The sequence below is a fragment of the Triturus cristatus genome, chromosome 3_1 (genome assembly GCF_964204655.1).
Source record: "Triturus cristatus chromosome 3_1, aTriCri1.1, whole genome shotgun sequence".
Lineage (NCBI taxonomy): Eukaryota > Metazoa > Chordata > Amphibia > Caudata > Salamandridae > Triturus > Triturus cristatus.
In genome coordinates, this window is record NC_140583.1 from 1,046,925,699 (window position 1) to 1,047,047,594 (window position 121,896).

Consider the following 121,896-nt stretch of genomic DNA (forward strand, 5'->3'; position numbering starts at 1 on the left):
TTCATGAAATAAGATGTCTGGTCTCTCATTAGAGGCTAAGAGTACTTGGGCTGGTAGAGTTGTTTCAACCTTCTCCCCTTTCAAAGAGCCCATCCTTTCAATGGAGGTTTTCACGGCAGAGATGCTGGTTTGTCACTTGCTATCTTCACCAGGAATGCTTAAAAATGTCCATGAAGTTGAACAGAGTACCCTCGCTCCGAATCTGGCTTCTCTTCAGTGCACACTAAAAATCTCGAACATCTCCAAAAATTGAAAATGACAATTAACATTGTGTTCCAACTACCATAGGAGAACCATTGGAGGTCATGCTACTGCTACCACATGGAAGGCATTGGGAACAAGGACGTGTTTGTTGCTGCTACCGTGTGAGCCCCGGTGCGCTTCTGCTGTCCTGAAGCATCTTATGCAGCAGCCAGAGCACCGCCTTCATTGTCTATTGATTCTAAGGCGATAGTTGGAGCCTGCTCATTATTACCAAGTCTCCTAACGTAGTGATTGTTCCTTGTCCCAACTTCTGCTCATCTGAAGGTTTGAGCTTGGCTTTTGATGTTAAAACCTTCGAGGGGCATTGAAGGATAGGTTTTACTGTGGCACATATTGGGGAGAGTGGAGAAATAAGGCCATACTCTATAGGCATCACCTCATTGCAATGTTACCTCTCCAGAAGCAGATTACTGTAATCATTCACCCTGACCGACCCCCAAGTCCAAACCCTGTTTTGAGCGTCAGATTCAGTTTTTTGAACTCTCTCTTCACCTATACCACATGTCCCATCTGGGTTGTGTTCTGCCCTCCACCAAGGCCTTTAGGAGCTAGTCTTATCTAGGGTTCACCCCCCTGAATGCCTTCTTTCACATTGACTTTCAAGACCTAAGAGATCATTTCCAAGCAGGGGTCTTCACACTGAACCCACACCCTTGCTGACTGAGACCACTGTTCCTCACTCTGAACCCCTTCATTTCTTCTTACATACAAGCCCTAAGAGACCAATTCTAAGCAGGGGTCACCACTCTGAACCCCCACCCTTGCTATCTTTGACCACTTCTAAGTGAGTGTTCCTCAACCTGAACCCCTTAATTTCTTTTCACATACAAGCCCTAAGAGACCAATTCCAAGCAGTGGCCTTCCCACTGAACCTTCCTACTGATTCTAAAAGTCTTAAAGACAAGTTGTAAGAGGGGGCCCTCACTCTGAATCCATTCCTTCCTCTTAATGCTCATAAATGTAGACATTCCCTTTTTGGTGTGAATTCTCAATCAGTGGCATAATACAAAATTATATGCCCTGCAGAGGGGTGAGGGGGTCCAGCGATCCCTCTTTCTCACCGATATGTTAGGCTTTGGGATGAATAGGGGCCCCCTGAAGAGTGGTGCTCCCCCTGCTCCACAAGTGTTGCAGTGGTCTCTGTTACACTCTCCACTTAGGGGTCGATTCCGATACCGGGTCGGACAGCTCTCCAAGAGCTGTCCGTAGCCTTACCGTGCGACCGACACGTATCCGTAGCCGGTCCGTCCTGTAGATGAAGTACGATGCGCATAACTGCCAAAAACACGACCGACACGTAGGTTGTGATTCAAGCTCCATTCTCCGTCCGAGCCGTAACTCCTAACGCTGAACCGAGTCGCCCAGAAGCAGTATCCATAGCAGTTTCCGGCATGACAAGTACGATGCGTACTTCCTACGCGCTGGACGGGTCGCCACGTACGGGATGTCACAGCATCCGGAAAATAAGCATATCAGCTACGATTCGCGCCACAACTCAATACACGGCTACGAGACGGACCAGCTTGCAGCGGGTACGAGACGGAGCAACACAAACACATCATGAATCCCATCGCGCAGGTCATACCAGTAATCTACATCTATGACCGGCTCAGGAACCGACGCCAACGGCGCAGGCGGTAAGTCAGACACCTACCACATAAACAAACGACATGTACCCGCAAAATGGCACACACACAGGGGATCCACATCCTGGCCACTAACTACAGGCCACCATAGGGGTTGCATGGCCAGCACCACTAACACCCCCACCCATAGGGCTTATTTTGCCTATCACCCCAGCCAACCCCACCCATAGGGATTATGTTGCCCATCACTACTGCCACCCCCACCCATGGGGCATATGTTGCCCATCACGCCTGCCACCCCCACTCATAGAGGACCTGTTGCTCATCACCCCTGCCACCCCCACCCATAGGGGACCTGTTGGCCATCACCCCTGCCACCCCCACTCATAGGGGACCGGTTGCCCATCACTACTGCCACCCCCACTCATAGGGGACCTGATGCCCATCACTACTGCCACCCCCAGCCATAGGGCTTATGTTTCCCATCACTACTGCCACCTCCGCTCATAGGGGACCTGTTGCCCATCACCCCTGCCCCTCCCACTCATAGGGGACCTGTTGCTCATCACTACTGCCACCCCCACTCGTAGGGGACCTGTTGCCCATCACCCCTGCCACCCCCACCCATAGGGGACCTGTTGCACATCACCCCTGCCACCCCCACCCATAGGGGACCTGTTGCCCATCACCCCTGCCACCCCCACTCATAGGGGACTTGTTGCCCATCACCCCTGCCACCCCCAGCCATAGGGCTTATGTTTCCCATCACTACTGCCACCCCCACTCATAGGGGACCTGTTGCCCGTCACTACTGCCACCCCCAGCCATAGGGCTTATGTTTCCCATCACTACTGCCACCCCCACTCATAGGGGACCTGTTGCCCATCACTACTGCCACCCCCAGCCATAGGGCTTATGTTTCCCATCACTACTGCCACCCCCACTCATAGGGGACCTGTTGCCCATCACCCCTGCCACCCCCACCCATAGGGCTTATGTTGCCCATCACTACTGCCACCCCCACCCATGGGGCATATGTTGCCCATCACTCCTGCCACCCCCACTCATAGGATGGGTGATGCGCCACACATCCATCATACTCCAACATTAGGTATGTCAGCAAAATACATCCCCCCCTAACATCATGACAACAGTGTGTAGTCTGTGACAAATGCCCACACCAGTGATTATAACAGCACATGTGTGACCAACAAATGAGTGTGCCCTACACAAGGCAAGCATCACTAGAGCACTGGGGCAATGTAAAAATAACACCCCCTCACTGTGTAGAACAGAAGTTAAGTGTTGGCTTCCAAACTGCAGCAGATGTTGAGCATTGTGGTGATGGGGTCTAAACCCCCCCTCATCACAGTGACCAAAAGGTAAGTGTTATCATGGTCAAAGCTCCAAAGCTGGAGAAGTGTGGCTCAATGATTAGAGCGGCAGACCCTGATGCAGAGGTCTAGCCCGGGACCAGGGTTCAATTCCCCGCCTCGGCGGGTCTTGGGCTCAAAAATTCCACGGACCTGATAATTCTCGCCTCGGTGCCTATTCCAATCATGGAGTCCCACTCTGCAACTCTGGGCAATAGCTTGCTTAATCTCCACAACGGCCCCCACAACGCTAAGGATGCCTGGCCTCCACCTTGGGGGTGCCCAGGAGTGGATGCCTCACAGGGAAAGCCAGGATGGATTCCACAGCGGTATTCGTACAAGCGCCTTGAGACTCTTGCGGGTGAGTAGTGCGCTATACAAGTATCAATTTACAATTTTACAATTTACAAATAACAAACAGCATGCTCCCAACACATTAAACACTTCTGGGGGAAACTAGTGGTTGTGTCCCATTCCCACAGAGACGTCGTGAGGCTAACAGTACTGTGAAAACCCAACACACTCTCGGCCATGTGCAGATAAGCACCACACATGGGGGCTGACAATGCATATAGTGTACAATGACACAAGAGCAGAAGTGACCATCACCAAGCATACACACATCTCGAAAATAGACACAGTAATCAAAACAACATGTGTAGACTGTAGGTGTCAGCTCACAAAGCCACATTCCATGCCAGCAATGGCACCTAACAACCACGATGAATGTGCACAATGACGTGATATGACTCACAGGGACAGCAGGGAAAATCACAGAAACAGCATCCAGACAAAGGCCCACAACAGCAATACCAATGCACTGGTGTAGATGCACAAACACAAACAGGCAACCTCACACTGCACATCTGACACAGCATGTGTGTGTGTGTGTGTCACAGTATCCCCAGGCAACTACACAACACATGAGGGGGGCTGAACCGCAGTGACACAGATGTGGACACAGTGCCATACAAAAGTAAACCATCATTGGGACACCCTTAGTGGGCAATCAGGCATTGTGAGATGAGAGGGAGCACAAAAGACACATGTGACACAAGCTTGAATGAACACCAACTAACACAGCAAGAGACTGACACACAACAGCACTACCCCGAGGGACAAGACATTGGGGTGACACAAGCATGCATGACACCTCCACTGTGATGACAAAGGCAGATGTCGTACAAACTGGGAAACCCAGACGTGTCCTGTTCCACAAACGTACATCATACATACACAAACACAAGTCACTCACCATGGCCCCTCATCCATGGACAAACGGGAGCTAGGGGACCATCCATGCAAACATTTACATCAGTCCACCCTCAACACCACACACCCTGAAATGCAACAATGTATATCTGTGAAACCCACATGGACAGGTGACATTGCACATGCACCCATGACAAACACAGGAATGTTGGGAGGAACTAAGGTGCACAGACACATCACACAAGGACAGTTTACAACCCTTGGCAATGACAGACATACTGCACAGTATGCGGTACATGGCCATGACTTCAAAGCTCACATAACCTTCAGAATCCCTGCCACAGTCCCAGGACAATGCAGAAGCCAAGGAGAACCACAAGGCACACATGTTGACACCTGCCAACATTGCAGCCATGAACCTGACAAGTGGGAGCAGTCACACACACATACAAATGTCTCAATCACTGAAAGGTACCACCTAGGGACAGCTACATGATTTTGCAAATAAACTAGTGCCTTGGGGAACCCTGACTGTGTCCCATCTGTGTCTGACAACATCATCACCACTCAGAACTGACAAATCCCAATGATGATACACCAATTAACAGTAGTGTGTCATGCACCCACACATATGGTAGGCCATGGCAAAGTAGTGGGATGAACACAGTACCACTCAGCAAGCATCAACAACATGAACATGTCAAGGGAACACTGCCTGTGTATGAAAAGGGATGTGGACACACACACACATGCTCATACAACACACACCATGGGCCCAGGCTATGTCATGGGACAACACACCTACTTGAGGGGACCCAACTCCTGTGGAAGCCCAGCTGTGCCAAACATATTCACAGTACGTCTCACTCATGTCTGCAGAACACTTGGTCAGTCAGCCATCAGTTACCACACAATGAAGGCTCTGGTCACACCAGCCTGGGTACGTGAGTCTCCCCTAAGTCATCTGCACATACTCAATACATATGTACAGCAAGTTGCACAGAGGACCCAGTTGCTCTCATACCAATGATGCCCACACCTGTAGGTCCAGTGGTGAAGCGCACAAAGTCTGTTAAATTGACAAATCGGACAATGGGAAGCACATCATATGTGCATGGGTGCAAGCCACAGATGTGACCATGCAAATGAAATGTTCACAGAGATGTCCACAAATTGTTGATCATGACACACCCATGTAGCTGCATAGGATGACATGGATACCCACCACAATAGGATACATATCTCATGGACCACATGGAGTACCTCACAGCAACACATCAGTATTCAACATTGGAAACCAAGCATTACAGGTGCAAGGGCATGTTAAACATCATCAACATAATGTACAGCTAAATCAAGTTCACAGGGATAAAGAAAAAAACTTTATTCAGCATATTAAAAGTTAAACGTCCGTTCAAACAAAAGGCCATTGGCCAGTCCATGTCCAAATGCCAAGGAGTGAACTAGAGTGACAACTGTCACACCTTGCTTGCCTGCACTGCTAAGGACCGGGGTCATCCCCTCGGAGGGGCATACATGGGGGCAGGCCAGGCACCGCAGGGACAGGATCAGGGCGCAGCAGAAGGAGGCAGTGAAGAGGTGGTGGATGCAGGAGAGACACTTGCAACTGCAGTGGAGCTGACTGAAGTGGTGGGTGCTGTCACAACTGTGGGGCACAAGTCAGATGGGGTGGGTGCCGGCACAACTCCAGTGGGCAGGTCAGATGGAGTGGGTTGGGTCCCCAATGCAGTGCCCAAGTCAGACGGGGTGGTCGTGGACTCCACTGCAGTGCCTACATCCATGGGAGCAGAATGGGGGGCAGGTGAGGTCGGCAGGACAGGGGGGGGACACGGTCCCCACATCAGTGGCACTGACCGTCTGACCAGGTGTGGAGGAGCAAGTGGCAGGGGGGTATGGCCTTAGCATTTTGGGGATGGTGTATCTGTGGGTGGGGGAACCCGGGGCAGGGAGTGGCGGACGAACCTCTGGAGTGGTGGCCGGGGGGATGGAGGACGGAGACTTTGCCTTGGAGCTGCGTGGTGGCAGGGGGGTCTTGCTCTTCCGGCTCCGGGGGGACTTGCGGGTGGGGGTCTCAGTCTGACTACACCTGGGGGAGGGTGTCCATGTGTGAGGGGCACTCCCCTATGTGTGTGGGGACTTCCTCTTCCCCTTGTAATCAGGATCTACTGGGGCGGTGGGGAAGAGGCCAAGGTCACAGAGGAAGAGCTTCTGGGGAGATGGGGTTGCAGGTGATGCAATGGAAGGGGGCTGGGAGGGAGAGGTCTTGGAGGACTGCGGAGTGGTTGTGGATGACTGTGTGTGTGTCTGCAAACCAGCCCCTGTGAGTGTGGTATCAGTCCCCTGCGCTTGCTTGTGTGCACGTCTAGACCTTGGTTTGGGTGTTTGTGTGCTTGGGACAGATAGGCTGCTAGGAATCATGGGTGGTGCAGGGGTAGGAGGGGTGTGGGACTGTTGGAGGAGGGACACTGCTGCTGTCAGGGAGGAGGCCACGGACTGATTGGTCCTCTGTAGGGCAGACATGCCCGAGGAAATGCCCTCCATGAACGACACCAGTTGTGTCAACAGACTTGTGTGTGCATGGAGGAACTTCAGCATCGACGTCTGCCCTACATGGATCTGAGTAAGTCCACAGACTCCTCACTCAGGGCTGCAGGGGACACAAGGGCAGGGGGTGCAGCGCCTGGCACAAAGGAGACATGCTCACGAACACGGGAGCCTACAGGAACCTCTGGGATAGGAGCCGATGGGAGGGTGGTGGTGGTGGCCGTGGCAGGGACAGCCTCGCTAGCTGAGGTTTGGGGGCTGCTGACACCCGCCTCCACAAGGGAGTCATCCTCAGAGCTGCTGTGGCCCTCAGCTGGATGTGATGGTGCTGACCACTCCTCTGTGTGGCTCCACTCGCCCTCCGTGCCACTGGGTCCCCCAGACTCCTCTCCTTCTGTCCCTGTCAGGCTCTGTGGCTCCTCCTGGTCCGTGGAGCTGTCCCCTCCTGTGGCCATGGATGTATCTGGATAGGAATAGGAAGTAAGAGAACAACATCAGTCACCTGCACCGACTGCACACACCACAGTGAGTTCATCACATCACAGGGCAAGCCCTGGCATCTTCAGCTAAACACAGCTCAAAGTGCCAACACTGTTTAGAATAAGCCAATTGTCATTCTCAACCTCAACCATGGCACACATATCCCTCCTTGACTTGCACACATATGTCTGTTGCATGTTGGATGCTAACACCCCAATGTGCTGACATGCACCACCCACACCTCATTTGGACATGCAAGTGAACATGTAGGAGTATGTCACTATACACACAGCACATCTCTTGCTACTGACTCAGTACAGGTGTCCGGATGAAGGGATGGGCAGAGACTCATTTCACATGCTTGTGATGCATGCCAGCAACACACATTATGATGTTCTCATGACCTGATGGGCAATGCCACAATGGGGTGCATGGTGCACACTTGAACACAATGCAGGATCACTCATAGCAAGTTAAATGCCATGGCACTGGGATGCCCTGAAAGTCAGTCAACACTCTCCTGTCACAGGGGCAGGGCATCCAGACAACAACAATATGCACTGACTCACAAACCTAGCTCAGGGGTAAAGTTAACTCTGCAGATGACTGGCGCACTTGCCCATCCCCTGCAAACAACATATTCAGGACCGATAAGACCCCACATCATGCAAATCAGACATATGAGTCTCTGCAAACACAACTCCCTGTACATTCACACATCACAGTCTGCCATGCATGTAACCCAGCTGCATGAAGGACACAGTTGCATACACCACTGTGCGCTGTCAGATGATCACACACCTATATGTCACACAGGTCTTGTCTCTCACAGTCACATCTCAGATGTCATGCTGACCCTCTGAAGCACGGACACCCCAGTTGTACGTAATAACAAGCCACACCCTAATGACACAGACGCAGACACCTGAGGGCACATGTCACTAAGCACAACCTGTTATTTGATACACAGGAGTGGGATTACAGAGTGCTTCTAAATGCCCTTGAGGAGCCATGACAGGCCAGGTCTACATGAAACAGTGTTTGGCCCTGGACTGTAGTCAGGTGGCTAAGCAAGTGTGACATACTTGATATAGATACTCCTGAGGCCCCAAAATTGGAGTCCCCTGCTGCATGGGTTTGTTTGGAATACCCCAGCCACATGTGGCGAGTCAGAACAGCAATTGGAACACATCTCAAGGGCACACACAGATCACATGTCAGATCTCAGGCATTGTGTAAACAATTGACCCACCCATGAAACACACAACAGAGTCACTGGAACAGATGCTGTCCGGTAGCTGTAGCATAGCTGACTGCAGGGACACAGTGCCCTAGTGACACAAGCAACAGACTGTAGGGGCCATACCTGTGGAACAGATGAGGAGGGTGCATCACACAATTGAGGGACCTGAGTATTGGACTACAAGACATACGTAATGTGGAAGTGTGACCAGGCCAAAAGACTGCAATTAGCATGCCAGACATAGTAAACAGATTAGGCATGGATTTACCCCCTTCCTGCTGCTGTCTGGCCTTCAGCTGCCTATCCAGGTTCGGGAAGACCACCATCAGTATCCGGAGCATGTGGGTGGTCAGGGTCCGGTGTCCGTCCCTCCTGCGCGGAGGTGACAGTTTCAGCTGGACTCTAGCTATCCTCCGGGTCCAGCCCCGAAGGTCCTGCCACCTCTTCTGGCAGTTGCGGATCTGGCACTTGTAGACCCCCACAGAACGAACAGCCAGGGCTATGGTCAGCCATATCTCCTGCTTCTGGTGGGCATCAACCTGTGAGGATGACAAAGTGAATAGTACATTAAAACACATGCCCCAGATTTGTGCAGCACACATTTGGATATACATGTCATCATCACAAAGGGAAATGAGTTACACAGGTAGTGCAACCATGGGGAAGGACAAATCACCTGCATGTCTGACATGTTAACAATGCCTGGATAGTTTAAGCTTGCACTAATGCACTTTAGCAGCAGGACACCTGTTCATTACATGTACCTACACACTTTGGGGGATGAAAGTAGTCAGTGAGAATGCTTGCCACTGGTGTAAACACTGCTATTCCTGCTAGTCAGATAAAATGCATAATTAGGAAGGCAGTGGACTACACACTCACCTGCTCCCCTGGTTTCCCATAGAGCTTGCTGTACTGTGGAAGGAGCCCGTCCGGCAGGGCCTGGTTCTCCTCCTCAGTGAAGGCTGGGGCCCTCACCAGAGTATGTGCCATAGCAGGAGCCAGAGGATGCAGAGACAGCAGCAGTGGTAGCAGGGATGTGGTCCAGTAGCATGTAGTGCAGGCAAGTGAGCTCCCTGGGGGCCAGCCAGCCTTATATCTGTGCTGCAGAGGCAGAATCTGTGCCATGTGTCTAAAGTGATAGTTCCAACATGGTTGCATTCTATGAATCTGGCCAATCCATTTAAAAGTAAGACTCGTACACGCCTTCCACATCGTTCAAATCTTCACCTTCATGAAACACTTGAAATTGCAACATTGTTGTAGGCATCCAACTGAATTTCCAGTGCACAACTCGTACAAGTTTTGAATCCGCATCCGTCTCCATGACAGTCCGGAGCCAATGGGTGTGCCCGGCTCGTTCAACTGACTGTACAACGCGTATTTTGAAAATACACATGCACCCGTCTCCACACGATTCAATGGCCAAGGCGTACGCCTGTCTCGGACCATGCCTGCCCGACGTGTATGCATGATAGTCACCCGCGTCGGACCTCATTGCATTCAGTGACAAAGCGTACGCTCGGCTCGGTCATGAACCGTGCAAGGCGTGCGCATTGTCACACGTGTCGGACCTCATTGCATTCAGTGACAAAGCGTACGCACGGCTCGGTCATGAACCGTGCAAGGCGTACGCATTGTCACCCGCGTCGGACCTCATTGCATTCAGTGACAAAGCGTACACACGGCTCGGTCATGAACCGTGCAAGGCGTACGCATTGTCACCCGAGTTGGACCTCATTGGTGTGACTATTCTACGGATGCAACACACATTTACTGGCCAGGGACACCTGTGCACACCTACCACACTACAGCATTGGCCACACAGTGTCCCATGGCATGTAAGGCTGCATTCCCTGGGTGTTTGGGTGGGGGGAACATATGGTTTGTTGGGTGGCACTTTTGTGCAGCCACTCCCAGGCTGTGCACGTGTACATGGGGGCAGAATCCTTTGTGTGTTGTGCACATTACCACTGTGATGTGCAATTGTAGAGTAATGGGCATGAGTCACGGACACAGTTTCATGTTGGATATGTTTGGGGCATGTCACATACACCCTGAGTCCAGGGGGTGATGGCATGTACGTCACAGTGAGACCTGTAGCCACAATACTGATGTGCACCCACAGTCTTTGTGCATGTTGTGTCTCAGATGTGTCTGATCAAATGTGCCCAATAGGTGACAGTCTCCACATCCATGTGGTATATGCATCAACCTTGATGGTGTGTGTGTGTCTAAGAGACGTAAATGTAGGGCCGGCAGGAACAACAGTGGCCACTACCTGTGGGACTTACGCTTGCCTTGTGGTGTGTACGTGATACGCTATGTCCATGCCAGTGTCGATGTGGCAATACAGGGACCCTGGGTTTCTGCATGGCAAAGATCTTTGATGCCTGGGAGACATCAGGCCTCACTTGTCACTGTGGTGTGTGTTTGGAATGTTGCAGCAGTACATAGGTTGGGTGACACAGCCAGATGATTGGCCATTGCACAACATGGGACTCATGTGGAATTGAGATGTGAGGTGGTGGTCATGTAGGTGACATATGTGTCCATGCACAACAGCACACACCTTGGTACATTGTGTAATATCATGATCTATCATGTGCGATTGAGCCTGGTCATGGCCACATGAGTGGATATACTGACAATCTTCCTTTGTGCATCTCTGTACTGCAGGGCACCAGCTGTCCATCGCCCGTTCCCAGACCTTGCAACCATGCAGGAACGCGACTGCATTAGACGGTACCACTTCACCAGGCCACTGATTGAGGAGTTGGCGGAGCAGTTGGCGCCACTTCTGCTACCTGGCTGGACATACCCTACAGCACTGACCCCAGAGTTGAAGGTGATGGCAGCCCTGCACTTCTTTGCTACTGGTACCTTCCAGTACACTGTGGCTACTGCTGGTGGTATGTCGCAAACGATGTTTAGTCGGGTGATACGCGATGTCTTGGAGGGGATGTTGCATTTCCTAGACCTTTACATCAAGTTCCCTAGCCCAGCTGAACTCCCTGAGATGAAGGATGCCTTTTATGCACTGGAGAGGTTGCCGAACGTCATCGGATCTATTGATGGGACACATGTGGCCCTGATACCACCACAGGCACATGAGCAGGCATACCAGAACAGGAAGCACTACCACTCCATCAATGCTCTGGTGGCATGTCTTGCTGACATGTCTATCACACATATGTGTGCACGGTTCCCTGGTTCTGCGCACGATGCCTACATTACGACGAGTAGTCGCATTGCAACGCTGATGTCACAGATGCCAGAGCAGCATGACTGGCTTGTCGGTGTGTACTGACTGTTTCTCATTGTGTGTGTTTGTCAATGTTGTATTTCGCACTCCTACAAAACTCAGATACTTGTTCATTTTTGTGTGTGTAGGTGACTCCGGATACCCCAACATGCCATGGTTGCTGACACCCCTCCAGAACCCTGTGACACCAGCCGAGCTGTGCTACAATGAGGCACACGGTCGGAGCAGGAGGGTGATTGAGCGGACATTCAGCCTCCTGAAAAGCCGCTTTCGCTGCCTGGAGAAGACCGGAGGGGCCCTCCCTTATGAGCATGCAAAGGTGTGCAAAATAATCCTTGTATGCTGCATGCTACACAACATGGCAGGGCGGAAGGAGGTGCCTCTCATCCAGGATGACGATGACGATGACCAACCTCCAGCACCTGTGGAGGATCAAGGCCTGGGCCAAGATGCCAGTGATGATGAGGGTGAGGTTGACATCCGCTCACAGCTCATCAACAACTTCTTCACCTGAATGTGAGTTTCCAAGGTTGTTATGTGAATGTATGGAGGTAGCCTGGAATGTGTTGTGGCAGCTCTGTTGCTGTATGAGTTTGTCTGTGTGCCACTTGACTGGATGCGTGCAGTGATGTGTCCATTCAGGTGGAGTGTACTCCACAATAGGGTAATATTGCTAACTTGTTTTTGTGTAGGTTTCTTGCGACATGTTTTGTGCATGTGTATTGCATTTCTCTCCTGTTCTTCTGTGCTTTTGACTGTGTCTTGTGTCTGTCCTTTCCAGAGTACTTTGCCTGTTGTTTGGTCAACACTGACCCCCAACACCCAGAAGCCAACACCAGAGTGGAAGTTGTCAATTCCCATCAACTGATGTGCCACACATCCCTGGACTTCAATTCTCCAACACTTTGTGAGCGTGTGTACACTGTTACGTGGAATTACCGTTCAACTATTGTGGAATAAACGTGTTGCTGTTGTGTAATGAATGTGTGCTACGCTTTATTATGTGCGTTGTCTGTCTTCCCACATCTGAGTGACATCTGCTTACCTCGCCTGTGGACTTGTTACCACTGACTGGGGTTGGTGTTGTGTCTGTGCATGGCAATGTGTTTCAGGTCAACATCATTGTGTGGGAGGAGTAACATGGCCATGGTGAGTATGTGTTGCGGCGCCATAGTGGTGTGTCTCCCTCACGTGTCACATCACCATGACTCACCTTACGTTGGTCACATTGTTGCAGTATTTGGCATGCACTGTGTCGTGTAGCAGATCGACATCTCCCTGAACATGACAAGTTGGAATCACAACAGAGGCAAGTACGGTGTACTGGTGAGTTTATTTCCAAACATGTGGGAGAGAAGTGCACAGGATGGTGGGTGCTGTACATTGGTTTTGGAATCCAAAGTTCACATTAGAGTTGGAAGTGCTGGTAGCTGAAATGTCCAGAGTAAAGTCCACAGTCATCTGCTACATTGGCCCAACATGAACCCTCCATATCATGTGGGCGAGTTGTGTGCCATTGGGCAAGGTGAACGGGTTGCGCACAAAGAACATTGTCCAGAACAGGTTTATAGGCCCTGGGGGATGTGCTGGGACCTCTGCCTCTCACATGTCCTTCTTCGGACGACCCCTCTTCTTCCAGGGGAGGGGGGGGGGATCCTCAGGTGCAGGCCTCTGCGGTGCAGGGGACTCTCCGCCAGAGCCCTCCTCCCTCCCTGTGGCACTGGCAGATGGTGTTGCGACAGATGTTATGGGCACACAGGAAGGTGTGGACAGGTTGGTGTTAATCTAGCGGAGGCATTGGAGTATGTCCCGATGCACCGCAGTAATGGCATCCCACTTGGCCTCCATGTGGGCATGGTGGGCGACCTGCTCGTGTTGCATGTCCTTGAGGATCCCCACTACCTGGCCAAAACCTCTAGTGCTATCCTGGTTTGCATCTATGATGCGTGCCAGGTGGGGGTCATCATGCAGTCCAGACCCCTCTCCAAGGCGCGGCCTCTGCCTACCACCCCTCCCAGCACCCCTATCCACACGGGCAGGACCAGAGGCGGGACGCACAGGTGATACTGGGACCCCTTGGGTGGTGTTGCTGGTGGTGTTTGCTGTAGCTTCCGGGGAGTCCTGTGTCCCTGTCCTGTGGGTGTTGATTTGCCTTGGTCTGTCCGTGTTGGCGGGGATGCCCTGTCGGTGTCCAGATGCTGGAGGCGTGGGTACAGGGGGTGCAGATGTTGATGCTGCTGGTGCTGCATGATGGTTCACACCGGAGGGGCCAGGTTGGACGTCATCATCCGCAGAGGGCAGAGAGAGAGTCAGACCAGAGAACTCAGTGTCCGCCAGAGTCTGGGACTGGGAATCCTCATCATTTGGTGCTGGGTGCCCAGCACCACCTGTGTTTGGAGGCGACACAAAATGTGAGTTATGTTTCTACACGCATCGATGGTTCACAAACATGACATTTTCTACTTTTCGAACAGATGCCTGCCTGTACACTGCTTTTTCCCAGCTTGTCACGGACAGAGTTTGATATTGTTGTTGGCCATTTCCCAGCATGGCCTTGTGCTCCCCACATCAGAGCCCAGTGTCAGACATCTTGTCAGTCCCTTCCCACTCCCTAACAGGCGAGTATGGTTCAGTGTGAGCTTGCTGGGCGATGTGGGTGGGTGTAGATTGTCTGTGAATGCAACTCCCATCATACTCTTGGCTACACCCCCCTTCCCAGCATGCCCATACTTCCTACCTCTTGACTCTGCTTCCTTGTGAGGGTGTGTGACAGCAATGGCAAGATGGCTGACTGTGAAATCCTGGTGTTTGTTTGGCTACAAGTCCAAAGAGAGCCCCTGTGCTCCACACAGCAGCACCCAGTACGGGGTATCTTTTGCTGATATTTCACTGAGGTGTGTGTCAATGCATTGTACCCGGTGAGTTGTGTGGAGTTTGTTTTGAGGGGGGGGGTCTCCACATGATGGTAAGTATGGTCAAGGCTGTCAGTCCTCCTTCCCATCATGAAACGTGCTTCCATTGTAGGGCGTGCAAGTTGTCTTTCAGGATGTCAGTCAGTGGTGTCCTGCTTCTGATTTGCACACAACCCCTAGCAGGGCCTTGTGCTCCCCACAGCAGGAGCCAGAGTCAGCCATCTTGTCAGTCATTTTCCACTCCCTGTGATGTAGGCATGTTTCAGATAGGTCTTGATGGGCCAATCAGGAGGGGGAGCATTATTAGTGACTACAGGCCCCATCATGCTTTTGGATACACTCACTTCACCTGCATCCCCACTATTCCTTCCTGTCAGTCAGCTGCACTGTGAGGTAGTGTGTTTGTGGTGGCAAACTGTCTGGCAGTGTCTATTTAGGTTTGTGCCACTGGCTTGCTCTATTTGTTTGTAGGTTGGTGCATGTCATGACACAGTTCCAAGTCACTATGAGATGGCAGGTATTGTGTTTGTCTGACTAGCATACACATCTTGGGTTGATTATCTATTGGTTAGTGTAGCTTTGCTTGCGGTGCATGGTTTCACTGTCCCCTTGCCACACAATCTTGGGTATGTTGTTTGTGTACTCACCAGGCTCTGGTATGTCTGTTAGGCCATGGACGTTCTCTGGTGATAGGATGTCCCGCACCTTCTCCTCCCAGGTCCTGAAGTAGACTGGTTTGGCAGGAGGGCCACCGCCGGTGCACTGACTCAGGACGTGATCTTTTTCGATGAGTTTCTTGACCCTCCTGCGCACGTCATACCACCTGTTCTGGATATCGTCCTTTGTGCGCCTTGCTGGTGCTTGTGCATTCACCTTGTCGACAATCCTCGCCCACATCTTTCTATTCTGTGACATGGGGGTCCTTTGGACCAATGTACCAAACAAATGTGGCTCTACTCTGATGATCTTGTCTACCAGCACTTCTAACTCACTATCTGTGAACTTTGGATTCTTCTTTGGGGGCATGGTGATGGGTGGTGGTGGTGAGGGATGTGTTTGAGGGTGCAAGTGAGGGGGGTTGGTTTTGGTTTTGCTGGGTGTATGTGTGTGCTTTAGGATGAGGTGCTGATGGTCTGTGGGTTGTGTGATGTGTGAGTTGTGAGTGTGTCTGTGGTTGCTGTGTGATGGTGTTTGCTGCTGGCTGTGTCTCCTGTTTGCAAGGGATGATGGTAGTGATTGTAGTCCTTTATATATTTGGAGTTGTGGGTGTGTTTTTGTCCCATTTTTTTTAATTGCTATTTATTGGCTTTGTCATTGCTTGTTTGGTCCTGTTTTTGTCTTTTTGCCTTTGGGTTTTGTAGGCATGAAGGAGACGTTCATGTGACGGAAACGGACGCTGCTGTTGTCTCGTGCGGGCTTCTCCGCCTCGTTCACGCTGCCTATCTTCTGTGTTTGATACGCGTCGGTCGCGGCGGTCTCTATTGCTTGTGTGCCCGGTTGTCTGTGCGTGTCGGTCGTGCGGCCTGGTCTCCGTGCGAGTCAGTCTGGTTTTACATGCATTGCATCGTACTGCGCGGATCGGACATCGCAGGTACATGTCGGTCGGGTTGATTCCGGGTTCGTGTCGGTCGGTGAAAGTCACGTCGGTTTTCTGGCCGGACCACTATTTTCCCTATGGCACGGTCGTACGGCTTGTATTCCGTACGTGTCGGTTGTAATTCACTCGCGTTGCATCGTACTGCACGGGTCGTACGGCGCTGGTCCGTGTCGGTCGGTATTCGGCCCGGGTCCGTGTTGCTCGGTTCGTTTTGCGGACGGAATCAGAATCGACCCTTAATGTAATACCAGTGTAAATGCATCAATGAGACTCTGGCACGGATTCTTTCCGTAGCCATTTTACTTCTTTGAGGGCAAATTTCTGTACCGCTTGTATGATAAAATATCATGAAAAGAATATCACAATACACAAATAGTGCGACAAAATAATTGGGAACCGAAACATTGAGTTTACACACTTTGTAAGCAAACTACAAAAATATCGAAAAAAATATAGTGGACTGAGATATCATAAAAAATAGGCAAGTCTAATTATCAATCTATCTATCTAATGCATATTTCATTTATTTGAAAGTGTAAATGATTATATAATTACAAATAAATATGAAAATATTTAATATATTTCTTGTAAAATAAATACATACATTAAACAACGTAAAATGCCATGCAAACAATAAAAAATGAACTGGATTCAAATATGATAATAAAAAAAAGTAACAAACATATATATATTAAAAACATACATCACATTATATTACAAAATGCAATTAATACAAAACTAGACCACATAAATATAAATAAAATTTAAAAAAATTTTTAATTGTATGCATCATTTAAAATGTATTAAAAAATAATAAAATAAATATTAAAAATCCTAACTAAACAATAGTAGAGAAAGTGTTGGACTTTAAAGTGTCAGATTTACTGTTCTCACTCCAGTTTGAGAACCAGTAGGAAAAGTGACTTTGGAAGGGTCACATTTACTCTTCCCATTCCAATGTAGACAAAATCAGGGAAATCGGTGGACTTTGGATGGGTTAGATTTACCATTTCCACTCCATTCTGAGCAACAGCAGGGCAATTGTTTGCCTTTAGAGGAATTAGATGTACTATTTCCACTTCAATCTAAGCAATCATAGCTAAAGTGTTGGATGTGAAGGGGTCAGATTCCATGTACTCACTCCAAAGTAAGTAAAAGCAGGGAAAGTGTTGGACTTTGAAGAGGTTAGATTTACTATTCTCACTCCAATCTAAGCAAAATCAGAGAAAGTGGTGGACTTCAGAAGGGTTCTCTTTCTTATTTCAGCTCTCATTGTTTAAAAAATCATGTAACTATAGATCAAAAGGTAAAAACATATTTAAAATGTAAATATAAATGCAAATCAAATTAAATCAAATTCTAACAATGCAGTTTCTACATTGCAAATAATACACTTCCATCTCTACTACACAAAACAAACACCAACACATATTTAAAATTAATAAAACATTACAATAATAAAACATTATTAATATTTAATTAAAACAGTTATTATATAAAAAAGCATTCTAACAGTTGTATAATTAAATAAACCGATCAACAGATTAACACTTAATTAAAAAGCAGCAAATAAATAAATTAGTCAATGAATTAATTTACATAATTTACTGTCAAATAATAAATTACATTACATAAAAATAAAATATAAATTAAAAACAATAATTTTCATTTGCCCCACTAATCCTCTGAAAAAAAATATTTCCCTACTGAATTAGATATTTCTAATTTTAAAAAAAGCACATTAAAAGTTGCAACATTTAAAAAAAATAGAAATATTATTATAGTTCAATAACTAATATTTATCAAATTATTAAAATTATTTGTAGAATTATATAAAAAAACGATATTAGATACACCATTTAAAAGCAGTATATTATATACATAAAAAATGAAATTCGTAACTTCTGGAGTATGCTCAATTTTATTTTGGAGTTGGCAATATTTTTGACACAATATTTGTGTAATTCACTGTCTGAACCATTAGATCTTTCCTTAGCCTTTTATACTATACTCCAGAGGCCGTATCACACAAAGTGCCAAGAGTTTCAATGGGCATTTGTGCGCACGTTTTGTGCCCTGGGGCACCTTGGTATTACAGAAATCGTTGCTGATGCTTGTGCGGTTCTCCTGTAATATGGATCTCATATGTGCACGGGTGGCATCCCAAGAGGGTTCCCTCATTTCTGTGGGAGCTCAACTCCAGGCAAATGAGGGAAAACTTTTGCACTTGTATCTGCATCGTATTACATATTTATTAATGGGATTTTATAGCGCACAATTATCCCTCCAGTGGTGTATCTTGGCAATAAGCACCACCAGTAGTCTCTGGAACACATCATAGACTACCCATCCAATCCAGATGCTGCTTTCATGTTATACCGAGCATGAGGGCGGCGTGAGGATTGGCCTGAGCAGGCTTGTTTGACGCTCGCTCAGGCACAGGGAGTCTGTGCTGTTTCTCCACCGGGCTGTGAAATACAGCTGGGTTTTTGAAACTCAAGTGCGCATGTCTGTTTGGCCACTTTGAGACGGCCAGCCAAACAGACATGCGCACTTGCCATTGGAAATGGTTCTGACTAGAGCAATTTGAACATTCGGTAGGAGACGAATTGATGTTTTTAGGGAGTCAGTGGTAGGCAGCTGCCATAATCTAGCCTTGACTGGACAAAGGCATTGGGGCCCATAACTTTGTGAATAAAGATAAAGAATGGAATAAGAGCTGTAAAGTGGCAAAAACAGGATTTAGGGTTAATCGAGATCTATTTTTCAAGATACAGATCATAATCAAGGATCACCTATAAATTTCGAACTAACACAAGAGGCTGTGGGCATTCTCCATGTTGGGGAGGCCATAGTGAGGCATCCCATAGATTTACTTTATTGAAGACAGAAGGAGCTTGTATTTTGTCAGGATAAAGTTTAAGGAAGTTATGTTCCATCCAGGTGACTAGAACAATGTTTGGTTGCTGGAAACCCTCAAGAGACACTAGTGACATCGTCATTTAGGCTGATGATAAGTTGTATGTTATCAGCATATAAATTGGTGGTTGCTTTGAAATTGCTTTGCGGAATAGCTAACGGTTGGACATAAGGATAAATAGCAAGGTGGAAGCGGTGCAGGGCAAAGAAGCTGCTGGAAAGCGCACTGAGGGCCTCATTTACGTGGCCCTTGCTCCTCTGAAGCATCACTTTTTGTGACTCTCTTGGTGGCGCAATGGGCCGGCCCATATTTACAAGGCCACGCAAAGCCACTCTGCGCGGCTTTTCATGGCCTTGTAAATATGGTCTTTTTTTCATACAGTACTCTGCGTGAAATGGGCGTTCCATGGGTGTTGCTGTGGGTATCCCCAGCAACACCCATGAAATCTGATGCATTTCCAGATTTACAACGTTATGTAAACATGGGAATGTGTCAAAAGCCTACTTCTCCTCAGGGGAGGCGTATGGGGGGCGCATTGAGGCAAAATACCTTTATTTCTTCTTGTTTTTCCTTTTTCCATGTGTTCTGCATTCTGCAGCACACATAGAAAGAGGGAAACACCACTTGTGATTATTGTTGTGGAGGAAGGAGACCATACCTGCACAAAACCAATTATCCCTGCAATGCAAGCCCCCTTGCACCATGGCACAAGGGTGCCTGCAATGGCAGCCCATTGTGTGCTGGCGCAGAGGGAAATGACAGGAGTGCGCCATATCTTGTATATACAGCCCATTCCTGCCCTTTTTTTTTGACACACATTAGCACAGCAGGAAGGCTTTCTGTGCTGCTGTGCGTCAAAATATTGTAAATTAGGCCCTGACTGTGTGCGACATAAGAGGTGGCACACAGCCCACCCTCTAATGTCAAAATAAATAAAACTAATTTCGTTGCGCGCGCTGCATCACCAAATGCGATGCAGCGCGCACAACAAAATTCGTTTTTTTTTTCCGTTACTTACCTGAAATCGGCCGTATGCCACATTTTACAACCCCCCACCCTGCCCCTCCCCCGCTCCACATCGCCGCCCCAGTAGCACGCCCTATATGGGCCGTGGATGCCTTAGGCTCCCTCCACACGTGGGTCCTGCTGCACACTATGGGCCATATGTAGGTAGCTAAATACCGGTCTGTAACGGCCGAAATTCGGTAAATATCACGTTACCGACCGGTATTTAGGCGATTGAGATGTAGGAGGCCAAAAAGCAGGATTCGGTAATTATGAATCGGTAAATACCGATTCATCTTTACCGAATTCTAAATTACCGAATCGGAATTACCGAATTCTTATTTGGAAATGGTAAAACGAGAAAAGAGATGTAGGTAAATTCGGTATTACCGAATTGCATGAAATTCGGTATTTAAGAGTCGGTATTTAACACTGAGTGAAAAAAGGTGGTAATCAGCTACAGTGCATATAAGCAATCCCAAAATGCAACAGCGTGATCACCATGGCGGCTCTCTATGTGATTGCAAGGCGCCTACGTCTACAGGCAGCAGGTATGAGGATTTGGAGACGGGAGGAGCGCATTTAGAGACAGCGCATCACACTTTTCCAACAGACTGAGGCTGAGATACATGAAAGGTACAGGCTACACCCCCAAACCATCATGGACCTGATAAGGGACTTGCACCCACTCCTGGACCATCCAACAACAAGGGCGCACGCCATACCACCACATGTGCTGGTGCTGTGTATGTATGTATGTATGTATAGATATACTTGTATAGCGCAATGACTGTCACCCAAAGGGCATCCTGGCTGTGTAGCCTCCATCTACTCGCATCTGGCAGTTACCAGGGGGTGATAGCTGTGGTAGGCGGGGTATCCCAGAGTTGCCTGTCCCGTTTCTTCAGGAAGTTCCTGGATGCCATGATGCAGAGAATGCAACACTACATTAGCTTCCCAAACACACAGGCTGAACTGCTGAAAACCAAGACAGACTTCTACCAGATGGCACAGTTCCTGCATGTCATAGGCTGCATCGATGGCACACACATTCCAATCTGCCCACCAGCAGCCACTGAGTATATCTACAGGAACAGAAAGTCCACCCACTCCATAAATGTGCAGGGAATCTGCGATGCTGCGAAAATAATTACTGACATCGTAGCCAAATTTCCTGGGAGCACCCACGACTCCTACATCTTCCAGAACAGTGGGATTTACACACGTCTGGTTGCGGGAGAATTTGGAGAAGGATACCTGCTAGGTAAATCACAGTGACACTCCCTTATACTTACCGCAGATGAATGTGTATTGGTGTATGTGACTAATGGCACCCTCTTTCTCACCTAGGCGATAGTGCATATGCCATGCGGTCATTTATCCTCACTCCCTACCTACACCCATCAACCCTGAGTGAGAGACGATACAATATGGCACACAAATCAACACGCAACGTGGTGGAGCGCACGTTTGGACTATTGAAAAGCAGGTTCCGCTGCCTCCATAAGAGCGGAGGCGCACGCCAGTACACACCAATCATCTGATGCAAGATCATTGCTACTTGTGCAATGGTACAGAAGTGGAAATAACAGATTTTGAGGAGGATGATGATGATTTTGCACAGCCAGAGCCCAACGCAGCAGGAGTGCCAGCAGCAACAGATGGGAGAGAGAGACGGGCAGAGATCACATGCAACTATTTCTAAGTAAGTAAGGAGACACAGCCAGTTGTTGGATGCAATGATGTAGTTTTAATTTGTGGGCACTATGCCATAACACAAATGGCCAAACTGGCCTTTCAAATTGGTGACATCCATTGTAGGAAGTCATGGGTTACTTCACCCAACTCGGTCCTGGCAGTGTGGGCTACATCAGCGTCTGCGGCCACGCACTACAGTGTGGGATGCCAGTGACTGACTGTCCTCACTGGCTGTGGGACCAGTGGCAGCCCCATGCCGTCTGCTGCTCCTCCGTGTGTCTGTGACAGGGGGGGTAATGCTGCTCCGACTAGTCGTGTCCTCGCTGTCCACAACATCCACAGCACCAGTATTGGCAGACTCGCTCGTCAGCAGCACCTCAAGAGCAGTGGTCACCTTAACCAGCCCCCTAGAAACATCAGTGCTGCAGTGCGCAAGCCCCTCATGCATTGGCCACGGAGCGCCTGCAGAGCAGAGAAGTGGCAGTAGCTAGTCGGTTCACTGCCCTCGTATGGTGCTCCATTTTCTGCCTCTCCCTACGCCGTGTAGCTCTGTCCTCCTCCATTTTACTGCACAGCAGCATCACAGACTGGGACATGTCCCACATGCCCGCAGCCATCTCCCTCATGCCCTCAGCCATTGAGGAAATGCCCCTGTCAATGTTGCTCTTTTTATCATTGAGGCACTTCATTTGTGGTTGTACCGACTGTATTGCCTTGCCTTGTAGGCGCTGCACCTTCACCATGGTTGCCTCCAGCCCTCCGAAGACACCATGGCTCTCACCCTGTGGAGGTGGACTGCTCACACGAGCCCTGCGGCGGCATCTGGCACCTGTGTGTGCTCCCTCAACGGTGGACAGCACACCAGCATTGCTATCATCCAGTGGCACAGTGGTTGATTCATCCCCCCTCGAGTCTTCTGAGGAGGACTTGGACACATGCAGTCTGGCAACAGCACGCCTCCTAGGTCTCACCACTACAGGTGGTGTTGATGCTGGTGAGGCTAGCAGTAGTGGCGATGCTGGCTGTGGTGGTGTGGCTGGCTGTGGTGGTGAGGGTGGCTGTGGTGGTGAGGCTGGCTGTGGTGGTGAGGCTGGCATTGGTGGTGTTGTGTGCCCTGCACTCGTGGTGGCCTTCTCGGTGATGTGCTTCCGGGGTGCCCTCTTCCCTTCTCCCGAGCAGTCCTGCGCGATGTGTCGCCTGTGGACAGAAACTTTACATTAGCTCAGTGTACCTGCAGCCCTGCATTGCTCACATCATAATACATTTCTGCAACACTATCTCATTGTCCTGTGCCTGATTATCGCAGATGTGTGTCACATGCCTTGTTGTTCGGTGCGATTACTGTCATGATAGGGGTTTCCCTGACTACATCACCCATAATGCATTGCTTGTCTGAACAAAAACCTGTACTGGAGTGGGAATCACATTGCCCAATTGGGGATTTGGGATAGGGGAAGGGGGGGGGGGGCACAATGCTGCGTATGCTTCTTACCTTTTTTGGTAGCAGCTCTGGCTGAGCTGTCTGAATCCCCAATCCCAACAACACTTTCAGGCTCTATCGTGGACTCCACGAGCTGCTCAAGTTCTGTCAGGGCAGGTGCCCTGTTCCTTCCTCCTCCTGTCTGGCTGGCCTGTTTTTTAAGATCAGCCATCTTCCACTTGGTGATGATCCGGATGTCATACCACCGTTTCTTCAGCACATCAATGTCCCGGGGGTCACTCCAATGGCATTTACCTGTGACTGGATTCCTTGCCACATCCTTCTTTTCTCAGAATCTGCAACTTGCAGGGACTGCTTTCCAAAAAGATTATTGTGCTGCTTCACCACCTCCTCCACAAGTACCTGCAGTTCCTTCAGGTTGAATTTCATTTTCCTCTACCTTTTACCTCCATCTGTGTCCTGGCTGGCCATTGTGCAGGATCAGTTAACAATGTTCAGGCACTGGCTCTGTTGCACTCGCGATTTCTTCAGGGCGAATACAGTAGCTTGGCACCAGTCGGGGACACCTCTTACTGTATTCGCCCTGAAGAAATCGCAAAAAAATGTTATGGCGATGAAACATGTTGGCATAATACAATGGTATGCATATTAAGCAACCTTTTTAAGTTTTGAATTAGGTGCACATATAAGGAGGAATAAAGTTGGTCCTATAGAAAGTGCATCCTTTTAATTTTTTACTTTCACATTTCAGTCGCATCTTGGTATGTGATTGTTTCACTACTTACCTTCACAATTTGGGTTTAATTTCGTGGACACTTTATTTATACTTTTTTGAGCAAGATGACAACCGATGATGATAAAAGTGGGCATAGCTGGTGAGTACCAATCAGCAAGCTCAATTGGTGTTGCGCACGTGAGGTGTCATCTTGTCTTCTCACATTTTTTCAAAGTATTGTTTCAAATGTATTTGATTTCAAGAACCTAAAAACACCCGGTGTAATTGGTTTGGGACTTGATATTCTCTTTTTGTATTCTTACTGAGAGGATTATTAGTGGGGATTGCCATAAGTAAAACTTTCTGTAAGTTTTTGAAAAAAAATTGAAGGTGAAAGGCTGTTGGTGACTACCTCAGATCAAGAAAAGAGGGGAGTTCAAAATACCGAAAGATATAGGGATTTGGACCACAGCTTATTGTGTCACATGGTGATTATACCTTCATAGACCCAGTCTTGTGTATATGATTCTGATTCCATAGCCATCTTTCACTGATGCACCTCCTCAGTACATGAGCAAACTATCTTAGTTAGCTCCTGCGCTTTCGATGCACAATTTGTTCTGTGGTTTGTGCAGTGTGCGCGCGCTTACGGGTGCTCCATGGCCCAAGCCAGGTGAGGGCACCCACCCTGTTATGTAGCACAAGGGCTCCGTCACCATTTAGCAGATGAAAACCTTGAGATAGAGGCTCACTTTATTAGCACGTTCAATTTATTGAACCACAATTGAGCACTATTTGTCATAGAATGTGGCTCATACTGATTTTTGTCCCTAGCCAGCAACCAGTGTTAGTCGTGGGTTTGGGGAGATGCAGTGGCATCAATTTCTGAAGAATATTAGATTTACCACCATGTTGAGCAAACATATATGAAACAGCATACATATACAGTGTCTAACCTGAGAGTATGGGAGTTCTCATTCAGTACAATTGTGCACCTCTCACTCTTTTTTGTAGCAAGTTCTGCACCTTTCCAGTCCATGTCCCTTCCTGCCTCAGAACCAGATTTGAGGGGTTGGGGGAGGAGGCGTGGGGGGTGAGTCCAGCAATGCTTCTTAATCGCGTGAGCCCACTTCCCCGACTGGCCTATCTCTCGCATTCAATTAGCATCCCCATTGACATATTCACGTGTGGTGTTCAATACTTTCTCAGCGCATACTGTGGTGTGTGAATAGCCTTGACCTCAGTGGTGAAAAGGTTAGCAGATAGGTACCTTCCATGTCCACCCTTGGGTTATCCTAATGGTAAAACAGTATGCGGCATAAGTGAGGAGCCATACCGTAAACACCCGAAATCAGCATACACATGCACACACATCGGTATAACACTTATTGCTTATTATGTGTTCATGTCAAATATATCTAATGTGGTAAGAATATTACCATAATAATGCGTTACTTCACAATTAAGAATGTTATCAGAATAAACAAAATATATGCACCACACATTATTAATTACCCACATAAACATGTTAACCGGATCTCTGCTCCATCATTAGCCAGAATTGTTTTTTTGCTGCCTGGTTGTTGAGCAGCATAGTAACTCCTCGCATACCTGCTGCAGACCCGATGGTCACCACAAAAATGTCCCTTTGAGTATTGAATCCCCAGCATCTGGTCTTTCTCTCCCTTCAATAATTTAGAGGTTTTTTAAGAAAACCTTTTTCCCACGGCATCTTTTTGGAGATGGTGAGCACCTTTCACTCTGAGGCAGATCATCATTCATATGAAACAGTTCTTTCATTTGAAGCATCAAAAGTGTTAGAGTACATTGCATTTAAAATGTGGCAGCATGGAAATCAGATTTCCTGAAGCTGCATTGTAAATATTACCTACAAACTGCCTTTAAAAATGAGCAGTGTAGAAGAGAAATGTTTATTTCACATTCAAGCAGCAAAGCCAAGCTTCATGAAAGCAGAAAGCATGTGGCAGTGCGCAGAGCATTATGCATTAATATTGTGTAAAAAAAGTTGTGTTAAATAATAGAACTCAAAGACAGAAACGCAAGTTGACAAATACAAATGATGTTAACATGTCTCAAATCCTCTAGCATATATTAACATCATAAAGAACAAATATAGAGGCCTCTAATATATCTCAGCACCCCTTCGTAGACCAAACTACCCCACTAAAACAAACCTCAAAACCCACACAACCTTTCTCTATAAAAAAAAACATGTCAGCTATTTCCAAACTCCTCTGTCTGACAACGCCAACACACATCCACTATGCAATTAATGCCAAAACAAAGTAAATTTCTCACTCATCTCTACCTCACAGTTTCCAAGGAACAAAAACACCAACCACTCTGTCCAGAAATACACAACATCATTACTCACTCACCCACCTATCACCCACTGCAAAATTTAGAGCCATGAAACCAGACCCTCAATCTCCATCACCATTTCGGACTCATACCCCTTGTACCTTAAACGTACACAAAAGAAAGCTACTCCACACCACTCTTCTAATCTATGCATTCCCCTCTCACCACATAACAATGCTAATATTCAAAGACAACTCCAAAACCAGTCTCCTCACCACCCACACACATAGACCCTACAAAATGCTTTCTAAGCCTGTTAGATGAGAAGAACAATGTCCCAAAACACGCAATTTCAGTCCTGCAAGACCTAATACAACCACCCTGCCAACTTTGAAGTAATTTGAGCATGTTTTGGCCATGTGGGTCGACAGCCTTCTTCAGGGCTGAAAGTCCCTACTCAATCCTTACTATGCCACCCTGAGTGCTGTGTTACACACTCCGCAACATCTAGGCGGCATTGGAACCCTTGGCAAAGGGCGATGCTCCTGTGACATCCCGGGTTAAGACAAAGAGATTAATGACTCGATTAATTTTCCAGTGCAGAAAAAAATGCGAGTATTAGATATATTTTGTGTGTGTGTGACTAACACGACCTGCCAACTAGAAGAGTAGGACTTTAACAGCATAGAGGAACACATTTCACTACCCCATCAACCCTAAGGTGTAATTTGTTACATCACAGCTCACCTTTATCAATAACGAGAAGATTACAGAGAAATCAGAACTCTGCTGTCAGACTACTTCTACATGTAAAGCCACAAGCCACTATTTCCCCTGCTTTGAAGGCCCTCCTCTGATTATCAGTTGCAAGAAGATCCTCCCTTAAGCTGTTTGTAGCACCCAAAAGACAATAAATGACAATGTATCCCTTGTCATTAGGAAGAAAATCACAAAATACATCCATCCCAGGAACCTACACTCTAGACTGTCGCCCACTTCAAAATCCCCACATACAAGAAGAAAATCATAGGTAGCACATCTTTCTCTATGCCAGTGGCTAAACTTTGGAATTTGTTCGAGCAAAAATAAGTTCTAATGAGAACCATCTCAGCTTCAGAAGACTAGTTAAGAGCTGGCTGTTTCCAAAATTATCCCTATACTCACAACACAACAATCTACAGCAGCAGTATTAACATGACATATAAAAAAATGGAACCTCTGCTATGTATTTAATACAACATGCCCACTTATACCTTACATATTTATATATGCTTTTGTATATGCAAACAAACAACAAGATGGTAATGGATCAAAACCTTGCACCTCGTATATTGAGCTATTTCGTGGGCATATTTTTTAGAAAAGTACCACAGTATATGTTTGATAGATCAAATTATGGTGCCATTCAGTGCAATATCACACCCTACCTAAGGTGTGTTTGTACAAAGGGAACGTTTGTGTTTACAAGTTTCCATGAGATGTACCCCGGCATTCCACATTTACATATAAAATCTGTTATCGACAATATTTTGTCTTCATAAAGATAAGTTTAATTATTTACACAGGTGTGAACCAACAGAGAACGAATTGATGTTCAGAAATAAAGAGCTGTTTTTGTTGTTTTGTATATAGGCATGGTAATGTGACTCTGCTATGTATATAATAAAACATGCACATTTAGACCTTACACATTTATATATGCCTTTGTATATAGACATGGTAATATGACTATATATTCATGTATGAGCGTCTAACTTTGTACAGCATGTCCATTTAGTGTATGTATCTGTGAATACATATATATGTGTGATTGTATATGTATCTGTGTCTATATTTGAAAAATAGTTGTTAGGGATACAGCAATGTATGTATGTTTATACATTATGGCCAAAATTTGGTAAGATTTTGTGTGGGGGTTGCACCACTTTTTTTTGAGGTAGCCCCAACTCAAATTCTATTTTGGTATTTACAAAGCCACACAAATCCTGATTAGCGTGGCTTTGCGTGACTTTGTACAAAAAAGTAACGCAACGCAGCGCACAGTGCACCACTGCAATGAGAAAGCAGACCTGTGTCTTATCTTAGTAGATATGGCACATTTCTCCTCTCCTCTCCCATTGATGCAACACAGCGCATCAACTTCCTGGGCTATCAAAGTTTAATAAATCCGCCACTACATGTATAAGTGTATCTAGATATGTAACTGTACTTGTATATGTGTGTATGGAGGTCTATTTACATGTGTATATAGGAATAGGTATATGTGTGCGGGAATATATATATATATATATATATATATATATATATATATATATATATATATATATATTTATGTAAATAAAATCTGTTATGTATATTAAAAATGTATATTTATGCATTACTTGTATTTGTATGTTTTATAGTACGTAGATAACATATATGTACTTGAATATTTGTGTATGGGTCTTGGCTTCTTTGTATAAGTATATATACATATAAGTCAGGATATCTAAGTATGAATATAGTCAGGTACACTTACCCATGTATATGGTGTCATGCTTTTAATAAACAAATACATTATTGACACTGCATGCATATACTCGGCACAAATATGTATGTAGACGATTTTATGTATGTACATGTGTGTATGTATATGGGTATTATGGTTCAGTGCAACCTTAAAAACGATATACATAGATATTAACAAAAATGTAAGAGTAATGTTTATGTCAGTGTATGCAGTCAGTCAAGAATTACTTTATTCGGGTCATAGCAAAAACCATAAAAGCATATAAATATAACAAACATACCATATAAATAACAATGACAATAAACACTACAGTTGAGTTAAGAAGGTATACAAGACACTTGATTTCGATTCATAAGTTACCCATTGTTATATTAAATCCAGGAATTTTTTTTCCTTAATCTCATTGAGATTGCTAAAAAATTGGCAATGTTAAATATCTCCCAGGTGGAACCCAGCAGTTGTAAATATAGAAGAGCAGGTTTAACCTGCCAAAAACCTTTACCCTTAATAAGGGGGGATAATAAATTTTTTACGAATAGGGGACAAGTGCTTACAGAAGAAGATAAAGTGCACCATATCTTTGATGGAAAATCCATCACAAGAACAGATCTCCAAATTACTCTCCTTCGTCCACCCAGGGGAGTCAGTGAGCAGGAGATGAAATTTATTCAGTCTGAACTTGGTCAGTAAAAAATGATGATTCATATTGTTAACAATGACCAAGTAGAGTTCAATACTATTTGAGATAATTACCAACTGATGAGCCCTTACTGAAGGTTTAAGTAACTCTTTTTCTTCCCTTTCTAAAGTTGCCCGCTGTTTATGGGCAATTTTCACCCATTTCAAATCCCCCTTATTTAAATTGCCAGGTGAATCAAATAATTCGGGACGGCCTAATTCCCTGGATACATTTTTAACATATTTTAGCCAAGGGATGGCATTGCCATACTCAAGAGATAGACAATCCTTTAAAATCACATGATTTAGTTCCAGATCTGGGTTTAACCAAGTTGTAATCCATTTAAGCAATGGGGCTAGAGCAATACGATCTAATAAATAATCCATCCCGCATTCCTGATGAACAACAATATAGGCGGGGGTTGACTGAGGTAGACATAAGATAGATTTTAAAAATTTGTCTTCTACTACTTGTAGGACCCTAACATCTTTGATACCCCACAAGTCGGCCCCATACATTGCTATGGATAAACATTTAGCAGCATATATATTCAACATAGCCTGTATTGGCTTCACCCCCAGTTTGCGACCAAAATCCAGGACGGGTAAAGTTGACCTGACAAAAACATTACGTTTGGCTGCTAACTGCGGGGACCAAGTAAGCTTATCATCAAAAGTAACCCCCAAATAGGGAAATCTGGTAACACGGGATAAAACATGCCCTTCACAATGCATTGTTTTCACTTTTTTTGATTTACAGCCCAATATCATGACATGTGATTTAGCAAAATTCACGCTAAGATCAAGTGCTTTCATGAAACTAGCAAATGAATCCAACAAGCGTTGCAAACCCACGGCTGTGCGTGCTAGCAAGGCGGCATCATCTGCATATAGTAATGCCGGAATAGAATACTTGCCCGCTCTTGGGATATCCTTGCAAGACCCAGTTAAAGCAGCGCCTAAATCATTAATATATAACGTAAAAAGCAGGGGGGCTAAAATACAGCCCTGTCTAACACCATTAGTAATACCAATCCTGCCTGTACAGTTCCCCAGGCGATCGTATCTCACAGTGGCGGAGAAGTCCCTATGTAAATCAGCCAGGAAAAATACAATATTTTCATCAATGCCGCACTTAAGGAGCAATTCCCACAGCTTCGACCGATTCACTCGGTCGAAGGCCGAGGACAAGTCCATAAAGGCAAGATAAAACTTCCCTCTTTTGGCAGTAATGTATTTACCTATTATTAAGTATAGGTTCAGACTTTGGTCTATTGTACCCCGACCTGCTCTGAACCCATATTGTAAACATGAGAGGGTATCAGTATCCTCCAACCATGATGTTAATTTCCCCAAAACTACGCGCCCCAGAACTTTGACTGCAGAATCGATAAGGGAGATGGGGCGGTAACAACTAGGATCCCCCCTGCAACCTTTTTTAAAAATGGGTATAATTACAGATTCGGACCAAGTGTCCGGAATACCTGAGACACATACCCTATTAAAAACATTCATTAAAACTGTAGACCAGGTCTCAAGGTCAGATTTGTAAAGGTCAACCGGAACGCCGTCCGGGCCTGGGGCCTTGTTACTCGTCATCTTTTCGATGGCCTCGAGAACCTCGATCTTAGAAACCGATAAAGTATATGGGTTTACAATAGGGGACAAATTCGATGCCCCATTGTTTGCCCCTTCATAGACTGATTTAAAATGAGAGCACCACAACTCTTCACCTATACCACAATCTAATTTGCCATTACATGCATCACTGAAATAAGGTTTATTCACCACAGACCAGAATTTTGCACTGTTTCTAAGGACATCTATGGAAGATAATTCAGCCCAAGCATCCTCTCTGATCTTTTGCTTTCTGGTTTTCAAGGCTTTATCATATTCCTTCCTGAGCGTGACAATAGTTGCCCTGTTAATAGGTTTACAACTTAGGGCGGCCTTCAGCCTTCTGTTCGCCAAAGAACAGTTTTTATCAAACCAACCCAAGTCGGTGTTATCTTTACTCTTAGCAGGGCATCTAAGGTCCGCAGAGATTTGGGAACAAATAGCCGAATATGCCTTTAAAACTTCCTTGTTCCCTGCATCCAAGTCCAAACAAATGTTTATCTCCGGACCCACCTTCCTTCTTAGGTTAGTATGAAAATCGCCCGGAATTACTTTGTTCCATCTAATCCTGCGATTCTGATCAGTAGGGCGAATATTAGATTTATCCGTCCTGTCCAAAGTTTTAGTGGGGGTTATAAGAATGGCCGAAATACTAAGAACCACAGGTTTATGATCGCTAAAATGAGACCAAATAGCCCTATAGCAGTGGATCAAATCACCGAGTGCAATACTAATAAAAATGTAATCAATTACCGAATGTTTACCATTCCCTTTGAAAGTAGGGATTTCCTCAGACGTCAAAGAAGGGAGTATCAAGCCATAATCTGCTAGGATTGACTCTAAAAAATCTCCCTGGGCAGAATGCTCAAAATGAACCTCACCTTGTGCTGACGGACCTAACGGATCAGAGGACAGACATTTATTCAAACAGCCATGGATGTTAAAATCACCCAAGATTATGATAAAACAATCCTTTTGATTGGCCTCCTTATAATCCGCCAAAAAGCGTGTTAAAGTAACGAGATGATCAGTTGTGGTGACTCTATCATAAGAGTTATAAAAATTTACAATTAAAAGGACACCTCCCTCTGTCAGGGAGATTTGTACTGCCAAAATATTCCGCGAACCCGTCTCTATTTGGGTCTGTAAACCAGGTATACTAGCGGAAATTAGGGTAACCAACCCACCCTTTGCCCTCCCCATGCTTGATGATACTGCTGATACAAAAAAGCTACTGTACCCATCAATAGTTAGGGTATTCTCTATATCCCAAGTTTCTTGTAGACTCATGATTTGACTTAAGCCTATAAAAGCTCGCCAGGCTGGGTCATCAATTTTATTTTTCAGGCCAGCTATGTTCCAACTAACCAATTTTATTGAGTTGCCCACTGGTCCGGAAATTAGTTCAGAATGAGTTTCAACCAATGGTTTCAGTGTAAGTTCATCAGGACCAACAACTCGATTAACTAAAATAGTGTGCTCTGCCAATGACCCTAGTCATTCATTATCGTCTAGGTTTGAAAGAGCATCAAATCTGTTGGAAACAGGGACGACATAGTTATTAAAACCTGTACCCCTAGGAGGGTCACTTGACAATGACCCAACAGGAAGTGGGGGATAAAAAAAACCCAGAGGGAGGACATTGACGTAATCTGTCTGGATTCTCAGTGTCCCCGCCTGTCTCAGTATATCATCAACCAGCCTTGGAGATCTAAAACTAACCACAATACAATCGCCCTGTAGGCTCTTGTTTGTCCTACCCACCCAAGGGACCCTTCTAATCATCATGAAGTTGCTGGCAAGATGTTGTCCCAGAACAGTTCTATTAGATAAGAAATGGATGGCCTTGTTTTTCAGAGAGGTCCAGTGTTCCTTTTTGCCCCCCTCCAATTTTGGGACATTAGCTAAAATGATAGTATGTGGACAGGCCTCAACTGGTAGATGTAGCGAGTCCCTCTTATCGTAATTGACTAGAACACCTGGCCTCCCCTCCGTGTTCTGTGAGCCCAAAACCACCCCTAGTGTTGTTCCCGAAACTTTTGGGGCTTGGGGTGGTAAATTTGAACCAATGGCCGAGGTAGTAGAAAGAGGTGCAGGTTGTTGGAGTGGGGTAATTATGGAATCCAACAAATTGTTAACAGAGGCAGTTACTGTACTAAGGGAATCAGTTGCCTGGGCGCTTGGGCCAGAAATAGAAACCTTGGAGATAAGATACGCCTCAATTACATTCAACCGATCCTCGATGCGCTTCAAGGTAACCAATAAAGGTGCAGTGAATAGTTTAAGGCGCTCATCCAAAATATTTATGAGATCGAACATCGATTTTTGGCTAATACTATCAGTAGCCATATTAACACAATCATTCGCTGCCTCTCCCAGAGCCTCGCTAGCTGGGCGGGAAACATTAGTATTAACTTCACCCGATCCAGAAGCCGGATTGCTAGAGTTAGATAGTTTAGCCGGTTTATGAGTGCCCAAAGGATTATTCCTCGCCTTTCTTTTCCCTGATACAATTTTACCCCTGTCTGCATTCAAATCAGGTCTTATCCTCAATTTTCTGGTGCGAGTAACCAGTGGGGGATGAGCAGGACTAGAAATAGGTGAGGAAAGTGAGACAACTGTGGGACTGACATTAACACAAGACCCATTCGTAGTCTCAAGAGGGTATACACCAACCAGAGGCACGTTGTTTGAGGTACACTCTGCTGCGGGTAATAAAGGAGTTGGTAATCTAGTGGGATCCAAGGACAGTCTTCGTTCCACTGAGGCAATTTCTTTCACAATTGCAGATTCTGCCTGTTTTAGGTAACTATCCAAGGTCCCCATGCCCGCAGCCCTTGTGCACACTTTAGCTGACCCTTTAGACATGTTACTACCTTACAGTTACAACAACAGTCCTTCTGAATGATGATAAACACAATAGCTTGCACGCACAATAACACATCACAAACACCCGTAGACCTCTAAAGATAGGTGTCCAAACCATGCGCGATCACTACACAGAGGGTAGTCCCATCCCAGCCTCTATAGGCCTCTGAGGGCCACAGAGGGCCCGCCCTTTGCCCGGGCTTAGCCCGGCGCCGCCCGCGTCCCGCTCCACCGAGGGAGCCGTTTGAATTTAGCGCCTCCGGGCGCGGAAGTGCTGGCGTGAGGGGGCGGTACCCGCTAGGTTCCTGGGAGCCGTAGTCCGGCGCTCCCTTCGTGTGGCAGCCAACAAGCACCAACAGCGTCGTGAGTATACGAGGGCGTCCGCCTCGCAGGTCCCCCACAGGTTGCCAGGTGTCCAGGTAAGGGTTTTGCCGCCCGCTGCCGAAGACCAAAGGATTCCGCAATGTCTCCCGCTCCACCGAGGGAGCCGTTTGAATTTAGCGCCTCCGGGCGCAGAAGTGCTGGCGTGAGGGGGCGGTACCCGCTAGGTTCCTGGGAGCCGTAGTCCGGCGCTCCCTTCGTGTGGCAGCCAACAAGCACCAACAGCGTCGTGAGTATACGAGGGCGTCCGCCTCGCAGGTCCCCCACAGGTTGCCAGGTGTCCAGGTAAGGGTTTCGCCGCCCGCTGCCGAAGACCAAAGGATTCCGCAATGTCTCCCGCTCCACCGAGGGAGCCGTTTTAATTTAGCGCCTCCGGGCGCGGAAGTGCTGGCATGAGGGGGCGGTACCCGCTAGGTTCCTGGGAGCCGTAGTCCGGCGCTCCCTTCGTGTGGCAGCCAACAAGCACCAACAGCGTCGTGAGTATACGAGGGCGTCCGCCTCGCAGGTCCCCCACAGGTTGCCAGGTGTCCAGGTAAGGGTTTCGCCGCCCGCTGCCGAAGACCAAAGGATTCTGCAATGTCTCATATGTGTGATTGTATATGTATCTGTGTCTATATTTGAAAAATAGTTGTTAGGGATACAGCAATGTATGTATGTTTATACATTATGGCCAAAATTTGGTAAGATTTTGTGTGGGGGTTGCACCACTTTTTTTTGAGGTAGCCCCAACTCAAATTCTATTTTGGTATTTACAAAGCCACACAAATCCTGATTAGCGTGGCTTTGCGTGACTTTGTACAAAAAAGTAACGCAACGCAGCGCACAGTGCACCACTGCAATGAGAAAGCAGACCTGTGTCTTATCTTAGTAGATATGGCACATTTCTCCTCTCTTCTCCCATTGATGCAACACAGCGCATCAACTTCCTGGGCTATCAAAGTTTAATAAATCCGCCACTACATGTATAAGTGTATCTAGATATGTAACTGTACTTGTATATGTGTGTATGGAGGTCTATTTACATGTGTATATAGGAATAGGTATATGTGTGCGGGAATATATATATATATATATATATATATTTATGTAAATAAAATCTGTTATGTATATTAAAAATGTATATTTATGCATTACTTGTATTTGTATGTTTTATAGTACGTAGATAACATATATGTACTTGAATATTTGTGTATGGGTCTTGGCTTCTTTGTATAAGTATATATACATATAAGTCAGGATATCTAAGTATGAATATAGTCAGGTACACTTACCCATGTATATGGTGTCATGCTTTCTATGAGGATTTAATAATACATTTAGATATTAATAAACAAATACATTATTGACACTGCATGCATATACTCGGCACAAATATGTATGTAGACGATTTTATGTATGTACATGTGTGTATGTATATGGGTATTATGGTTCAGTGCAACCTTAAAAACGATATACATAGATATTAATAAAATGTAAGAGTAATGTTTATGTCAGTGTATGCATTTTATGCATATATATATTCACTTAAAAAACCATAGGTTTCGCACATGTCATAGTTAGCTGGACATTTCACTCGTAAAAAAACAATGAAATTCCCCCGTTATAGTTAGTGCAGGCAACTATAACTCACGCGACCGCAATCCTCTGCTGATGACGTCAGATATTACATCACTGTATTTAGACACTTATTTACCCATGTCTTCTTCCATTAATCTTTAGCTATACATATCTTACAAATATTTATTTTCCATAAAGACACATACGTCATCAGCAGAGGATTGCGGTCGCGTGAGTTATAGTTGCCTGCACTAACTATAACGGGGGAATTTCATTGTTTTTTTACGAGTGAAATGTCCAGCTAACTATAACAAGTGTGAAACCTATGGTTTTTTAAGTGAATTTGCAAGGTTTTTTAAATGCTAATTCGTAACTATAACGTGTGTGAAACCTATGGTTTTTTCAGTGAATTTGTACGGTTTTTTAAATGCTAAGTTATGTATTTATTAAATTTTTTTTCTTCAGGTTTTTCACCGTGCGCGCACCGTGCGCGCACCACCCGATTTTTTAAAAGAAAAACATTTTTTTTTTCTCCCTTGGGGGTCCTTCTGTGACCCCCTGGCCAAGGCTAGGGGGTCAGGAACTGTCCACTCTGACCCCTTTTCACGTTCTCCACCTTTTTTTTTCACCCCCTCAGACTGCGAGAGACAAAATGGCGGCCGACACTTCCTGGATTCGACCGATTCGAATGTTTACCGACATCTAACAACCAATCAGAATTGCGCTCGCGCACGGCAGGGTGCGCGAACAGTGCGCGCACGGTGCGCGCGTATATATATTGATATGCTTTTAAATGCTATTTTCTCAGGAAATACTGAACAGATTTACACCAGACCTGCAAAAGGCACTTCCTTGACCTTATGGCTACCTCTCTGCCAAATTTCACGTAATTCTGTTCAGCCGTTCGGGCTGTAGCTGCGACTAAAGGTCCTATGGAAAAATGCATGGGGAAAACGCGTTTTGGGACCCCCCCTTTTTCTCGGCCCCCGCTTGACGAATCACCCCGAGGCTTTCAGGGTAGGAGCTGAACGGAGCGCCCCATTTGTTTTGAAAATTTCGCGAGGATTCGTCAACCGGCGCCAAAGTTATTCAAAATAGAATTTTGAGATTTTCTATGGAAACTAGGTTGTAACTATAACTATCTACTGGCGCCCGCCAGTAGATAATATATATATATCTATCTATCTATCTATCTATCTATATATATATATATATATATATATATATATATATATATATATATATATAGATAGATATAGATTACCTACTGGCGGTCGCCAGTAGGTAGTTATAGTTAGGACCCTGTTTCCATAGGAAATCCGCAACATTCTATTTTGAATAACTTTGGCGCCGGTCGACGAATCCTCGCGAATTTCTCAAAATAGGTGGGGCGCTACGCTCCGCTCCTACCCTGAAAGTCTCGGGGGGATTCGTCAAGCGGGGGCTGAGATAAAAGGGGGGTCCCAAAACGCGTTTTTCCCATGCATTTTTCCATAGGACCTTTAGACAGGGCTACAGCCCGAACGGCTGAACAGAATTACTAGAAATTTGGCAGAGAGGTAGTCCTCAGGTCAAGGAAGTGCCTTTTGTAGGTTTGGTGTAAATCTGTTCAGTAGATTCTGAGAAAATAGCCTTTAAATCAATATATATATCTGAGCCAGCTTACGGTACGCTTACCGTAAGCTTACCGTACGCGTACGGTGGCGTGCGCGAGCGCGATTCTGATTGGCTGTTACATCTAAGTAAACATTCGAATCGGTCGAAACCAGGAAGCGGCGGCCGCCATTTTCTCTCTCGCACTCTGAGGAGGGGGCTGTAAACAAAGGCAAAAAACATATAAAGGGGCTGTTTAGACAGCGCCCATGCACATAGCCATGTTAGTTGAGTCCTCAAAGATCCCCCAAGGCCAAAAACGGTAAATTTTTATTTTTTGAAAATTTCGCCGATTACGCTTACCGTACGCGTACGGTGCGCTTACGCTAAAAATTTTAATAAAAAAAAAAAAACACTCTCTGTGCATGGCATATTATTGTCATCACTTACAAATTAAATTTAACAGATTACCTATCACAAGGAAGCGCATAATATGACCTCCATGTGCGCACGGTGCGTAACGTGGGCACGCGGTGCGCGTAGCGCACCGCGTGCTCACTGTGCGCGCACGGTGCGCGAAGCGCACCGTGCGCGCACGGAACGAACTGCGTTAAGTGGGCGTGCACGCCACGAATGGCGTAAAGTAACTTAGCATTTAAAAAAACGTACAAATTCACTGAAAAAACCATAGGTTTCACACACGTTATAGTTAGGAATTAGCATTTAAAAAACCTAGCAAATTCACTGAAAAAACCATAGGTTTCAGACATGTTATAGTTAGCAGAAATTTTACTGATAAAAAACCAATGAAATTCCCCCGTTATAGTTAGTGCAGGCAACTATAACTCACGCGACCGCAATCTTCTGCTGATGACATATGTGTCTTTATGAAAAAAAAATATTTGTAATATATGTATAGCTAAAAATTTATGGAAGAAGACATGGGCAAATAAGTGTCTAAATACAGTATTAGCATCAGCAGAGGATTGCGGTCGCGTGAGTTATAGTTGCCTGCACTAACTATAACGGGGGAATTTCATTGGTTTTTTATCAGTAAAATTTCCGCTAACTATAACATGTCTGAAACCTATGGTTTTTTCAGTGAATATAGATATAGATATATACAATATATCAATAAATGGAAGGAGTGGGCAAGTGATCCATAAGCAATAAATTATTGTAGTCCCAAAAATTATTTTCTGTAGTCCAAGAGATTTCTTCCAAATAGATTCCTTTATTCTTTCAAATTATTTTCAATTTGGTGCTCCAACACATTCTTAGAAGTCCAAACAAACTCTTAGTTATACATAAACACTGCCAACACGTTTCGTCCCCCTTGGGACCTCATCAGGGCTCCTAAATAATGACGCGATGGTATATAAATATCAGTCATGGACGGGTACCAGTATCATCAAGGTCTTTTATTTTCTCATCAAATTAAACGTTTTCTCCTAAATAGTGACGCGGTGGTATGAAATATCAGTCATGAACAGGTGCCAGTATCATCAAGGTTTTTGATTTTCTCATCAAATTAAAAATTTCTTATTCTACATCCGTTCCTGTCAATGATATGGTATCCTCCACGCAATGAGTCCTTCTATTCTAGTAATAACTTCCTAGTGGCCTCCACTTCCATTCGAATATCACCGCTTCGGATAGTAGAATATACATATATACATACATATATTATCTACTGGCGGTCGCCAGTAGATAGTTATAGTCAGGACCTATTTTCCATAGGAAATCCGCAACATTCTATTCCCAATAAGTCTGGCGCCGGTTGATGAATCCTCCGCTCCTACCCTGAACGTTTCGCGGTGATCCGTCAAGCGGGGGCCGAGAAAAAAGGGGGGGTCCCAAAACGTGTTTTCCCCATGCAATTTCCCATAGGATCTGTTGTCGCAGCTACAGCCCGAACCGCTGAACGGAATGACACCAAATTTGGCAAAGAGGTAGTCCTAAGTTCAGACTCGTGCCTTTTGCATAAATGGTGTGAATCTGTTCTGTAGTTCCTGAGAAAATTAGGGTAAAAAAGTTAGTGATATCTATGGCCGGGGAGGATCCGCGGACCCTACCCGCACCGTATGCGCACCCTCCCCGAACCGAGCGCCACCCTCCCGATTGCGCGCTGAATGCTAATTGGCTGTCGAGTGTCTGTCTACATTCGAAACCAGGAACAGTTGGCGGCCATTTTCTGCCTCAGTAGAAGCGAGGCTGAAGAAGCAAGGGGAATAAGTGTGTAAAACATATAAAGGGGGCAGAGTGAAAATACTCTGACCCTCTAGAGGTGCTTAGGGGGTCCCAGAAGGACCCCCTGGGGCCCCCTTTAAAAAAAAAAAAAAACGGCGAAATGCGCGCAGGGTGCGCGCATCCTACCGCGTTGGGTGCACGGATTCTCACGCATTGGGTGAGCGGTTCCTAACGCGTTGGGTGCGCGGAACCAAGGAAAAAAACACTGACATTTTTGGGAGATAAACAAACGTCACGTTATGTACATCGAACGTGTCGCGTATAGGCTGGGAGGTGCGTACCTGTCGCATTGCGATCGCGCACTAAACACGTACCCAACGCATACCATGCACGGATGCTAACGCGTAGGGATCGGGAACAGTGCGCATAGGGTGTGCGTATCCAAAAACATGGAAAAAATATATATAAAATAAAGTTTTAAACATATAGTTAAAGAAATATTTTTAAAAATATAAAAAAATATGTTTGAAAAACCCAATAAAAACAAATAATATTTTTTAATTTTTAAAAGAATTAATTAAAAAAATAAATTTAAAAAATGGTGATAAACAAGAATTTCAAAAAAACATAATTCGTGAAATTGACACACTGAATTTGAAAAATATAGAAATCCAATGAAAATCATTAAACATGATATCTTTAGAGTTATAGATAGGAATTAGCATTTAAAAAACCTTTGAAATTCACTGAAAAAACCATAGGTTTCATGCACGTTATAGTTAGGTATTGGCATTTAAAAAACCTTTGAAATTCACTGATAAAAACAAAGGTTTCAGGGGCGTTATAGTTAGGAATTGGCATTTAAAAAACCTTAGAAATTCACTAAAAAGACCATAGGTTTCAGGGGCGTTATAGTTAGCTGGACATTTCCCTCGTACAAAATCCTAGAAATTCCCCTGTTATAGTTAGTTCAGCTAACTATAACTCGCGCCCCCGCAATGCACTGCTGATGACGTCACATATTACATCACTCATGACATGGTCAGTGACATCACTGATGACATCACTCATGACATCTCAAATGGCATCACTGATGACATCACTGATGACATCATCCAGTGATTGTGTGTTTTTCTGAAAAGTTTAAATATGTTTTATATATATAGCTATGGCCTCGGAGGATCCGCGTACCCTAAGCGCAGCCTAAGCGCACCCTGCCGTGCATGAGCTGCATTCTAATTGGCTGTCAACACTCCAAATCAGAAAGTGTTGGCAGCCATCTTGTGCCTCAGTAGAACCGAGGCACAAGAAACCTAAAAGAAAACGTGGAAACCTGCTCCCTCTTCCAAATAGGAAAGCAGATTGCTTTTCCTCAGGGGGAGTAGCATGTTAGCTGCTCCCCATGTGGAAAAGCAATGCCGGCTCCCGCAGGATGCTGGGAGCCGGCTGGGACCGCGGGGGGATTGGGGACCCCCCCATAGCCCCCAACGAAGAGGGCCAGCCCCGGGGGATGGGGTCCCCGGGGCTAATAGTGGCACGGCAGGGGGACCACGCAGCCCCCCTCCTAAAAAAAAAACCAAAAAAAGAAACGGCCCGGGGAATGGGGTCCCCGGGGCCATAAGTGGCCACAGGAGGGGGGCAAGGCAGCCCCCCTCCCAATTATTATTATTTTTTTTAAAAAGGGCTATGCCCCAGGGGATGGGTTCCCCGGGGCAAATTATGGCCTCGGGAGGGGGCCACGTGGCCCCCTTCCCGATTTTTAGATTTTAAAAAAAAAATTGGGGGCAGGCCCTGGGGGGTGGGGTCCCCAGGGCCAATAAATTAGAAAAAGAAGGGGGGCTACACAGACCCCCTTCTTAAAAAAAAAAAAGAAAAATGGGATCGGGCCGGAGGCCACGCCCCCTCCTTGTACCACCTTGCAGAGGGGGAACTAATTCCCCTTGAATACTGGGGGTCCCTGGGGGCCAACTAGCCCACCAGGAACCTCCAGTATGCGCCAGGGGGCTGTGTTACATAGAGGTGTAATGAGGCCACGCCCCTTTATACACCTCTCTGCAACGCAGCTCCGTGGCGCTTACTGGAGGTACCTGGTGGGCTAGTTGGCCACCAGGGGACCTCAGGATTCAATGGGACTTAATCCCCCAACTTAAAACGCGCCATGGGGAGCGTTTGCACAGTGGTGACGGTAGGGGGCGGGGCCTGAGGTGATATATGTGCAAACACGCCCTGTGGCGCGTTTTAAGTTGGGGAATTTATTCCTCTTCAATCCAGAGGTCCCCTAGGGGCCAACTAGCCCACCAGGTACCTCCACTAAGCGCCACGGAGCTGCATTGCAGAGTGTTGTATAAAGGGACATGGCCTCTGAACACCTCTCTGCAACGCAGCTCCCTGGCGCATACTGGAAGTACCTAGTGGGCTAGTTGGCCGCCAGGGGACCTCAGGATTCAAGGGGACTTAATCCCCCAACTTAAAACAAGCCACGGGGCGCGTTTGCACAGTGGTGAAGGTAGGGGGCGGGGCCTGAGGTGATATGTGTGCAAACACGCCCTGTGGCGCGTTTTAAGTTTGGGAATTAATTCCTCTTCAATCCAGAGGTCCCCTAGGGGCCAACTTGCCCACCAGGTACCTCCAGTAAGCGCCACGGAGCTGTGTTGCAGAGTGTTGTAAAAAGGGGCGTGGCCGCTGAATACCTCTCTGCAACGCAGCTCCCTGGTGCATACTGGAGGTACCTGGTGGGCTAGTTGGCCCCCAGGGGACCGCAGGATTGAAGAGGAATTAATTCCCCAACATAAAATGTGCCACAGGGCTTGTTTGCACACGTCACCTCAGGCCCCGCCCCTTCCTTCACCACTGTACAAATATTCCTCTAAAATCAGCCGAACTACGAATTCCGATTTACTCACCTGTTATCAGGAGAGAACCCAGTTCTGCATCTTTTAGCCCAGCACTGACCCTGAAAAGTAATTCTAAGCGTACTTACCAAAAACTTGTATTTCCTTCCATAGGAATCCATTGTGTGGTTTTCAACAGAAAAGTTTCTAAGTGTCAATTTTTGAAACGTACAAATATTCCTCTAAAATCAGCCGAACTACGAATTCCGATTTACTCACTTGTTATCAGGAGAGAACCCAGTGCTGCATCTTTTAGCCCAGCACTGACCCCGAACAGTAATTCTAAGCGTAATTACCAGTAACTTGCATTTCCTTCCATAGGAATCCATTGTGTGGTTTTCAGTAGAAAAGTGTCAAAAGTGTCGATTTTTGAAACATACAAATATTCCTCTAAATAAGCCGAACTACGAATTCCGATTTACTCACCTGTTATCAGGAGAGAACCCAGTGCTGCATCTTTTAGCCCAGCACTGACCATGAAAAGTAATTCTAAGCGTACTTACCAGTAACTTGTATTTCCTTCCATAGGAATCCATTGTGTGGTTTTCAGCAGAAAAGTGTCAAAGTGTCGATTTTTGAAACGTACAAATATTCCTCTAACATCAGTCGAACTACAAATTCCGATTTACTCACCTGTTATCAGGAGAGAACCCAGTGCTGCATCTTTTAGCCCAGCACTGACCCTGAAAAATAATTCTGAGCGTACTTACCAGTAACTTGTATTTCCTTCCATAGGAATCCATTGTGTGGTTTTCAGCAGAAAAGTTTCTAAGTGTCTATATTCACAAACTAAAAATATTCCTAAAAAATCGTCTGTATGACTTAAACACATTCTTTCAACTGTTTACAGGAGACGCACCAGTGGTGGATCCAGGATCCACCACTGAGTAAGAAAAACTAACGATAACACTACTTACCTGCTAAGTGAATTTTCTGCCATAGGATAACATTGGTGATTCTATGTGAAAAAAATTCTAAGTGTCAACTTTTAAAGTACAATAATATTCCTTAAAAATCACTACTGTAACCAAAACGTTTTTACTCAACTGTTTACAGGAGATGTCCAAGGACTGAATCTAGGATCCAGTCCTGTGGTTAGAAAAGTAATCCATAAAGTAACTAATTGCATTAGACTAGAAATTCACATTGAGTTCAATGTTGCATTGTGTTTGAAATTGTGTTGCCCATTGCAACAACTGTAACTACTGTTCTTAAAATTCTATTGCCTATTTGCAAAGTATTTAAACTAAAGTAATTCATTCTGAGAAACTATATTTTGTATTGCAATGTATAATGTAATTATACTGTAATTAAAAAATAAAATATCTAAAAATAAATAGTTTAAAAAATGTAGTAAATCAGTATCAAAAAAATCAGTATAACAATGTGAGAAGTTGGCCTGGCATATGCTGGTCACTAGTTATAGTGGCCACCTTGCACCAGTATAATTCGACTCTTATGGTAGATAGGTTTAAGACAACCTTTTAAAGAAAGCTATCCTAGTGGTAGCTGTGGAGAGCAGCCTTCAGGCTAAGTCTTAGAGGAATGTAAAGCAGCTTGTTTTACCTTATAATATCTTGAATTACCAAATGAAAGGACACCACACAGGTATATATATATCAAATATATATGTATTTATTACTAGACACACTCTACTAATTTCTTTATGAGATTAGAAACCAGGTACACATTCAAATGTCAACGTTTCACAATAAATTAAGCACAAATATGGCTGGAGCCCTAGGGGCGTACCAGACCACATACTAAGAAAGTGGTATAAGGATGTCGACTTGCAAAATAACAAGGCCTAGGGCCTGGGGAATCGCTGGGGCTTCACTACTGCAGTGGTAGCAGGTAAGTAACAGGCCCACGGAAGACGCGTGCAGTGTGTGAACACAGCCGCGGGTTTCCTATTGGTTATAATGGTGCAAGTTGCAGTTAGATTTTTACAGTTCTAGGGTACTTCGAGGAAGACTACAAGCAAGCCACTTTCAAAGTAAGTATTTCGAGGGCCAACACACACTTGGGCACTGGAATGCACGAGTTACCTCACCCAGGGAAGCCGGGTGCATAGGTGTCTTTTGGTGTTGGGTCGCGCCGCTGTTTTCTATGGAGAACAAAGAAGACTTGCTGCTTGCGTCGTCTGAAGAAGTGTCCGGTGGAATCTGAAGTTGGATTCAAGATGGAGGAGACCTGAAAATTGAGGGGACAGTGTTCAAAGTCACTTGCCAGTGACCGGAGGCCAGCAAGATGGATGACCACAGATGTTGAGTCGATTCAGCTCGTCGATGGTGTTTTGACTCTTTGCTCACAAGGTCCAGGAGAGATGGATGATGACCAGCAGCTGGATTTGGAGTGTCCCATGACGTCTGCAGCTGATGGCGATGTCGGCAACCGGATTGGAGCCAACAAACCTTGGCAAATGCAAGTCTCGTGTAGACTGAAGAAAGTTGATGGTGCAGACCAGCAAGGTCTGATGGACTCACCCAGCAGGGGTAAGTGAGGTCAGGCCTGGCGCAACCAGGACAGCTCTTTGAGTCATTGAGAAAGTCTTCGGGGGACCCACTAGCCAACGGGCAAGTGATTGTGAAGACGCCGCCTCATGAAATTCTTCACAGGAGCCCACGGTCACTCGGGATGGGGGAGGCCACTGATGGTTCGTGCAAGACCTGCTGGGGGCTTGGGCCACAAATGATCCAAAGCACAAGTTCGTAGAACGTTGTTTAGGGTTTGCATTTGAAAATAGTGCCCGGTTCCCAGGTATTGCAGTTCCTCGTCACTCGTTGGGTCCAGATGCCACAGCTTCGCTGAGGACTCAAAATGGCTGTCGAGATGTCAGGAAATCTGCTTCTGGGGTCGCAGGGACTTCGGACTCTAGCGGGAGCGAAAAAGTTTACAACCGTTGATTAAGGTTTTTGGTGCCTGCCAAGCAGGGGAGTCACTCCAGGACTCCAAGGGAGATTCTTCTGTCTTTCAAAGGTAGTGGAACGTTGAAGGGCCAGGATTCTTCTTTGTAGAGCGTCGTCCAGGGTTATCTGATTTGTAAAGGCAATGCTTGCTATCTTATAGTGAAGATAGGGGAGGGACTAGCTCTAGGACCACTCCTCTAGGAGGGTCAGGGAGGGGGTGGTTACACCCACTTCCCTTTGTCCAGTTTCGAGACAAAGCAGGGACAGGGTGCCCCTGAACCGGATTGAGCTGGCATATGCACAGAGGAGCCTACTGCTCTCCAGTGCAGGACTTCAAAGCACTCTAGGAGTGCACCCACCCAGCTCCAATACACTAAATCCTGTCTGGAAGGTGGTGACACCTCCCTGTGACAGGATACCTTTTGTTGGGCCTCCTCCACTGCGAGTTTCAGTCAGCAGCAGGCGGGCAGCCCAGTGTCTGTGCTGGTGGCATCCATGTTGTAATGCCAGGGCTCTATAGGATTTCTATCGTTTTACATGTCGTTCCCTCTAGAAGGGTGGGATCATGCTCCCACATCATGGACTGATGTGGGGGTATGATTCCAAGTTGTTTGACACCAAACACGACATGTTTTGATGCAGTCATTCCAAAGTTAGCATTTTAATGTACTTAAGAGTATATGGTTTAACCGCAGCCACAAACAGCCATAGAGAATAGACTCTGGTAGCTGCAGAGGGGCCATGCTCAGGCAGAGGCACCCCCTCACATTGTAAACCAAGCCCCCTGCCCTCAGGATTGATAGGGCCTGCCATAGGGGTGGCTGATAGGTTTATATGTGTGTATGGTGAGATATAGGAACCTATATCTCAATGAGGAGTGCTAACACTACCTCACACAGGCTGCAGTAGCAGGCCTGTGGTGTCAGATTGAGTCTGCTTCCCAGGGGTGGCATAATACATGCTTCAGCCCCTGGTAGGCCTGTGAAGTACCAATGCCCTAGGTACCTAAGGTACCATATACTAGGGGCTCAAAGGTTCAGTGGACAGCTAGCTGTCAAAAGGCATTTGATGACCTCAAGCAGGGAATGTGCACTGCCCCCATCTTACAGAGTCCAAATTACCAAAAGAAGTTCATTGTTCAAATGGATGCTTCAGAGCTGGGTGTGGTAGCTGTACTGTCTCAACTTAATGATGAAGGTCAAGACCAGCCAGTAGCTTTTATAAGCAGAAGGCTGACCCCTAGAGAGAAACGTTGGTCAGCTATAGAGAGGGAGGCCTTTGCTGTGGTGTGGACCCTGAAGAAGCTGAGGCCATACTTGTTTGGCACTCACTTCATAGTTCAGACTGACCACAAGCCCCTCCTATGGCTCAAACAGATGAAAGGTGAAAATCCTAAACTGCGCAGGTGGTCCATTTCCCTACAGGGGATGGACTATACAGTGGAACATAGACCTGGGACCCAACATGCCAATGCAGATGGACTCTCAAGGTATTTCCACTTAGAACATGAAGACTCAACTGGTCAAGGTAAGTTTAATGTCCCTGCGTTTGGGGGGGGGGTTGTGTATGGGAGTAGGATCTGCACTTATGTTGCCCCCACTTTTTTTCTGATGTATACACTGGTTTCTGGCTGTAATCTGGGTGGGTCCCTGCTAATCAGGGCCCCAGTCTCTCTGTTCTCTCTAAACGACTTGGTGTGCATATTAGATGCACTAGTTCCAACATTTTCTGGACTTCAGTCCTGATACAATCCCTGACATTGTCAGGTTGCCTGTAGATTTTACTCTTTACAGGCAGACTGTCTCCAGTGTCCACCTCATGGGTGCACCAGGAAGTCTGACTTGGGGTCAGGCTAAACATATGTCTAAACTGTTGTAGCACTTGTCTACATTCAGTTTGTTGAAGCTCAGTGAGGCTGCTTGCCAAAGCAACACCATCAACTGACCCATCATCAGGGTTCTGTGAGAGCAGGTCAGGGAGAGGGTCACTCTCCTCCTCCTGGTCCTCATCAGTTGCCATGAGCAAGCCCATGTCAGCCCTGTCCACATATGGCTTAAGTCTGTTGACATGGAGCACCCTAAGGGGGCTCCAGGGAGTTCCAAGATCCACCAAGTAGGTGACTTCTCCCTTTTTCTCAACAATTGTATGGGGGCCACTCCACTTGTCCTGGAGAGCTGCTGGGGCCACAGGCTCCAACGCCCACACTTTCTGGCCTGGCTGATAAACAGTCAGGACAGCCTTTTGGTCAAGCCAAGCTTTTTGTAATTCTTGGCTAGCCTCAAGGTTTTTAGTTGCCTTCTTCATGTACTCTGCCATCCGGGAGCGTAGACCAAGTACATAGTTCATCACATCCTGTTTGGGAGGTTTGAGAGGTAACTCCCATCCCTCTTTCACCAGACATAAGAGTCCTCTCACAGGGTGCCCAAACAGAAGTTCAAAAGGGCTGTAGCCAACCCCCTTCTGTGGAACCTCCCTGTATGCAAACAGACGGCAGGGAAGTAAAAGGTCCCATTTTCGCCTAAGCTTTTCTGGGAGGCCTTTAATCATTCCCTTTAGGGTTTTGTTGAATCTCTCAACTAACCCATTGCATTGTGTATGATAGGGAGTAGTGAATTTGAAATTGACACCACACTCCTTCCACATTGCTTTTAGATATCCTGACATAAAGTTTGTACCTCTGTCACATATTACCTCCTTAGGGAAACCCACTCTGGAGAAAACTCCAATGAGGGCTCTTGCTACCACAGGGGCTGTGGTAGTTCTGAGGGGTATAGCTTCTGGATACCTGGTGGCATGATCCACTACCACCAGTATAAATCTGTGCCCAGATGCAGTTGGAGGGTCAAGGGGACCAACAATGTCAATCCCTACCCTTTCAAAAGGAACCCCCACCACAGGTAGTGGTGTCAGTGGGGCCTTTGTTGTGCCACCTGACTTGCCACTGGCTTGGCAAGTGACACAGGAGCGACAAAACTCCTTGGTGTCCTCAGACATGTGTGGCCAATGAAAATGAGGGACATGCCTGTCCCAGGTCTTGTTCTGGCCCAAGTGTCCTGCCAATGGGATGTCATGTGCTAGGGTCAAGAGGAACCCCCTAAACTTCTGAGGTATTACCAACCTCCTGGTGGCTCCAAGGGTAGGATCTCTAGCCTCAGAATATAGGAGGCCCTCATCCCAATAAACCTTATGGGACCCACTAGCACTCCCAGCAGCCTCAGCAGCAGCTTGCTATCTGAGGAGTTCAAGAGTGGAGCAGCACTGTTGCTCTTTGCTCAGATCTTCCCTGGAATGTCCCCCTGCCCCCAAGAACTCAACCTGACCAGTCTCAAGTTCCTCTGGGGCAGTTCCTTCTTCAGGCTCTGCTTCTCCTCCCTCAGGAGGGGAATCTGAGATCTGAGACAGAGGGGAAGGCCCAGCCTTAACCCTACTGCTCCTCCTCTTGGGTAGCATCTGGTCCATAGTTTCAGGATCCAGAGCTGGTTCAGCTTTATGCATTTTGGCTTGTGACCTGGTCACAGCAAATACCTCTGCAGGTATGCCCAACATCTCAGCATGAGTCCATAATTCTACTTCAGACCAGGCTGAAGTCTCCAGATCATTGCCCAACAAACATTCGACAGGGAGGTCTGCACTGACTACTACCTTTTTGAGGCCAGTTACCCCTCCCCAGGAGAAATTCACAACTGCAAGACTATGGTTGGTCCTGACATTGCTTGCATTGGTCACCTGGTACATTTCACCCAGGATGATCTGTGCAGGGTTCACTAGATCCTCTGCCACCATGGTGACACTAGCACCTGTGTCCCTGAATGCCAAAGCCTGTTTGCCATTTATGATAGGCTGCTGTTTGTACTTGCCCAGATTACTGGGGCTCACTAGGAAGGACATATCAAGGTCTCCCTCACAAACTAGCAAGGCCCGTGTTGGTACTCTGACTAGGCCAGAGTCCACATCAGAACCCAGGGTCAACCCTACTACACCCTTATTCTGAGTATTACCTCCACCAATGACTGCACTAGGGGGAACAGTTGCCTTAGGGGCTGGAGTGGTGGTGGTTTGGTCTTTGGACTTGGTACAATCAGAAGTCCAGTGCCCTTTCTGTTTACAGAATTTGCACCAGGGCTTCTTTTGGCCTTTTACCCTTTGCAGATTGTGACTTCCCACCAGATGCAGATTTTTGGGGCCCTTGTGAAGACTTCTGGTCTTTCGACTTATCCCCACCTTTATCTGAGCCTTTAGGATCTTGCTTCGTAGTGTCACCACCTTGGTTCTGGGTTTTCTGCCTCACCCTGGTTCTGACCCATTTGTCTGCCTTCTTTTCCAATTCTTGGGGAGAGGTCAGATCAGAGTCCACCAGGTACTGATGCAACAACTGGTTTTGGCAATTATTAAGGATCTGTTCTCTCATTATAAGATTATACAATCCCTTAAAATCAGTTACTCTACTACCAACCAGCCAACCTTCTAGAGCCTTGGTTGCACAATCAACAAAGTCAGTCCAATCCCGAGTCTGTGCTTTCTGGGTATCTCTGAACTTCAACCTGTACTGTTCAGTAGTTAAACCAAACCCATATATTAATGCACTCTTCAGGGCTTCATAGTCATCAGCATCCTCTTCTCTGACAGTGAGGAGCTTATCTCTACCCTTATCTGAAATGGAGAGCCACAAGATTGCTGCTCACTGTTTCTGGGGGACCTGTTGAACTTTACAGGCCCTCTCAATAGCAGTTACCCATTTGTGGATATCATCCCCACTCTGGTAGGGAGGAACAACCTTGGACAGGTTCCTATGGTCTTGAATGTAATCTCTGCCTCTAGGGACACTGTTGCTGCCACCAGGGGTATCTAACCCCTCTTTTCTAGAAGTTCTCTGGAGCTCAAAGGCTTCTCTATCTAAGGCCAATTGCTTGGTTCTGAGGGCAAGCCTAGCTTCCTCATACTGGAGCATCTTGTACCTTCTTTCAGAGGAGGTCTCTCTATGTGAGTATGAGTTCCTCTGATGGACAGAATCTGTTGGAGTGGCATGAATGGTCAGATTCCCTTGAAGGGGATCTAGGCCTCTCTTCCACCCCAGCAGCCCTCCTAGGGAGGATTCCTCTGTCCTGTTCAGACCTTTCTGGGTCTGGCCCTTCAATCACAGACTCCAGGTCATCTTGAGTTTCATCATCAGACCCAGAGTCTATGGCTGACCCACCCCCTGATCCAGATCCACCAGCTCCTAGAGCCAGTCTAAGATCATCTGCTACTTACAGACCTATCAGGTGTTGTGTGGAGGGACTCTGTCCTTGCTTCAGGTGTCTTGCAACACACAGGGCCTTCAAGTCAAAGTAGCCCATGTCCTTGTACTGAACCTGGGTGGACCCACTGGCTCAATCCCTTAAGGACATTCTAGTGTTATGCAGTGTTGCACTACCTACACTAGTTTGTGGCCTACTGAACCTAGCGTGAGCTGTAGCAAGGGTGTGCTTATCCCTTCACAGCTCTAAGTTCAGTAGAACTTATTGATACTAAGCTTGACTTTATATGTACCTTGAGTACCTTAAGTGGTGTGGAAATATGGATTTTTATGATCAGTTATGTCCCCTATCTTGGACCCCAACGGTTTCATGTATAAATCACAAGTACATGTATGTTCCCTCCAGTTCCAGTTATGAAGACGCAAACACTTGTGCGTCCACCGTCAACATGTCCTCTTTCAGATCCGCCATGAATGGGCCGGATATTCTATTTCTAAGTATGAAAGGCCACCGGCTTTATATGGTTCATTTATCCCATTTTTCAGTCCAGGCGAGTAGGCCCTGATTCTGCCGTTAAGCCTTTTCCTGCCTTCTGCCTCTGAAAGCTCCAGTCTGAGCTCGCATCTGTATCCATGAACTTTGTCCTATTCCCTGCGCGGCTAACGGTGCCTGACTCCAGCCTGTTGCCTGCCAAAAACTGTATTTCACCTTCGAGATTATCTGCTCCGCTCCCTACCCAATGCATTCCTGTCTAGTAGTTTAAGTAAACATTCTTCCAGCTATCGAGCAAAGGGCCCGGCTTCTCTGTCTTTATGCAAGTAATTCATAGCCCTGTTACTATGGAAGATTTCTGCCCTCGCATCTAGTGTAGACACTTAGACGCTTGTACACGCACTCACAGTCAGTATAGAATAGATTTTGTTCGAGAGACCTTTCTTTTTGGATAACACAGTTCTTTAAACATAGGATATTAGATATGATTTGGGATTAGGTTGACATAACCCCAGACTTTTGTCTCCACATGTAGAGCTAAATGTCAAGTCCCTTTCTCCCTCTAGTTGCACGTCAATCACACGTCATGCGACTGCGCACGCATCTCTGCCAAATATTTCTGCTGACATTGCAGGATTCTCCAGGTATCCACCCACACATGACAAATTACCCATTATCATCAAGTGGACGCCCACATGGACGCCCACCTTCACGCCTACTTACACGCCCACATGCTCTTATCTCATTCTCTCTTGCTCTTTTGCTTACGTACAATTGAGAAATGTATATATACTGTACTCTGTGAATAATGTTTTGAGAATATTGAGAATACTTTTGAGCCCCTTTCCAGATCCAATTTTGGTGATGGAAATATTCTCCCTTTGACTCGAGTTATTGGAATAAAGCCCTTTTAGAACCTGATACCACAGACTCAGCCTCTTGCTTTATGCATGATCCTATTGATATTCTGAAAAATTCTGAGAGCGTAATATTTTATTTACCACATAATGGCGCCCGAACAGTTTAATCTCTTTCCCCACACGCCGGAGATGAAGGTCCAGTTTTGCCCCCTTCCATAGCCGTGACGGACTTCAAGCGCGCACGTCGCGGGTCTTCCCGCCAACTCCCTCAGGCCAACGAAGGGGACAGACTGCGACCAGGCATCCATACGAGGCGGTGAGGAACGCAGATTGTCCTACCCAGAGCCCACCTGCGAGAGAGCTGTGTCCGAGGTATACAGAGGCCCACCAGATTCCGAAGTTCCGAAGTATCCAGGTCACGAGTAGAGTCCAGTCCAGTCCAGTCCGGTCCAGTCCAGTCCAGTTCAGTTCCGAGGCCTTCCGTTCCGAGCTACCCGGTGAGTACCATTGCCGGGGAGGCGTTCTGACGTGCACATAGGTTGTGCCGGTCAAGACGGGTTTGGGTACACAAATCCGGTCTGCACTGTTTCAGCAGTGTATCTGTACTGTTTAGCAGTATATCTAGTATGTCTAGTATATAATTCAGAATCACCTAGTTAGTGTCGAGTATTATGCTAAGTGATTAGTTCCCTAATGGCCATTGTTGTTCGTTAAATGTTAAATGTTAAATGTTTTAAATACGTTCTACATATTGTGGTGTGAATGACTGTTCATTATTGTGTTTATTGTATTAAGTGTGTTGAAGTAATAAGGTCTAAAAATGCCGCTCTTTTCAAAATTAAGACAGATCAAAACTAGAAAAGGGGTACTCGAAGAAGCTGTTCCCATTCCACCTAGGGACACTCCAGGGTACTTTATGTATCATGAGCATGGCCTAGATGCCGTATTATTTCTTGATTTATGGGTGGACTACACCAAGGATTTACCAGAAAGTCAGAGGTGGCCCGCAGTTGGGACATGGGATGCAGATTGCATCATGAGAGTAGAAGAAGAATTATGGAAAAAGATAGCCAGACAGTAACAGAAAGATGCCATTGAATTATGGCGTAAAGAATAGCATAGACGCAGAGAGTAAGCGCTCAGAAAAGAAGAGAAAAGTAGGGAGGATTCAGACAAAGCCCGAGAAAACGTGTTAGTTGAGGAAGGTATCCGAGTAAAAGCAGAACAAGTAGATAGACAACGAAACACTCTTATGAAAGAGAAAATGTAGACCAGCTTGGAAGGATGCCATTGAGTTTTGGCGCAAGGAGTCACATAGGAGGTCAGAGTAAGTGTTTCACGAAGCAGAGAGAAGTAGACTGGAGTCTGGAAAAGCCAAGGAAAAGATGTTACAGGAGGAAGTGGAGCAGGTAAAATGAGCGCAGGCTGACAGAGAAAGAAATACTGACGTTGCTGGTATTTATCCCGTCCTTTCAGAGGACCTAGCAAGAGTGGCCCCAGTAGAAAGACCAGTTAGAGTGCCACCGCAAGTACCACGATACATATAATAATGATATAGTAGCCCAAAGGTTCTTGAGCCACCCACCAAATGAACAGCGCATAGCTGGTGTTTACATGGTCCAACATTTGACTACGTTGTCAATAGGAAATTGAGAGGGGTGTAGCTAGAGAAGGAGCAACACCTGTGATTTGATGACACCCCTAATGTACAAAGTGCTAACGAAAAAGTAATTTTTGAAAAGTTTAGCTTGAAAAAAGAATTGTGGGTATTTCGAATTTGCAAATTGTTCAAGAATACAGGTTTGTGTTCTTGGTGGTCCAGTGAGCCAATGTGCTGGGTCAAGTCGGTGAGATTATGACCCCCTGAGAGCAAATTGTATATAAAAATAATTTTTCAATTGAGCGAATTATTGCAGTTTTTATGGAATTGAGTAGTCTTTTTGTCTTTGACAGCTTCAGAGTGAGGAGAAGGTGGGGGCTGTGTAGAGCAGTATGTGATACAGAAATCGGAGACAGATTCTGACCTTGTAGCCAGTGTAGGTGGGGGCCGGTGAGAGGAGCAGAACAGAGGCACTGCTTAGAAAGCTTCTCTGACATCGCATCTGTGTAATGCCTGCAGCCGGAACAACAAAAAAGTTGGCTGGCAGCCCAGGCTCAGGCCGCGCTGAGGGGCTATTTTTAGCTTCTCTGATAAGACAGGGCAGCTGAGAAATGTAAGTCGAGAAAGATTCCCTTGGTCTATTCTGTGCTAAACCAGTGCCCCGAGGAAATGTCTATGGAGAAGATTTGTTTTATTTTTTAGCAATTGTTATATTGCTTCTGGCCGGAAAATAAAATGTTGCTCTTGCTTGGAATTTTAAGGGCTATGTGCCTATATAAAAACGATTTTCAAATTCAGACATTTTTGAATTGTGGCCACAAGCTGCCACCAGTTGCATTGGATAAATGATCCAGTGGTTACGGTTCTGTGAGGAAAGATAGGAGATGCATCTTCGACTAGGACATGAGGGTACATTGTGTACAAAGATGCATAGCTCATTTTTTATAAAAAAAAAAAAAAAAAAAGACAGGTTCGTGTGTTCTTCATTTTTGATTATTATTGCTGATTCTGTGTGTCAGACTTGACACGGTGATTTCAGATGGGGGTGTATAGGGCAGGTAAATAAGTTATTGATTATAAGCCTGACAAATTAAGCAGGCCAGAGTGTTCGCCTCTGAGCTGTAGGTACTATAATTGCGCATCGCTGCTCATTTATATATGTTAGTGTAATTGTCTATGCTTTCTGTGCTTGGTATACTGATGGCTTGGCATATGTATTTTATATATGTTTTGTTTTTGTGTTGTATTGACCAGTCTGTTTAGCGTTTAATACAAAGTTCTCCTGTGCAGTACCGAGATAGTCGTGACGACGGCGATCTTTGCACAGCGCTTGGCTGGAACTTGTTCACAATTACTAAATTTCACAGACATGATATTACCTTTATCATGCTGTCAAAATAGCAGACAACACGTTATCAGTGTATGTCTAATTGGTGTTGGAGATGAATGAAATAAAAGTAAAACGTTATGCAAGACTAAAATATTTTTCACATGACTGCCTTTCTCTTATAGACAGGCAGCCTCGGTCATATGTTTCCAGATTGGACATTGAGGAACCATTATGATCTGTGCACTCGCATCTTACCTCTTGAAAGGCCTGTTTTAAATAAGGACTGCCACCCCAGAGTGACAAATGAGGCTCGGTATTTAGGGTAATGAGAAAATATCTGACAGGATTTCCTTTTTAAAGTTTGCTTTAGTAAGCTCATTCTTGTAAGTGGTGGCCCCAAAAGTTGACTTGTTTTTAAATTAGGCTGTTTATTGTATAGGTGGAAATTATTGCAGAATTACTGATTTTTTTTAGCAGATGAATTATTAATTATCAACATTAACAACTGTTCTTAAACTTGGTTTTCCGAATATTTAGGTAATTTAGCATTCCTATTAGGGCCTCCTAGCATTAATATTGACTTCAGGTTGGTGTAGGTTCATGTAATAGGGACATTTGCATATGAGATGTCATTTGGCCAGCTTATGAGCTAACACAATGAGGTTTGTACATTAATTTGAAGGATTTCTCGCCGTTTCAAATACGCTGTGTATCTCCTATAATTTTGCTTACGCCCAGTAGCTACACACAGGGATTAATAGTGTTGACAAGACACAGGGTTTGATAGTGTTTGACAGCAGTGAAATCTGTTTCAGATTTCCTCCTGTCAAAAAGGGGGGGAAGGAGGAGAATATTGGCTTTCTGCTGGCCCCTGAGGAGGTTCGCTTCCCGCTAGCCCCTTAAGAAATTAAGCCCCTTAGAAATTAGCCCCCTTAGAAATTAAGTCGAGGAAATAGGTATGGTGCTTTCCCCTTTTTCTCATGTTTTATTGTGATCTTTCAGGGGAATTAGTTGTGGACACCGGAACCTATTCAATTGATTTCTGGTTTTTCCCAGCCCAAGACACAAAAAGACTAAAGTCCTCAAGAACACACTGTGGCATTTGAAGAATTAAAGAGAGCTTTATGTCAAGCACCAGTTTTAGCAAACCCTGATTACAACAAATCGTTTATGCTTTTTGTGACAGAGCGGGATGGAACAGCACTATCTGTCCTAACACAAGATCATGCAGGAAAACACGAGCCCTGTCCTTATTTTTCTAGTACATTAGACCCAGTAGCACAGGCTTTGCCTGCGTGCCTAAAATCAGTTGCAGCAACGGCCTTAGCCATAAGACAAAGTGACTTGATAGTGCTGGGCCACCCTCTGACAGTACAAGTACCACACGCAGTAGAGGTTCTCTTGAACCGGACACAAACACAACACCTGACTGTAGCTAGACTGACAGGCTATGAGCCAACGTTATTTCAACCACACATAGAGATCAGACGATGCAACATACTGAATCCTGCTACCCTTTTGCCCTCCAGTACAGAAAGCGTTTCACCACACGACTGTGTTGAAGTAATACATACCGTGACTAAACCAAGACAAGACTTGACAGACGTTGCACTCCCAGACCCCGACCTAACACTATAAGTTGACGGCTCATGCATGAGGACAGGGGCGGGAGAATTAGTGGCAGCATATGCAGTGACTACTGATACTGTAATAATAGAGACTAAAAGAATAGACATATTGTCAGCACAAGTAGCAGAGCTCATCGCCCTGACACAAGCGTGCATAAGAGCTAAGCACCTAAACATTTACACCGATTCTCTGGCGAGAAAGAGGTTTCTTGACCTCTCATGGGGCCAAGATACAGCATGGCCCCCATATTCAAGCCCTACTGGAAGCAATACATTTACCAACAGCCATAGCTATCCTAAAATGTAAAGCACATACTAGAGCCACAGATACCATTTCCCAAGGCAATGATCTGGCAGACCGAACAGCTAAACAGACAGCTCAGACCCCACTAGACATGACAAAGTTATAGGTTCAATAAGTGTCCAAAGCCATGACAGTTAGGGATCCTTCCAAGGATGTACAAGACATACAGACACATGCTACTATAGATGAATTAAAGAAATGGTCGGAACAAGGAGGGGTACTGACTGATCAGGGTTGGATGAATAAGGGCAAATCCACATGGTTTCTTCCTGATTCGATGGTACAAGTGATTATAAATACCGCACATAGTCCTGCACACTTAGGAGAGAAAGCAATGATAGATAGCTTACAGAATATATGGTTCAACAAGCACCTGCGTGCAGCAGCGAAACAAAAGGTCAGAACATGTATGATCTGTTGCCAATTCAATCCAGGTAAAGGCATTCCGATGGAACAAGGTGGATTCCATCCACCTGACGACCCTTTTGAAGTGCTCCAAATGGATTATATCCAAATAAACAGATTTAGAGGTTACAAATATGTCCTGGTACTAATGAAGCAGGTGTCCCTTCTGTTAGGGTATACCTGGAAATTCCATTGTGTGCGACATCCTGAAGCAGCAGGCCTTGTAGAAAGACATAAACAGACATTAAAAATTTGCGCAGACAAAGGTGTAGATTGGATGGTAGCCCTGCCGGTTGCCCTCTTTTACATGCGAATGGTAGCTCATTCTAGAACAGGCTTATCTCCCTATGAAGTGGTCTTTGGTAGACCACCAAATATGTGGGCACTCCAATGCCTAAAAGATTACTGATGCTGACAGATTACCTGGCTTCCTTGATGTCTGCACTACTCTCTTGTTGTTCGCAGGTTGCTGCCGCCTTCCCTGACAACACCCAGGTCAAAGAATACTCCATCGCTCCTGGATGGAAGGCGCCAAAGTCAGTGCTCTGGACCACGGGGACGGCCGTTAAAGTCAAAGTGCACCTTCACCAACTCTTTTACAAAGGAAAAAGACTTTGAACTTGGATTTTGGATTTTGAACACCATTTTCTAGAGGAGACTCCCCAGCAGTTTCCACAAAGCTAAACTTAGATCTAAAAAGTCAGAACCCGTTTGATCAATTAAGTCCACTAGGTGGTGAAGCGGTTGAACATGTATTCTGGCTTGCATAAGATCTTGGACAATAATATTGATAAAAAAAAGAGCAAGATGTGCATCACGATAATATGTATCAGCTTAATACTACATGCTATTTTTCCTCCTATTGCCTCACTCTTATACTCCTCCACTAATGATACCATAAAGCACACATTTAGTGATCTGCCATCCTATGAGCTATCATATCGACTTGCCTTACGCAACAATACCTTTATTCAGATGCTGCACCATTCACATCAGACTAGCAATGCTACAGACTGCTGGGTCTGTGGCCGACTCCCCCCCTATCAGAACTATAAGGGAGTTTTGCCCCTCTTTCTCTATCCGTTCACACACAATGGCTCCTGTGGAGCATGGTTTAGTTTGATTAATTCCCTAGATTCGAATTCCGCAGTTTATCAAGACAACTGGGTATGGGGAAACCTGAACTTAGTTTTGCTTAAAGTCTGCTACCCTAACAAGGAGGGACTTCCCAAAAGAACAGGAACTGATCTAGAAAATGAAGTATATGGATTAGGTAATTTTACACTTAACCTCATGATCCTGAACGTTGAATCTGAAGCTACACCAATCTTGCCCGCCATGTCCGTATTCCCAGTAAAAGGGGAATTATGTATAAGAAAGAATGGCTCCATACACATGGGCCATAGTAAATGCACCACTGTAATAAAATTCAGTGATCAAGGCAAGTCTACATTTAGAGCTTCTCGTCATTCCTACTTTATATGTGGCCAGACCGCATATATACGCCTACCTCTAGATTGGGATGGTACCTGCTACATCGGATTCCTTTTGCCACCTGTTTTCCTAGCTCCTCCTGATTATCATAGAAATACTCATTTAGTACACAATAGAGAACGGAGAGATCTCCCAATAGTCGATTACACTGAGACAGCATGGGAAAAATACACAGATTTCAATAAAGGTCTCTTTCCCTATATAGGTACAGTTACCAATAGTAAGCCGATACGTAGATTAACCAGAACCCTTGAAGCAGTAGTGAACGAAACTATTTCCGCCTTAGGCAATTTAACAGAAGAGCAGTCTGCTATGCGGATTGTTGTGCTTCAAAATCGTCTTGTCCTTGACGTTATCCTGGCCGATAGGGGCGGAGCTTGTAGGGTCATCGGATCAAGCTATTGCATTTTCATACAAGAAAATTCGCCATCTGTATATAAAGCCATAACTCGCCTTCATAAGATTGTAAGCCAGATACACCAGAATCCAGGCACCTGGACTTGGTCCGGTTGGTTTTGGAGTGTATTATCTACCTTTGGACGGAGGGTCCTATCCTTCCTAGGTATTGGCTTTCTCATACTATTCAGTTGCTGCTTATACCTACAATGTGGACCAGCGATTTGTGGTCTGTGTGCCACATCGTGTATTCCACCACCAAAATTTCGTTCATCCCAGAAGAAAAAAGAAGAGCAAATGATGCTATATGAACAGATCAACGGATTGATGAAGATTGATATCTCTTAACGGGCAAGTAGGGGACAAGGAGGGAATGTGGAAATATGGATTTTTATGATCAGTTATGTCCCCTATCTTGGACCCCAACGGTTTCATGTATAAATCACAAGTACATGTATGTTCCCTCCAGTTCCAGTTATGAAGACGCAAACACTTGTGCGTCCACCGTCAACATGTCCTCTTTCAGATCCGCCATGAATGGGCCGGATATTCTATTTCTAAGTATGAAAGGCCACCGGCTTTATATGGTTCATTTATCCCATTTTTCAGTCCAGGCGAGTAGGCCCTGATTCTGCCGTTAAGCCTTTTCCTGCCTTCTGCCTCTGAAAGCTCCAGTCTGAGCTCGCATCTGTATCCATGAACTTTGTCCTATTCCCTGCGCGGCTAACGGTGCCTGACTCCAGCCTGTTGCCTGCCAAAAACTGTATTTCACCTTCGAGATTATCTGCTCCGCTCCCTACCCAATGCATTCCTGTCTAGTAGTTTAAGTAAACATTCTTCCAGCTATCGAGCAAAGGGCCCGGCTTCTCTGTCTTTATGCAAGTAATTCATAGCCCTGTTACTATGGAAGATTTCTGCCCTCGCATCTAGTGTAGACACTTAGACGCTTGTACACGCACTCACAGTCAGTATAGAATAGATTTTGTTCGAGAGACCTTTCTTTTTGGATAACACAGTTCTTTAAACATAGGATATTAGATATGATTTGGGATTAGGTTGACATAACCCCAGACTTTTGTCTCCACATGTAGAGCTAAATGTCAAGTCCCTTTCTCCCTCTAGTTGCACGTCAATCAACCGTCATGCGACTGCGCACGCATCTCTGCCAAATATTTCTGCTGACATTGCAGGATTCTCCAGGTATCCACCCACACATGACAAATTACCCATTATCATCAAGTGGACGCCCACATGGACGCCCACCTTCACGCCTACTTACACGCCCACATGCTCTTATCTCATTCTCTCTTGCTCTTTTGCTTACGTACAATTGAGAAATGTATATATACTGTACTCTGTGAATAATGTTTTGAGAATATTGAGAATACTTTTGAGCCCCTTTCCAGATCCAATTTTGGTGATGGAAATATTCTCCCTTTGACTCGAGTTATTGGAATAAAGCCCTTTTAGAACCTGATACCACAGACTCAGCCTCTTGCTTTATGCATGATCCTATTGATATTCTGAAAAATTCTGAGAGCGTAATATTTTATTTACCACAGTGGTTTTCAGTTAGTAATTCAAATTGAGATTTTCTGGTAAAACAATGGCAAGCTGGAATCCCACACGCTGCCCACCAATGTGAGAAGTTGGCCTGGCATATGCTGGTCACTAGTTATAGTGGCTACTTTGCACCAGTCCAATTCGACTCTTATGGTAGATAGGTTTAAGACAACCTTTTAAAGAAAGCTATCCTAGTGGTAGCTGTGGAGAGCAGCCTTCAGGCTAAGTCTCAGAGGAATGTAAAGCAGCTTGTTTTACCTTATAATCTCTTGAAATACCAAATGAAAGGACACCACACAGGTATATATATCAAATATATATGTATTTATTACTAGACACACTCTACTAATCTCTTTATGAGATTAGAAACCAGGCACACATTCAAATGTCAACGTTTCACAATAAATTAAGCACAAATATGGCTGGAGCCCTAGGGGCGTACCAGACCATATACTAAGAAAGTGGTATAAGGATGTTGACTTGCAAAATAACAAGGCCTAGGGCCTGGGGAATCGCTGGGGCTTCACTACTGCAGTGTTATCAGGTAAGTAACAGGCCCACGGGAGACGCGTGCAGTGTGTGAACACAGCCGCGGGATTCCTATTGGTTATAATGGTGCATGTCGCGGTTAGATTCGAGGAAGACTACAAGCAAGCCACTTACAAGGTAAGTATTTTGAGGGCCAACACACACTTGGGCACCAGAGTGCACGAGTTATCTCACCCAGGGAAGCCGGGTGCATAGGTGTCTTTTGGTGTCGGGTCGCGTCGCGTCGCTGTTTTCTATGGAGACCAAAGAAGACTTGCTGCTTGCGCCGTCTGAAGAAGTGTCCGGTGGAATCCGAAGGTGGATTCAAGATGGAGGAGACCTGAAAATTGAGAGGACAGATTTCAAAGTCACTTGCCAGTGACCGGTGGCCAGCAAGATGGATAACCACAGATGTCGCGTCGATTCAGGTCATCAATGGTGTTTTGACACTCCGCTCACGAGGTCCAGGAGAAATCAACGATGACCAGCAGCTGGATTTGAAGTGTCCCACAACGTCTGCAGCTGATGGCGATGTCGGCAACCGGATTGGAGCCAACAAGCCTTGGCAAATGCAAGTCTTGTGTAGACTGAAGAAAGTCGATGGTGCAGACCAGCAAGGTCTGATGGACTCACCCAGCGGGGGTAAGTGAGGACAGGCCTTGAGCAGCTACGAGAACCCTTTGAGTCATTGAGAAAGTCTTTGGGGGACCCACTAGCCAATGGGCAAGTGATCGCAAAGATGCCGCCTCAGGAAATGCTTCACAGGAGCCCACGGTCACTTGGGACGGGGTAGGCCGTTGATTTTTGATACAAGACCTGCTGGGGGCTTGGGCCACAAATGGACCAAAGCACAAATTCGTAGAACGTTGTTTAGGGTTTGCACTTGAAAATAGTGCACGGTTCCCAGGTATAGCAGTTCCTCGTCACTCGTGGGGTCCAGATGCCACAGCTGCGCTGGGGACTCAAAATGGGTGTTGAGAGGCCAGGAAATCTGCTTCTGGGGTCGCAGGGACTTCGGACTCCAGCGGGAGCGGGAAAGTTTGCAACCGTTGATTAAGGTTTTTGGTGCCTGCCAAGCAGGGGAGTCACTCCTTGACTCCAAGGGAGATTCTTCTGTCTTCCAAAGGTAGTGGAACGTTGAAGGGCCAGGATTCTTCTTTGTAGAGCGTCGTCCAGGGTTATCTGATTTGTAAAGGCAATGCTTTCTGATAGTGAAGATAGGGGAGGGACTAGCTCTAGGACCACTCCTCTAGGAGGGTCAGGGGAGGGGGTGGTTACACCCACTTCTCTTTGTCCAGTTTCGTGCCAGAGCAGGGACAGGGAGACCCTGAACCGGTTTGAGCTGGCATATGCACAGAGGAGCCTACTGCTCCCCCAGTGCAGGACTTCAAAGCACTCTAGGAGTGCACCCACCCAGCTCCAATACACTAAATCCTGTCTGGAAGGTGGTGACACCTCCCTGTGACAGGATTCCTTTTGTTGGGCCTCCTCCACTGCGAGTTTCAGTCAGCAGCTGGAGGGCAGCCCAGTGTCTGTGCTGGTGGCATCCATTTTGTGATGCCAGGGCTCTATAGGATTTCTATCGTTTTACATGTCGTTGCCTCTAGAAGGGTGGGATCATGCTCCCACATCATGGACTGATGTGGGGGTATGATTCCAAGTTGTTGGACGCCAAACACGACATGTTTTGATGCAGTCATTCAAAAGTTAGCATTTTAATGTACTTCAGAGTATATGGTTTAACCACAGCCACAAACAGCCATAGAGAATAGACTCTGGTAGCTGCAGAGGGGCCCTGCTCAGGCAGAGGCACCCCCTCACATTGTAAACCAAGCACCCTGCCCTCAGGATTGATAGGGCCTGCCATAGGGGTGGCTGATAATTTTATATGTGTGTGTATGGTGAGATATAGGAACCTATATCTCAGTGAGGAGTGCTAACACTACCTCACACAGGCTGCAGTAGCAGGCCTGTGGTATCAGATTGAGTCTGCTTCCCAGGGGTGGCGTAATACATGCTTCAGCCACTGATAGGCCTGTGAAGTACCAATGCCCTAGGTACCTGAGGTACCATATACTAGGGGCTCATAAGGTACCACAGTATCCAATCACTAGTGCATCTAATATGCACACCAAGTCATTTAGAGAGAACAGAGAGACTGGGGCCCTGATTAGCAGGGACCCAGCCAGACTATAGCTAGAAACAAGGGTATACATCAGAAAAAAGTGGGGGCAACATAAGTGCAGATCCTACTCTCCTACAAACAATTAATACATTAAAAATTGTCATTTACAAAACCTTTGAAATTCACTGAAAAAACCATAGGTTTCAGACCTGATATAGTTAGGAATTAGCATTTAAAAAACCTTTGAAATTCACTGAAAAAACCATAGGTTTCAGGCTTGATATAGTTAGGAATTAGCATTTAAAAAACCTTTGAAATTCACTGATAAAACCATAGGTTTCATGCCTGATATAGTTAGAAATTAGCATTTAAAAAACCTCAGAAATTCACAGAAAAAAACATAGGTTTTAGGGGTGTTATAGTTAGCTGGACATTTCACTCGCACAAAACCATTGAATTCCTCCGATATAGTTAGTTGTACTAACTACATCTCACGCGCCCGCAATCCGCTGCTGATGATGTCACTTATTACATCATTCATGACATGGCCATTGACATCACTGATGACATCACTGTGATGTCACGCACTGCCACCAGACAAAGTGCGTGATCTTGGTCAGCAGATTCGCCTAGCTGTAGGGAAGGACAAGGCTCCGCTGGCCTTCATCCAAAGCCTCCTTGGGAAACTCAACTTTGCTGTCAGGGTAATCCCAGCGGGAAAGGTCTCTGCACGCAGGATAGCCAGAGCCACGGCTTCGGTAAAAAAGAAGCATCACATGGCAAAGCTGAGCAGAGGCATGAGAGAGGACCTACTAATGTGGGCGGACTTCTTGGACAACTTTAACGGGTCTGTCATCTGGCGCGCACCCTGGGCCAACAGCGCGGAGCTGTCGCTGTTTACTGACGCATCTGGAAGGGAGGGGTTCGGAGTGATCCGGGATAGGGAGTGGTGTGCTGAGAAGTGGCCGAACGCTTGGCACAAGAGAAAGATAACGTCCAAGATCACTGTGTTGGAACTCTTCCCCATAGTAATTGCTTTCCACCTTTGGCCGGGAGCGTTGGCAGCGAAGAGGGTCCTGTTCTGGTCCGACAACCTAGCGGTTGTACAGGCTATCAACTCGCAGTCAGCTAGCTGCCCCTTGGTATTGGGCCTGTTGAGAGAGCTGGTGAGGGCATGCTTAAAGAACAATGTTGACTGCAGGGCTCGGCACATTCAAGGGGTGCAGAACGTGGCTGCTGACGCTCTCTCTCGTTTTCAGTGGCGCCGTTTCCGGGAGGCATGGCCAAGAGCGAGAGAAGGAATGGCCCCTTTCCCACAACACTTATGGCTTCTTCTGAAGTGGAGCAAAGGATGAGGGGTTTGGGAGAGCAGTCCCTGGCACCAAGGACGGCGAAACGATACAGGACTTGCGTGGAAACATTTTGTGCAATCACAGGAGCATGGGAGGATGAAGGGTCTTCCCTGGAGCTCAGAGTTCAACAATTCATACTGTGGGCCAAGGATGGTGGAAAATCCCACCCGTGGATCTTGGTCCACTTGTCAGCCATCATGCCAGGTTGGGAGGACAGAGTGACCCTACCAAAGCCTTCGTTATCAGAGCTGCACTTAAAGGTTGGGCAAGGAGTGAACCTAGATCCCCTGACAACAGGTCGCCCATTAGTTACACGATCTTACAAGGGATGCTGGATAGTATGACCAGGGCCACCCACTTGGGGTATGAGACAACCCTATTCTCTGCGTGCTTTGCGCTGGCCTTCTTTGGGGCCTTTAGGATTGGGGAGCTGGTGGCACGATCCAAGCAGGACACCTCTGGGGTAGCTTTGAATATCAAAGGTGTTGACATTGACACAGCTTGTCTCAGGATAGTGGTGAGGCAGTCCAAAACTGAACAAGCAGGGCATGGGAAGTGGTCCTGTTACAGGGGCTGGGAGATGCCAGATATTGTCCTCTGCTATGGGTCAAGGCTTATTTGGCCCTCCGCCCGGGGTTTTCGGGGTACCTTCTTGTGCACGAGGACGGGTCTCCGGTTACGAAGTTCCAAGTAGACCACATTATGCAGGCATGCTTACGATTGTCTGGGCAGACAGAAGGTGGCAAGAAATTCAGTAGCCACTCCTTCAGGATCCGGGCAGCAACCACAGCTTTTCTTTCAGGGATGCTGCCAGAGAGAATTAAGCAAGTAGGGCGCTGGGAGTCTCAATGCTACAAGCGATACATAAGGCCTTAGGCGGGAGGGTCTGGCAAAAGGGCACTCAGGCCCGCAGCCCCAACGTGCATTGGAGTATATAAAGACACACAGCTTTGGCCTAAGCCGCCACGTGATGTTGCAGTGTTGTGTTGTGATGTGCAATTGTAGATTACCAGTGTGTTTTTCCAGTTACAATAAATGTTTTCAAACACAGCATTTCTTTATTTACCAGGAACCAAAGTGTGGGTAATTGGCCATTCAAGCATCACAAGAGTGGCACGGTGTGCTGAGTTCAGAAAATGGCGGCATGGCTTCTCCGCCACGGAGATAACGTGGCTGGGTTACCCGGGGATGCATTGGAGCGAATTGACCAGGAAGCTGCAGCAAAGACTTGGGGGAGGGGTTGCTCCACCTCACATGCTGGTCATACATTTGGGAGGGAATGACCTGACTGCACTAGGTAGGAGAGAACTGCTTCAAGATATGAGAGACACCATGTGTCAATTGAGTAATCTACTGGGGCCATGTGAACTGTGGTGGTCAGAAATTACACCACGGGCAGTTTGGAGAGGAGCTCACTCTGGGGACGCCATTGAGATATCACGTAGGAAAGTAAACAGCGCCATGCGTAATTTCATGGAGCAAAGGGGATTTGGCTTTATCAGACATGGTTTACTACATGCCAAGTCCACGGGATGCTGGGAGGTGGATGGGGTGCACCTCTCAGGGTTGGGCATGTACTTGTTCTTACTAGACCTGGGGGAGGCCTTGGTAGCATCAGGCTGTAAGTAGGAATATATGCCTTGGTGGGGGGGCCCTGGTTGTGATGGGGGCCACTCCCAGAGCTGTGGAGGAGTTACAGGGCGATCCAGAGTCTGCAAGATACCAATTGGTACTTTATGCAGCAGCACAACAAGAGTGCTAAGCCAAGGATACCCAGGGATGTCCTAGCGTTGTCCCCTGGAAGAACTACGGTTCCAAGTTAGTCCTACGGGCGGTTGTGGGTCTGAGCAACCGGGGGCTGCCTGGAAAGCTCCGCCCACCGTTTTGGGGGTGTGAGTAAGGGGGACTAGTGGTCCACTGATGGGAGGGGTGGCCCCTCCCAATAATTCGTAAACACCGATTGGCGACGGCCACGGTGTAATTTGGCTCATCAGATGGGCAGGATGGCATAAGGGTTGGCCTGCCCTGGGATCGCCCGTAAGATAACCCACCATGTTGGTATATTTGTTATGCAAATAAACCTGCAGCAGTTTTCTCCACTAACAAGGTGTCATGTGGTTTATTGATGTATTTTGCTGCATGATACTGACTACTGTTGCCGATATTGGCACTATGTCAAAGATGCCCAGGGGGCCACGTAGGGGACCCTCAGCAGGGCGGCCACCTTAGTGCCATAGGAAGGCACTGGAGTCAGCCTTCTAGGCTCCCTGGGCGTGGGACCAGGGGGACTTCCGGCCGGCCACTTCCGGTAGTGGGAGGGGGGACAGGGGTACATATACTGTCCCCCGCCCACTGGGCAGTCTCTTGACCGCTGCCCGTCTCGCTTTTCCTGCCCCACCGCGTACCCTGCGGACGGACAAATAGGAGGACTGGGGGGGGGATCTAACCTATTGCTTTGTGTTGCAGGAGGAGTTACAGGGCGATCCAGAGTCTGCAAGATACCGATTGGTACTTTATGCAGCAGCACAACAAGGGTGCTAAGCCAAGGATACCCAGGGATGTCTTAGCGTTGTCCCCTGGAAGAACCATGGCGCCCCGTTAGTCCTATGGGCGGTTGTGGGTCTGAGCAACCGAGGGTTGCCTGGAACGCTCCGCCCACCGTTTTGGGGGCGTGAGTAAGGGAGTGGACTGGTGGTCCACTGATGGGAGGGGTGGCCCCTCCCAATAATTGATAAACACCGATTGGCGACGGCCACGGTGTAATTTGGCTCATCAGATGGGCAGGCGGCATAAGGGTTGGCCTGCCCTGGGATCGCCCGTAAGATAACCCACCATGTTGGCTTATTTGTTATGCAAATAAACCTGCAGCAATTTTCTCCACTAACAAGGTGTCGTGTGGTTTATTGATGTATTTTGCTGCATGATACTGACTACTGTTGCCGATATTGGCACTATGCCAGTCTCCTGCAACTGGGTGCTTCACCCCATCTTTGTGGGATATGGATAATGCATGTGTATATGTTAGGTGTGTGTGTGTGTGTGTAGATCCTTTATGTCACAATTGGCTGTGAACATACTGACATTTATTTTGTTTTCCTACGTCCAATTGGTACCTAAGGTGGAGGGTGGAGAGCGCCCCAAAAAGCAATGTGAATTGCAGGGCTCCTCCAGGACATTCCAGAGATGCTTTGTAGTAGGTCAGACTTTTGGTGTGAGGAGAAGAGGAGACCAATGGTCCCTCTGAAGCTTAAGGCACTTCTCTTGTCCCAGTGTTCACAAGAAGGGATATCCCCAATAGCCTAACAGGTATTCAAGTGGGATAGCCTCTCTCTTTTTCTGCTGTTATTTTGGGTCTCTCCTGAAAGGAGACTTCCAAATCCGCACCACCTTCTGATGCCTCCTCGCAACAAAGAATATGGCGGAGAGGAATAGACAACAGGTAAGAACTACTACCCAATACTGGTCTCAGAGCTGACTGTTGGAAAGTTGGAATACGGAAACGCTGTGAGAAACTTTAGTATAAAGTTTGAACACAAAGCTCCATCCATTGTGCCAGGATATCTCTACCAGAATATAGTCTGCCCAAACCAGTAGCAGTTGAGAAACTCTCTTTGCTTCAGGATTTGAGTATTTACTGACATATCCCCTTTCCAAGTTTGGGACCAGAAACTCAAACGTCTGCCAGTAGAAGCAGCCTTGACCCTGCTTTGAAGGTGGGAAATGACAGCCTGCCCAGGAGGGGAATTGGAAGTACTCTTGCATGAGGACACTGCTCATAAGGCGAGGGATTGTGAAGAAGCCATGGCGGGACAAACCAAAGCTGTCCACTTTGGAACTAATTCGATCTGCCAGTGGACGAGTTTGGAATGGGAATGTGTCCTGCTTACAAGGTATTGCAGACTTACACTCTGCCCTGGCTGACCCTAGCTGTATTTGATATGGTGTCTGGCATTTTTGTCCCAGCACTTATGATAATCCTGCATGCGTGCAGAGGGCCAAGCCTTGTAAGTGATCATGAGGCGAAGTAGCTCTGAGTTGTACAGGAGCACACCACACGCACTCTCTAGTTGGACAGGGAACTACTGTTCTTGTCCTGGGACATACGCATTATTAGGCAACTATCTTTCTATTGATAATATCAAACATACCTTTTTCTCCTGTTTAGTAAAAGTGTGACATCGATAGGCCCTACTTGAGTAAATTTCCATGTAAATGTAATGACCAGATCGTGCACTGACTTCCCGTGTATGCATCATGTACATGCTGAATGTATGGTGACTAGTAGCAGCTCCCTGTGGTTATTGTGAGTGTTTAGTAGCAGAGACCAGTGGGATCCATATTGGATGCCCCTGGTAAAACACAGCACAAGATGGAAGTTGTGGCACAGCCACTTGACAACAAGATTGCATTGATTTCATTTTACAGTAGAAGGGTGTAGCCTCTAGCACTGAAATATGGGAGGAATTGCAGGGAGGAATTTGTTAGCCAATGGCATCTGAACCTTCCTTCCTGCGGGAAGTTGTTTGGTTGCTGGAGTCATAGGTGAGAATTGGACTCCCTTTTGTTGCGCAGAGGAGATATTCTAGGCAGGGCCTGGCCCTTTTTCACTCCCCATCAGATGCTGATGAAAGCTAGGCGCATAATCTTCACACTTCACGGTGCTTATCATTTGGGTGCTCCAGTTTGGAGACAGCATCTTCACTACATGCATAAGAGCCATCACCTTCAACACAGACAGACTCCTCTTCAGAAGGAGATGGTACTTTTGTTAGGGAACCGCTTCCTACTGGTTTCAGACTAAAACAGCGCAATCAACATCCCCTGTAGACTATAAGATCATTTTCCAAACTGTCCTACTGTGTTCCTGTTGCAGTTTCCTCATAACAAAGGCACTCCACGACATCGGACCAGCATACCTGAACAGCCGACTCAATTTCCACGCACATCAAAGGACCCTACGATCAGCCCAGCTCTCCTACGCCGTGGTCCCTTGCACCAGAATCCCAGCTCGGGAGGCCGCTCCTTCTCCTTCCTCGCAGCCAGGGTCTGGAACGCCCTTCCACTCCACCTCAGACAGACAGCGTCACTTCCCATCATCATAAGAAACCTAAAAACCTGGCTCTTCGACAGACCCCCCTCCTTGATGGAGTGGAGCCTGCAACCCCCCAACCCCCAGCACCTTGAGACCCTTACGGGTGAGTAGTTGCGCTTAGTAAATGCCTGATTGATTGATTGATTGATTGAGAGTGGACTTCACCTAACAGTGCTCACCTGTGCTGCAACCATTGCTGAGCATTTGGCTTGTTTGGGTGGAGGTTTTGTGACTGGGTAAGAGGAAGAACACAAGCTGCAAGATCCACAGAAACGGGGCGATGTCCCAGGAGCAACATCCTTCCACTCTTTACCGGCACTGGAACTGCTTGCCTGAACTAGCATCCGAAGGTGCACAGCGTCTGCAGGCGGTGTGTGCAGAGCATGACCCTGTTGGCTTGGATGGTGCAAGGACCACGCTTTGTGCTCAGGGAGCTGTGCTGAGCGTACCTCATCAGAAATGATGCTGCCCCTGCCCACCAACCAACACTGCAGGTGCTGTCTACTTCACCAGAACGTGGTAGACAGAAGGTACAGCACAAAGAGAAAATACTGGACAGTGGGGGAAATCCATCATTTAAGGAAGTGATCATTCACAAGCACTGGAACAGACACTTACATCCACCTCAAGGACTTTATTCCTCCCATTACCTCAGAAGGACTGAAGAGACTATTAATTTCACACTATATTACCACAAAGATCTGTTCCAAAGGAACAGCACTGGCTGTCTCACAGAATCCACTGAATCAGAATGCAGTGTAATGCATTATTCATACTGTTGTGCTAGAATAGTAATGTACTTTCTATTTCCCTAGACAAACCAGAGTCTAGGCATTAATTTATTATTTACTGGTGGATAGTTTATTGAGTTCTGGCTCTCTAAACCCACACCACTTCCTTAAGTAATCTTTGCGCTGCTCTACTTTGCTACCTCAAATTTTAAGCTCCAAAGGGATGTCCTCTGTTTTGGGCTCAATATTAAGCCAGCCCTAGAACACCAGTGGTAAGTGACTCTGATTGTCCAAAGCTGTGCCCAGTAATCTTTGTCTGCTATGAGAGGGTCAAAAATGTTGCTACACACACCAAGAAATGGAAATGCCACCTACGCAGAGACAAGGACACCAGGACAGAAATATGCTGATTCCTACCCCAAGACAGGAAGACACCAGCACCTAATATGGGACACTGAGACACTGATATGAACAGTGAGACAGAATAAGACTGACTCGAACATCTGACAATGGAGATATTAATAGTTGGCCTGGGAAGTATTAATGTGACAGTACTCTTTTCTGTCCCCTCTAATCTTAGTGGGTTATAGAATTTCCAAGACTGCATCAAGTATCTACATTGTTCGACACAGAAACAGATGCCCGCTTATAAGTAATCGCAGAACAATGTGATTATGATTCATTCATGATTTCCAACAGCACTACAACGTTAGAGCAATCATACGTTTGCTATGCAAACATCAAGCAACCAACGTTCCTTTTTAAGTTTCACCTAGGCATGACATGAGCTGTCTCTTTGAGACCTTTTGTTTTTGAACAATAGGCTTAGAGGGCACCCGTTGCATGCCATTGTTTGGCTTCATTGTCACTCTCATTTGCTTGCTTCTTACTGGTCAGCTGCCAAAAGCTTCCTTCCACTTCGAGTGTTTGTCCCTCCCCTGGAGCATGGATCCATTACTTGTGTCCTTCCACTGTTCCCTTTTTTAGGTGCTATTATTTTCTCTGCTTTTAAGCACTCTACCAGAGTGAGTCATTTCCAGCTGGTGCCCCATGTGCTTCTCCCCCAATGTTTTTCACCATTCTTCCCTCCCTCATCCGTGTTGCTTGCCCCTGCCCTTCTGAATCCATGTTGCTTGCCCCATCCATTGTCCGTTTTGCCTCTTGCCCCCATTTGTCCTCCCTCCTTCCGTTGTTTTTCATGTTGTTGGTTGCGTCACCTGCCATTCGTGTCTGTGTTGTTGCTTGCCCAAGCCCTTCCCACTCTCAGTTGTCCATCAACTTGCCTCCTTCCTACCATCTCTAGTCTGTGTGCTTACTCCCAGCCTTCCCCCCACCATTATCTGTGTTGCCCACTGACTTGCCCTTTATCTCACCATGTTTGCTCCTACAGAGCAATAAACAAAAAAAAGCAACATGGTGTGGCCAACACTGGCCTTCTCATAGTACTTTCTTTCCCACACCCTCTGTTGTATGTGGTGCTCCACACAACCCCCCCCCCCCACCCAAGTGTTGCCTTCTGTCCCACCAGCAACATAAAAAATTGCTATGATGGGGCCAACGGTGGCCAAGTTATAGCACTTTTTGTTTTTACTTTCAGCCATGCTGCACATCAGCTGTGCTGCTATACAACATGGCTAAAATGCACTGTGAAAGTCAATAGCTCCCTCGTAGTTAAGATTGCTTGTTCTTAATTGTAGTTGTAGTAACTCGTTGGTTTATCTACTACGTGCGTGCTAAAGAGACAAAGCATTTGTACACCTGAAGTAGAGCATTTATGCCATGGTAACCACTTTGGGGAGAAAACAAGAAAGGGGCACCAGTAGTTTTTCACCGGGGCCCGACAAAACCTTCTGACAAGCATAATGTGTGGATATATAACTAGTTAGTGAAGGGGAAGCTGACATCACACCCATCACCTGTCTATAGCTGAACAGCAGGGTGACTTCCAGGAAACCCATTACAACAAAATGGAGAATGCAAGCTCTCTTTATAAGGTAGTTGAGAGTAGGAGACAGTAAAGTGAGCGCGGGCATGGCGAAAGGTCGTAACCATTACAGTCACCATTATGACAGAAAAATAACTTTGGCATTTAGATTTGTCCATATTTGAGAAATTTGAGTATTTAAACTTTCCTGAAACCTTTGTTCAGTTTTTCTTGTTTTTCCATATCATTATGGCCCAGCCAGGCTTCTTTGTGGTCCTCCTAAACTCAGAATCCTGTAGCTGGGCCTGCCTCTCCCACCCCCGATACACCTGGATCTAAACAGAGCCAAAGAGGTTTGCCCTGTATATCATAGCTAGGGGAAGAAGATTAAAACCTAGGACTACAAGTTTTACTTTCAATAATTAGGAATGCTGACCATAAGCAGACATCTCACAATGACAATTGGACCTGGGATGATATTAATAAAGTCCATCCCAGCAGATCTCTCCACCTCTAATCTCTTTAAACTATACCTGCTCAGGACCATAAACTTTAAACAAAATATCTAAGAATGGACATCCCAGTACAGTAACCAGCCAAGTAGAGTATGGGCTGAAGAAATACGAAAAAGGGATCTGCAGAGCTGCTTAAAGCTGCCAGTTTACTGTAAACCATAAACTGCAAGCCTATCCCTCACACTTCTTCATCCATAACATGCTAAGCGCTGCCCTTAGCACGATAAACGCACCTCGGGGGTCCTCACGCACAACATGGAGACACTTCCTAAAACAAAGACAGCACACTTCCAACTAAACACCCTGCACAGTGTAGTGTGCTACCCATGTAGGCAAGAGCTTCAGTGCCCTACAGAGGGGTTGTAAGCGCTATATCAATGTTGTGATACGCTACAATACAATATGAAATGTAAGCGTTTGGTCTCACTGCATGTCTATTTAATAAAATATTTACTTTACAAAGCATAGAAATGTTTTCTACGTGAGCCATTGTCTAGCCTTCCCTTTATCGCTCAAAAACAAATTAATAACTGTTGGCTCAGCCCATTTTTTTCATGCAAACATCAAGGTGCGCACTCCTTACAGCAGGCCAAAACAGCAAACATTAAACAATGTGTAGGGGCGCACGAGGACAGAATACTACTGTTGGACTTGGCCCTTTTCCCTGAATTTTTTCGTTTTTGTAGTGTTAAGGTGCAGGTGCTCCCTTCACCCAAGATGGCTGCCACAGGCCCCTGCTACTGCAGAGTGGCCTGTTCTAGTAGCACCCTAGCTGCCAGGAGCTGGCTGGAACCCCACAACAATGTTGCGACTCCAGCCCGCCTTTTTGTCCCATAGGTAGAGTGGGGAAGCTCCTGGAATGTGCTGGAACCTTCTAGAAGGGAGGTTTGGTTTTTCTTTTGCCGCCTTGGCTAGAGGTCACCTGACCTAGGGCTACTTAGGAGAGGGAGGGAAACTTTTCTGGTGAGTTGGCCATTGGGGTGAAGCAGAGCTGGAAGAATCCACCAGGAGTGTAGGCGGTAGGGCCTAGCCAGGGACTTATGCCTCTCAGAGTGACAGGATTTAGGTGCTGCCTCTTAAGTGAGTGAGGGACCCTATGAAACCCACTGATCTTGCCCAGCAGTAGGAGGACCCAGAGACTCTCTGCCCAGCCTGACTAGGAAGGATCTAGTCGCCCTCTCCATTCCTAACCCCCTGTAACAGAACCCCTTAAGGGCGCCAGATACATCTGCGCCAATAAGACTTCATCTAACAGCTGAGAACCAAAACTGAATGCTGAGACTGCGTGTCCAGACTGAACTCTAAAACCTATTCACTAAGCACTGAGACTGCGTGTCCAGACTGAACTCTAAAACCTATTCACCAAGCACTGAGACTGCGTGTCCAGACTGAACCCTGAACCCTGATGCAAAGCTGACTGGAGAACCACCGGGGATCGACCAGGTATTAGCGCTGTGACCCCTGCGCTCCCTGCCCTGGCCTGGGACCCCCGGCAGCATGCTCCGCTGAGCACAGAACCCCATCCTTAATTTGAGCCCCCCTCCTGTGACGACGAAGCCAGCGCGCTCACCGGCGTGGCCTGGAGGCCTGGAGAAGTGCCCTGCCGTGTCATGAGGCCCGCGGAAAAGCCCGGGGCCCCGTCGCTGCCGTCGCAGCTGCGTGAGGAGGTGTGCGAGGCCGGGTCCGAGTTCCCACATCATCGTGGGAGCGGACGCCTGCTGACGCCGAGATCGAGGTAAGCCCGGAGGCTGGGATTGCCCCTGGTGCGCCCCCTGCGGGTTGGGAGCCACACCGCACCCTTAGCCGGGTTTCCTCTCCGTGGGATTCCCCCCCTGTCTTCGCGACGGAAGAGACCCCGCCGAGGGATCCTTTCCGTGTGCCCCCTCGAGCGGTACTGAAGCACGGTGTCCGACGAACTGCACCGGAGCCTAGAGACTTGCTCCTCAAGTCCCGTGGCGCTCCCCGCTGGAAGCTCCGTGCCAAAGTACTGAGAGTCATTGATTACGAGTGGCGCTTTATGTTATATGCTCCGCTCCAAAGTACTGAGAGTCATTGATTACGAGTGGCGCTTTGTGTTATATGCTCCGCTCCAAAGTACTAAGAGTCATTGATTACGAGTGGCGCTTTGTTTTTACATGCCCTGCTTTAAAGTCTTACGTGTCATTAATTACGAGTAGCGCTTTGTGTTATATGCTCCGCTTCAAAGTACTAAGAGTCATTGATTACGAGTGGCGCTTTGTTTTTACATGCCCTGCTTTAAAGTCTTACGTGCGATTGATTCCGAGTAGCGCTCTGTGATTCATATGCCATGTTGAAGTGTTACGTGCTATTGATTCCGAGTAGCGCGCTGTTATTCATATGCCATATTGAAGTGTTAGATGCTATTGAGTACGAGTAGCGCTCTATTATTCATGTGCCATATTGAAGTGTTAAGCGCTATGGATTACGAGTAGCGCTCTGTTATTCATATTCCCTATTGCAGTGCTATGTGCCAGAGATTACGAGTAGCTCTCCATGCTAGATGCCCCGTTCTGAGGTCGTCACCAGTTAGCGCGCACAACGCGACAGGAAGGTGAAGAGCACGTGTACAGCTACGTGTTTGGTAGTTGTGCCCCAGGCAGTACGGTTATCTCATGAATTGCATATATGGTATGAACAGCTTTTATAGCTCCTGACCGATATGTACATTGCTAGCTATTGTATTATCAGCCTATGAAATGTACTGCTACCTCATGAACTGCATCTAACGTGATCTACTTGGATAAACTTGAGTATTTACATAACTCCTTCAGTGTGGCGTCACTTATTGTGTGTGTTCCTCGTCGCATGTGAGGTGCGTGTTGTATGGTTGCTTTACACACAGACCTTTGGTGGCCCGACCGCTCGTGTCACGTTACCGCCCCATAGGGCCTGGAGACCCCAGGTCTTACAACTACACAATGTTATTGAGCTCACACGCTACCCTAGACCTACTTGGTGGTGCCACCATAATTGCATCACAGGGGTGAGGGGACCAGCCCCATCGCTGTGATAAACAGTAACTGCCCTGTGCTCTGCATGTTGTAGTACCTGAGTTGAGCTGCTTCCATGGAAAATTACAAGGAGGGTTGAAAATCACCCACTTGCTCCCCTCTGCCCCCTTGCTGTACCCATACTACTTCCCGCATCTGCTTGGTAAACTGCAGGAATCATATACTAAATGTTGCTTGAAAAGGTATGTGTAGGCTCCTGAAGTGGAGGAGTGAAGGTTCTTGTCAGGATTTTCCAGGGTGGTATTTCAGACTTTGAGTGTGTAGCAGAAAAAAAACTATTGTCTTCTGGTCCTTTCCTTCTGGTACTTCTTAGTTTCAAACGTATTGTTTATGCCATAGTTTGTTGGACTTTAGAAATCTAGATTTCTGGTGAAGGCAACTACCCTGAAGATTAAGTAACCTACCCTGAAAGTGATGTAGGCAGGCAATTGGGGCTTTGGCGAGTCTGATGCCTGAGTGAGCCCTGGCCAAATTTTCTGAGCCCTTCATTTATCAAAGAAACCACATTTAGGATGGTTTGAAGTGATGCCCGCTAGCGGCCTTGGATGGCTCTGAGCTTGGTTTTGTTGCTGGTCAGATAGGAAGGGACCAATGCTTCGGTTCTGATGGAAAAGGTTCCCCTGCATGGCTCTTGAGAGTACGTGCCCCTGCCTTGATTTCATCATGCAAGCTCTGTAGAGTGGGGCTTTGTGGTGTGCAAGGAAGGGACACATCATGTGCACCCTTCTTTTCAAGAGTGACTCTTGGCAGTTGAGCGAGATGTAGAGGACTTGCAGTGGTGGCGGTGGTAAAATTATAGTGGTAAGACAGTTCTTTCTAGCTGCCTTTGCCTGGGAGAGGCACTTACTGCCCTCTACCACAATTTAAGTTAGTGTGCCTGTTTCCTGCAATTGTGTCCTTTGACCATCAATGTGGGATGGATGTGTGTGTGTACACATTACTACTGTGCATAGTAGTTCCTGATGCTTTCCTTAGAGGGTTGTGGTTCTCTCTCCTCCCATGAGCACAGCCCCTGCATGCATGGCACCTTGGTCGGACAGGGATTTTAAGCTAGCTGTACGACCAAGGAATTTGCGACTCACAAATTGCGTCGCAATAGCGACTCGCAATTTGCGAGTCACAAATTGGTATGTACTACAGTGTCTGTGACACTGATTGAGATTCCCAATGGGATCGCAAATTGCATGCCTCATGCATATTCTTGAGGCACTCACAATTTGCTACCCCAATGGGAATGGCTGGCCCTCTCAGGTATGGTGGCCCACTGGGCTCAGCAGACCTCCATGTCTGGGACTGCTTTTAAATAAAGCAGTTTGTTTTTGTTAAATGCAGCCCATTTCCCTTAAAGGATACGGGATGTATTTAAAAAAAGAAAAATGAAATGTATGGGACCACTGACTGCTCTTAACAAATATTTTTATGGCCAGTCACAAAGGGGAAGGTGGTAAACTGCGACTGTTTTGCGACCGCAATTGCAGTCTCAAAACGGTCATACATGGCATTTGAGGTCACTATCAGGAAGGGAGCGCCCCTTCCTAATAGCGAGTCGCAAAATAAATTGCGACTCGCTAAATAGGGTTTGTACATGGCCCTGTAGGGTTTTGCATGCGCAAACGGGTCGCTAACCTGTTTGCGCATGCAAAATCGGGTTGTACAACTGTCCCTTTGTCTCCTGAGCCAGAATAGATTTCTATGGACACACACCATTTCCTCCTGTCTCCACATTTCACAATTTACGACTACGGCCTCCATCTTCAGTGGAGCTCCACCACTGCAATCGTAATTGTAAGTGCATTTATATATCGCTTACTACCCCTGATGAGGCATCAAAGCACTTTTTCAGCGAGCAGCACGCTACTCCAGAACCCAAAAGGATTAGTGGTAAATTAGTATAGTGAAAATACGAAAGTAATTTGAGTGGTGGACATGTTAGTCTGTTATTTGGATTGAAAAGGATAGTGGAGTGATAGAAGAGGGAAGGGTTTTGCATTTATATAGCGCTTGTTATCCCTGATGGGGTGTTGAAGCACTTTTCAGCGGGAAGCACGCTTCTCTGGAACCCAAGCAGGATTAGTGGGAAATTAGTATAGGGGAATATGAAATTAATTTGAGTGGTGGACATGCGAGCTTGTTATTTGTATTGAAAAAGGATAGTGGAGGGATAGAAGACAAAGGGTTTGCATTCACATAGTGCTTGCTACTCCTGATAAGATGTTGACGCGCTTTGCGGCGGCTAACAATCTACGCCAGAACTCAAAAAGGCTTAGTGGTAAATTAGTATAGGTAAATATTAAATTTATTTGAGCAGTGGACATGTTAGCCTGCTATTTGGATTGAAAAAGGATAGTGGAGGGATAGAAGAGTGAAGGGTTTGCATTTATGTTTATATAGCGCCTGCTATCCCTGATGAGGTGTCGAAGCGCTTTTCGGCAGGTAGCACGCTATTCTGGAACCCACCCAGGATTAGTGGGGAATTAGTATAGGGAAATATTAAATGAACCGGAGTGGTTTACATGTTAGTCTGTTATTTGGATTGAAAAGGATAGTTGAGGGATAGAAGAGGGAAAGGATTTAGAAGTTTTTTTCTTTTGAGCTCATAGCAGCAGGAGGAGGTTTAGGATGAGTAAAGGAAATGTGGAGGGGGAAGAGACAGAGGGAAGGGTTTACAAAGGCTTGTTTGGGAGGTCTGAATAGTAAAAGCGGTATGAGATGATCAAGGAGTGGTGGGGGGAGAGTCTAGAAAGGGCTATTATGGGGATGGTAGTAGTAGAAGGGCTCCAATGTTGCACCACTGTCCCGGGGAACTGGCACCTATTTAGATGTGGTCACTGAGCTGCACTTTAGAGCTGTACTCAATCCAGGTTAAGTTCACTACTCTGCATAGTTTTAAAGGTTGCCTAATATGTTTTCTGTTCTATTACCAGCTTGCTATCTGGGCTTAATGTTTTCAAGTTGGAGATCTGTTACTGATGACTCTGTTTCTGTTTCTTCCTGTGCTTGTCTCTTGCCTCCCATTGGTGCTCCTTCTGGTCCCAGGCACTTTTCTGAAACGGCTGCTATTCTTCCTTCTCCCATGGACACTGTTGTGGCACATTGGTCGATCGGGAATTCTTTCTCCCAAGCCAGCGAGGATTGCCACTGATCAACATCAGCTCGTCCTTTATCCACGTTTCACTGATAGAGGAATCGGCCACCATCTTGAATGGAGTACCAGCGGTTAACGTACCAGTGTAGCACCACTGCGTAGGGAAACATCAATTCAGATCCAAGGCTCCGCTGAATCATTCTACAACAGAACTGCCAAATCACAGGTCATACTGAGATAAACCACCATTCAGTGACTCAGGGCAGCAGATATTGAAGTGATACCCCTCTTCAGAGTTGGGGGTGGCAGAAGCGATCTTATTGGTGACTAAGGAACAAATTATTTTGGGCACAGGCAACCAAACCTCCCTGTTTTGGAGTGGGTCTCTTAAGGTTCACTTTCTCCTCAAACATCGGTGAAAGATCGATCAGCTTTTAGTTGATTCTGACATTGATTTTGTGTTCATTAATGAGACCTGGCTAAGCGAATACTCCAAGCCTAATCCGGCTTTTGTGATTCCGCCTGGATTTAGCATACTGTACAAAGACAGGGGAGGCAGGGAGAGGGTGTCAAAATCATTTTTCAATCAGCCTGTAACATGGTGCTCTGGTTCAGAACTCTATTATCACTACCTAACACCATCATTTGTAAAGTTGATATGTTCTCTGCTTCAAATCAGGCCTTTATTCTGACATATTTCCCCATGACCCTCCTGCAGACTTTCTGGGGTGGTTTGTTGATCTTGTGGGTGAAGTCACTGTATGTCACAACCCTGTGGTGGGGCTGAGTAGTTTTTACTTTCACAATGAGGACCCCACGGATATAGCCAATGCCAGTGGGGCATATGATCTAATATCTTTTAACCTCACACAACATATACGCTCATATTGCTAGATGCACTCTCTAATTCTTATTTTTGTACAAAGGTCTAAGATCTACCCTCACAGAACCCATCCTATGAAATGGCCAAATCACATTTTTGTATAATTATTTCAGCAAATTAAGCTTTCTAATCCTCTGGCCCTTAGACTCTGCTAACACTGTTTGTCTTGTGCTCCCTGAGGCCTAGATTAATAAACCACAGAGGATTAGGAACATGACAGTGATATCGCAGCTTGTGTCGGGCTTGCACAAATTTGATCACCACTCCAACGCTTACTGTAATCGACACTGGTTTCCAGTTAAGCAGAGCATTCAGTTTAAGCCCCTATGTTTGATCATCATGCCTTCTACCAGAATGAATCCGCATTAATGTCCCAGCTGTGGACAGGTCATGCCCCTTCCAGACCCCTAAGATCTAGATGTCTTTCGCTTCTGAGTAGGCCCCACTACAGGAAGGAACGCAGCAGACATAGAGACTTTTGGTTCCTAGGTTTCAAACTTTGGAATGAACTGCGTCAGACATCTTAGTTTATGACTTTCAATTAAAAAGTTGAAAATCTTGTTATTCTCCAGAATCCTATCTCGGTTTTCTTTGTTTTTGTTTCATTATATGTTTTTGTTTTCTGTCCTGTACTAGTTCCATGATGCCTCCCGGATGGTAATTTTGTTCCTTATAACTAACTAACTAACTAACTAACTAACTAACTAACTAACTAACTAACTAACTAACTAACTAACTAACTAACTAACTAACTAACTAACTAACTAACTAACTAACTAACTAACTAACTAACTAACTAAATAAATAAATAAATAAATAAATACATAAATAGAGGATGTCTATGGAATGTGTCTGACACAAGTGGATATAGCCATAATGGAACGTATTTTGTTTTACTGCATCACAAGGGTACTTCAGATGGAGTGAGTCCCTGGGTGCAACTTGTACTGCAGGACTCTTAAAGAACATTCCAAAGGCCCTTTGTAGTGGGTCAGATGTTTGGGTGTGGAGGGAAAGAGACAGAGGCCCCTTTGATGAGTAGGAATTTTCCCATGACATTTCCTGCCCCATTTTTCACTGGAAGGGCTACCCTCCACCGGTTAACAGGTAGTTACGTAGGGCAGCCTCCTCTTGCCTTGTAAAAACGACAATGGCTGAACCAGTCTGAGTGGAATATCGAAAAAGCTAAATCTCTCAAGAACCGTCTCAAAGCCGACTGTTAGAGTACACAAACACTGTTTGTATAGTGGCTATAATCAAGGGACAGAAATTTCAAGCCAAAGTGCCAAGAGTTCTGAGCCATTATCCAGGGTCTTCACACAGCTGGTGACTGAGAAACCCTCAGTGCTCAACAACAGTGTTATGCACTGCCTACCCCCGCTTATCAGGTGTTGACGATAACCCTGGGGAGTTCAACCAGACATCCAGAACAGACTGCCTTTATCCATGTTAGAAGAAGAAAGCGGACCGACTGCTGAGGAGGGGCAGTGGAGGTGCCCTTCAATGAGAAAGACCCTGCTCAGAAGAAGAAGGGCTTTATCTGGACTTGGTTTGGGGTTGTGCCAGGTGAAAGTTGACTTGAGTGTATGTTGCTGTGGATGTTTATAAGTGTTAAGGTGTAAGCGGTCTTGCCCTTACCATTCGAATAATCCAACATTTTGATAAATCCAAAAAACATGAGTATTAGTTTGTGTGGGTGTGCATTGGTGTGTTGTCCCCCTGGTGTGCAAAGTGAAAATGTTTCTGTTTAGTAATGATATTTCAGTTCTGTGTTGATCTCCTGAGTGGAGTTGTAGCAGGACTGTGATAAGCGTGGGCCGCTGAGTGGATTGAAGCGTATCTAGTAGGGCTGTGTTGCCTATCTAACAGCTGGGGTGAACCTATTCGTTATGGTGCACCTAATGTTATTCAAACAAAACCTTAGGGGTGAGATTACATGAATCAGGGGACAGTATGAAATGTCTTGTGCTGTGGTGTGTTGATTGGCTGCTGGAAGTTTTGCTGACTGTGACATGTTTGGTAACAGGCATACTGTGTTGTCATGTCAATAATATATTATTTAACCTTGCCATAAAATCTAGTGCCCAACTCAACAATGTGCTAATAAATTTAATAAACCAGAGGTGAGCACTATTTTACTTCGTTACTAAAACCCACACCAAGGCAAATTAGCTAGTCTCACGAGCATAGACGCTGGAAGTAAAGGTGCGGGTGTGCTGCTGCACCCCCAAGAAAACCATGATGGAGTTCAAATGCTGAATGAGCAAAGAAGATGCCTTTACATTTTGTTTTTACAGAGGTCAGATGTTGGGCCCTGTCTTCTTACAAATTGCTGCTTAGTCATTTAATTTGGAGATTGATGTTTACTTTTCTTTCTCTGACTGCAAAGTGAGAGGATTTTGCGATATGAACTATGTGACAATCTTGTGGAGCGTGAAAGGAAAGGCTGCAGGATGTGCATTTTTTCTAACACAAAAAACTTGAACTGTACAAATATTTCAAAATATATCAGTAGTTAGGAGAATACAAATGGAGCACTTTCTTTTGTATTTCTGAAGTGGGATGGAAACAAATATTTTAAAAGGATCAAAACAAATTTAAACATTTTACTTGGTGATGCGCAAATGATAAATAGTCTCTAAAACCTGATTTCTGCACATTACCATTTGTGCGCTGTCTACTTTTATCACTACGTCAAATCTAGTTACCGTTTCAATGGAAAATGTGTTGTCTGTAAACAGGGCCAGCTTTGGGGCGGTGTGACTGGTGCAGCTGCACCTGGTGCTGACTTTGATGAGGGACGCTGGTTTTAAAAATAGCTTATGGTTTTTGAAGCAGGTGAACTTCCTTGTGTATCCAGCATTTTTCAGGCAATAATAAAAAAGTCAAGATAACTCTGGTGATTAATGTTCCTACGGTGAGAGATCAGTAGTTTGTCTAGTGGTAGCTTTGACTCATCATAAATTAGGACAGAGGGTTAATGTGCCTGCTGCAAAGAACACTTACCATGCAGATCACAGAACTGCGTTTGAGTGAACTATGACAAGCGTTATAAAAAGTTAAATGTATGTCAGAGAGGGGTTATGGAGAGATATGGGGCACTGTTGGAGAGTGGTAGTGAGGGAAATCGGGGAGAAGCAGGTCATAAGTGGTGGGGCACCAAAAAAGACAGTCGCTCTGGGCGCCACCAGCAATAAAGCCAGCCCTGTCTGTAAATGACAGTGCACTACCACATCATGTTTTGCTAATATATTTGTGACATTGTGTTCCAAAATGCACTCCTTTACCGCTCTCCTGCTGAATGGGCGTGGCTCATTTGCTGCACTTGTTCTTTGTGTGGTGCTTTAATTTTGCACAATCTCTATGGCTTCAGGGGCAAAACACTGATGGCAGCACCCTGACTGTGAAAAATGTTCCAGCTCCACTGCTCACGAGGAAAGATAACAAAATGTAATCTGCTTTAATCCATTGTCCCTCCAGCCAAGGAGCGCCTTGAAGCTGTATAGTTGGATGTCCTGCCCTTTAAAGTCATTCATTCCTTTACTTTTATAGGAAAGCTGATTGAAGCATGCCAGCTTTCTGCAAGGGTTTGGCGTGGGTAAGTACTCGTTGGTAGTGCTCCAGGAACCCTGCCAGGCATAGCCAATGGCCAGCTGCCCATTTGTGTTCTGTTGTCAGTATCGAGGCACTTTTCTAGTGTGGGCAACCTTCCTATACGTTTACTGGATTTTCATCTAACATAAATCCGTTTTCTTTTGTGGCTGTGTTTGGTTAGAGAAGACTTTGACTATTTTTTTCTACTAAGGGTTCGTATTGGTTAATTTGAAAAATAAAAAGCGTTTATCTTTTTCGCCTGAGGTGAAAGGTTGTCCTTTTGGCTAACCTGACAAGAGTGCTATCTGAATTGGGATTACTAGGCAACTAAATGACAATGCTTTGAGCCTGAGGGTGTCGTATGTCAAAGCTAACTTTATCTGTCGGGCTCTAAGATGCATGTTTTTGTAGTACAAGGAATGTTGTGCTGTTGTGGGCAACGCTTTGCAAATCAGGCTCCATATTGTGTTCATGCGCGTGTGAGGAGGTTTGTTAACGTGCCTTAGCGACGACCTCGAACTGACACTCAACTGTTTTTTGCGTGCCTACTTACAGAATGCTACGCCACCAAAGCCAAAGGAATTTTAAACGAGTGTGGAATTAGAGAAATGCAAAATCAATGGTTGTTATTGGCAACACCTGTAAAAGTGTGATGTGTTGCATGATAGGGTGTCACGAAATCTTCCGCAAGACATAAAATGTAAACACTTTGAAGATTTTTTGTATGCAATAATCTTAACTGCTTGTATCGGAGTGATTTAGTATGTTGACTCCACTACTGAAAATATTGGTTTGTACTGCCTGATGATAACCTAGTACTGCCACTAAGTATACAGGCGTAACATCAGACAATTCTGGGTGGTAACAGATTCTGTGTCATCCCTCTAATGGGAATAGCCACTCGTCACTGCTGGAGCACCAGTGAAAAGAGTGGTCTTCTCTTGCATAGAGACTTGATCATGGAAACAGCTCCTTCACCATCATCAGCAAGTACAGTGTCAGGTAGACATAACCCCTAAGCTGACCATCATCTTTGGAGTTTTTTTCCTGGGGCCACTGGAGGTTCTCTCTAAACCTGCCAGGGGATGAGGTAATTTTTGGGTCTAGAGGTCACTTCATGGGTGGAGGCACGAGGCACATTACATGCCCCCCCCAAGTAAGTGATCAAAGTACATCTGTCAGAGCCAGGGAGCACCAGGTGGAAATTGATCAATAGGCTGGAAATGGACTCGTTAGTACATTTTACCATCCACTCCGGGGGACACCATTGGGCAAAAATATCACTTTTCAACAGTGCCAGTTGGTTACTTCGAAGCCCTTAAGTGTGAGACATACGTCTGTATGAGGAAGGGGCAGCAGTAGGATGTTTAGAGTCTAGTAGTAGAGTGTGAGACAAAGCCCTTGATATCCCTCAGTCACGACCCCAACTCTTCTTGGACTCCTTGCTTGTTAAATAGCTCAGCCTTCATTTGCTTGCTGAATGTCTTACGGTTTTTGCAGTGCAGCAATGGTTGCAAGGCTCAGCCCGTTCCACAACATGTAGTCCTGGTCCCTTGATATACCTCAGTAAAAAAATTGTAGTCTAGAGATTTTTATTTTTGATGTGTGTTTTTGTGTCAACTGAGAAGTACTTTATCTTGGGTAGACATTGTTAATTGGGGTCAAATCTTTCTGGATTAAATTTGTGTTAAATGGTGGATGTGTTGCAGTGATGATGTAATATTTCAGGACCATGTGACCTACATACTTAATTTTAGTGTCAAAACATAGGTGTTTGGGGTCAAGTAGTCTTATAGAGACAGAAAATAACTCCTCAGAGCAACCCTCCGTCATTTTCCAAAATGGCGACCAGTAGCGTCTCCTGGAGGGAGTGCTGCCGGGCGGTGACGCAGGGCCGGGGAGGGGCAGGGTGGGGGGTAGTAAACTCCGGATTATGGCCGAACGGAGGTAAGTATACAAATAAATAAATAAAACAAATTTTGTAGCACGCGCTGCATCGCCAAATGCGCGTGCAACGAAATTTGTTTTATTTATTTATTTATTTGCCTCCTACCCTGCCCCTCCCCCGCCGTGCATCACCGCCCGGCAGCACTCCCTCCAGGAACCGCTACTGATGGCGACTCTATAATGATGTGTTTTAGCCATCATATTGGTAATTTATTATAATATTGTTTTTGTTTCTGGTTTTCCGTTAATTCGAATTCGTAAACATGGGCAAAGCAGAGTGTAGCAGAGGATCTTTACCTCCTGACAGAGTGTTGCTAAGTACAAAATCTGAGGACTCCACAAAGAAAAATGTTTTATATGCCAAACTATTCCGAAAGAAAAGCTAACATCAACTGCCGCTGGACAGAAGAGAGTTCAAGATGTTGCCGAAATACGACAAGAAGAAGTTCACAAAAGATTGAAACTGATGGGTGAAGAGGATCAAATATTTTATCATTGTAACAACAAGTGCTACACGCCGTATATAATGGAAAGAAGCCTGGACAAAAATTGACAAAAAATAGCCAAAACCGGTGAATCACAATAAGAATCTGAGTCTTCTGAGAAAGCGATGACAACCAAACCCAATGCCTATTCACTTGGAAGATCGACGGCTATCCCTCGTTCACCTCCAACAACTGATCGGATTGCAGATGATCTTCAATGTGCTATCTGTGGTTTAGCCAGAACAAGGGCCAAAGGGATTGACAAATGAACAAAGTACAAAGTCTCAAAGGGCAAACGTGTTTTTGTCTGCAGATAGTTTTTTCCAAGATGAAGTTTTCAGTCAGCATTGATCTAAACAGCGAGGTGAATGTATTTGCAGCAGACTTGTATGCCCACCCAAACTGCATGTGTGCCTACATTAGAAAATATGAATGTACAATGAGCTACCAGTAACAACATAACCGCCAGCCTTCAGTTGAGTTTGCACACGATGAAAAAGCAAATGACATTTTAAAGCCACTGTTGAGTGGTGGCTGTGGTTCACACTCAATGAGATCAGAGAAATTATGCTCAACATTGATTAAACTGTATTGATCCATAAAAATTAAATTAAGATTTTTCTGGTGAGAATGTACGACAGAATTCGTTTTTGAAGAATGAGCCACTTATGGTGTTCTCAGCTGATTTTACTCCGGAAGTTGTTGCTGCCAAAATAAGATCACAGGCTGCAGTAAGCTCAGCAGGAACCGTTTTAAGAAACGTCCTGAAAGATTTAGATTTTGGACTTAATGACACATTTTGTGATGCCTCAGAGCTCCACAAGTTATGGGAGTCAACAAGAATGCCTGATGTTGGCTAAACATTTTTACATCATTGTTTAATATCAGCAAAGCAAAATTGTTACAAACTAAAGTTCTTGAGTTCGGAACAGAAGCCGAATACATTGATGATGGCTTTGAAGATATAAGCGAAGAAGTGGAATACAATCCCATGAACTGACAGTCTTATGCTGTGCAAATGTACTGTCGTTTCCAAATCATGTTTTTTTAATTACATCAAAGCAAAAAGAAAACTCTACTACAGACGACTGCCCACGCAATCTATGACAAGCGGAAAAGTAGAGACCTAATCACTTCAATGAATAGGATTGGGGTATCAACAAGTTATAATGACATAGTACGGAGCAGGAACTTGTTAGCAGGTCATGCTGTAAAATCTTGTGAACTTGTGAATCCGACAGCACACCACTTCCAAGTCACTTTACCAGGAAAGGATTTACAATTGGTGCTCTTGATAATTTTGATTTTGAAGACAGCTCTTCTTTGCCTGGAACATCCAGCACACATCATACTGCCGTGGTGCTTTTTCAATACTGTACGAATGAAGTAGCTGCTGGGAAACAATCTGTGTCAGCTGTAGGTATAATAAATCAAAGCTATGAAACTTATAACCCAACCGCCTTGTCAATGTGTACAAAATCACTGCTAGCCATCAACACATCCCAGTCTACCAGAAATGTCAAAGTGATAGAAGACATGGATCATCTTCTACCTGACTCTGCAAAGCTAATTTAACTAAATTTATCATATTGCTTTTTCGGTGCAGACTGAAGGATCAAGAAAAGCCAGTTCCTCTGTGGGTTGGAATTCATGCTCTGATCTCTCAGAATACCGTCCCACTGAAGAAGGTTGGGTTTTTACCATCAATGCCATCTCCAGTCACAAACTACACAACAGTATATTAACCTCTAAACATTTTCCAAAATATGCGTGCTCAGCTTGAAGACCAGCCTATCCTGCCACATTTCTAAGATGTAGGTGTTTTCTATATGAGCAATCCATAGAATTTGATGATCTTTATCCAATGATGGATGTTTTCCACATAAAGTTGCGTTGCGGTGTGCAGGAAATTATCTCAGTAGATGTGGCATAGACGATGCACTTATTAAAGCTTATATCTTTGGAAGCAAAACTGTCCAATCAGTATTGAGCGGAACTCATTATGTTTGTTTGTTACAAGGTATGCTCACCATATCTGAGGCTATAAATACATAGCGCTGGAATGTTTTTTGGAACAAGAATGACAAATTAGGTTTTGCATATCTTATCTCAGAAGTGAATAAGGCACAGGATGCACTTCATTCAAAAGACATAATCCAAAGCCAGGCAATGTTCACTACTCTCAGTTCAAAACCAGAAAACAAAGTTTGTAGAGTTGGTCAAAGAATGTGAAGAAAACTCTGAACTTTGCAAGTACTGGGAATTTTCTTTTACACATTGGCGCTGATTCCGATGTCGGACGGACTCATGTCCGTCCGACATCGGGCAGGAGCCGTAACCGACCGACCTGCTGTCGTCGGTTATGACCCTGCTAGTACGATGCGACCACACAGGGTTCGGTCGCACTCGTATCCAACACAATGCAAGCATGCATTCCGAGTGGAATACATGCCTGCATCGTGGAAAGCAGGGGTGCAGTTCATCCCTGCACCCTGTGGGCGGCACCCCAAGGTGCGTGCCACCGGGTGCAGGGATCCACAGAGGGGCACCATAGGTGCCCCCAGGCCGCCATTCGGCAGCCTCGCACCCATGGGGGCCCTACTGGGGCCCCCAAAGACAGTTTCCGACTGCCTTTTCGTGCTGGAAAAACCAGCACGAAAAGGCAGTGAAAAACTTCCATCGTACTCCCTCGGTCACAAAGAGGCGGCCGTGGGAGTACTGAGAGATTTTCGGATGGCGGACTGGCTCTCTGAGCCTGTCGTCCGCAATTCGGAAATCCGTGTCGGATTCCTTTCCGACTGAGCCCATCAGAATGGCTCGGTCGGAAAGGAATCCAGCCGACATTATCCAAATCGGTCGGAAGGGCTCCAACCGTCGGTCGGAGCCCTTCCGCCCGGAATCGGAATCGGCCCCCTAATAGCTCTAGTAAAAAACTTGGTACATGCTGATTGAGAAGGTGATTGCGAGCTGCACATGTAGACCGTGGACTCACTCATTACTGTGTTTTGCAAATTCGATTGCTTAAACTACCTGAGATATGGGTCCTGGTATTTAGAAAGGGTGAAGAAACTAGAGGCGGAAAAACCATACCTCTACAGAAAATGTATCCAAAGACATTTTGTGGTGACAGACAGAGGGAGAAGGTTCAATGCTGCGGATCCAGATATGAAACTGGAACACACTATCCAGCGATCACAGAAAAGCTCCAAGTGAATTTGTTGGTCAAACACGTAAAAGTGAATACGTTGCTCGATGTCAGCTAGTTTACCATGAAGTCCTTTTTATGTTCAATGTTTTTAGAGACATGAAAAATGTAAATTATTAGACTATCTTGAAACTGTTCCTCACCACCAACTTGTGGGAAAGAGAGGGGAACGTTTTAATAAACATGTTGAAATGAAAACCTTCTTCATTTCACGCAGCAGCAAGCAACCCCCTTTGATATGACTGAGCCTGTGCGACTACACAACTTTGTGACAAAACAATATGTGCATAACGATATTAAGACACATATACATGATGAATTGGAACATGGAACAAACTATACATAGGACTGGAGCAGGAGAGATTTGTATTGAAAGAGAAAAAGCTGTTTGATATAATCACTAAAGCTAAACATTTTAATTGTCATAGCAAGAGTTTCTTCAACCAGCCACTACAAAACAGGTTACAAAAAACTACTTTCACAAACACATAGAGGGATGAATGTAGCAAAAGAAAGGGGTTAATTTATCAAGGGCATTCTGCCACATGATCTTCTTCCAACAAAAGCATTATTTGATGGAGATGCTGCAACCAGACCAGTGAAGCACAAACTCGTACAAGAGCTCGAAATAAATGTTTCACCTGAAGAATTTCAATTCAAAAAGGTGTCCTCATTGGAAACTGCTGTTGTTGTGGACTATATGTTACAATTGCAAATGGTCAAGATTTCATCCACGCAAAACTTTTCAGAGGTCACTCAGACTGTTCTACTGATATCAAAGTCAGTGTGCACCTTGCAAGAACTGCACATTGTCTTTGAGAGTTATCTTGAACTATCTGTCAAAGAATGTGAGAGAATCAGATGAATGTCTACAAGTGGAACAATTGACCTTGCCTGCATCAAAAATTGGACACCTATACCTGTGTAACTTGATAAGTTCTTGTGAGCCATATATGAAAAATAGAACTCGGAGATGTTAACTCACCAAAACATTGCTGATGATTCATTTCCAATTATTGCAAGTAGAATGATTGTCAGTGAGGAGTTGGTATCTGCAGAGATATATTCAAAAGGTACGGGCCATGTTGTTCAAGAACTTAACAGCAAATGGGAGGAAGCTGACCTTCGTGTTGTGCCACATGTTGAGTGGGCTGTTCGAAATGGTTCCAATCGAGTCATTGTACTGTCAAATGACACAGATGTTAATATTGTACTACTTAGATTTGTTGCAATGTTCAAAAGTTAAGGATTGTCAGAGTTATAGATATGTTATGGGACAGGCGGGAAAAGACACTTAATCTCGCTTCATATTCTGTACAATAAATTTGACCCAAAGATGCCCAGTGTTCTTATCAAGTCTTATCAAGGGGAGAGAATGTAGCCTTACGGCTAGAGCAGTCAACTTCGAAGCTGGGGAACCGGTTTGAATCTCGGCAAACGACGCTCAACATCCTGTGATTCTGGGCAAATTACTTAATCTCCCCGTGCCTAACACAAATGAATGTGTCCATCTGTAACGGAACTGATGCTCATGTAAAGCGCTCTGATACCCGATTTCTCGGGTCTAGTTCGCGATATATAAAACTCTAAAAAAAGAAAAAAATGAAATCACATATTCTTACAGGTGATGACACTATGAACAAAATTGGAACAAAGCTTGGAACTTTAACTGTTGAACTGTGAAGTTTCTAAAAGTATTTGATGAGACAGAAGAAAGATCTGACGTTGAAAAATATCTTGTGAGTGTGTGGAAAATGAGTTCTGACTGTCACACATTTGATGATCTTCAGTAGAGTGAGTTCCACAGATCAGTCCTGCTATGTGACCTTCCACAGACGTAATATTCTGTACATGGACACATTAAAAGAGCACTGTGCTTGATAAGAAGATGTGTAAATGTTTTGGATCACATATATGTAGAGAAAGATCCATGTAAATTTGGTAGGGAAGATATGGATGGGGTGCTAAAACCTATGAAATTTCTAAAGCCTCTTCCGACAGGACTTACATGTACATGTATTTGCAAAACCTGTGCTACAAAAAGATGTCCCTGTTGATATGCTCTTCTCAATTGTTCAACATTCTGCAAATGTAACACAAGTGATTGCCGAAACAAATAAATAAAGTGAAATATCAAAATGTGTCTAAAAACAGGAGTGATAAACATTATTTTTTTCATATTCAGATCATAAACATTGTTTGGTACATACATAAAAGAATTAAAAAACATTAATATTTGTTCCATTTCTATATATGTCTCTTCTTCCTCTATTATAGCCGCCATGTTGGTAAATGGCAAAAGAGTTGCTCTAAGGAGATATTTTCTTTCTCTATAAGAATACTTGACCCCCAAACCTATGTTTTGACACCAAAATGAAGTATATAGGTCTCATGGTTCCTGAAATATTACATAACTGCAACACATCCACCATTTGTTTAAATGTCATCCAGAAAAATTCAGCCCGGATCAGCAATGTCTACCCAAGCTGAATTACTTCTTTAATGATCTAAAAACACAAATCAAAAATGAAAATCTCTGGACAACATTTTTTTTTACAGAGGTATATCAGGAGGCTGGGATTAATGGGAATGGGACCAATGACTCCCAGGTATCTGTAGGTCAATGCCTCTCCATTAGAGATGGGAGAGCCAACAAATTAATGGGAAGAAACGAAGCAAGGAGCTGGCTAGAATCTTAGAGCCTGTGCACGACCTGAGCCCTGAAAATGTGTGCTACGTAACTTATAGACCAAACATAATATACAATATGATAAAGTCTCTTCAAAATGCAATAAAAAGTGTATTTCTTTAGCGCGTGCAAGCTTTGACATTAGCACGTCATATTATAGCACTGCACCAAGAAGTCCTTTTTACAAAGTGATAATTTTTAAACATGAACCTTTAGTGAGCTAAGAGGCAAGATAATTGTTATGTAAACCCTGTACTAACTCAAATTATTATTGCTCAAGTGAAAGCTCTGTTTTAAACATTGTGAACCTTTCAGAAGTTTATTATATGGCGCCAACCTGGCCTGAAGATATTTTAGCGCTTTACATAAACACCCCTTATACAAGTTGTTGTTGTTTATAGGGCTAGGGAAATGGAGTGATTTGCCCGGAACGTGGTACAAAAAGGTATAATGAGAAAGAGAACTTCCTCAATACTTCAAGGGCCGAGAGGAACTCTAAATAGGGAGTACACCCTCCTGTGTGTTAACATTAAACCACAACAAGTACTTCTCTAGTACATAAATCGTGTTCATGACTTTTGTTTAGATGGAACCTGATCCAACAGTGATGGGAAATCCCTATGTGGAGCTTAGGATAATGGCCCACTGGGAAGTGGGGAAGGAAGCAAGTCCTTTTGTTTTATTTACCCTCACACACCCTAGTGGTGTCATGCTTCATCATCGGGTCACCCTGACGCCTAAAAGTCAGGGTGGGCTCGACCGTGTTTCAGGGAGCTCTTAGCGATATTATTGGCCAGGGGGAATAAGGATTAAACACCCGCAGGCAGATCCCAGTTTCCCGTTATTCTTGGATCTGTCAGGGATATTAAAATTAGAAACGTAAGGGTCAGTTAGGTTATTATGGTCCTAAGACCCTAGTGCCAACATGTTTCAGTCCGCTAGTGCCCCTAATGGGTGCTGGACTTTCTTCAGGGTGATGAAAAATCCTCCCTGGAAAAGAAAATAGTGGGGGAATTTCCCTATACTATTTTTAATAAGGGCAGATAGCTGCTCCTTTTCATATCAGCAGAATATTATTATTTAGTGTTGGCCTATGCGTGGAAACTGGGATCTACCTGCAGATTTTTAATCTTTATTCCCCCTGGCCAATAATATCTCTAAGAGCTCCCTGAAATATGGTCGAGCCCACCCTGACTTTAGGCGTCAGGGTGACCCGATGATGAAGCATGACACCACTAGGTTGAGTGAGGGTAAATAAAACAAAAGGACTTGCTTCCTTCCCCACCTCCTAGTGGGCCACTATCCTAAGCTTCACATAGGGACTTCCCATCACTGTTGGATCAGGTTCCATCTAAACAAAAGTCGTGAAACACGATTTATGTACTAGAGGAGTACTTTTTGTGGTTTAGTGATTTGCCCGGAATCATAGAATGTTGAGCCGACGCAGACACTGGAACTGAGTTTCCCAGTTCCATACCCGACAGCTCTGGCCCTAATGCCACATACAAGATACAGGGAGGTAGTGAGGCAGGCAGAAGCCACATGAAAGTTCAGCTTGTTATGGGCTCGAGGTTCCAACAGGTCCTCGAGCTGAGCCGAATTCAGGCTTTAGGCTCGAGCCTGGCTCGAGTTTTCAGTGGCTCGTCCACCTCTACTTTCCATATATATATAGGGGTAGATTTTAAAAATAAAGGAATGCCTCTCCAAATATAGGGCTATATTTTAAAAATAGGTCACTCTTCCCCATATATAGGAGTAGATTTTAAAAAAAGACAGCTCCCTCACTTAAAACAAAGATAGATTTTTTAAATAGCCACACATATGTCATACATGTGCCTTAGCTAAATAGTATTAGAAAACTGATTGATGCACCCTCAGGGTACCAAACACTCCTCGGCTTTGACTAGCCTTATTGTTATGTCCTCTGTTTTCTTCTAAATAGTTCACTCGTCTCGGGGGCGCTAGAGGGCGCACGGCGACATGGCCGCCTTCTGAGACGGCTCCGCTGGTCAAGCCAGAAATGCGGACATAAACATCGTTAGCGGACTTGCACCTTCCCGCAACTGAAGAAATTAAGGATCGGAACTACTCGGCTCTGCAATATGAGCGGCGGGATGCGGTGAATGTGCCTCTAAACTCAACAAATTGAGCTTATCTACCAAGAACGAGCGGCGATCCGGCGCGAACAAGATGGCGGCGCCCAGTGGAATATAATGATTCGAGGAGCAGAGATAGCGATGCATTAGCGCCCTGATCGAACTGTGCCTGGAAGGCAGATAACTACACTGCGCTGCTGGGACTGGCCAGTGGCGTACCTGCTATCTGTATGCGGCGTCTGGGGCTCCGTCCCATCCAACGGCCTGACACTGGGGTCAGACAAAATGGTGGCAAAAAATAAGGTGGAGGGAGTGGACCGGTTGTGAAGCCGGCGGACTGCTACTGGTCTGTGGCTGGTCCGGCACAGTATCAGCCCGCGCTACAGTGGCGAGCGGCATCCCCACGGGGAGGGCACATGCTGGGATGAGTCCTGTGTGAGGTGCGCTGTGCCTTCTGATCGCGAGACACCTTCGTGCACCGCTGAAGAGATCAGGACCACCCCCCCCCCCTGTCCTACACACGCTGGAGTGGAGAGCAATACAGCCGGACCAAGGCGAGATGCCTGGAGGGGCTGGCGGGGCAATTCTTGAACTTGACTGGCCGTGTTCCTGAGCCCTATGGCCCGGAGGTATGGTGGCTGGGGGCGCGGCTCGGGGTCAAAACGTTAGTGGTGCAATATTAGAGGATCAATTGCTGGATATCCACATGTCTGCCCCCTGACGGGATCACCATGCAGCTGTATAGTCCCAATTAAAAGTGGCATGCGAGTGTCGTGGCCTGTCGCGCGCTTCCCCCGCTGGATGCCAGAACGAGCTGAGGCCGCGTCGGAGGGTTGGTGGCGGAGGACGGCGCATGCTGGGCCGGTCGTCGCGTCCGGAGCGGTGAGCTGGGTTCCTTGATCTCTGCACTGGGCTGCGCTGCAGATTCAGCTTGTCTCCTGGTCGTGGGATCCTCATAACGTGAACATGGGAAAAGCGGACAAGATGCAAACTAAACTCCCATTTGAGGCGAAAAAACAAACCAAGTGTGCGACAGCGACGCCGGATGCCGAATCTCAATCTGATCCTGAGATACCTACGGGTATGGAGGGTGTATTACAGGCCATACAGCGCAGCTTGCAGGACATAAATGGCAAACTGGACACGATTACCTTGCGGGTTGACAATATGGCGGCCAAGCTCGACAAGCACGGAGAGCGCCTTGTCGAAGCGGAAACTCGTATCGCGGCGGTGGAGGATGAATCGCATGATACGACCCGAAAATGCACAGAGATGGAGAGGCTACTGGAAGTTATCAAAACTAAAGTGGAAGATTTAGAAGCGAGATCCAGACGCAATAATGTGCGAATCGCGGGGTTCCGGAATCAACAAACACGGGTCGCATGGAAACCTATGTTGAGGAACTACTCCGCAATGTATTTGGCACGGAAAACCTCTCTGCCATTTTTGTGATTGAACGTGCGCACAGATCCCTTGCTCCGCGACCGAAGCCCGGGGCCACTCCGCGACCGATAATTGCCCGTGTCCTTAATTACAGAGACCGCGACACCATCCTGAGGCTGGTGCGTGAGAAACAGCAGATTAATTACCAGGGAAACGCCCTGGTGTTCTACCCAGACTTCACCATGTCAGTGCAGCTGGCGCGGAGAGAGTTCAACCCGGTCAAACAGAAACTGCGTGAATTAAAAATCGAATACGCCATGCTGTATCCGGCGCGACTCAGAGGGATGCATGAGGGCCGATCTGTCATTCTACAGACGCCGAAAGCAGCGCAGGACTTCCTTAAGAAAATCAATGCTAGGCGCAAAGAGCTGCGGCAGTTGGAGCAAGATAAAGACCAGGACTAGCTGCGGACATATGGTGCGATCTGCCTCGAACATATGACATCGCGATCTGGTAAGATCTAAATATGCTTCATGTTACGGGGCTGGACTGTTGATGCCCTGGGCGACTCGGCGGCCGCAGGGATGCAGGGTGTGGAAGACAATGGCGAACTATGGCAGGTGGCCATGCCCCTAGACAGGCCGGAATGGCACTGAACTCCTGAACTACTAGTGCGATATCTGTAAACTATACGCAGGGGGTGGCCTGGGGAGGCAGTGCTACTGCCGTGTTGAATGTCGCCCTTGGGCTCAGCGGGTTTGCTTCAGCAGAAACAGTAAGAGGAGGTGTGGAGGGCTGTCTGACTGGGCCACCTGGCTGCTACTTCTGTGCTCTGGGTGGTGGTTGGACGGGCATCTTCACCTCTGAGCGTGCGGGTGGGCCTTCGCCGGGCTGTGACACTGGGTTTGAACTGGATGACTGGGTTTGGGTGGCGGACGTGCTTTCTGACCCTCTGGTCGGGATGGCATGGCTACCGCTATGATCTGTTTGAAACTTGTGAGCGCATGAGGGCCTTGTCGTTGTGTTGTAGACTGCGCAATGTGTGGAGTCGAACGTAGGTCATTTAGATAACCTTGAGGTTGCGGGTTGGGGTGAGTCTGCAACATATACATATGCTTGACCACATCCATTACGATGGATGGAGTTGTGTGGTCTCGGTGGACCCCCTACGCGGGTGCTCCCCAATTTCAGCTGAGTTATGCTTCTAATTTGTTATGGGATATGTCTTTGGCATGGTTGGGATGCTGAAGTGGGTGGGGGGTGGGTGGAAGGGGGTTGGGGAATGTTCTACAGGCTTGGGTACTTGAGAAACATTGCTGAGTCCCAGAACCACTTTCAGATACATATAACCGTGGTGATTTGCTTATTTCTGAGTTGCGGTGCAGACTGCAAACTTTCTAAATCCATAGATCTAGCCTGCTGCGGATGACAGATGTGAAGACACGACCCAAACACTTAAACCTGTTAACCTGGAATATCAGAGGTTTTAATAATCCAAAAAAAATCAGGCAGGTCTTTGCATATCTAGATAGACACCGGATTGATATCGCCCTCCTGCAGGAAGCACACCTTACACCTACCTCTAAGATACAGTTGGGGCGCAGGTGTGCGGAGAGTACACGTTGTTCCTCATATTCCTCATATTCTAGAGGGGTTATCATACTGGTTAAAAAGGGAGTGCAATTCAATATAGACGCCACTATTGCAGACGAAATTGGGCGATCGGTTCTAATCACAGGAACGATACGGGGGCAGAGAATTGCCATACTAAATACATATGGTCCAAACACCGATGACCCTGACTTCTACGACAAGATATGGCGCACACTTAGTGAATTTCCTGATATACCGGTAATTTGGGGGGGCGATTTCAATATTGCAATGCACAACACACTGGACAGGTCAGGTGTAACGAATAAGCCTCATAAAAGGGCCATGTGTAAGATGCGAGATATCATGATTGATAGGCGTCTTCTGGATATCTGCAGAACCCGAAACCCTACATGTATGGAAGCCACACACGTATCAGCTGCACATGGCAGCTGGTCACGTATTGATTATTGGCTGGGCTCTGAGGAGATACTGCTATGGGCGGAATCCATAAGACACCTCCCCAGAACACTGTCGGACCACAACCCGGTATTCTTGTCCTTAGCTCTGCCGCATTACACGCCACCTCCATATAGCTGGAGATTTAATGCCAAAGCTCTATTAGATACGATGTACACGGAGACTATAAGCCAAGCCATTAAGGAGTATTTTGACCTTAATGCACCCTCTACGGATGACCCTGGCTTACTATGGGAAGCATTTAAGGCCACGATTCGGGGTGTCTGCATAGGCACTACTGCGGGCATACTCAAAGATATAAGACAGCAGCTCACTACCCGTGAACGTAAGCTACGGGCCCTGGAACATGAGTATGAGCGTACACGTGATATGAAACTGCTGGGAGACATTAGGACTGTACTATCGGAATATCAAACCTATGCAGAGGATGAACTCAAATACATAGGTAGGCGACAAGAAGTGAGAACTTATGGTGAGAGCGGTAGGCCTGGCAAAAGTCTGGCAGCGAAAATATGTTCCGGCCGCGCGCCACAGGCGGTCCGGACGGTCAAGGATGCTGAGCTATGATACGCACGGCATACTAAAAGAATTCATGAGCACGTATGAAGCGTTATATGCTTCGCAATCTACAGCATCTCCTGAAGAGATAATGGATTATCTAGCTGATGTCGCGATTGCATGGCTGTCGGATGCGCAGAGAGAATACTTGTCCATTCCTATTACTGAGGAGGAGGTTACGGAAGTCATTAAATCCCTGCCGAACGGGAAAGCACCGGGCCCTGATGGGTTCACGTGTGAATTTTATAAGAAATTTGCAGATCAATTGGCACCTCACTTGGTGGAGATGTATGGAGATGCCCACGAAAAGCAGAAGCTGCAGCCGACATTACGAGAAGCCATGATTATAACCCTATTGAAACCAAATAAAGATCCTGAATGTTGTGACTCGTATCGGCCATTGTCCCTAATCAATGTACATACCAAGATACTGGCCAAACTCATGGCCACTCGGTTGCAACCGCTAATGACCAATTTGATATTGCCGGACCAATCAGGGTTTATCCCATCTAGGTCCACAGCTCATAACACAAGAACACTATTTGCTTTATCGCACTATCTAACTCCCAATACTAAAGCAGCAGCTGTACTTCTGGATGCTGCAAAAGCATTTGACTCCAATTAATGGCCCTATTTACAAATTATTCTACAGCGAATGGGATTTCCTCCTGTTTTCCTTCAGGGGATACAATTATTATATACGGCGCCAACGGCACGTATTAGGGTTAACAAATACATATCTGAACCTATACGTATCTCGAGGGGGACGAGGCAGGGATGCCCGCTATCGCCCCTGCTATTTGCGATAGCGTTAGAGCCATTAGCGTGTAAAATTAGACATAAACATCACTACTCGGCGCTTCAGTTCTCGCAAAGACCCTTACATATCTCGTTGTATGCGGACGACATGATGCTATATGTGCGTGACCCAGGGCATTATTTAAATCCTTTACTGAGGGAATAGATCAAGTTTGGGCAGCAGTCGGGCCTCAAAATAAACTGGTCTAAGTCCCTGATCATGCCGCTAACAGACACCACCAGCCCATGCGCTCTGGAATACCCATTAGAGTGGCAATCAGAACCTGTAAAATACTTGGGCATCTGGTATCACCGGGATCCTGAAATTGTAATCCGTACGAATTACGGAAGAGCAATTGGGGCACTAGACAAAAAGATAGGGCGTTGGATTCAATTGCCGTTATCCCTGGCAGACCGCTTAGCCATAGTAAAGATGGTTATCCTACCTAAATTACTGTATCTATTCAATAATATTCCGATCCAGCCTCCGCCAGAAGTTTTTCGCAGGATCTCCACTATGGTTCTTCGCTTGATCTGGGCGGGTAAACAAGCCCGGATCGAACTGCGCGCTCTCTCACTGCCGTACTCGCAGGGAGGGATTAGGGTTCCGGATTTATTCCTTTATTATCTATGTGCACAGGCGCAATATGCACATGTTTGGTATCATCCAATCCCATATCTTACACATGCGGCGATTGAAGAAGGAGACACACACCCGACTCCACTGAGGGCTATCCTAACCCACCAGAGACCCCCGCTGCACAACCGCGATATCAATACTATTGATACGACAAATAATGCTTGGCGAACTATGGGTAGAAAGGCACGTAAGTTGCCATTGTACGCTCCGGCGTTGCCAATACACCATCACCCTGAGCTATCTGTTACCCAGGAAGAAGTGGGCATGGGATTGCTTAGGCAGGTGGGCTTTGATACCATGGGAGATTTATACGAAAATGGGGTCTTCAAACCACTTGTAGAGTTGTCATTTATTCGTAATCAAATGCTACTATTCCAATTCACGTATCACCGGCTACAGGGAGCGCTGAAGGCGTTATACCCGACACACCCTGCGGAGCCACCGCAGCTGACCGCTTTACAGTTACTGATCACGACCCCCACTGCTAAGCGACTGGTTTCCAGACTATATGCAGCCCTGCAGGAAGACATAGCGGGCAATACACATAAAGCGATGGACAAATGGAGTAGTGACCTAGGAGATCCGCTAACAGTGGAAGAATGGACCACTGCTTGCTCTCTTACTGGTGTGTTGACACCAAATGGAAATCTGTGTATGCTACACTACAAATACCTCCACCAGTCCTATTACACTCCCGCAAGGCTTTGTAGATATGGTCTGCGAACAGACTCCAAATGTTGTCGCTGTGATGTGGAGGTTGCAGATTTCATACATCTGGCATGGTATTGCGACGCAGTGGCTGGGTACTGGGCAAAAGTGATACAGATGGTGGGGACAATGGTGGGTGTAAATATTGCATGCACTATTCGTACATGTCTGCTGGGACTGCCGGCTGAAATACGGGCAAATAAGCGAAAGTTCTGTGTGGTTGCATTGCTCCTGGCCAAGCGAAGATTATCTTTGTGCTGGGGCAGCACGAGAGCTCCAAAGATTAAGCAATGGATTCAAGACTTGACGTATTGCAAAGACACCTTGCAAACTTACGAGGAGGAACTACCAATGGGGTCTAAACCTAGAGACTACTGGCAATATTTGGTTCAATACTTACAAACGTACCAGGTTGACTAACTATGATTAAAAGTTTGCACTGTACATGATGTGATTTCCAGTAACATGGTTAAATTATCAACAATGGATGAAGGATGTTGTTGTACCATGGCCTGTAAGTTGCCTGTATGTTTTCTATTGTTAAAATATGCTAATTAAAAAAAAAAATTGTTCACTCGTCTCAGTGTAGTATTTCTTTCAGGTCTATCCACTTCTTTTACATAAATAATATATTTCAATTTGCTGGAAGATAATGAAAGAGAGACTTTGTGGCTCCACGGGCACAAAAGAACAGAAGCCAAAAACACAACACAGTTGCTTTTAGGAACCCTGTAAGGTGGAGGGGGAGGGGGCATTGCAATTATCTTAATGCAATTACCATTAGAATAACTACTTTGCCCAGTCCCCGACAGAGCTAGTCTGCACATGCAGTCCTAAACCCTCAGTGAGAAATGCACACGCATTTTGCAGTCCTCCATGCGCGAACCTATAACTATATACAGTTCATGACATTTCGCCTCCATTTCACTATTGTTTCATCCGTGACAGGTGGATACAAAACCAGCGAGAAAGGTGAAATTGTCTCAGGATTGGCATCCACTTAAAGCAGCTTAAAAAATATCGCCAAGCCGTAGTCCTGAGACTTACATACTTGCGAAAAACAGATGGATAATTGAGCCAAGATAATACAATAGGTCTAAAATCAAGTTAAGGTAAAAACTATCACCTGACCAGTGTAGTAGGGTATGTAATTAGAACAGTTCTTGTAAATTAGAACAGTACAACTAGGAATCATGCACAGAAGCTCAAAATAAGGCGATGAAAAACATACCAAGTTGCATGGACAAAACAAGATATTTTTCCTACACACACGTATAGACCATAGTAGCGTTCGGAAGATCGGGGGTTAATTTGGGAACAGATTTCAATTATTTTCAACACATGTAACAACTGTTTAACAGAAGCTGTGTCCGTAACATAGTTTATTTTGGGAGAAAAGGGGTCTGGTATTGACAGTGCTGAATGAACCATAGAACCAAGGAGCGGCGGTAAAGCTGAAGTCCATGTGGGGTCTTTGTGTTGGCAGCTGCCAAATTCAGCATTGCTACGTGGCCCGCCTTGTGTTTATTCAGGACTTTAAGTGGGATGAAATAACTGGGGGGTCTCTCACAGGGGCGAGGCCAATCTAATTAAGGGCGTGGCTTAAAAACACGTAGGCTAAAAATCTGTGCTTAGCATAGTGTGCCACCTAACTTGTATTTTGCTGTTTCTGTCATTGCATCCAGATATGATACAAGTAACATCATACCTACAAGAAGTCAGGACTATTGGCTGTCAATGGTTGTTAGTTGCATAAGATAAATAAGCAGCAAACATGGCTTCTATATAATGAAAAAGCTTCCACCTTAAGCCCTGGTGACACCACAACAATGGACAAAGGGGCCGCAACCCCCCTCGCAGGCCCCGGAGACAGGTGTGGGCCGGTATGGACCGGTTGTTGGCAATTTTCGTGGGTAGGTTTCCCACAGGTGGCAACAATTGGTTGCCTGGGGGGGGGTGGCAGCGGGCTGCCTGGGTGGTTTACAGGGGCGGCAGGACAGCTTAAAAGGCTGTAGAGCACCTTGCTCCCTGCCTGCCCCTGTGGATTCCCGGTGCACGCTGCCTCCACCACGAGAGAGACTTCGTTTACCCACCCTCCCATCCCTTTAGCTTCTGCATATGGTTGGGGAGGCAGTTAAGGAGTCATATTTTGACCACAAAATGGGTTGCCAACGTGGGGCATCACATATCTAAGTGCAGGGGCGGATTCAAGATGTTGTTGGTTTTTGAATAACCCGGGGCAGGGGTGACACAGTTATTGTTGAAGGGCTGGGGGCATCAGCTACTGCAGTCATTCCTGGCCCTAGGTGGTACTCCGTGATATGCCCTGTGAGAGTGGTGGGGGGGTGGTGACTGCGCCAGGGGACCTAGGTATGGCCCGGTTGCCCAGGCTCATCCCCCAAATTGGGTGCCAGGGGGTGTCCCTTTACTGGGTTGCTCTGGCATGATTGTTTTTGGGGAGCCAGCTGCCTTGCTGGCCCCAGCTCCCTCTATCTTGAGGTAGTGGAGAGTTTGCCTTGTAAACTATACCACTAGGAACCGAGAGGTGGTCAATCATGACTCCTAATGGAGTGTGAGAACATGCAAGCAGGAGATCAGTTGTATTAGTAAAAAGTTTGCTGTATTAAACTGTATGAATTTGTGTAAATATATGGAAATGTTATGCAATATGAAGACAACTGTTGAATTTTTAATGTCGTGTTTATGGAGTGTAATAAATACGGCCAGAGAATGGGTATATTTTCAAAACGCAAATCTGGTTGTCTCTTGTGGTTTCATATGATGGGTGCAGCTTTAATGTTGTTCTGGTATGGGAGGGCAATTTCGGTCTTCCTTCTTCAGCACACCGGTCTCGGGACGGTCCCTCACCTGTGTTGCTGCTCCTGAGTTTTAAAAAGAGAAGGGAATTTAAGAGAGAAAATGACTCTATTTAAAGGATTCCCTTTCCCTACAACGCTCACCTTGCATTACGCCATGCCGTAACTTCTCCATGAGTGAGAAGGTAGCAGTGTGAGCACGCGCACATCAATGTGCCTGCTGTCACTGCAGTCCAGGAAAAAATGGACCGCCTGTGCCAGGGCACTAAACAGAGCCCGATAGAGACCCGTTTCAAAGCCCTCTTTAAATAACTGCCGGTGCTCAGCACCGGTGAGACCTGGGCCACTTAAAGCCCTGTGTTTATTCCTAATCTTGTCTTTGAAGAGCTCAAGCCTGCCGAGCAGCAACGAGAAGGTAGGAAAAAACACGACTGGGCCCTGAATGAATAGTTTTAGGCTATTCAAGGCACTCTGCTGCCTTGAACCGCTATAAACAGTATCTGAATAATAAGAATCGTTGCTTCTGTCAGGAAGAATTAATTAATGCTGCGTCAAATTAATGGGCGGCCTTTTCTTATGATACCTATATGTGAAGATTGTCCAAACAGGCCATGTCACATAGAAAGGGAGGGGGCAGCCTTGTACAGAAATGACCTCTTTTGAAAATGTTGCGTTAGAGCTCCCATAATTGGTTGTGGTGGAGGCTCTGTGGTGGGGGAGCAGGGACGATAACACAGGGTTGCTCAGGTGCTGGGCAATTCAGCACGGCTTTTCATGCATTGCATTGGACTGGATCTGCACAAACCGATGACACTTGTCGATCAGAGACGTGTTAAGGCATGAGCAAAGTGGGCTCTGGCCCAGGGCCCCAGCCTTTCAGGGGCCCCCTGATATAACCAGCTCTGTTCTGCAGAGAGACTTGCCCTGATGACCTTAAATAATTCTTAAACATATTGTTTTAAATGCTGTTTTCCCTTATTTTATTTTTAATTTGGGTAAAGTGTGAGAGTCTATTACAGACATTTTGCAGATAAATGTTTTGTTTTTGATTCATGCAACATCCATAAAAAAAGTTATTTTCGATCAAAACAGGACCTCACATATGAGGAATGGAAGGGTGTCACTGACATTATTTGCAGTAATATTAGTGAGCCGCTGCTGTATTACAATATTGAAAACACGAGTGGTCCCTGAATATTTGACTATCAGTGACCTGGCCAAAAAGTGCATAAAAGAGCTGAAAGTGAAACTGGTCATAAATTGAATGCTGTTCCGAAAAGGGGCCTCCAAAATGTGTTTGGCCCATGGCCCCCAAAATCCTTAAGATGTCCATGTTGTCGATCAGTGAAAAATCTGTTTTTGTACTTCACAGTAACTACAGAATTGCACTGACGCCATATATACTCCCATATATTCCGGATTTATGAGTGCAAAAATTGCTACCAAGGGTACAGTCCCATGTGATGTGTCCTTTAGAAGAGGTGACCATTGAAATCACTTATTTTGCAAGATAATTCTGCTTAACAGTGGCGGGGCAAAGAAGCTAGGAGGGGGTAGAAGGAACCAGCTTTAAGGATCGAACGATCTGAGGAAGGAGTGTACCACTGTGCTATCAGAGTTTCACCAACAGTATGGCCATGGTTTCACCAAACAATGCACCATGGCACTGGTCATGCTAAGCGATACATGTGCGGTGTAATGCATACATGTACCTGGGCATCTTGGTGCTCCAGTTTGAGCGAATTGCAGACTACTGCATACTTATTCACATTCAATCGCTCTCATTCGCTTTCACTACCTCACTGACTGTCACTCACTTTCACTGGCACATACATATGCTCTGAAACAGAGGCACACGCTCATCTGTTAGTACACACACAATATATACCTTTAAAAGCATTTTTTTTTACTTTCCTCAGCTACCAGTGGCACGTCCCATTCCATCGTTCAGTAACCTAATAGTGAATATTAGATTATTATGTACTATGAGTGTAATAAAAAAAAATCGGCAGAAATCCAGGAGACGAGAGCCCCAACACCCATAAGGGCGAGGCACCGCTGTGTTCTTTGCACTGATTTTGTCACCTCTGAGGCCAGGGGCTGCAAAGGCAGCAGTGCCATGGGTCACAAGGGACAAGCCATGGTGTCCCTAAATGGCGTCCATGTTCTCAACTCTATCTTCTTGCACTCACCTCAGTAGCTGTCCCCTCCAAACACACATCGACATTTTATTACATCATCATACACTATCAGCATTCTGTCATAGCGTTCCACCTCGGTTACTATACTCGGAATGGGTTTACACAAGACATTGCAGCCCGTGTCATTGTACGTGTGGTTGCAGATATAGTTTTCTTTCTTCCTCACCCACTGCCTTGCAGGGAAACTGACTGCAAAAGCCTACGGTCAACATAATTGCAATGGGAGAGCAGGTGACAATAACTCAGCCCTGCAGATCAACCGCACAGCTTCTGTTTCCATGCGACATACCACTCACTGAATATCCGTACACAGAAAACGTCTGAGTACGCGGTAGAACCACATACTTCTCCGGTGGCTTGGTTACCTTCCGCCTCACGTCTAATTGCTGCTTTGCTAAGGGGTGACCCTTTTGTTGTGAGACATTGTTCCAACGAGTTTAGCCGCCTCTAAGCCTCTATCTGATGTGATCCATCCAAACAATGGCCACGCGCTCTCACCACAGTCCAACCTTACTGCGCCCACTGGAAATAATTAGTCCCTCTTCTACTCACCACGCGCGACTCAATTCGTCATTGTCTGTTTGCCTGCCAAAGGCGTGGTGCCGTTGGTGAGTCAGCAGCGCTTCTAGAAGAGTCCTGCCTTGCCGCGTGCGCTCACTGCTGACCGTCCATGACGACTGCTAGATTGAGTGACTTTACACTGGTGACTTCCAAATGCCAACAACGCACAGCACACCGCTCGTATCCTTGAGCATTTAAGCACAAGTAGACCTTACGGCACAGAATGACCACAAAAGATCACTTGTGTGGCCTGGTGGTGCGCGCTCCAAGACTCCACGCCATCCCCTGCGTCGCTGCTCCCTTGACCCCCAGTTACCACAGAAACTGTCTGCTTGACTCTTGGCCTAGATGGGTCGTGCCCAGGCATGCCCGCAGAAGCAGCAGGGCCATAACTTAATCGGAGGAGGAATGTCAGGTGCTGCCACGCTAAACGCACATTTTTTGCAGTTTTATTCAGCGCGCGTGTTGGTATTAGAGCGCTTTACACGAGTCCCAGTGTATAATACACGTTTTGTATCCCAGACGGTCGGGAGGTGGGGGTTGTCATGGTTTTCGTTATTTGCCCAGAATCACAGGATATTGAGGGGAAACATGCATGGGCGTAGGAAGTGTGGGGGACGCGGGGGATATATCCCCCCCAGATTTTGGAGTGGGGGGGACACGGGGGACAAGGGTGGGGGGGACGAGGGGACAAAGGAATTTCCCCTCTCCCTTCTGTAATTCGCAGGGCCATTAGCGCGCGAAAGCGCTACCTAATGGCCCTACACTTGACCTGCCTGGGGTCAGAGGCCCCCACCCGCCCTCTGCCTTTTGTTCTGCTGCAGGAAGGCTCAGCCGTTCTGGGAAGGGCAGAGAACAGAGAAAAAATAAACGCTGTCTCTTTTCCTTCATGGCAAGGACAGTCTCCAGTACTCCTGATCTGCCTCTGGCGGCTGCCCTCCTCTCTTTATTCCTCCATCTCTTTCTGTCTCTGTCTCGCTCCTGCTTACGTGCTGATTTCAAGAGGCAGCTCTTAAGGTACTCTCTGATTTCAAGAGGCAGCTCTTAAGGTCCTCTCTCTTGCCTCTCCTTTTCTTTATTTGTTCCCCTGTGAAATTGATCCAAAAAAGGCTGAACACTTTGGCTGTAAATGTCCTCATTTTCTGACCGTTTTCTATTGAAAAGAAAAACCTCGGAATGGAGAGAAAAAATAGTTAAATACCTAAATAAAGCAATATAGAGTGGACAGCAGACAGGCCAGACTGTTATTTACACCCACACACATTAGCGCCACTTTACAGAGTTTGCCAGTGAAAGCGCTACTTTCTTTTTATCTTCTTTCTTTGAACAACATTGTTTTCCCAGGGTGGGTAAGTGCGCCATTCCTAAAGGGACTGCAATACCTGGTTGATGGGTAGAGTGGAAACGTTTAATATGATCGTTTTCAACTTTTTAATTATTTTAGCTTATAAAATGCGGCTCTGTGTTTGGGGATGTGGTCTTTTTTAAACCAAACTGCATACATTTTGAAAGGATATAAGCAATGGACATTGAAAGGGGTCCCTTCCTGGTCCTGTACCCATGTCTTGAACTTTTCAGGCAAAATCACTTACTGATTTCTGAATAATGAGTTTAAAACCGTTAAGGTAACCATGTTTTTTTCTGATTACAGTTCACATGCTTTGCTTATTCTTGCATTCCCTATGAGTGTTTGCTTTTTCCAGGGTGTTATTCATTTTTTTTCAGGCAGCATTTTACTGTTGCTTAGTGCATAATTTGAATTTAGTCGCAGCACAAATGAGTTGTGCTGAAGGCAGTGCGAGTTTCTCTCAGTGGGGCAGTATGGTGTTCAGTGTGGGAGAGAACGTGGCACTCTGGCCAGAGCTGCTGAATTTGGAACTGGAGAACCATGTTCAGACCTTCATGACCAGTTCACCATACCACACTCCTGACAGAGCTTATTCCGATGCTACACCTTAGAAGGCCCGATAGACCTTAGAAGCCCAGGTGTCTTAGCACCCGCAGGTGGACCTGTCCACCACAATCCATACTGTAGTTCACTTCCAGTCTTACGGGCAGGCATATGAAGAAGCACATCCTAGATCGACAGTGAATCTGTCACTGAGGTCACAAGACCCTTGAGGCCAGTCCACCTCACCCATTGGTACCTCCATTGGCCTTTTTCCAGCACTATCAGTGCAACTTGCCAGGGGTTGGCAATGTAGGATTTGCATGCCCTCCAAACTTAGGGGGTGATTATAATGGCATGGGACCGCCACGTCACCCCGTCGGTGGCGGTCTCACCGCCATTGGTGACTGCATCACAGCCCGCCATATTACAATGGCAGGTGGTTACCTGGTGGTCGGAAAGACCAACCACCACGCACCCGACGGGCTTCTTGAGCCCGCCGGTGTGGTGGAGGGGCTCGTGGTTCCTACAATGCTGGTGGTGCATGCAGCAGGGATTACGATGTACCTTACCCGCCAGCTTATCAATGGCGGTTCACCTGCCATGGAAATGCTGGCGAAAGGGACATTGGGGGCCCGTAGCAGGCCCCTTTACCCCTGGCCCTCAGACATGGGTCCTGGGGGGCATCTATGATGCCCCACAACATATCACTGCACCATGTGGCAGGCACCGATATATTTAACATGTTCCTTTTTTTTTTTACTTTGCGGCGGATGATGCAGCCAGCAGCACCTGCTGCAATGTAAAAGATAGGCACTGCGAACACCGTAGTGGCAGTCGCATTGTAATGCCTATCGTGGGGCCTCCACCTTGAAGGCCAGCGGTCCCATTCCCCGATTTGATGGCGGTGGTACTGAAGTCCGCCTGCCATCGTAGTCAGCCCCTAAGTTTGCATTTTATGAATATGATTCAGCGGGAAATAAATTGATGTTTGCAATTTAATTGACTTTGGTTGGCCTCTTTTCTATGAGATTTCCCTGTTGAATGTGCCTTTACATTATACATTTTCGGTTGTATGAATTGATTGCATACTACACTCTCCTACAGGTATTAATTTGAGTGTCATTAGGAGTGTCTGGGACCAATTGTTTTCTTAGGAATTGTTTTCTTTACTAACCTTTGCAAAGGGCCCTAAACTTCACAGCAACACAAGTCACATTTCTTTTAGTAATTTGGGATCCGTTTGAGCTACAAAATTGTTTTGGAGGAAATCGTTAAATTATGCAGCAGATGATGTATTATGTGGCAAATATGATACAGCCATAGTTAAGTGGAAAACATTTTTCCACTTAATTTTGCCCCAACATTGTAGTTGATCAATTTGTAAGTTCCCCAAACCCAAAAGTCGAGTTTGGGCACAATTTGCATTTTAAAAGCAGCCCTATAACACAGGGCTACTTTTAAACTGACCTCAGGCTTTAGCAGTGCACACATGCAAGCGCAGAAAGGGCTGCTGGCCTCTAAACTGCCATGCCTTATTATATTCTAGGGACTTAAAAGTAGTTCTAATCCCCCTGCCCTTTTATGTACTAGGGCCTTATAGGAGAGGTCATGCCAATCATAGGGGTACCCTAACCCATAGTGCACCCTAGTGTATGTAGGTGTTTTCGCTGTATTTTTAAGTGCCTCTTTCAGAATAGCACTGGCTGTTTAGGCAGAGGCCAGGGACAGTCAGTCAGGTACCACCAGTACCAGTCAGCAAAAAGTTGGGGAGTGCCCAGGGCGGCTTTGCAACACTAGAGAAACACAACCTCAGAATGTAAAACATAACACCATGGTTGGGGGGTTCTCTTCAATAATCAGAATTGATTTCTATCCTAATGAACCCATTTTCCAACATTAGGATAGGGAAAGGCTGGGGAAAAATCATAACGTTCTAATCTATACAGTGAAGTTTTTATGCAGCTCTTTGATGACGGTTAATAGCTCACTGTTCAATGATAGGATTTTAACTTATAAAATTCAAATACCAAAAGAATATCTCAGACAAAAGCAGTAACTCACTGACCTATTGAATTAAAACTTTCACTAGACATGCCTTTGATCTCTCTCATAAAAAGAACATTATTCACCAAAGTTATCTTCACATTTTTATTGTTGCCTGAAAATTGCTGGAGACCAGGAATGCAGCAGCAGGTACTTTTCAAACCCTAATGCACTTGCAAACACGACGCCCCCACGGTAAGTCAGCGGCCTTTGTTTGCTTTGTGCATTAAGATGCAAGATTCCTATATATGTTTTTTTTAAACATTTGGTCTCATTACTATATGAATGTAAATAACAATAAAGCATACATGCAAACTGTGACTACATGCCTGCTTTTCTCAATATTTCACTTCAAAAGTATGCGATTGTATTTGTTTAACGGGCGGTGATTTGTATAGGGTCACTGGAAAGCGCACAAGGTTGTCCCTGTCCCCCCCAGAATTTTAGTGTCTCCTACGCCCCTGGAAACATGTATTCGAATGTGAGTTCTGAGGTCCAAGGTCGCCAGTCCTAGCCGCAAAACCACACCTCTTCCCACATTGTGAAAAACACATTTAATCATTACTCTAAGACGTTGCTATGTACACTATATGTTTCTCTTTACCCTTAATGCTGGGATTTGTGTCCTTTTGTCAAAATGGCTTCCTCGCGGTGGCCAAAGGGTCACTTTTGCACTGCATGATGTGAGACAGGTATAGAAGAGCTGTATAGCTGTAAATTCCACCTGATCTCATGGTGCAAAAGCCCCTTAGTCCGATCCCTGGGCTTCCCATCGACATCCAAATACATTCTGGAGAAGTAGTCATGGACTTTTTGCATTGGAGTAACACACATGAAAACGAGGCAGGTATCAATGGAAAGGGTTGACTTTGGTAATTGTGTATCTTTGGTGACAAACATACAACTCTTGCAAGAGGGAGCTGAACCGGTATAAAACAGATGCATACAGGAGACAGACTGGGAACCTAAAGCAAGTAGCAGCCCTGGCACATTTTGTCAAACCAGTCAGCATGCTGCACGTAAACAAATTGCAAATATTGTGTGTTTTACAACGCATTTTTAGGTTGAGTCTACTAGACAGTCCATAAGCTGTCTGGTGCGAGGCATAGTGCAGCTTACCAAGAACCTAGAGATGCTTGGAGTCTGGCCATTGCTAACCAATGGTTAGCTTGCCTTGTCACTCTCATTTGCCTGCTTCTTATTCGTGTACCATCTTGTCAACCTTGTGTATGTGCCTCTAAAGGAGCATTAACTATTTCCAATCTCGTTGAATGGCTGGCATAGCTGCTTCCACTGCTTGCTTTTAAAGCACTACTTTTTTCTTTTGCGTGAAGCACTTCATTAGAGTCCAAGGGCCATAGGTATCTACATATTTCTTCATAGACACAGAATGGGCAAAACCCTTTGATACATATGGCCCCATGTGTTTTCGAGTGGTCTCCCTCGTGTATATCTTCCCCCTATACTCTTTGTTACTCTCCGTTGCCCAACTGCTTCTCCACACCCTCCTCTCTCTTGCATTTGCCTGTGTGCCTCTCCTCATTGCTTTCCTCTCCCACGCCCTCCGTGTTGCTTTCCCCCAAACCCCATGTTGCTTATGCATCCCCTCCATCCCTTCTCACGTTGCTTTCGCATCCCCTCCTGTGTTGCTTCAAGATTACACTCTCCCCTAAATTGCTGCACCATTCTCCGCCACCCTCCCCAATGTTGCTTAGCCGATCTCCCACACTCTCTCATATTACTTCACTGTTTGCCCATCCCCATGTTGCTTCGCCATTCCCCATGCTCCCCCATGTTCCTTCTGTCCCCCTGGCCCGCTTTACAAAATGCTTTTGCACTGTTCATTTTCATTTTAGTTGCTGATCCAACTCGGATCAGTAATTAAAATGAAAAACAAGCATTGGCAATAGCTTTAGTTTCCATTGAAAGTGCCTTTTGCGTCATTGATGGGTGTAGACAATCAATAAGTCATCATACATGCAATCTGTCACTCATTTTTGCACTCATGCATCCATTCATTAATCCACTGACTCATCCTTCCATTCACCTCTGACACCCGCACAAACTCAACAACACATGCAAGATAAATTAAAAGATTACAAGTAGAAAAAAGAAAACATGTTGCCTTCTCAACACAGCGGACACATGTTAGCAATAACAAAACTAAACACGGCAGTGGGTGTCTGTCTTGCAAAGGTATTGTAAATAGTTTAGCATTGTTTTAAAATTCAAGCATGGCCGCAACATTTAGTGTTGGCCATCTTGAAATGGTAAAACAATGATACACTATGGACAACAGCATTCCATAATGATCTCCTGGTTTAGAGGAAGTTGGCACGTGGAATGCTTTGCAATGCAGCTGAAATTAATGGCAAGCAAGCAATCAATTAGCACTGCCTGGAGAGCTGTGGAATTGGCGTAAGAAATATTTAAATAAAAGGAAGAGAAGCAAAGAAATGAAGGCAAATTATAAAATGAGAAAATCCAAAACTAAAGGAGGGTCCAATCAGCCCTGATAATAAAGTGCACTAATTTTCAGGTGGCTGTACAGCTGTGATCAGAAAATGATATCATTCACAGGGCAAAAGACTGATGCAGACTGAACCATTTCATTGTCAGGGATAGAAGCAGAGAATAAATGACACTCAGACAGCTCTATGGCAGAACAGAGTGGACCCAAACACCCTCTATGTATCTATGTGGATATACATTTACATATATGGATATGTGTATTTTTTTAATGATTTTTTAATTACAAGATCAGGCCAGGCGTTTAAGAAGCGTTTCTGGCAAGAATTATTATGGTGCACATCTTCTCTTCCTAGGGTTTGTCAAGAGGCAGCAACCTGGGTGTATTTAGCACTGCACACTGAATTATTGCCACAGAATATTAAGCACAAAGCAATAATATTTTGTAGAAAATGGGATGGAGAAAGAGATAACCATCTAATGGCTTAATTGCACAATGTGAAACCAGGACTCAATTCCAGATTCAACTTGACCTAATTGTGTGATCCTAGGCAATTCTTTTTTCACAGTGCCTCCTTTTCTTTCATCATCACATGAGAGCACCTTGAAGTACATCAGTTCAGGGTGTGTTCTGCACAAAAAGCAAATAACTACAATGACTATAATGTTACTCTATCTATAGTGTAACATCCTAGGCCATGTATATGGGGAAAAGACAATTTACTTCCCTCTTTGTTCACTAATAGCATCATTGTCAGGGTAGTGGAAATAGAGGATGAATGTTTCCAAGTTCATGATTAGAATGTATCACTCCTAACCCTCACCGTCCTTTCCCCTGAAGCCATGAAGGTCAGTGCTACTCGTGGGGAACCAACTAAATGCAAAAACAAATAGTTTTAAAGTGAGTGTGGTTTAACTGGGTAGGCTTTAAAGCTATTTAGCTTGCATTCTTTGTTTATAAAGTGTTGAAGCGCTGACGGCAGGAAAGGCAGCTGGCCCAGCCCCCAGAAATAAAACTGGCAGCAGTAAAACCAGTCCCCATCTTCCCAGCCCACTGAGAAAATGTCCGATGCACGGTACAGTCAGTCTTGTCCTGGATGCAGAATTATTCTCTCTGGTGCATTGAAGTCTAAGAATATTTAGCTTACAGGAACATTTTAAGAGCTTCCATTGAAACAAATCAACCTTTCTTTCTTTCTTCCTTTCTGCCTTTTTTCCTTCAATCTGCCTTACTTTCTTTCTTCTTTTCTTTCTTTCTTTCTTTCTTTCTTTCTTTCTTTCTTTCTTTCTTTCTTTCTTTCTTTCTTTCTTTCTTTCCTTCTCTCTTTCTATTTTGTTCTTTCGTTCCTTCTTTCCTTCATTTTGTTTTTCTTACTTCCCTTTTTCTTTCTTGCCTTCCCAGTTCATTCTTTCCCCTTGTTCCTATTTTCTCTCTTTGTTTGTTGGTTTGTGTGTTTGTTTGTTTCTCTCTCTCTCTGTTTTCCACAAACAAAAGGCTGGCAGCCACTGCTAGAACGATTGGCATTTTAAAGTCAAGATTTTTTTTTATTTTAGTAAAATTATGTGCATAACATAGTTACCTATGGGGATTTTCAGCCAGAGTACGCCCATTAGTCTGTGGATCTGTCGATCAAATTTTTCTTTCACCCATTCCAGCATGCATCAAGAGGCAATGCCTCAGCCCACTTTAGTCATTGACTGACTTCACTATGAGTTACGACTTGCTGTCCTTTCACAAGGAGCCCATCAACACATAAAGTAGTTCCCGTCAGTGCCAGGGATTACTACGACAATGTGTGGTTTTTTTTTAGACCAAAACAGAATTTTTGCTTTTAGCCATTGTTTTTGCATAGCATACAGATTCGGTATTCGAAAGGGTCGCCCACAACACCCCCTTCTAAATACCGAATCGGTATCCATTTCTAAATACATTTGATTCAGAAACACTTTTCCGAATTGCTGAATGCGGTTAGTCATTTAGTACATAGGAAAAAGAGAGTTAGCACTCGAAACCCTCTGATTTACTGATTCGAAGGGTCTGCGAATGCTATAACCCTTTGTATATCTGACCCTTATTTTCTTGCGATTGATCCTGATGTGAGTATTTGCTCCTACTTAATTTGTGCTGGTGGTTGCAGGTACCCATATTCATTTTTGGGGACCAGGACTTTTAAGATCATCAGACTTTGACCCAGAGCACAAACGAGAGGAAGACGGAGAAGGACAAAGGCTGGAAAACAGGGATAAAGATGGGAGCGATTTTCCAACACATATGAAGTGACATTTTCAGCTCCTGATGAGACAAATTTGCTTGAATGTGATGCCTGAAAATCTGAGTGCCAAGCTCCAGTTTCAGCTGACCCGGAGCTGCAAAAAGCAGAGCACAGATAATAAATAGGCCCAGGCCCAGTTAATCACAGACCCTACATTTAATAACGCTTCTCTAATCGATGGGGCTCCCTAATGAGGAAATCCAATCTTACCTCTAACAAGAATTGTCTGTCAGCTTTTTTACAAATTATTTAAGTTTGCCGGCCCATTAATGAAGTGCCTCCAAGCTCCAGCATTCAGCTATTATGAAAAATATTTCTAGTACTTCTAGTGAAGATATCTTTTAGTTTAATCAATTCCTGCTGAGTTCTGCATTGTCTGCTCGGTGAGGATACATAGAATGAGGTTTTTGTAGAGCTTTCTTTTCCTGATATATATCTATATATATCTATATATATATATATATATTTTACCGCTGAAGTGAGCAATTTAGTTATGTTTTTAGGATTTATGGTCATTATGACAATTGCAATAACTTAAGACCTCAATTTCCCAGAAGCTGGGTAATTGCACAACCATAAAGTGGCTTTTCACGAGCTTATGGAACATGTGGTACTTTTTCATGTTATACAGCTTCAGTTTTCTTTGCATGTCTAATGCAGCTGTCGAACTAATAACTATGCTGTAAGGCAAATGCGACGTTATGATGGCGTCAGCTGAGACCTGGTAATCGGTATAGTCACTGGAAAAAACACAATTACATGGTAGTTATGGATCCGCGAATACAAAACCAAGGAACCAATGAAATTCTCCACAGGATGCATCCCACACAATCCACGCTATAACTTACACCACCCACCAAGCTCAGTGTACCCTCTGCCGATGGTACATGAAAAAAAGCTGTGTACCAAAAGCAAAACATAACAGATGGCTTGAGTTATGGCATGCATTGGGTATGTTGCATGCCATAGCTGATATATTTCAGGGGGTTCTACGGGTTTTGTAATTAATCTCTAATATTTTTTTTCAGCAATTTTCTGTTTTTTTATGATGCACTTAATTCACCTGTCATGTACCTATTCGACGCTGCAAACAGCTTTTGGCTATGCTGGGCGGAGGTTGGCCAAAGGGCATGGCCGTACTGAGTCCAGTTTACCACAGGTGACCAACCGCACCTCTCCAGACCTGCAGTACCTATATGTGAATCCTACCAGTGCCGTTCCTCAATCACAGCGTTTAACAAAATTGTAATTTTCATGGAAATTAAATTGTTTTAAGAAAACTGTCTCTTTTTTTCTAAATTCAAAATGGCGGCTGTACAACTATGATGTTCATGAAAACCATGCTTTTACTGAAGTAAACTTGTTTATTTTCAATTACGTCTGCAATTTCCACACCTCTCAGTGCCACTGGCACTTACTTGAGGCCAGGCACCTCTCATAGTGCTCCCTCTCTGATGTGGAACATTTTTACAGTGTGAAAATCATGATTGTTTACAAAATTGCAATTTTCAAAAAAATTATTGACCCCAAAAGTCTGATGAGGTGTTCTGCTATGCACTTGTGTCCATCCCATATGAAGAACAAATCATCTATGTATCGTATCCACAACTGAAAACACTATAGTAGTCTATCCAGCCTTTGTTCCTCCAATCGCAAAGATCATCTTGGTATGTGGGAATGGTCTGCTTAGATGCCTGGCAATTAATTGCACACCTAAAGACACAGATTTAGTTCTGCAGAGCATCTTCCCTTTGGAAGACTCGCCTTGGACTAGGCTATTTGAGCCGCCTTTGTTGGACCATCTTTAGATCCTTTTCCAATTACAAACACAGAACCGGGTCCATTGAGCATTTTCCCTTTTGGAAGAGTTCACCATGGATTTTTACAATTGAGCCTGAAACTTTGGGACCATTCCCGGATCCCATTACTATTCGGCCCTGTCCGCCTGAATTGTTCCTTGTTTGACTGGCTGAAATTTAAACAGGTTGAAATGCCGTCGACCATTTAGCGTATTCCTTGCTGTTGTTTGGTTCTTAACATGTGCTCCATTAATTGTGTTCTATTTACTAATGTTTTTTAACCAATTTTAAGAACTATTGCGACTTTTTATTGATTCTTTGCATTACTTCACGCGTTCACTTGTGCCGTTCACCTAGTGCAAACTTTCTTTGGATTACACCTACATACAATGTAATGGTGCTGATATAACTAATGTAATTGTATTTGTAGCTCTTAAATAGGGATTGCTTTTTTCCTAATGATTTGATTTTGTCTCCTTGCTCCTGCTCTGTCGCAATTTATTTGCATTTTATTTAATTGCCTATAAATATTACCTGTTGAGACATTGTTTGTAACATACTAATTACCCAGGTCTCAATTGGGTTCCTGTGTTTTTTCTGTGGCAATTAATGCCTTCAAAGGGATTTGAGTCGGAAAGTTGTTGAAATACCTCTTTCTGGTAGGCTTCTATAACCCTCAATACCACATTACCACCCTTGTCAAAAGGGTGTGATTACGATACTGGGATCATCCTGCAACATTTTGATGGCTTTCCTTTAGGTCTGCGCAATGTTGTTAGGAGAATCCTTATAGTTAGAAACCCTTAACTGTGCCAAATCTCTGGAGACCAAATCATGGAGCACATCATTATTATCATAGGCTAGTGATGGACTGATGGTGGTTTTGTGGTTTTTACCTCAAACCCTTTATAGTTACTTTTATTAATCGGGAGTTGATTAACATATCTTATTCCCACGCAGAAGCTCTCATATTATTTGCAAAGCAATTAATCATTTCACTTCATTTACACATAACTCTGAGCTTACTGTTTGCTTTTTTGTTCTTATTGATCACAGATTTCTTGTTCCCAAGTTTGTGTGCTTTGATAAGTCTCAATTTGTGTGTAAATAGAAAAAGGTTAATACTGACTCCGCTGTAATCAAAATTTGTGTTAGGGCGAAATGATAGTCCTAGTTCACTCACTGATTGTACAGCTGAAGTTAGTTCATGTGAGCATAGATTATCAACAGTCAAATTGTTCTAGCCAATTTCATCCATTATCCGTTGCTTTTTGCTTGCACCTTCTTTTTCCCACGAGGTGTGTTGTCAACTTGGGGAGCTTCCTCCCCCCCTTCATTCAGTTCTGCTCCTCCTGTTGCTCCCCTTCCCTCTGGTCCTCCTCTTGACCAACCATGCTGTCTGAGAATAGCCAAAAAGTGCTCCAACTTGGACGTCTTTTATGTTTAACATAACAGTGTGTATAATGGATATTGCACATGAAATCACAAATAGTGATACAGACGTTGTTGACATGAATTATGAATTCCTTTTTACAGTGTATTTCGGTGAAAGTAGAAGGTATAAGGAAACAGCCTGACTCTACAATGTCACATTGAACAAGGTCAACCCTTGGCCTCTTGGATAAGACAGAGTCTGGAGATACGATGTGACGTGGCTGGCTTAGGCGCGGGAAGAAAAACTGCCATTTTACATGTACACGTTGCTTCAGTTGCCTTCTTTTCTAACACGTTGAGTTTTGAGATACATTTGCTTGTGTGACAGTGCAGGATTAATTTCTCTGAAACCAAATTGCTTTAATTTCCACATCGTAGACACACTATCACGACACCTTGAACATTTAGTACAAGGCCTAAATGTTCATTGTGCAAATGTTGTTGTTTGTTCTTCGTCCGTAAGGCGACACAGCTATCACAAGAGGATAAACAATGACAGCCTGATTGAGGCCTCGGCACGTAAGCATGGATGCCTTTATTATATATACTCATGCATTTCTGTGTTCATATCAGACAAGCACTCTGCTGTCACTGCAAGGTCGCTGCTTTGTGGAATCTAAGTCCATCAGATTCCTATTTTCCCTCTTTGAGGAGGAATGCCCAACAGGTGACCAAGACAGGGACCTAAACACATTCAGCCTCAGGTAATGGAGAGTTAGAACATCAAGTAGGGGGTTTTGGCAGATCACTCGCCCAAGTAACTAGGTTAGGGAGTGCATCGTAGGAGTACATCATACACCATTACACCATACTTATATGCCGATATCTATATCTATATCTAATATATATATATATATATATATATATATATATATATATATATATATATATATATATAGCACAATGGTGGAATTGTTTATCCTTTTCACTGCTCTCATATTGCTAATCACTTGTGTCTGATTCTGTCTATCAATCATTGCAACAAAAAGAATCACAATGGTTACATAAATATTGAAATGCCTCTTTGTGTATTTCTTGTGTCTCTCTCTGGGTTTGCATGCGTGACTGAGCAAAAAGTTTGTAGATCTGTTACCAAGATTCCTTGGGGAGTCTGGGGTGTATTGGCTTGAGGCTGCCCAATCAATTTGTTTTCTTCTCACGTTTATGGGTACTTATGGTGGTTCAGTGAGCTAGCAGGACTACAGATTTACGTATACTGAGGGGGTGCATAGAATCAGTCTGCCACTATCCCAACGTTTATGTTGTCCAAAAACTGCACAGTTCCTATTGACGAAGTAGAAGCCATATGACAGCGAGTGTTGAAGTGTCTAACAGGACTGGAGTATAGAATATCTTTTTATGCAACAGACATCCTTCTGTACGGGACACAACTGCACTAGATAATGTCAACCCTACTGAAAATCTTTGAGAAGTTCCCGGTGTAGTCAGGCTGTAAAATAAACCGGCAAAAATCTACATTGTTCTGGATTTGAGAGTGGGGAAAATGAAGACACAATCACAGCTTGCCTCAGGGAAGAGGATTTTAGATATCTGGGAATAGAGATTACAGAGGTCAATGAGCCATTCATTTTTTTTAGATTTGTCTTTATAAATGTTTTTAATAGTCAGGTAGTACATACATACAGGAGTTCATTATATTTTCAATTCAACCAAGTACAGTACACATCTCTTAAATCTGACATTATTTAGATAACTCTTAACTCTGTATTATGGTCCAAGCTTTGTCCCTTGTTTTACTCTGTGTTCTAGTACTATTTAACAGCATAACAGTATTTTCCGTTTTATTTTGACATTATGCACTCTAGGGAGTCACAACTGTTTTATCATCATTTAAACATATCTTATTATTAATAACAAACAATGTTTTCCAATCTCTGGGAGATAATGAGCCGTTCTTTTAAAAAAAAAAAATATATTTTAAAAATCTTTTTATTAACGTTTGCTCAAACGACCATTTATAATAAACAGTTACAGTAATTTGCACACCGTTGACATTGCAGCTTAATCGCATTGGGCTCTCAGAAGGATACATGGTCACTAGTAGTATGCATTTCATCAGATCCAACCCATGACAATATATTCGGACCATCAGCAAGGTAACCCCCTTCGGCAGTTCAGGGTCACCCTTTCTCCTAATCGTGTTGCACTGGGTGTTAATCCTCTACTGTAATTCCTTTTCTATATTTACACCATGGTGACCATATTTTCTTCCACTTTTTGACACACCCTCTAACTTTGTATACAGTTTCTTCGGCCCATTGGCACCAATCAAGGTCACGTTTCCAGTCTCCCAGCGAAGACGGAGAGGGTGCTCCCCACCGTCTTGCAATGTTCCTTTTGGTGACCCCCACTACCAGGGCAAGCAAAATTCCCGTGTACCAGGGCCAGTCTGAGTCGCCTTTGATCATGAGGGGGAGCCATTTAGCATCCATCGGGACCTGTACCCCTGAAACTCTGGACAGCACCTCCGTCACTCCCTCCCAATATCTGACTATCTCTGGGCACTCCCACAGGATATGGAAGAAGGTACCTTCCTGCCGACACCCCCTGACGCAGAGAGCTGTATGTGTTTTGCCCCAGGTGTAAAGGTGCGTGCGCGGGTAATATGTATGATGTAGTACCTTGAGTTGCACTAATCAAAATCGGGACCACACTGCAATCTCCCTAGGACTCTGTATTGCTTCCTGCCAATCTGTGTCGTCCATGTTCCCTAGGTCATCTGTCCATGCTGCTCTCAGGGCTATTAGGGGGTCTGGTATATTGTTTACCAGCTTGCGGTAGATTGCGGAGGTTGGCTTTCCCGCAATAGGGTCCATCTATCTTCCAGAGGAGAGTAATCCGGAATGGGGGTAACCCGCTGGATGTGTCGCTGCAGGGCTTGCATGAGCCTAAGATAGTGGTATTTTTGCGTGTGGGGCAAGGTGTATTCCTTCTGCAAGGTTTTGAATGAGCCATTCTTGAGGTGAAATTCAAGTCTAACCTAAATAAATAAAAGAGACAAGTCACTGGTGAAACCTGATCTCTCACTAACAGGAAGAGTAGTACCCTTCAAACAATATCTCTACAATGTTTGTTATAGATATTACTGAATACTCCATATTGCCTACCAGATGCCATCTTCAAAGAGCTTGAAAGGGAGCTAAGCCAACCGTCATGCGGCAGAGGGAATATCACTAACAAACCCTGTAATAACACAGTCTTCCTGGGGGGTATCACACTTCCCAATTATTAATGGGCCTTGCAGATGATATCAATTAATGATTGGACCTTCAAAAACTAAGAAGATACAGCAGTTAAAATAAATAGGCAAGAAATGGGGACAGAACATACTTACACTACCTGTACAATGGGAAAGGAATTGAAAACCTACCACAGTCTACTAAGGCTGGAAGTTACCAACAGCGGCATTGAGGTTACACATGATCAGGGCTTGAAAGACCCAGTTATGAAAGGGAGAGGTGATAGGATATATAAATCGCCTGAGGAGCTTCAGCCATTGGGACACTGTAGGCATATCAGAATTGCGAGGTATTATGAACACAGAGGCGTTAAAAGAATTTGCACAACCCCCGGAGGAATATGACCTACAAACCTCCCAGTATTACAAATACTTGCACTTTAAACAAGCTCTATAAGCATTAAAAGGATACTGGGGGGTAATGAAAGGAAGAGACTCCTGCAGAGAGTATCGTGTTAGTAGAAGTGCCAGGCAAATGAGACGTGTATCTCAAGTCTACGGAACACTCATTATTAACATTGCAGAGATCCTGCATTATCTGAGTGAGAGAGATGGCAGAGAGATTTGGGAGAGTTGGAAGATGAAGACTGAAAGACCCAATCAGACATCC

General features: G+C 45.5%; 1 long non-coding RNA gene across 1 annotated transcript; it reads right to left on the bottom strand.

Annotated features, from left to right (window-relative positions):
• Positions 1-5,854: 5,854 nt before the first annotated feature.
• Positions 5,855-106,426, bottom strand: LOC146861485 (uncharacterized). The gene is made up of 3 exons (XR_014978967.1): positions 106,110-106,426; positions 8,992-9,262; positions 5,855-7,463 (listed from the first exon to the last, which is right to left on the bottom strand). It is a non-coding gene; the product is annotated as an uncharacterized LOC146861485 (long non-coding RNA).
• Between the last annotated feature and the right edge of the window lie 15,470 nt (positions 106,427-121,896).